The sequence below is a fragment of the Rhamphochromis longiceps genome, linkage group LG3 (genome assembly GCF_057381845.1).
Source record: "Rhamphochromis longiceps isolate RC_006_pf linkage group LG3, R_longiceps_female_GT1.1, whole genome shotgun sequence".
Taxonomy (NCBI): Eukaryota; Metazoa; Chordata; class Actinopteri; order Cichliformes; family Cichlidae; genus Rhamphochromis; species Rhamphochromis longiceps.
In genome coordinates this window covers 51,279,040-51,400,935 of record NC_140559.1, presented here as the reverse complement: position 1 = coordinate 51,400,935, position 121,896 = coordinate 51,279,040, and the positions used below count along the sequence as shown (strand labels likewise).

Sequence of the window (121,896 nt, the reverse complement as noted above, 5' to 3'; positions counted from 1 at the left end):
GGGCTGTTGACATAAGGATTAACCTTATAATGCAGCACGCACCCTGTATCAATGCCGTGCCCCTTCACACCACGCTTCTCAATAGCAGATAACAGCCAAAGAATATTTGCTGCACTGTCAGGTTGTTATTTACTCAAACCCGGCACTCATCAAACATCCATGGATAAAAAAAAAGCCATGAAATATTGAAAGGCATTTTGCACCACCAAAGGTCACAAGGACACCCCGCACGTGCTGTCCCTCCTGCTTTTAGAAATGTGACATGAGGGATGAAGAGAGCAAATCGATATGATTTTTTTTCTTGCTTGTTCTGCTTTAGCATTGCCCCGCCATTATTAAATACAGTAAGGTCACAAAAGGCAAAGATTGATTGGATTTGCTTCAGGTGACTTCATGACCCCGGCACAGAAATCCATTCATGATAGTATTTCTTACTTTAATGCACAATGTAGCTTTAAATCAAGCCCGAGTGTTAATGTGCGGGGCTTTTTGAAGTTTCCTCTGAACCTTTAGGGTAATGACATAAAAGGCACACGTAGGAAATTCAGCTTTTTGAAGCATCTCTGTCACTTTCCAGACTATCTTGACCATAACACACTCTGGAGGACACACTAGTTAAATTCAAAGTACTGAACAATTATATAAAAATATAGTTAAGATTAACCAGGTCAAAAATACAAAACCGCCGTTTCACTGTGGTTCAGGTCATGTTTTGTTTTTAATTTAAAAGAGTTTCAGTTTTATAATTAAAAGTTGCACGCAGCAGGGTGGTCTGGCTCTCTTCCCCAGTATACCTCTGTCCTGTCTTCCTCAGCCCAAACTGGTCACGGTAGATGGCTGCCACTTCCTGGTTCTGCTGAAGGTTTCTTCCTGTGAAAAAGGTGTTTTTCCTTCCCACTGTTGCCAAGTGCTTGCTCCTAAGGGTTTGTTTGATTGTTGGGGTTTTCTCTATTATTTTTACCCTACAATACAAAGTGCTTTGAGATGACTGTTATTTTGTTTGGGTACTATATAAATAAAATTGAATTGAAAGCACCATGTCCAGTGACTTTTAAGGTCAGGAAGCTGACTTCTTTAGGTTTCATTGAAATGTTTCAGCAATACTGGGAGGATTGCACGTGTTTCGATTCCCTCAGAATAAACTTTAATGAGTTTTGCTTTACGGTCTCAAAAATTTGAACAGATTTCAGTTTGCTCAGTATTGTGGTTTATTTCCAAATAGCTCATAATCGACACTCATAAAAATGCAGAAAGTGCTGACTGCAATTTGACTCAATGTAAATTTACAGGGGATTTTTCAACACAAGTACAATGTAAAACATTAAAGTTATTGGAATCTGGTCAAATGACATTTACTTGATTGGTATACATTCAATTATACCAGTCATATTTTCCTTAATGAATAATTATTTGGATAAATCAACCTTCTGATTTCATATATTTCAGTTGCACTTTACTTAAGACTATTGCTTTATACTTATGAGGGCAAAGAAAGTTTTGTTTGAGTGCAGTGACACACACAACTTCAGCGGTACTAGCAAACATCAGCACGTTAATGATGTAACACCTTCACCCCATCCTAGTACAACGAGTAGTTTAAAAAAATAAATAAACAAAAGAAAATACAGAAATCAAAAATTACAAACCAGTTTGAAAAGTTTTGGACTAACGTGCGCTAACATATACCATGAAAGCAGGGTTTCACTTTCACAGTGTGTGCTTGCATCTAATCAGCCCAGCACCCGGCGATCAAACCTGCTTGTGGATTATCGTTTCGTTAATCCCTTTTGCACTACTTCTGCTAAAATGAATCCCCCCCCTCATTTTAAGACAAATTGGTCCCGCCCACATTATCTTGGAACAATCTTGGTTTTATGCTGAGCTTTGAATATATTTATGCTGCCATTTTTGCCACTTCCTGAGCATCTCATTTCCACCTTTTCCTAAGGAGCAGGTGGTCTGTTCAAGCCTCTTTGTAGAGACTTGTGGTTGTGATGGGTGGGGTTATTAATTTGGGGCTTTCGACATCTAATCCAGAGAAAGTCTTTTAGAAAAAGCTTATCTTGAGACTCCAATTTCACTTCTTTCCTCAGCTATAAGAGCAAAAAGCTTGTTTAATAGCTCTAACTCAGTACTTTGCTTTAGTCAGTTGTACTTCCCTCTTCACCAGAAAAAACTTGCTTGGTTATCATCACCCTATCTATCCGCCCCACCGTGCCCCAATGCCCACAAATCCTTACAACAATGTGGGACACAAAGGCTTGGATTTAGCTGTCAGGCCAAAGTGAGGGTAGGTTGGGTGGGCCTGGTGTGGAGGGGAGGGGTCATTTGTTTTTGTCACAGTACCTATTTCAGACATATCAAAACAACTGCCACCATCACCCTTCCTCTGTACCGCAACCCAAATGACCCGTGACCAGTCATCACTTTTATCCTCGACACGGAGCCAGATTGTGAGCGCTCGGTGCTGGGGGTGTAGAAGAGAGGCTTGCGTGTGTGCTGTGGGACTATTGTTGAAAAAGAGCTGACAGCTTGGATGGGATCTCATCTGATAGGCATAAATATGGACGAATTGAAAAACACGCTTACAGACAATATGGTTGTGTTGGAGACAACCCTGAAGAAGTCAAAAACATTTAAAAAGCCTGTTCTGAGTTGTATGATCTAGTAACCAGGCACATACTTGTCCGTCCAGATCTGTAGTCAGTTTGCAGCCATGATCTCACACTGGCTCAATTATAGCTTAAGTAGAGCCCGACTGATACTGAATTTTGGTTGGGCGAGTTTTTAAAACTAAAGATATCCAATATGTCTGTATTTCAGACAATGTTCACATTCATACTGTATAAATGCAATATGTAATATTTATCACTGTTTAACTTTCCAATAATGGTGCTAATTTCACTTATAACTTGCACCATCGTGTGTCTACCTGTGATGCTGCTCTACTGCATGTGCAGCAGGACTGCAAGTGTGAATGAAATAGGCTCATGTTTTCCCACCAGTGTTCCCAAATTAAAGTGTGGCCAAATCGAACAGAGAAGTGTGTTTTTCAAGAGACTGCAGGACAAAGTCATTTAGACCTTTGACCACCAAATTCTGATCACTTAATTTGCAAAAACCAAGTCAGTGCTTCTTCAGCAAATGTAAGATATTTCCTGAGACATTTCATGCATGTCTATCCATGAGAGAGAAAACAACATGTTTCTGTCCAGTCCAGGATGTGCTGCTGGTGTGGAAGCATGAAAATGGCTCAGCTATTGGCCATTTGGTGTCATTAAATCAATACTTAGATCAGGTTTCTTGATTTACTTTCACACCTACCTGGACCCAGGCTATAGGGGGAACTCCACAGGTTTTTGCATTATTAATAAATTTGTAGATTTACAAAACAACCAGTACAAGAGCTGCTCACTTCGCAAATAAATCCCTTACCAAAAACCATAATGGTTACTGGTCACAAAAGATCATGCTATCAATAATGTGATGTAAGTTAAATCTCTCTGCCTCTGTGTTTCCTGTTAGGTAACAAGAAACAGCCACAGGGTACAAGAGAGGTTAGCAGAGGGGGAAATCAATGAGGTCAGTGAATCGTGATTTGTCATACAGCACCAGACCATTAGTGTCACACATACTTTGTCACACTGCATAAAGATTATTTGTCTGTGTCAGTCCAACAGGAATTGTCCCACAGGCTACTAAGTAGCTGGGGACTTATTTGACATGAGGGGGAATCATGGCTACCCCGTGTACTACTGCAGGGTTTTGTGAGATGAAGAGGTGGCATGGGCTGACATATTAAAAAATGAACAAATTGGAATATGACGCTCATCCATCCATTCATTCATTTTCAGCTATTTATCTGGGTCTGGCCTGCAGAGCAGCAGTCTGAGGAGATGTCTAGACTTCCCTCTCCCAGGCCACCTTCTCCAGCTCATCCGCTTGTCTGTGGGGACACCAAAGGAGACTGGTATAGGCAGCAGAGAAACATGTTCCACCCAGCATGTCCTGGGTCTCATCCAAGTCTCCTCCCAGCTGGGGATACCTGAAACATCTCACCTAGAAGGCATCCAGGAGCCATCCTAATCAGATGCCTGAAGCACCTCAACTGGCTCCTTTCAGTGTAGAGGGGTACATACTCTACTTGCCACTCTCCAATAAAGCTCATGTGATCTTTAAAGTTTATAAAAAATGACCATATTAGATTTAAAGTTGGCCACTGTCGTCTTTCAGGTCTTGCAATCATTCGCCTCTCGATCACTGGAAGTCGTCTGTGAAGGTTCTCAGTCATCCAGGTCATCGTACTCTAAGGAGCTTGGAAAGAAAAGCGTCTGGACTTCATTAAGTTGCTTGAAGACGTTTCACCTCTCATCCGAGAAGCTTCTTCAGTTCTAGGGTCAAATGGTGGAGAGTCCCAGATTTAAACCCTGTGGGAGTTTCCCCCCGAAGAGGGACAAAGGACCCCCTTATGATCCTCTACCTAATCACATGAGCCAAGGCGTGAAAACGGGTGTAGGTCACAATCAGCCAAGGTTTCAGGTGAGCTAAATCTGCTATACTCAGTTTCTGTTTGCATTGCCTCCAGGTGGGCTGGAAACATTACAACAGACAGAGACAAGTCCCAAAAGACACAAAAGAAACATTTCCTATTTAAAGAATGTGAAATTATTTTTCTTTTATAAAGGTAGTTAAACGTGATGATTGAAAGAGGTGTTAAGGTAACTGGCTTAAGTGTGCAGATTAATCCATAATATATTGTTCAACTCTTTGCCAAGTAAATGTGAAGGGGAAAATGAATTAGTGAAACTGCAGGAAGTAGACAATTGCTGATATGGGATTTTTAAGACTGATATCGATTTTTGGTGATTTGAAAATTTGAAACATTCGCCATTTTTTCTCCTCTTAGACACATGATACATTAACAGGTTTCCCTAAAAAAAATTGCTAAATGTAATTATTTAAGTGGATAACTCTTTTACTCTTTTACTGCTGGGATGAGCTGGTTGTTTGTGTTTTGTCCTGTGGCCAACAGAAGAAAGCGCCCTCTAGCGGACAAAATATGCAATATCAAAACTCATGAAGGGTGTTTCTTCCCTGTCATCTATCCAGTGCCACCCCCACACACACACCCCACCACCAATAAAAAATAATATAGCTAATCAAGTAGCTAATCTGGGGGCTGATGTATTGATCGCGCTCTACCAGGAAGTAAATGCACATTATTACAAATCAGTCCAGTAAATAATCATGCGGTAAAGTTTAAACATACAAGCAAAAGAAAGAAAACAGAACAGCTGCGTTTTACTCTTGTTTTCTACATCTTGAGGTAAGCCAAGCTAAGCTGCTGGGGCAGAGCCTCTTCCACGATGAACAGAAAGATGTGACAGCGGACCTGAATGATCTCATTAAACACTTGGCAAGAAACCAAACCTTCCCAAAACCGAGCAGAGGTGTAATTTGGGGGCGGGGGGGTTTAAAAAAAGAGAGGCTGAATTCTATCTGGAGCATGCTCTTTAAAATGAGCGGTGCTGCATCGCTTGGCTCCAGGGTTATCTTTAAGAAATGGATCCATCACGCGCATGTAACCTTGAGGTGACCCCAGCCATGCACACAAATTTTCTAAGCTGAGGCATATCCACCTGTTCCGCCATCGGGGGAGGGGGATCAGTGGAAATACTGCCTTTGCTGTGTAACCACGGCAACTCCTCCCTCAAAATGAAACATCACCACTGCGTGATCAGCGGAGGGACGGATGCGCTGTCTGCCGCTTACCTGGCTTTAATAATAAACCGCCAGGTTCACGTGGTCAGCCCTGCCCAGCACAATATTCTGCCACTTTAGAGAGGTCGTTTCGACTGGGAGATTTTTTTCTCTCTTTGTCATCCCAGACGGCAGAGATGCTGCTGCTGCTCTGAGGGAGAGAGGTGAGCGCATTCTTCACCTCCCCAACACTCACCCCACCCCTCAATCTAAAGCTCCTCCTCTGTCGCTGGAGAGCTCAGACCGGTCACACTTTGCTCAATGAGAGCAAGAGGGCAACGGAGACGATTTCCTAATTTCAACCTGCTGCAACTGCTGCTGTGCCGTGCGGCTGTTTTCTCGCCTCTTTCAAAGGTAAGGACGCGGTCTGCAGCCTGTCCACGCGTCATGCTCCGCGGCAGGGAACTTAACGTTCGTGAGGGTGATGCTTAGAGCTGTTTCTGATGTGGTGATACCCCTGAAAGGGCGAATGCATTAATGAAGGGCAGACGGGGGGAAAGAGTTGTCAGTGGGGCTGGTATGTCAGACCATCCGTGCAGCATCAGTGAAAAGTCAAATAGGACACGGCGTGCGTGTTTTGATGTGCTTCCGCTTGCGCAGCGTCGTCGGAGGCTACATGTTTACAATCTTGGACTGCAGCCCTGTGGTGTCCGTAAACCGTCGGCCTTTTGCGTTGATATTGTCCCAGGAAATAGATAAATACATTTAAAAACTCATTATGATTTTTGTTGAACAGCTGGATAAAATCAGAATTGAAAGGGTTCGATCAGGATCAGCTGCAATCAATCTGTCAGTGAGATAAGTTTTCTCTCTGCTCGCATATCTTGTGGTTTGAATTGGTTTACTTGGAAACGTGGAGTGCTGTTGATTCAGAAATACACTCGGTAGTAGGGGGGCTTATGGTGTTCCGCTGTGAGGCCAAAAATGACAAAGTCATGGTGGATTTGCGTGCAAATGTTCAGACTTCAGATCATGTGAATTCTGCATGTATTTTTCCTTAATATGCGTCTTTGTTTAACTGCTTGCCTCCATCCTCTCAGATGGAAACAGTTCAAAACAGTGTCCGTGTCATATGTATTAAAAATGCTTTAAGCAGAGTAAGCCGCACGTGCATGGCTCTAATTCTTGGATCTTGTTTGCTACATGTCTCCTTATAGCCTGATGTTTTTTGGGGAGTGGGTTTATAGTGGAGTCTTCCACAGTGACACTGATTTACTGGTTGTTTAATGTTAGTGTGTTTAGTTTGACTATGATAGAATGATTACAAATTATTAATTTATCTTAGATTTTTAGGACCACTAATAACCAACCAAATAAACCTTGTGTAAAATATCAAAATCACCTCTTCAATTTCCCTCACTCGGTATTCATTTTTTTTTCTTCCTTGTTCTGTCCATCAGAGGCGAATATGACGACATCATTTGGCAAACCAGACCCTGGGAAACACCTACTGTCAATTCAGTTAGTTTGAAACCAAACACGACATGATGCGTTGTCTCCGGTGAAACTTGCTCCGCCACTCTCCCCTCTTCTGCGCACCTATTGAGAGAGAGGACACCAAAAGCTGCATAGACATGGGGTCGGATCAACCCTGCATGGATTCTCCAGAGCCAAGACCCATATTGGGTCCTGCCTGTAAGCAGCTGGGCCGTCGGTGTCTGAGGAAAAAGTTCAGGCCCACACGAATCTTGGGGTTGGCCTTCAGTCTGGTGGCCTTAAGTGCTGTCTCCTACAGTGCCTTTGCCTGGAACTCAGGAGGTGTCAGCGAGCCAGTGCTCCCCCAGGAGAGTCTCCATCAGTCGGCCCCACACAGGACCCTACTTTTTACCCAACACCAGAGAGACCCCAACGTGTCAGCTGACATGCCAATAGCCATGAAATCTACAGCAGATAGCAACGACAGCCAGGGGGAGTACCCACCAGACATTTTTACCCTCTCCCAGAGGCGCCAAGGAGCAGTGGTCCTCCACATGTTTGGCATGATCTACATGTTCATCGCGTTAGCCATCGTGTGCGACGAGTTCTTTGTCCCGGCGCTGACAGTCATCACAGAAAAGCTGACCATTTCCGATGACGTTGCGGGCGCCACCTTCATGGCTGCGGGAGGATCAGCTCCAGAACTCTTCACCTCCGTCATTGGCGTTTTCATCTCGCACAGCAATGTGGGCATCGGGACCATCGTGGGCTCGGCCGTCTTCAACATCCTCTTTGTCATTGGGATGTGCGCCATCTTCTCCAAGGAGATCCTCAACTTGACGTGGTGGCCGCTCTTCCGTGACGTATCCTTCTATATCCTGGATCTGATCTTGCTCATCATCTTCTTCCTGGATAACGTCATCTCCATGTGGGAAAGTATCACGCTGCTCACGGGCTACGCCGCCTATGTGATCTTCATGAAGTTCAACAGCAATGTCGAAGGATTTGTCAAAGATTGCATGAACAAGAACCAAGTGGTAGAAGTAGAGGTACAACCCAAGGTGAGTTGAAATGATAGTTTCAAACAATAAAGAAGTTAAAGTAGGTGTGCAGACGTTAGTTTTAGTATTTTTGGCTGCTAGAAATGACCTCGGATGTCTCCTCTGGTATGGGCACATTCATCCCTTTCAGTCATTCCACGCAGCTTTAGATGCTACTCTAATAAAGTCAGACTTGCTCTGATAACCCAAACCTAAATTGTCTGTGGAGACATGCTTTAAAATGATATGTATCTAACGCCTTTCTCTCAAATAGAACCATTGTCTCCTCACTTATCTCTTAGATCTTCCAGGATGTGACTGGTGATGCCAAACATATGCTTTACTGTCTTCCATCGCACACGCTCATTATTTCAAAAATAATCAAAACTCTGTGGGCGTTGAGGATGGAGCACTTTCAACTGCTAAACTGATTGTACATCAGTATGATTCACTCGTCGCTGCTGTGCAGGGCTGGCATACTGTATTCCACTGTGGGATTAATAAAACAGAATCAAATGTGTAATTCTGGGTTAAGCTCTACAAATTGTTTCCCAGTCTGACAACCAAATGCTTTGGAAAATCTCAGGAGCGATTTTCTTTCTTTCTTTCTTTCTTTCTTTCTTTCTTTCTTTCTTTCTTTCTTTCTTTCTTTCTTTCTTTCTTTCTTTCTTTCTTTCTTTTTTTTCTCCTGCAGTTAAAGATTTCTCACATAAAAAACCAAACTGTCACGTGAAGCGCACAAACGCACGCAGCTTGATGAGGTAAACCACGCCAAGTAAATGGCTTCAGAATTGGCACGGCAACCCTGTGCGAGTGTCTTCACATTTACTCTTAAGTGGAATTCTTTTTTTTTTTTCTTTTCCTTCCTCGCTTGAAGGCTTAAACATCAAATACTTCCCGGATAAAAACAGTCAAAATCGCTGTGTTGCTTCATTTCACTTTCACCCCCCCCACCAATGACACTTGAGGGCAAAAGACACCGCACTGCAATTTGATACTTGTGTAGAGATTATCCGGATGAATTTAGATTTCTTTGTGACATGAGATGGAAATGAAATTTGGAGAAGGATGCATTGTAAAGCTTTCACTAAATCGGGATTTATTCTAAGTACATAAGTGATATTTAAACAGCAGGTTACACAATGCTGAGGGAAAAACTCGAAGTCGGTAGCACCTGTCTGCTGTTCAAAAACTTAAACACTTAAATAAACTGATCTGTTCTTTTCTTTTTTTGTTTAAATTCACCCACTTCATGTAAGCAGTTACCTTTTGCACCTGTGTGCTGTTTAAGCTGTATTGTTTTCATATAATGCACAAGAAAAAAAACTGCACTTGCCAAGTGCCAGAAAAAGAGTCAGTTGACCTTGAATTGCAATGGATTCTGGGAACTTTGGCTCAGAGAAGCTTGCGCGTGTGTTGTGTCTGTCGTTAAAGCAACTTCTAACAGAGGGGAGAAAAAAATGGGAGCAAGACAGATGATTCGATTAAAACCCTTCATCATCTCAGCATTCCTTACAACAAACTGAGCTTTTTCCTCTCTCTTATATTGAGGACAGCGATACGACGCTGCAAGTCTCAGCATCCGCCCTTATGAAGGAAGCAAAATGTGTGAAAAATGCCAATATTATTATTATTAAATAATTACTTATATAGGCTGTCTGTTGACCTCTTTTTGTTTTGCAGTCTGGGTCGACAGGGTTAATAGAACTGCAAAGGCACAAATATTATTAGAACATAATCATCTAAACACCCTTGTTTAATCAAGCTTTGACACTTTCGGGACGTGTGTATTTCAAGGCACGAGTGTTATTTTGAGAATTAATTGATACGAGCAGGCGCGCGTGTGTATGTGTGTATGCTCAAGTTCATACGTGAGCGATGGATGGTACGATGAGTCATAAAAATGTTAGGCAAGATAAAACTGAGTCTTATTTTTGCTTTTTTTTTTGTGATGAACTGAGTAGCCCTTAAATCTGTTCATTGTTGTGGATGTGTTCAAAGGTGTTCCTAATCCTCCATACAGCGGTGCGGTGCAGTCTTGCAATGGAAGGGACGCTGGGCTGTATAGTTATGTCCCATGTCCTTGAGTAAAACACATGGTTTAACAAAGGGGGGGCTTCCCTGAGATTATTTGGTTCTTTAAGAGATTGGGGTGTCACTTTTGTGTTACTGTTAAACAGGAGAGAAATGTTGTGCTGTGATATGTGAGGGTTGCTTGGTAAGATAATTGGCAGCTAGCCGTTTAATCCTGCATGTATGCCGTAAGTGCTATGAAATATTAGATCCTGAGTTTGACGTGAACCCCCAGCTTGGTGTTCTGCATTTAGAAGTCATCCGTGAGTTTTGTACCATCTGTGACTGCTACCTTTCATCACATTACATAACTGCTTGTACCACGTTCTTGCTCTTTTTTTTTTTTTTTTTCTTTTTTTTTTTCTGTCACAAAGGGTTTCTTTTGTGTGTCTTGTTTATTCTGCTCCCAGTAACATAAAAATAGATGACTTTGTTTCTCGTATTTTCACAGAAAGTAATGCTTTAGCTTCCAGGCAGAAAGTTAACCGGTGAGAGCTTTGTTGGCTTTTCGATCACTGGACAAATCAGAGGTGTCAAACTTTTTTTCTCCTTTCTTCTTTTTTATTTAATCCCGTGGGCCTAGATTTAACATTTTTAGTATGACAATAAGAGAACTGCCACAGCCACGCACAGGCTACTGAAAGTTATATGCGTACAGTTGTTTTATCATCAGTTTGTGCAATTTTCTATAATCTCTTAATCCAATTTGCACAACTATGAATGGTCAGCACTTACCCCGACCTGGACATGCAGTAAAATAGGAGAGCAGCACCTTTGAATTTTAACAAGTTCAAGGCTTCACGTTGTTTGGGGAGTGAAAACATATGAAGGGTTTCACACTCCTTCCAGCAGGCTAATCTTGGCTGCACTTGAAGTTTAGTTCAATCTTATTTACCAGGCAATGAATGAATTACTTGGAGGTGGAAAATAAACTCTGCTAGCACAAGTGAATGGATGCATTCACTCCCAAAATATGAATCTTAAAGAATGTTTTCAAGTTTATGTGACTACTAGCAGAACATTAGCATTTAGCATTAACGTTCTTTGGGTAACATCAGACTAGTTAGGTGCAACTGATATGATAAGTTATGGCAGTTTGACATAGCATGCTCATCCTTTAAGTTTATATTGCTAACATAGCTGTAATTTTAGCTCCTGCTTTCTCTCCATCATTGCACAAGAGACAGCACCAGCTAAATTTACAGCTAAGCTTACAGTACTGCATGTCGCTAACTTTGCTAAGTTTTCAAAGTAGCCTGGAAAGCTAATGGGTGCTAATGCTAAGGAAGCTCAGTTTATTTTAGTGATCCCTTTCAAATATATCTGGTGTTATAAAAGGCAATGCTTAAACAATTTATTGGAATAAGTGATGTAAAAGCTTAGTAACACACATTGTAAGACCACATGTCCACAACTTTGAAACAAGCAGATATTGGAAGGAAGCATTTACCTTTTCATTTCCTGATGGTAGCTAGTACTTCTGTTTACCTAGTGAGTAATTAGCTGTTGCTTAATCTCACAATAAGTACACTTGCCCACAGAGTTGGGTTGCTACCTTAAGGCCATATTAACTTCTGTGGTATAATCCTTACCTGCTGTTAATGAGTTTTATTCTTCTTATTTCTGTTTAATATTACAGAGTGTCTTTGGGGTTTAGATGGTAGAGATGACACTAAAGTTGAACGTTATTTACTGCTATTATTGTTGTTATTGTTGAAATTTTGCAGTAAGGATTTCAAAATAGATAATAAGAAATATTTAATTTCTTCATATGGGATGAATCTTAACCAGTATCTCTCCAGGCTTTCTGAAGTGTCTTTCAAAGTCTTTATTCAGATTTTAGCTCATTTTCAGTCCAGTCCTTCTACCTGGCAGTTTTCAGAAGAATGTTTTTTAAGACAACATTAATACTTACACTGACCTATGAATCATGGCAGCATACGTGGCAGGACTAAAAAGATATGTACAGCAGATTAACAATAGCGGAAATTCATGTGCTTAGGAAAAATATCCGGCAAGGACCTGACAAATTTGTTGGGGCTGTTATCCCAGTTGAAAAGTAGCATCAGATTTTGACCCATTAGGCAATATCACCTGGAAAGCATTTGATTAGAAATATCGTAATTTTTCAGCATAGCATCGATCCTAAACACACTGCCACTGCAGTAGAAGCATACCTCAATTGGAAAAACACAAAGTGGAAAGTGTAAGTCATGGATTGGCCTCCCCATAGCCTGGACCTCAGCCTTATTGAAGCAGTGTTGGATCATCTTGACAGAGAAAAGATTAAAAGGCAGCCAACACCCAAAAAATTGCTTTAAAATGTCCTTTAAGAAAGAGAACTATTCCTTATTCCTTATTCTTAAAGAAATAATGTGTAAGCTTTCCTTAGAGTTCAGGTTGTGTTGGAAAAATAAAGGTTGTCTCTAGAGATAATGCTCATGAGAGTTGTATAAATTTTGTTTTTGCCTTACGGAAAAATGTGTATTCTCTAACCAGTTCCAAATGGAGTTTGACTCGTGGTATCCTTTAAATTTATAGAAATGATTATTTTGAAATACTGATTTCATAGTGTCAGTTCTCTGTCTCTAAAAGTATTGCAGAATATGTGTTTGCTTTCAGTATATGTTGTGTGCCACTGTTGTTTTGACATGTGCTGTATGCCTTAAGCTAAACTTCTCAGGATGGTGATGAAAGGTGACTTCAGCGTTGTGCATATCTGCGCCCTTAGCTATGATGGTTTGTGGGTCAAAGATGGGCCACTTTACTGTAACACTGCTGTTAACTTTCATCTGTTTTCTTATAGTGAATCTACTTAATGTGGTCCTGAATTAAGTGACTTTATGTGACGGAGTCAACTCAAGCCTGTGTACAGTTTGATTGCAAAATGCTGGGTCACTTAGTATGTGCACTGGGGCCAAAGGAGGCCACCCAGTGCTTGATTAATTTTCCACCCCATCTAAATGCTTGTCACCCACACATCCAGTAAATCCTTAATGGGCAGACTGTACAGACACAGTTCGAGGTCGCAGTAGAAATAGTAGGTCTGTCTTTAGCCTCACAAGCTTGGATCGTCATGCCACTGCAAGATAGATAAGTGCTGCTCTTAACTTTGGCTATTTTTTACTGCAAAAACAGCAGATACGTGTGTAGTAGAGTTGGATTGGCATGCTGATGGTGTCCCACCACAGCAATCATTTGTCCAACAGCCCAGTAAGCCAAGCCAATCAATGCTGGCATCCTAACCACACTATAAAAAAGTAACTATTTAAAGAACCTAATCTGGCTGAACACGGACCAAAAAGGGTCTTTTGTCATCTGGAGGCCATCATCCTGACTGCCTCCTCTGGATCACCTTGCCTGGCTAACCCAGGCCTATTGCTATCACATTATCCTGTGACCTCTCACATTGTTTCAGCTGATGAACTGAAAGGCTGCTTTTGAAAATATTGGCTCAGGCAGATCCGATTACCCGACACTTTGCGCATGATGGTTTTATGAAAGACACGGCATTTCTGGATGAATGTGGTGAAGTCACGTTAAAGAAATTAAATGGTTAATGTCCTTGTACAGTGTACTGCATCATGCTATTCCACTAAACACAACAGCAGAGATCGTGAAATGAGAGATAAGTAACAGAAGGCTGTCAACAATCAAGCACAATAAAAAGTGTCACAGCAGAATTGAGATACTCGACCAGACCCTGCAGACTGGAGTCAAAGTCAGAATCTGCATTCGACCGTACTATTAGATTCCTGCTATCATCAGTGTCAGATGAGCCGGTGTGTATCGATGCAGTTGTTGCTACTGCTGAGATGGAAGGTGCGACCTCTGATGCATTACCAAGCTATAAATAGCGTCACGGAGGCAAGATCTTCCATCAGGACGTGCTTCAAAAGATCGGTTACAAAGCATGTTCTGTGCAGAGAGCAGACTGCTTTCCTCCCCGTGGATTTGGACATTCGGGCACCAGTGCTGCACATGCCGATGACGCTCTGCGCCTTCAGTATATTCACACATGAAAACCAGTTGTTGCATGGCTGCTTGCTGTGCTGCTTTTCTTCCCACACCGCACTGCGAGAACTCTTTGCCTCGTATTACGCATCCGTGGGATTATCTACCGTCATGACGGGCTGCACACTCCTTTTTAGCAAAGTCCAGATGGACACTGCTGAGCATAAATTATAAACTACATCTGTTTCATATTGCTATTTTAGGCTCGAAAGGATAATAAAAGTGAGTTGCCAGGCTAATTTCTGGGAAATCCTCTTGAAATGCGCATTTTAATTAGAGCGTGTTTTGTGCAAAAACGCAGGAAACATTAACCCCACTTTCCAGTGTACAGCGAGATTCTAGAGGATTGGGCGTCTCATCTCTGTCCTTCGGCTGCACGGTGGTGTACTTCTTTGAAAGTAGTGAGATTTATGGTTTTATCCTTTAAAAGCAAAGTTGTAGAAAGGACCTTGCTTTTGAGCAAAATGAAAAAGAGGCGCCGACGGAGTCAATAATCTTTCTGTGTGTTCATTTCAGGCCCAAGGTTAGAGATGCTCATATAATGGTTAGTAGAAAAACCCTACAACTAATACCTGAGCATTGTTTAGCATGATGACTCATCAATCTTTTCATATCCTTTTATTTATTTTTTTTAAAGAAAGGTTAGTTTTCTGTGTTTTTTCCATCCGTTCGTGCCATTTTACAGTAATATGGACACATCTTTGTGAGCACATACAGTATAGAAATAGATGCAGAGAGAGAGAGAGACAAGTGCGCAGCAAGCAACAACGGAGCCAGAGTCCAATAATTTAAAAATAGAAAGCCTGCAACTTTGATCTCACCATGACGATGAGGAGTCCAAGTTTTATCATCCGTTCCAGCTGTGGCTCATTGTCTGAGGAGGGAGGAAGGGCTGAGCGCTACTGTCGAGCCAGTAATTAGTTTTCCTGTTTTGGAGGTTTTACCTTGTTGTTGGCCTGTTAGACAAGTCAATAGAGGTGGGAAGAAAACAAAGGTTCAAAAGAGAGTAATGGAGTGATCAAAACATACAGTGTCAACTTTTACAGGCTTGAGTGGAGGGCTGTTTAGTTTCTTCAAGCTGTCTTGGCTGTGTCGTACTTCCCTGCTAGAGCTCGGCTTTTGTTCACATTCAATTCATTTGCATTCAGTGATTATAATTGTACTAGCTGAAGTTTTTATTAACACCACAGGTTTCTATGACTCCTTTTTTATGTCGCTCTGAATAATCAATTGTGGGTTCCCCCTTCTTTCTTATCAGAGTGGACAGTGGCTCTTTGCTGCCTCCCCAGTGCCGGTAATGATTTGAAGGTGACCTCGTCTCGCAGTATTTTGTCTGTGCAGTATTCAAATGCATAAACTGGTGTGCTTAGAGCAATTTAAAAAAAACCCAAAACAAAACATTGAAGCTTATCATTTTTACCATCCGTGGAGCTGTTACGATTTGGGCCGTTTCCAGGATCTTCACAAAGCAAAAAGAAATGTGCACATGGCCCTTGATACCAAACACTTCCAAGTTAATTTATGCACATAAATCTCCTTTAGGACTACCTTATCTCACCCTGTGATGCGTACATCAATTCAGCTTTAACCTAAAGAGACCACTTATGTAATTAAACTGCAATTTTCTCCCTACACTCCGACGCAGCCAGTTACATGAGACTCCGTTTGTTCCCATATAGCGCATAAAATTAGTTGATTAATCCATTAGCTGACTCACAGAAAACTAATCTGGCCATTTTGATAATGAGGAGCAGGTGGAGAGTTTGTCTGGGGCACTGAAAATTCACATTTATTAGAACGTTGGTGAGTATGCGAGAAATCTGTAAACAATGCAGTGCTTGCTGCGGCCAGTTGCCACTGCACCTGTCACTTTCATTTGTCTCGTTCATCACTCTGACTTCACTCATGCGGTAAAGCCCGAGATCTCAGGTTTTGAATCTCCGCAAGTCAATTTAAAGACTCGTTATGTGTTATGTCTCTGTGCTTTGTGCAGCACCATGGACAGCACCGTCTCTTCTGCATACTTGAATATTAGTGACTGGAGTGATGGACTTTGTCTTTTATTATTTTAGACTCCAAAATCCCTCTTGTTAAAGTCCACTGGTGTTAGCTTTACCATCAAGAGCAACCCAAGTGCGATCTGCTTAAAGGGTGAGGTTACCAGACTCACATGCTTTAAGGGTTTAAGTGAGTAAAAACATCTCCTTTTATTCATTTTTGAAAGAAATGGCATAACATTACAGTGGTTTCCCTCACTGATGGCTTTTTGAATAGGTTCCTTTAAAATTTCAATATTTTACCCCTTTTGAACAAGTTTATATGAAGCTCACATGGCCCCAAAAGGTGTCTTTCAAATTTCAAAGTGCCACCACAGACTTTTTATTCCACCAAGCTTTTATGCTCCTGGGGTTTTTTCTATTAGCTTTGATCCAGACTGGCTTTTTCAGTGTCTGTAGAGTTAAATCCTGCTGAGCAGATGAACCAGTATAGCTGCTGTTTGGATGTGAAAAAGTGCTTGAGCGAAGATAAATTGTTGCTTTTAGCCAACTCTCTGAGTAAATGTACATGAAATGACAGCACAGCTGTTGGCTTTAGCTCAGATTTATCGTGATTTTGTCAGGTGGCATTGCATTTAAAAACAAACCATAATTTTTAGAAGAGCATTGGCTATGGAAATTGCCTACAACTGCGATTTAAGTTTCATGAGGTGTTTTCACTATTTAATCCTTGGTTTGTTGTCGGATTGCAGTGGCATACAGGGGAGGAGGCTTTCCTTTAGTTGTTGGGATGTTGCCATCAAAAAAATGGGTTAAAAGGGACAACTGAATAGTGTTGTGTCTGCTCTTGCAGCTGACAACAGGACGTGTTGCATGCTTTGGTTGTAGCTGAGACCCTTTACAGATGGACTTTAAACGAGAAGCAGCTCTGGCAAACGCTTTTTGACGTAGCGGGCGGTGAGAGGTGGAAAATAATAATAAGTTTCCCCTTTCGATGTGTAATTGGTGGGGCACTAGAGCAATAGAGGTTTTAGACAACCTTATATTTTCTCTTCCTTTTAAATCTCCAAGCTTAAAATAAAAATGCTAAAATGAATTTTCAGAACATGGGACCTTTGATTCAGCGGTGGAGAATTGGCAGAGACACAAAGTGTCTGATTGTTGAATGCTGCTTTATTTAATGGCCAACACAGAGGAGTGTAACATGAGGCTGTTTGTCTTTAAAGCTTAATGAGTTTGTATTCTGATGTGACCTAGACAGTCTGAACAGCTCTGGCTCCAGCCTTAAAGCTGTCTTTATTGGAGGCCACTTCTTTGCGCATTTGTTTGTAGACCTTGGGGTAATTTTAGCTCTGTGGGCTAGCAGGTATCGGATCATCACATATGATATGAACTGTTCTGAGTTCATACTGTAGGGTTTGTGCTCTAAAACTCACTATCACACAATGATGGGGTTCTTTCTGAATCTTGCTGTGGTGACTCAAGGTCATAAAAGTCGAGGGATTTCCACATTTAGTACTGCAGGATTCTGATAGAGGTAAAACAGTTCTTGAAAATGTCGTGTGTGTGTGTGTGTGTGTGTGTGTGTGTGTGGTTTTTTTTTTTCCCCAAGGGAGAACCTGAAGGTGAACCGTTGAAGCTTGCAAGAAATTCAAAGCCTTTATTGATCAAGGGCTATTTTTAAAGTGGGGTCGATTAAATAATGTAACTGCACTGTAAAAGCATCATGTGAAGGGCATCCAGATGCCTGCCTCAGGGGTGTATGAAATGACTGACACACACGCCCCCAGCGAGAAGGAAATGGCACATATGGTGGGAGGTGGCCGAAGACTGGCGAGACTTACGCACTCGGCTCCTTCCTTATGGAGATTTTTGACCCTCAGCATCAGGACCGCTAAGCTGCAGCAGCTGAACATTACATCCGCTCTGAGTTGTGGTTCATGTAATACCCGTAATTTGTGAAATCCAGACTGATGATGTCTGCGCCACACACAGCGCTCCCGTATAGATCTCACAGCTGCGCACAGACCTGACATCGCACGGATAACCGCAGAGACAGTTTAAAACTAAATCTAAGAGAGTAAACTCTTAAAATTGAAGTGATTGCAATCAGACAGTCTCTAATGAGCTAATTAGAAAATGCTCTGGGGCTCCGTGAATCCGCTGAAAGGTTCTCCTCCGCTGTTCTTATTTAAGAGGTTTGACACTTGGTATGTCCATCACTCACAGACAGATGGTGCATGTGGCTGCCCTTCAACCCAAGTCCATTTTAACTCAAGCCTTACCAAGGTGACCTGAAAGGGGCTCTTATCAGCATATTACCCTGTCTGCACTAAATGTCAGCTGGCCAAATGGACTGACCTGGAGGAAGCTTCCTCCGCATACTTCTGCCTCCACCTCCTCTACAAAGCCCCGCTGTGTGTGTTTGTGTGTGTGTGCATGCACTTTGCGTCAGATGGGAGGTAACTGTCTGCTGACAATTCAACAAAACAGATCAATAGTCAAGATTGTTTGGATGAGGTGCGATCAAATAAAAGTTGGAGCCTTAATGGAAAAAGATGACGTGAAATCCTGACAACGGTGACTGCAATGCGAATGCAAAATTAAGCACACCTCAGCTAATGAAGAAATCTGTTATTAATTTCCAAGTGTCCCATAAGACTAAAACTAACTAACGAAATTCCATGGATAGGGTACACCAGTCTTTTGCAGGGCTAACACAGAGAGATACAGAGAACCGCTCACACCTACAGCCCGTTTAGAATTTCCACTTAACCTCTGGACTGTGGGAGGAAGCCGGAGTACTCGGAGAGAGCCCACACAGGGAGAACATGCAAATTCTACACAGAAAGACTCCCTCCGGCCGGGCTTCTAACCCGGGACCTTCTTGCTGTGAGGTGCCTGCACCACATATTTGTACTGCTAAAAAGAAATGTGTGTCTTCCTCTGTGGGTTAAAGCAACCATTAAAAAGCATCAGTAATTCCCAGCAATGCATTACTTGGCATGCTCAGCATAAACAGCGTCGCTGTAGTTTGTTTAAGTCAACCCACAAACTCTGTCAGTTTAAGTCAGAGTGCCAAATGTGCAGTAATCCACTGCTTAAAATAGTCTGCAACAAATCCATCTTTATGTCTGTTCGAATAATATTTGCTAAAAAAAAAGACACTGCCCAACTGTTTGAGGAAATGAGACATTAAAAAAAAAGACTTTTTTTTTTTTTTTTTGAAGAGTAGGAAGAGATGGACTTGGCATGAAGTGCCACAGATGGGCTGAGGAAATTGGAAAGAGCTCAGTTATGGACTCTTTGTTGGTTTTTGACCTTCTAAAGAGGAATTTAAAAAGGAATAATACAAGATTCATCAGAAAACACAGATGATTATGTGCTGGATTAAATTAAAAACATGTAAGCTTCGAGGTGTCATTCACATCAGCACAGAAACCTGCTGTTCACACAGCCTGTCCCACAGTGTAAAGGCCTCATTGCTTGAGCATTGATGCAACCTCTGGTCACAAGAAAAGACAATGTGAATTCCCTGACTGGTTGGGCGGTGGTTCCTTTAGGTTGTTTGTTGTTGAGTAAAACTACTCCACAAATAACCTCCTTATGATTATTTAGGTCACTAGCAGTCTCCAGTTTGCATGGAGGATGCCAACTTGTCTGCAAACACTTGCTAACTGCTAGTTAAGTAGTAGTGAAACTTGAAAAGGCAGTCAAAATATGCATGCAAACGACAAGCATCTGAGGTCTCTTCTCTTTTTAAAAAATGTTTCCCTTAAGAGCAATGGTTGCCAGATGGTTGTAGGCTAGACTCAAGGCCCGTGAGACTGTGGGGCTGTCACCATGATTATTACACATCCAAGATGGCAGACAAGTTGATGTCCGGTGGTTAGCGATCATCTTTCTGCAAAGCTAGCTACCATGCAGGTTAGATTTGTTAACTGTCAAAACTATCCCACAATACAGAGCAAGCATGTTTATTTACTCATTCAACTAAAATCTTTGTAATGTTTAAGGTTTTTTTTCTACTGCTACTTGCTCCTTCCCAAAGTTGGAAGCTTGTTTTTTGTGTATGACAACAGCAGAGCAAGGCATGTTATCTGTATAGCTTAGGTTGCCTGCCCTGACTAGCATTGCAGGTTGCGCTCGATGTGTTTTTAGTGATGTGCTCTCGAGCAGCTCAACACGGTTGTTTAGCTGCTCGAGATCAACAAAATTTGGACAAGTATCCAAGTTTTTTCCTGGTTGTCCCTGTTGTGAACCACAGCTCCCTGTAAAATAAAGTCATTCGACACCACAGACTGACTGAAAAAGGATTCAACTTTATTCAATTGTGGCTGCGAGTCATCCAGGAAGTGCAACTTAAAATTTTTTTTTATAAAATTAAAAAAAGAAAATCTGGAGCAGAGTGCATCAGTCTTAAAAACAAAGAACCTGCATCAGTTTTCTTCTCCATCTGCAGATCAAAACCTGCTCTGATCTGATGGGAACGACAAACCGCAGACTTGATCAGTCTTGCAGGAGGTCCACCTCTCGCATTTATTCAGTTAAAACATTACATCGGACTCTCACAGTCAGTGTTTAATCTCGTGAATAAGTCATGTTTTGGATCATTATTATTCCAATATTGTTACACAAAAAAGTGGCTTTAGAACAAGCATATATAATATTAGGAGAATGACAAAAAGTACTTGTGTCTGATCAAACCTAGCTTTGGGTGATTACATTCGCTTGCTGTAATGACACAGCGTTTTTGTTTCTTTTGTTTTTTTTGTTACTCTGTTTGTCTCCCAAAAGTCTCAGTCTGATTGGTTCATGAGAAGGGGGGATAAGAGGAGGCAATTTTGGCTTAGTCCTGGTGAGCATTGCCTTGTGGGAAATCAGTGTCGTGGCAGCTCCTGTAATTAGTTCTGCTTGTTAGAAAAATGAAGGGGTTACTAATTAGCAAGTGGATGGCTTCTTGACTTGTTGTGCATCTTTTCTCTCCATTCCTTGAAGATCATCATTATCGTCTCCCAGCAAAATGGGGGAGAGAGAGAGAAAAGGAGGGAGGGAGGGAGATGCTGCTCAGTCGTGCTGCTCAACAGTTTAGCTCTAACACGATGAGTCTAGATGGACAAATCTCAAAGGGTGTTCTGTCATGCTCTGACAGACAGGCTGCCTTCTAAGTACTTGCAGGCAATCGCCGGGAGCTGTGCAAGATTTCACTTTTTAAGTTCACTCAGCAAGCTGGGCGGTCTAGACAGACTTACATATGCTTTATTTTTAGCATGTCCATCTCTGCTTTGACTGCTAAACTAAGATTTACTGTAGTATCACTTTTAGCTCGTGACAGCAATCAAAATGTAAAAGGCCTGTTTGGGCCGAGTCCTTAAACCGCACCATGTTTGTGGTGTTAATGCCTTTTGGAAGATTTTTATGTCAGTTATCGATCATACAACAAGACTTATTCAGTCAAGTGTGCTAACAGAGCATTTAAGTCTATTCTCAGGTCATGAGTAAAATTCTAGTATTGTTCCAATTTATTTAATACAATTTTATTTATATAGCTCCAAAAACCAACAAATGTCGCTTCAACACGCTTCCTAGTGTAGACCCTACAATAATATAGAGGAAACCCCAACAATCACATGACCTGCCATGAGCAAGCACTTGGCAATAGTAGAAAGGATAAACTCCTTTTTAACAGGAAGAAACCTCTAGTAGACCTATCAGGGTGGGGCAGCCAACTGCTACGACTGATTGGAGGTGAGGGGAGGGAGACGGGACAAAAGACAGGGAGCCGGGGATTAATAATAACCAACGATTCCATGCAGAGCAGTAAACACATAGTGAGTGAAAAAAGGTAGAGAAGAAACACTGCAGGCCTATTGGAGCGCAACTAAGGGAGGATTCGGGGTGACCTGATCCAGTCCTGACTACATGCTTTGTTAAAAAGGAAGGAAAGAATAAGAGGCCTGAGAGCTGAAAGCTCTGCCTCCTATTCTACTTTTAAATATCCAAGAAACCACAAGTAAATGAGCAGTCTGAGAGTGAAGTGCTCTAGAGTGATATGGTTCTAGGAGGACTTTAAGATAAGATGGGGCTTGATTATTCAAGACTGTGTGTGTGAGGAGAAGGATTTTAAATTCAGTTCTGGATTTAACAGGATTTATACATCACACTATTTAGAAGGTATCAGTGTATGTGTGATGCTCCCATACAGTCTATAGATAATCGAGCCATCTGTTTTCTTCAGTTTTTCCAGTTCAGGGTCACGGTGGGGGTGGAGCCTATCCCAGCTGCCATAGGGTGAGAGGCGGGAACACCTGTCACTAGGCTAACACAGACAGACAGACGGCCATTCACACTCACATTCACACCTACAACCAATTTAGAATCAGCAGTTTACCTAACATGCATGCGTTTGGAGGGTGGATAATCTTCAGTACCAATTGTAATACTTTGGGTTTTTATGGCAGATTACCTCCTAAACCATTCAATAAAAATATTTAAGGAAACGTTAGACAGAGTCAGAGATTTTCCAATTTCTAACCGAACTATTTATAGATATGAGAGCTATTATTTTCCATAGATCTTGACTTTAACATTTGTATCTTAAACCATGGCTAAAGGAAGAAGTTTTTAAAACTCTCTCAGTTTCTCATGTGAAATTTTGCTAAGACTATAACTGTATTTTAGCCACTGGAATACAATAATATCTGAGGAAATTAAGTGGAGATGATACGGACAGTGGCTCTTAAGAATTGAAAAATTTTATGTCTCTACTGTTATCGCACTTTGTAATATATGTAGAGTGTAATAATGAGGATAGAGATATAAAGAATCATCTGCAGCTGTGATGGATTTAATCAAACTCGATCGCTGGAAAACTCGATACTGTATAAAAAGCTATTATTATTCTCCTGTGTAATTTGGCTTGGGTGTCAAAGCATAAAGGAAATGCAAATTAAATTCCTCCAGAAATAGACCACTTTTGTGCTCTCTGATTGCATATGAGAAAACCTATAATCCACCACTAATATTGGAAATTCAGGAGTTCCAGCTCTGCCTGCAACATCTGCTCAGGTTCCTCTGAAAGTCCGTTCTTCATGGTTAAAAGTGGAGGTATTTTTTGCAGGATGTCACACCCTTCATCGATAATTCTGCACAAAGCAGTGTTACATGCATACGGCGGCGGAGGGACATTTATCTCCCTTTGCTGATCCGCTTCCAAGAATGATCCTGATGTGACATTACGTAAGAGCTGGAAAGCAGAGCCGGGGGTATTAGGGAACACAAAAACTCCAGAGAACATACTAATCTCCCTATGTGATTATTAGTCATAATATTTAACGCTGGCTTAATGAGCGACCCATGGCATAATCTCTATCTGGCACCTTCACCTGCTCTCTCCTAACCCTCCTAACTTGAATTTGAGGGAGTTAAATAGAATAATTATGCTAGACGGTGCAGTGAATTACCCTGAAGATGGGGCGGAGGGAGTTATAGTCGAATAGCTTTGTGGAAAATCTCAGGATTAGTTCAACTTCTGCTTAATTTTTGGGGCGAAATGTTTAATTTCAGCTCTCCCGTTTCTGCAATTGTTCAGTTGCCGCACAGCAGCAAAACTAATATATGGTAAATTATGAGCTGTTAAACAGAAACAGCGGGATACAGTGGGACGTGGTGGGTAATGACGTTCACAGGGACTGCAGTGGGGATTTTTCTTATAAATAGAGCACGCTAACAAGTCCAGCATTTTTTTTTGTTTTTTTTTTAATGTTCAGTTTAATTAGTTTAAAAGTTTCTGTATTATTATCAAAATGAAAGTGACTCAATTTATTGCTCTTTTTTTCATAAAAACAAGAAATCTGTTAACATCCCACCCCTGCTTCGTGTACAGTTAGCAGATTTAAAAAAAAAAAAAAAAGTTTAATTGAATGCAGCGTCATTTAGAAAATTAATCAGCGTGTTGACAAGTTTGCAGGCCCTGTCTCGAAATTTGTGCGTTTACCCCGCTTTTTAAAAAAAAAAAAAAAAAAAAAACCTCACAAGATCAAACTGAACTGGCGTCTGATTTTCATTGTACATCTTGCACCTTATCAATGCACACCAGTGCCGCCTCTTTCTACACACTGCTGTTTGAAACCGTGTAGGCAGCGAAACAAAGCCTCGGTGTTCTAAGATCTGAACAAAAGCTTTGTGTTTGTTCTCTTGCAGTTAGAAACAGAGGCCTTAAGCGACTGTTATATCGCACACATTTTTGGAGATGAAGTGAGCACAGTTCTGTCAGGCAGTTGGTGAAAGGCTTTTGTTTCAAAAATAAACTGTGTTACAGTACTCTGCTGTACATGCCAAAAAGGCCTGCTGAGAACGATAGCAGGAAAATCGAGCGATTGTTAAAAAGGCTCGAGTCTCTTTGGCACGAAAGTTTTTCACATTAAAACTGGCAGAACACACTTATTTGATTACTTGGTGAGAGTTAGATGAGCTGATCAGTGCGACTCTCTTAAGAGTCTCAGAAGTTATTGTAACTAACAGTGAAGTGTTCCAATGTTTTTCTTGTGTTTATATTTGTAAGTTTCCTTTAATTGTGGAACTTTGATTTGTAATTGGTGGTAGCGGAAGTAACGTGCAGCACGGACTGAGTTTGTGGTGACACTAGAGCAGAGAAGCATGGCGCTCTGTGAGTTCAGCTGCATCGTCCTACTGCTTTAAACTGGACTTAAGTTTTAAAGAACACATAAGTTAAGTTAAATTAAACCCAATTGTGGACTCACCGTTGAGAGGAGTAGCGGCTCGCGCGAAGAACGGACTTTCTCCCGTTTGGCTACAGCAGGCAATGAGGTGTGTTCAGGGTGCCTCTGTTAATTTCAGTTTCAATGAAAGTGCCATAAAAGGGCATTTATGTGTCTATACCTTTATTGTTTGGATTTACTGTGATAAGAGTTATTGTAAACATGTTGCTTATTGCAATCGTTTTCTTTGGGTAGTTCTCACGATGATGATGATGATGACGACGCTGAGTGATCTTGTCGCCGAACATTGAATAAATCATCTGTAAACAAGAACTTGTCCGCGTGGTGGCTAACGGGAGCTACAGTTATAAATACGAAGCTTCGGCTGGAGGCTCGTTAGCCCAACTTCTCACATTAAAGCAGCTGCCACAGAGATTGTATAAAGAAAGATGCCACATGTTAATAAGATGCTAGTGAGTCCTTTTAAATTACAGGACAGCTTGCTATTTCTGTCTAATCCTCAGTAAAGGGCTCAAACAACTTTAAAGATAGCTTGCATAACAACTGGAAAACTTTGAAACTGGTACATTATTTGGAAACCATTATCAGCTCTGATTTCCAGTCTACAGGCAATAGATAATCACTTAACTTGATCCTTACCTTTACCTATACAAGTAAACCCATGTCTCAACATTTTAATAGTTTTTTATGGCTATAGTCTAAGTATGTGCATGCAATATATGTCTTCGTTTTAATTTTGATGTCTTATTTCTGAACAATCATGGCGACGAAATAACTGAGGCAAAGTTATTCGTTTTTTTTCTTTTGCCATGAGTGAGTGAGTGAGTGTGTGTGTGTCTAGGTCCGTCAAACCGTATATAAGAGGTCTGTCTGCACCAAAAATACCTCTCGTCTGGACCACAGAATGTATATAAAAGATGGGCATAGCTTCTGGGTAAGAAGCCAATGCAGAAATGCCATAAATTGACATTTTTTCTAATGTTTGAGTACGAAAGAGGTCTGGTTGTGTATCTATACGTTCCTCATTTCATTTGACTGTGGCGACAGTAAAAACGGTCCTGGTGAGTTTACAGCCTAGATTGTTAAATTTGTAGTATCGTAAAAAAAAAAATTAGTCATAAAGGAGGGTGATGCATGTGTTCCACAAATCGCTAACCTACGAGTTGGCTCTTTGGTCAGATCTGCTCCTTGTTTGACAAAACGCAACGACCCGTACAGCAAAAACAGTCAGCCTGTGGCTTCACAACAGGCCTGCGGATGACATCATGGTTGCTATGTCCATTTTTTATCTACTTAAGTGCTGATTGGGCAGCACTGTGTACTCCACCACCTCCATCTTTGTTGTCGTTTTATTTTACATTTATTTGTTTAAGAAATTGCTTTTAAAGTTCAATACATGCGAGTAACCGCATTTAATAATCTCAGTATTAAACAACCATTTTGCCATAGCAAGCCACCTTAACTCTTCGCCTATACTTTCACATAGCAACAAGAAGCACCTTAAATTCTGATGCGAGTTGACAGCCTTGACTTAAATGACTCAAATCGAAATGACATATTTGAGTGTATTTCAAGGAAATTTAAGTCGACACGTTCTAATCCTGCTCAGCTTGTGACTGACACAGTAGGCAGGCACAGCAGTGGGGAGGAATCTGTCCCTCAAGTCTTGTCCACTTGCATCACAGTCAGTCGTCACCGTCACTGTTACTGTGCCGTAATGTCTTTCTCTACTGTCTCGTCGTCTTGTCTCTGTGGCTGTGTGAGGCTTGCTTCACATCTGTGTCTTGTTTTCTCTTCCTCTTCCCCCCCTTTTATACTTCCTCTTCTCTTTGTGTTGGATGAGAAGGCAAGTCCTGGGGCGCCAGAGGATGACGGCAAGTTGTCGGTAGGTCCTGTCTGATTGACACTTCCCCGTCTTCTTCTGTGTTTGTCCCTGTTTCTGTGTAGATGTATTAGAGCAACTTCTGTTTCTCCCGCCATACTGTGAAGAAGACATGTACACTGTTATCTCTAACCCTCAGCCTCCCTCTGTGCCGAGAGTAGCTCCGTCTGTTTCCCAAAGCACTTCCTTTGCAACAGTTGCATTTCTGTGCAGCATGTAAAAGGCAATCGAGGAGGAAGCCTGGATTCTGAAAAAACACTTTTAATGCTTACGCAGTTCCAGCAGGTACAAGAGCTTCCATCCCGAATGCAGAGCAAGCAGATAAAACAGCAGACGGACATTCTCTGGTGTCGTACCGAGAATCTACAACTTTCTAACCCTCACACGAGTCGTGCCGTTCCGCTTGTCTCCCTTGCCTCCCGCTCACACCCATGGGAGGCTGTGAATTAGCACCTGACACCTCCTTTGCCTACGCATCACCTCTGATGAGCCAAAGGTGGACACATTCGCAGCAAGCAGCTGTCACCTGCAACGGTGCCTAATTTCCCACAATTCTCAAGTTCCACCTCGGCTGCTGGAGCGACCTTGGCGAGGGTTGTTTTTTTTGGGGGGGTTTTCTTCCGCAAAAGGAACTAAAAAAAATGCCACACTAAGTGTAAATGCCTGTGACAAGCCCACGAAGCTTATATTTTTAAGAAGCTGTAGCACTTTATGATTTTTTTTAAACTCGGTTGCAGGTTCTGCTTAGGGTTTTTTTTTATGTAAAATAGGATTAGGGAATCATATTCCAACTGGAAGCTTAATTGAAGGTGGTAGCACATCATATGCTCATGGACAAACATTGCAGTGACACGAATCCTTCTTTCTGTAATTAAAATGCTGTGGATTTCACAACAGTTAAAGCACCAAGTCCCTAGAATGATCTTCCCTCTAATGTAAAAATGAAAAAGCCTACAAAACAGCGTGGTTTTCCCACATTTAGCTCAATACTCTTGGATTAGAAATGGCTTTAGAGGAGTGCTCGCATTAAGGACATTTACTGGATACTGAAAGATTCCCATCCCCAGCAGTAGCAGAATATTTGACTGACGCTTGTCTCCCCTCACAGGCGCGTCCTCGCCTTCAAAGGGGAGGTAGTTCTGCCTCGCTGCACAACAGCTTGATGCGGAACAGCATTTTCCAGCTGATGATCCACACGTTGGACCCTTTAAGTGAAGGTAAACTGCACACAAAAAGAAGTTTTTAACACAAAAGACATACATGCACAGATATTCTTTTTTTAACTGTCCAACATTGTGTATTTCCAGATTGACCGAGCCTGGATCTTGTCTTCATTCTTGTCTTTAACTCTTAGAATTGTATTTTGAGATGTCAGAAGTGGATTAACTAAAAACATGTAATTCCTTCCACAGGAAGAGTGCTGTTGAGCTCACATTTTCTTAACCAATGAATAACATAAGTGTTATGATGAAAATGTTGGCTTTTATCTATTCACAAGCTCCCCGCGTACTTCTTTAAACACAGAAGCTCCACTGTTAACATTGAAAAGTACTTGTACAGTGTTGTTTGTATATTTAAAAAACAAACAAAAAAAAAAACGGTCCATGTAAGACAAAGTGCACTTGGGGCTGAGGTGAAACACCGTTCTCCTTTAATCCAAGTCCATTAGCTTAGCTAAGAAAAACGTTTAAAAAAGGCGTCAGCGTCAGTGCTCGGCACAGGGGATGAATATGTTAATATGCCGGGTGAGGCGCGGTGTCATTCTCAACCCATCCTGAACGTGATGAAGGGAAAATGTTTATGAAAAGCAAACAGGGAGCAGGGGTTTGAGGAGGGTGACGAATCCTAATCCTTAAAAATGAATATTAATGTTAAATGCTGAATCCATCTTACTAGCCGATGTCATTTTTCCTCATCTTTTTCTTCCACCTTTTTGGTTTTCATGAAAGTTTACATTCAGTTTGGTTTGTTTGGCTGAAAAAAAGCATCACTGTCAATACACAGTAAAATATCTCATAGGTCCTACAGCAATGTGTGTTAGCACAAAAACAGAATAAATATTTTCCTTCTGGATTGATAGGACTGCATTAGCAATTGGCTGCTCTGTAGTCCAGAGGCATTTCAGCTTTCTCTGAAATGACTTTACTTTGCTTGAAAGCCAAGCTTGGAATGAGTCAGCTCAGGAAAGATTAATAAGCCTTAAAGTGCCCATTAACATGCATCAAATTGCTGTCGTACACTGAACCCAAGGCGTCCTGTCTCTGAGTGTATTCATCATCCCATCGTAGTGATTAATGGTAAATCACAGCCTGAGTGCAAGTCTGTAAGACCACTGTTGTGTATGCATGCATGTATATATGTACATGTTACACATAATCCACCCAGTTGGGTCCTCTTAGTGTCTTTTTCAAGGCATCTAATAGTAGTATTTACTAAGTTAAGCTAAGTTATGCGTGCAAGATATGAACTGAATTCTTTGTTTTCTCTTTGTTTTAACTGATTTATTTATTTGTGTCCAAAATAAGTTCCCATTTGCCAAAAAAAAAAGTTTTTAAAATGGTCAAACCTACTTTAGTATGAAAGCAGCCGAGATGGCAGGACATACCAAATTTGATTGATGAGGTCTTCTGGCAAATTAACGGCTGGAAATTAATTCTCTGAAACAACAGCTACAGTGTGACATGACACAATCAATGAATTCATTATTGTCAAGAACAAAAGCAACACGTTGGGCTTCCGATGATTTGCATGTATTATTTTGAAATTTCCATGTAGCACATCGGAAAGTTTTCCTCGTACTCCAATGGACATGTACCCGTGATAAGTACAGACTTAAGTACATCTGAAAAAGCACTTATCAGAGGCCTCATTTCCTTGGAACGCTTAACAACTTCATTGGCTGCAGGACTGCGAAGGCCCAATCAAGACAGACCCTATTGGGAGATGAGCAAATATGTTCTATAAACATTTACTGGCATCATTAATGCAAAGGAGCGTTTACTGGGTGAGCTTACGGCATAGAGAAGACGAACAGGTGCATCCATTTTAGTTGGAGGCTTGTGCTGTGTGTCCTTGTGTGCTCTTAGGCATTAAGTGTAGCTCAGCAGGGACGTGGGGAGGTGGCAGGGCTCCTTCCATACATTTTTCATTCGCATTTCTCAAAATAAGTTGTTCAGGCTTCAGTGCTGAAAGGTTCTTGTGCCAGTACTGAGAGCTGGTTAGCTTTTGGTTATTAGAGTTTTAGTGATTTAGAGTTTGTTAGATGTGTGTGTCCGTGTGTGTGTGTGGTCCTTGTATTGCAAACATTGTGGGGACTGAAGTGTTTTTACACATTATGGGGACAAAAAGCAAATAACAGCAACGATATGATATAAATCATATTTTCAAGGGAAGACAAGTTTAATTTGAGGATATTAGGTTAGAGCTTTCTTTCTTCTGCTCTGTTTTGTCTGTAGTGACCACAAAAAGTAGTTTGAATATAATCTATCTGTGTTGTTTCTTCAGCGTATGCCTTCATTGCAAAGTGCATTTTATATCTAAACATGTAAAACCTAAGATTTTAAATCTATGTGTGGCAATGTATATGTTTCTGTCATATCATGGGGATATGATTATTTACTTTGTTGCCCAGAGTTAGATGAGAATAACTGCACTCATATTTATTTGTTATTAACAGGACATAGCTACACATAGGATAACAGTAACAGTGTTTTTTTTAGCTATGCTACATGAGCTACATGCTACATGAGCTACATGCTACATGAGCTAAGCTAGCATCTCCTTCCTTCTGTCCCTTTTAATGCTAGTAGTACCTACTTTCTCATCTAACTCTCTGCAAAGACGTCCAAAACAAGTTTTGAGTTAATTTAATGCCATGAATGAAGAGCTAATGACATTTAATTTAACACAACCCTTTCTCATCTTGGAAATACCTATCAATGATTAAATGTTCGCTATTGGACTAAATATCACCTGGATTTATCTTGTCTCTGTTTCTGTCTTCTTATTTCTCTTTCGTTTACTGTCCCTTCAGAATTTGCTGACTCTGGTGAGTTACTCCTCTAATTTCTGTATCTCCCCCTGCTCCAAAACAATATGTTTGTTCTCATTCCAACAGCCTGGAGGCAACTCTTGTGCCCAGTGTGTCCCTTATGTATACATTTCCTAAGCGCCGATGTGCTGTATGTCAATTCTGTACCGTACCATCCCTGCAGACTCTCTTCTTCAGATATCTCATTCTCTCCTGTGGGTGCTTTTTCCCTGGAAACCCTCTGTTACCATTTCTACATTGTTTTCCCCATCGTCCCTAATCCTCTCTCTCCTCTTATGAACTCCTTTGTGATTTTTAGCTTTATAAGTGCTGTTTTTTGTGAGACACGTTGAGGCCCAAAATAAGTGCTTTGGGTGTTCCTGTCAACATTGTATGTCACTCTAGGTCTGTGAGGCTAAGCAGATATTTAAGCAGACAGAATTTGCTGTGGGAAAGAGACAGAGTAAATGTGTCAGCCTTTTGCTTAGGTCATGAAACGGCCTATCTGGAAGACGGCGAAATGCTGTCAGTTGATTTCTCAGCCCTTTTTATATCCCCGTGGTCAGAATTCTGGTTAAGCTATATGGAGCAATTAACCAGTGGACTGAAAGTGTTTCTTTGTGCAGCCTTTTACAATAAGCTGTGGACAAAAAACTATCAGCATTTAAATTTAGCTTAAAAAAACAGCAGCTTTCTTGATGTTGTTGAGGTGAATCTCCTACAGTTTAATAATAGACCTTAGAAGGTGCATGTTTTTCATTGCAGGGAACATTGTATTAGTCTGGTACACTTAGTTCTGGGCACAAGGACCAGCATCTTTTTTTTTTTTCCCATCAGTGTGGAGCTACAAACAATATCACTTAGGAGTGGCATCAAATATTGAACTACTCAGAGAGAATGGGTGGGAGAAGGGAAGAGTGGCTCTAACTCTACTGTCTGAACCCTCAGCAGACTGCTGAAACAAGTTTCCCAAAACAGTACTCAGAATTCAGGCTGCGTGCTTCAGTAAAATGTATCACTCTCAGATCTGAACTGTGGTACTGAGTCTGTGCTTTTCCATAGCTGCAGTTGACCTCAGTAATCTTTGTTAGGTTTTTTTCCTGAGGTAGACGGGAAGTTTTGCATAGGCTGAGCAAATAACAGACAAACTCACTAAATTTGGGTCAACTAAAAAAACAATCATTTCAGCACACAGCCTGTTTTTTCAGTAACCTAGCGAGACCAAAGGGGTTGTTTTCTTTAAAGTTTTAGACGTTGGTATAGAAGAAAATTACCAAAGGGCAACAATTTAGGTCCACGTGTGTGTTTGTACCGAATTACAGAAAACACCCCTTAAATTACACGAGGGTCTGAATTTTCAGTGCAGTTATTATTAAAACAGCCATTTAGCATGAGGGTTAATCCATTCTTCCAGCAAGCATTTCCAGTTTTCCCCACATAGCTGCTTTGCCTGCCAGCAGTACTGTCTGTGCCGTGACCCAGACCATCGATTACATGGTTCAATAATGCACTCACTGTCACTGACCTACCACCCCTTGGGCAACGGAAATATATTTTCCACGTATGCAGATATAGTCTATTGACATTTTGGGTTAGATCTTTTTTTGTATCAACTTAACAATGTTCATAAAACATAAAAGAAAGCTGAAATATAAGATGACATGTTAACATATTTACTGTAGAATATAATCAGAAGAGATATTGTTTCATATCCTGCAGGAATGTGAACTCATTTTACATTGTGGGCCACATGCAGCCCACTTAGACCTTACGCCGGCTAGACGAGTGAAACCTCCTTTCTGTCAGTGTAAAGAAGTTTAACTACACATTGAATCCCTGAGATAGCGTCATGTAAAAAACAGAAGTGCAATTTCAACAGCACATCTCACTTTTTCGACATAATAGAGAAATGCTGCTGGAGTAAATGGATGAAATAAATTTATAAAATTACAGAAAATAATTCTCTTAGCTAAGTTTTTGTTAATTTTTCTTTCTTTTTTTTTACTGTGGACCCACTGTAAAAATAATATATTTCTATAGTTATAGTGAAAAAAGTTTCCTGTCATTTGAATTTTTAGCTATTAATCAGGTACTTTGGTATTGTATGAAAAGCTTTGGGAGGAAAATCTGCGCTCTTCTTCATATTTTCCAGTAGGCCAGTTTGGAGTCTTTGGCGGGCCGATTATGGCCGCCAAGCCTTATGTTTGACACCCCTGATAGATAGTTTGACTTGATTTCTTGCTGTTGCCGTAGGAGCCATAGACATAAAGTTAATGTAATTTAGTTTAGCATAAAAACTGTAACCAAGTAGTTACCGGCCTCTGTTCAAACGTAATCAAATACTACGCATATGTCACACCCCCTCCCATGCCCTCTGATCCACCCCGCACTGGGTGGGTGAAAGAATCAATGCTAAAAGCCTTTTTGCTTTTGCACAGGCTGTGAATTTCCCTGACACTCCAACCCCCAGCAGACGGCGCGGACTTGCACGCACACTCTCACGCATGGCTCACCAGAGGTTTAGAGGTCACACCACAAGGACAAGAGGTCCCTTGGTAAAAAACAACAACAACAACAAGCCTCGCTCTCTCTATGGAGTTACAGCGGGTGGACCGTGCAGGCAGTGATTGTGTCTGGGGATAATTGCCCTCAGGGCAGCTTTGTAGAGACTGGACGTAGAGTGGTAGTGTACTTCAAACCAAAAATAATATAACGATATGGGATTGAGACGCTTGTCAAGTAGCACCGCATATGAGCAAGGCATTTTGCAATGAAATGTGATTTCATCTCATTAGATTGTGTTTTCATGGCTGCCAAGTCTCACATTTGGCATGAGATTTTCACCATAATCCTCTCACACACTAGCAGAGTGGTCGCCCACTGTCGGATATTAGTGTGAACGATGTAGGCATGTGGGTGGGAACATATAAAGTGCTTATTGTACTGATGCCTACTACATGGCATACTTGCAAAGTTAGGGTTAACCAAAAGGTTTATATTAACTTATTTGGGAACTAGCCTCTGTTAACAGGCAGACCTGGTCAAAAATATCAACTTAGTACCGTCAGCTGAATCAGATAAAGAGGTCAGATAAAGGTCAGACAAAAACACAGCAGCACAATAAGTGAGGCATAAAAGGACAAAGTGATTTAAAACGTTTAAATTATTTGTAAATGACATGTGGTTTAATGGTAGTGTTTCAAAGGAAGTTTTTCGTCTTGTTCCAAGCCCATTGTTTGCACTGTATAAAAAATAGTGTTTGAAACAGCTTCTTGGTTCTTCGTCAACGAGATTAGCCACCGTGATGATTCAGTCTAACGGCTGTTTGAAACAGGAGAGTGGATTTTACATCAGCAAACAGAAAGATTTCCAAGAATAGCTTTAATGAAAAGGTACATGTTATTCTACTTTGTTGCCAGTGAGGTCCTTCCAATGATGACGTTTGGTTAAACTTGCTGTAGTTAGTAGAACATGCCATGTTCTCTTTAGTTGAAAATAGTTGCTCACGCTCTTTTCGAGGTAGTTTTTTGTGATGGTTCAGGATTCAAGCTGTTTCATGTGCTCCCAGTCTTTATGTAATCCCAGACTGGCTCCATGATGTGAACATCAGACCTTGTGGTGGCCATGTGCTGTAGGGCTCTTTATTTTTGTTGGTGCTGAGAATAGTTTTTTGCAACTGTATGTTTGGGGGTGATATCAGTATAGTATGTAGAATGAATTTGGAACCAGACCAATTTGTTTTGCATGGTGGATAAAAATGTAAAGATCTAGAATATTTCCTCTTATGAGCAATCAAAAGCAAATACTGTGAATGGCTTTATTTAACATTTTACCACCTGACATACAGGTTAAAACACCAGTTGAAATACATGGGTAGAGGAAACGAGGAAGGGGAATTTAAAAGTCTGGTTGTGAGATTTCGTGAAGATGTAAAAGTATATAGGAAGATCGGTGCATTGCTAAAAATAAGTAGAAGCACAGCAGCAGTAATCAAGGGATATAGAGGGAGCCTTAGTACCACTAATCAGAGTCTCAATGGCTTTCTTTCTAAAAAAAACTTGAACAGTCTAGCTCTGAAGATCAAGGCAATTGCTTCATATTTGTCAAAGGAATTCTGAGTTTGCTGGAAATCAGAGTTTCTGTCAAAGCTTACACGATCAGAAGGCAACTGCTGATTAACAATACTTACTTTTTGGCAGAAAACTATCCGGTTGTTCAGTCTGACGTCACTAGCCGTGTCTGGGTCTAAACTCCGCTGCAGGTCCATATATCAAACGATCACTATGGCATTACTGAGAGTTGAAAAACTGTCTAAAGTCTTTCATCTTTAATAAAATGATCAGCGTTCTGCTCTACCAGGTGTAAAAATTGAGTTTAACATCCAGGCATCCATGAAAATGGAATTTATGACATTTAACGGAGTTAGAAGTTAGCAGGAAGTTAGCTCGCTAGCTTCTATCTAAATACAATATAGCATGTCCTGACTGCGGGGTTTTGGAAACAAATTAAAACGTACAGCTCTGTTATCACTTCCAAGACAGAAAACTAAACAGCAGTGACGTTTGCAGGGTTACTGAAGTTTGGCTAGCTGGTATATAATGATGTGCTACGTGACCGCTAGCGACACAGCTATGTTAGCATAATATAAACAAGCTAACTTTTTTTCCACTCGATAAAAGTTACCGTGAGTGTTGTCGGTGGTCAGGAACAAATGTAATCGCATGGCAGGATGCTGTAAAAGGACCAAACTTCAGCCAGGAGAACAACTGAGATAATCCATCCACAATACGAGGTTAGTCATTCATATACTGCTGCATGGGCTGGGCTGTAGTTACATCCTAAGGTTTTAAAAACTGAGCTTAAATAAATGATTAGTGGTAATAAAAGCCGAGGGAGGTCAACAGGGATCACCGACTGTTTTAGGAGCTTTTTGAGAAGAAAATACATAACATTAAACATGTTAACAGCACAAAAGCCATATTAAACGCAGACTACTTTAGACCCGGAAGTAGGATTCGTCGCGTCATCACTGAACAACCGGATGAGATCGAACTTTGATAAATATCCTTAAAAGAAGAAGCCTGTTGAATATCGGGAAGACATGCTCCAGTAAGATGAAAGCAAGATAAATGAGTTCAGCTTAGATGGATTTCGGCACGCTTGGGGGGCTAGGACCACTAACGGTGAATGCGTGCTCCCAGTAGTGAAGCATGGAGGTGAGCCTGTGATGATACTTGGCTGTATGAGTGCAAAAGGTGATAAGGAATGACATTTATCAATGCCACCATGAATGTCTGTGGATATGCCAGATTACCTCATAGGATGACTCTCATATTCTTGAAGCCAGGCAGAAGAGGAAAGCATGCCTGGCTTCATTATCAAAAGTTTCTAAAGAAGAACGGAGACTAAGGACAAGTTGGTCTTGCTTGGTGTTAATTGGTTGGTGTTGCTTTTTCTGAATTTGCATGTGGCGCAGAAAGACAAACCCCCATGCAGAGAGAGCTTCTGGAAAATAGTGGCTCATGAATTAAAAAGATATGAATCTTAAAGTCAGTCGGGATAAGCTTCAGTGGCCCCGTGTCCCTGAATTGGACAAGCAGTTAAGAAAGTGGCTAAATGGATGGATGGATTCCATAAATCTCAGTAATGTGTGCTGACTTCTGGACCTGTATTGTTAATTCTGGTCAGAAGGGAATATAACCACTGTCTGGAGTTAAGTTAGTTTATCTAGTTAATGTAACATAAACTTACTATTCTATTTAAAGCGAATCATCGCTTTTTTTGGCCATTTATTGTTGAAACAGCGTGGGAGGCAGAAGTCTGCGGTCCGGTGTCCTCTGCTCAGCTGCTTCACGTTCAGCTGTTGCTGCAGGTTTGAATTCCCAGCTAATTCATCATGCCGATGTGCTGACTGTCTATTTACTGTAGCATGGAAGAACTGCAGCAGTAAGGGAATCAAATTAATTGTTCGGGTTTCATTGTGGGAATAAAATGCCGAATCATCAAGCCCCTGAATAAGCTTGTGCGCAGAGGAGAGGAGGACTCATCATTTTGTTGCATGTTGACCCAGTATATTCTCTTCCGACTGTCCTCTTCTGTTTGTTTTCAATATATCTTTTTATGAACCTCTGATCATTTTTTTTAATGGTGGTATACTGATTGCCCCTTCCCCCTCCCTTTACCGTTGGCAGGCTCTTTATCAGACTGAGTTGCTGAAAGACTCTTGATGTTTTGTATTTGCAGTTGAGTCCTTGCTTTGTCTTTGCACTTATGCAGTGATGACTTGGGGAGATTTTGTCTCTCTGTATGTGACTTCTTGTGCTTCTTGTGTGACTCTGTACAGAATGTGATGTGAGTAGAACCAGCAGATCTGTCTTGTTCTGTCATGTTCACTCTTTTCCTTTTCTCTGTGTGTTTGTTGCCTTACCCTTGTCTTTTGCTGTGATGTTGTAGAGCTTGGGACTTATGGGAAACTAAAATATTATCACTCAATGACTGAGGAAGGTAAGCCTGAAAGTTTTCATTACTTGATTCTTTGAGACAGCTTCTATCATCCCTCTTGTTTTTATACTCCCCCATCTTCATCACGAAGCAACACATCCAGCCCCATTATTATTTATTTATTTTTTTGCCTGTGATACACAGTTTGCATAATTTTGCTTTAAGTTGATAATCTCGCTGAGATTTCACTGGCATAAGTGCAAATCATAGTAGCCATGCCATTTTTTTTTTTTTTTTATTGTACTTTTTGTTCCCATTTTTGGTTTTTGGCATATTTTTATATTTTTTCCCCTACGAATATGTACATACATATTGTGTGTTACTGTGTGTAGTGTTATTATGACATTTTATTTATTAGGTATTTTCTGAAAATTTCTAAATTTGCTTCTTTTGTTTGACGTTGTGTAAATTAAGACATGCATAATGCAGGCTGGTTTAACTACAAACGCACACTTACACGGCCAATATTGCATTCAGAAAACACACAAGGTCTTTTTAATGTTTTCTCGTCTTTGCTTGTTTTTCCCTGTTACCCATCTGCGTCTCTGAGCAATACAGCACATCATCCATTCCCCAGCACTTACTTCGAGGTTACACTTGCACCAGAAGCAACGTTTCTGAATTTGGCAAACTGGAGTGACTAATCCACCCAGTGGTTGTGTAACAGGCAGAAATGACAACGTTTTTTAACCCACACTTCACAAACTGGTCTTTTTGTTGTTAAATATTTTTTAAGTTAAAGAATTTAACTAAACATTAACTGTGTTTTTTTTTTAAATTATTTTTTTTAATTCCTTTAAGATGGCAATACATACATTTCCCATACATAGCAATCACATATTTATAATTTGGGTGGAGTGTTATTTTTGATATTTGTGCTTTTATGCTAAAACAAAGTGACAGAAAAACACATTTTTAAAATTTGCGTAAAAAAAAAATCAAAAAATGTAACCATATTAAGTAAAAGCTCTGTTTCCAAATAACAATAAATAAGGTGGAAATGGCAAAAAATTGTTATAAACTGCATTTGGTAGATTTACTTTTAAAAGCAATTTATTAGTTTTGAATATCACTGTCATTAAAGGGTAATGTGTTGCGTTACAATGTTAGCTGCTGAGAAAATTCATGTTTTATTTTATCTTACCAGATTTAACTTTATAGTAATCTCTAGTAAGCTGGTTATGTTGTCCAGTTTAACCTCTGAGTATACTAACTTTACCTCATGGTGAGTTCATGGTGACAACAAGCTTGTTAATTTTCCTCATCACAGCTAACTAAAATCTTTCCGCTTCAGAGCTGTAGCACTTGCATATTCCTCCTCCTCAACATCGCCTCGCCACCTTTGTAACTAGTTGAGCTTAGACCTCAATCACTCAGGCCTAGAGACCTTTCAACAACCTTGTGGCATCCACTAGTTGCAAGGGGAAATTATGTATTTCCTGTGAAATTGATTCACAAAACCACATTGGAGCAGGTCTAGAGATCTTAATTGAAACTCTGTAAACCACCAGTCACTAGAAAAAAGTGTGTATTCCACAACCAGCGGGTGTGAAACTGATTGCAAAGAGATTTGCTATGCTACACCAAAAACGTCTTTGTGATTGCTTTGGTTGCTAGTAGGTTTCCAGGGTGAGAAGAAGTTTCCATGGAAGACGCCAAACTGCCTGCAGATACTTGCAAACTACTTGCTAAGCTGTAGTGAAACTGAAAAATGTGATGCAAAGAAGGTTTTTTTGTTTTCAGCTCCCTGTTTTTGAGTGGCGACAGCCACCAACCTCCAACAACCGCTTTCCTGCAACTTGGGGAATACACATTTTCTGAAGTGACCAGAGGTTGCCGTGGGGTCACTGACTGGTCTCTACGCCTGTGTGACTGAGGCCTGGAGGTGCTTTTTCAATATCTAAAAATTATAACCATGACACTAATTAAAACACATCTTCCCACAAGATAAATCCTGCCACCTTTGCCATATCACTAACTGAGCTTAACATGCACACTTACACAGCCTGAGGATTGAAAGCCTTCTACTAGTACATGCAACATACTTCAAGGAGTGGAAAGGCAAAAGAAATGGTGTGATGTCATCAGACAACAAAAGACACAACGGTATATGGTAACTGATTGCTCATTCGAATAATTAACCAATTATCTGATCCACTTAATTGCTTTAATTTGCACATTCGTTAAAACAAACAAACAATTAAATAAATAAAGAATCAGAACACTTAAACAAGTTTCTTTATACTTTGTTACAATACCAGTGATAACTGAGAGAAATAAATAGCTAGATTCCTGCTAAAGCTAACTTGCTGAGGTGATCTCAGATTCTGTGGATTATGTATCTAAAATGATGAACTTCCTTCTTCTTGCAGCTTCTGTAGTAACGGCTCTTTGCTTTCACAGGTCTTTATCAAAGTATGTTCAAAGTTAGATCTGAAACATGACGCCAGTGTTTTGTTTTTTTTAGCATTTCTTTTGCATACCTACAGCAGAAAGCACAACCCTGTCAGTTTTATGCCCAAGTAACAAGATGATGATCTCAGACTCCCCCATCCATAAATAAACACCCACTTATCCATGAATAAACGCGCACAAACACACACTCGCTAAGACAACTAACTGACAATGACCGCCTAAGGTGAGTGTCGTCAAGACAGAGGAATGTGTGATTCTGTCTTGTGAAAGTCGGGAGTGTATGTGTGTGTATTTGTGCGCATGTGTGTGGAGGAAGGGCAGGGAGGGGCTGAGCGTTGCCAAACAACAAAAAGACAAAGTGAGAGAAAGATGGTGTTTGCCAAAGACGAATGAGTGAGAAAATCCGAGGTGATAGAGAAATGTAGAGTGAGACAGAGGAGGCACGAAGGCGGCCGACGGTGACTTAGGGTGGTTAATGATTTTGCCAGAAGGTCACAGACAGCGTTCACATGGCTGGGCGGAGTATTCGTATTGACGCATCACTGTGTCAAGCACTGACGAATCAGCCATGCATTTGTAAAATGAAACAAAAAATCTTTTGCATTGATTGCAGCCGGGTGATTTGGATAAGGCAGGAGAAAAGGGAAGGATTGACACGCACAGTTAAATTAAGCACGGATGCACGACAGCACAACGATTAATGATGCGCACAGAAAGTACGTGCTGCATAGGATAAAGTCTCTTATATTACAGGCTGGTGTAAAAAAAAAAAAAAAAAAAAAAAATACTGAGAGCAACCACTACTGCTGAACTCTGACCTGGAAGCTGCACAACTTGGTGCTGGAATCGTATTTCTCCTTGTTTCTAGGCTATATTTGTGGTCTTTTGGGGGGATTTCAGGCTGTAGGGATTTTATCAAAACTCTATTGCTCCTCAGTTATTGCTAGTGATTAAAATTGCCTTGGATGAGCCATTATTTACAATATCAAGAATGCACACAAATTATATGAGCCACAAGGTCAAGGCTTCAATCCAGTCCACTGCATCACACCATTACAAAATGGTTTCACAGAATCAATTAATGTTATCTACAAACTAATACGTACCAGCAGTTTTAGAAACATCTGTTCAAATTCTCTACATTTATAGTTATGATAATTTTTTTGTCTTGGAGTAAGAGATTAGCTGTGATAATGATCAAATTAGTTGCTTCCTGGATTAAAAATTTGAACACAGCCTCTTGAATCTTTAAATTTGTGATTTGTGACATGCCGTCCCGAACTTTTGTTTGCTTTTAAGTTCCCTGCTAGCCTCTGGCATCTCTTGTGACTTTTTGATCTGAAATGAGAACCGAACAAGACCAGGACTTAATCTGAGCTCCAGAAGGCAGATCTTTTCACAAGAGATTCTCTCTGCTTCGCCTCCGCCAAGGACCAGGACATTGCAGGATCATCAGTATATGATATGCTATGTCATATTGACTGTGTTCTTGCAACTGCAGTTTTGTGTAAAGCCGCCACCCTGTTTGTTCTGTGCTTTTGAAACGCGACCCATCTGGGGTCGAAGGTGACAACGAAGGAGCGCTGACTGGGACGAGGCCGAAAGGCTTTGTGGATGGTACGGTACGCGGCGCTTTGGTCCGAATTTGACCAGTGTTGTGTTTTCTCTTTTCGTTTCCTCTTTGCAGGTAAATTTCGAGAGAAGGCGTCTATTCTGCACAAGATTGCTAAAAAGAAATGCCAAGTGGAGGATAGTGAAAAGGCCAATGGAGTAGCGAGTCGTTCAGGTAAATAAAACTTTAATATCCTTTAGATCTTATTGCAGTAGTATGAAATCATAGGAAATACCTTTGTTTATTTTCTGGCTCAAAATTGTCCGTACAATAAAAAAATGTCAGTCTTTATGTCGGTCTGATATTTCCCAAAGTGTCTCTTTTCTTTGGAAGACCTTTCCTTTCCAAGGAAGACCTTGGAAGACCATTTCCAAAGGATCCCATGAATCAGGATCTTAACTCAAGCGATGAACTAGTATTGTGTCTACACATAAGACAAAGAAACAATTTTACATTGTCTTTAGATACTTTGTTACTAACAACCTGTCACAAAAACACATGATTTATTCCCTTTTTCTCTAACAGAATCTACTAAAATGCCAAAGATAACACAGTTTTACAGCAATAAAATTGTATTTTTGCACCATCAAGGTGAATTGCAAAGAGCTGTTAGCTTAAACTTGATATATCTGAACATGGTGGAAAGCGTGTCCTTTAAAAGAATTTGCGAAACCTGGGCAGATGGAGGACAAACGAAGTGAAAGGCCTACAAATACCATCAGCCGCAGATCAACAGTATTTGAAAGTTATGTCTTAAAGAAATGGGAAAAATCAATTGACCTGTCTACTGTTCACTGAAGCCTTATCAGAAATGGCGTAAGTGGAAGGGTGGCTGTCAAAAAGCCATACTTAAGGAAGGGAAATGATGAGAAAAGGCTGAGATAAGCAAAACTACTCAAGAACTGGACTCAACATCTGTGGCAACTGGTCAGGATTTCAAGAGAAAGCTACGACAGGGAGTGTAACGGCTGTCTGTAAAACACGGTGGAGGCTCTGTCATGGTTTAGAGTTCCATTTCAGTCAGTGGTGTTGGGGATCTTGTCAAAATTTATGGAGTTTTGAACAAAAAAGAATATTAATCCACCATGAAATTCCATGTGGAACAATTATTCAGAATGACTTTGATCCCAAACATGCTGTCAGTGCAGTAAAGGCATGCCTTGATGGAAAAACATAGCGATGAATAGGTCTGCACTGTCCACTGATCGCTGATCAGCTTTGGCCTCTCACGACCTTCAAGGAGAAGCGGGTATCGCTAGAATAACCGAGCTCATGTGCGGTAGTTATTAGATTCCCTACTGAAACGATCATCTGTTGTTAAACAAACACGACATGATCAAGAGCAGCCAAATTGATTGCAAGTGTTGTCTTCAAGCAGTATTTAATCAATCACAGTCACTGCCAAGAATAATTTATGTGTTTTTCACTTCAAAGAGCGCTGGACCAAGGAACAAACAGGGGGCCAGAGGAAACACTTTCATGGCCACAATGGAGGCAAAGCAGGAGAATCAAAGCGAGACATAGCTGATGATCAACAAGGCAAAATTATGCTAACCGCACCACATTAACATATTACCCTCTTGATCAAAGTGCTCGACTGGTGGTCACCACAGCTAACTTCACTTTTTAGGTTGTTGCAAAAGAATATTTACTGTGACTCAGTCCAGGTATCACATTTTTAGTTGTAATATTGTCACATCTGAGCGAGCAAGGTAGGGAGGGAGGTCATGTGGTGGACCAAAGTGGTATCGAGGCACATTATCTGTCTGAGAATCTGCTAATTGTATCACAGCCATACTTGGATTAAAGCAATTTCCACAGCAATTATAGTTTAATCATCTGATTACATGGCTTTCGGCTCTTTGTATTTTAATAAGGGTAAGTTAAGTAAGTCGGGCCTCAATTGAAATGGATTTAAAGCAGCCACTAGCATTTGATAAGGTGAGATAGTGTTAGCTTCAGACATGCACATGTATGTTCACACACATGGGGGTGCCTTGATGTACTTTTTGCCATTATTTCTGTTGTTACAACATTTTTTTTTTTAATAAATATATGACATTTAGGTCTAACTTTCCAGCAGTTCCATAAATGTGTTTTTCTTCTGACTACAAAACAGAAATCTGAAAGAAGCAAATAAGGGTTGAAACAGATGTTGGTACTGAAATGCTAAGTCGGTTACTTGATTGAAATAAAGGTTAGTTATTTGGCAAAAAGACGACCTGGAATAAAAAGGTGTTATTAAAAGTTCAACAACTTTTTGGGCATAAAAAGCAGAAACGACTGCTGCCCCCTTCATGGACAGCTTCTTGTGCAGCTCTGCACTAGTACATGGAAACTTCCCTGGAGGATGCATTCACACCACTTGCACATGAGCATTTGCAACTTCACTGCTTGCATGAAGAGCAAATATCAACTGTAGTGTTACAGCGTTCTAAATTTCAATATGAGAAACTGTGGCTATGAAGACAGAGTCTGTAGCTAAGACTGAGAGACCCGATAACTCTTCCATTGAAAATGTTGCAATGTTCATGTCAAGCGGTGGCAGATCAGGTCATGAAGTTCAGGTGATACAGAAGCATACGTGCATGTTGGGAATGGTGCTTCTAGAGAGCAATCTAAACAGAGCAGGAACATTAGGTGTGTCTTTGAGGGAGTTTCAGTCAAATCTGGAAAAACAGGTTTTTGTTATTTTTACAGGTGCAGTCGTAGAACATTTTGATCACACCTCATAATTTACTTAACTAAACAACAGTTTTCTGTTTAATCAGGCCTTCTGCTGACATTTTCTGTTGTTCTTTATGCGTTTCATTTATTTTTGTTCTATTTTAACAGGGTTCTCTATGATATTATAAATGTGTTGTAGTTGTTTTACAGCACTTTGTGACTTTTATGTCTAAGAAAAAGGGCTATATAAACAACTTTACTTACTTTATTTACCACAATGTGAGGATTCCCTAATAATTAAAAAAGGAGCTGAATCATTTTACCTGGATAGAATTGCTATGCAGAAATGATTTGTCCACTTTTCTTCAGACCATAAAAACGAACACTTTGTCTTTCAGAGTTGTCAAAAACAAATTCATTATTATTATTATATTAATTCATTATTTTTCCTGCAGATAAGAACCTTCCTAACAGCTCCAGTGTGGAAGTGGAGGTGACCCCACCTATGAATGGAACAGCAGGGCAAGAGGGGGAGACGGTAAGAAATGAAAGGGCACTCACAAATCGCAGTATGTGGAAAATCTATTTATACCAGTTCGTCGCCTGTCCACCTAACTGGGTGAGAAGGCAACGAAACTGTGAGACAAACATCAAAGTAAGAGAGGCATTTATGAATATTTTATGCCTCTCATCTGTGTCTGTGTTCCACCTTGAGTGTGATTGATGCAAAGGTTGCACCAACTATGGCACAGGTCACTACTGCTGATAATTTCCCAGCATGCACTCGGGCGAGTTCCTCCATCTTCAGCCAGACCTGCCAAAGACCCACCTCCTCCCTCTGAGTTCTGTAATCACACTCCTCACTCACCTGCTGCTCCCCGCCACTGGATGCTCGAAACAAACACACTCGCACACGTACGTCAACACAAACACACACTCGGTCTTTGACGTGTGGCCAGGCTCAGCGAGTCTCATAACGGCACCTGAACCAGAATCGCTGGCATTAACGACGACGGCGGGATGCAGCAACCCGCCAAGCCAGCAGACGGTCCTGGGGCAACCGGGCAGCCAATCAAAATATGTACACTGAGAGGAGAACAGACAGAGGAGGCGAGGGTGTCGGTCATCCTGCTGGATTTTCAACTTTTAAATTGCTATCAACAAGAGTAATCCCAAAAGCCTGCTAATGTTCCAACTAATGTTCAGCCAGTTTCAGCTGGGTGAACAATAGTGGAAAAAAGGAAAACATAACAGGAACTGTGTGCTAATATATTTAACTCTAAGCTTGATGGAAATCACACAGCTTGTAAGTCTCTTTGGGCAGACGACTTACTACAAGGAGACATTCAACTGATGTTGCTTGTGGTCTTTAATTACTGTAATGTTTCCTCCAACTGGAGGACATGCATTAGCCAAAGTGCTTTGGTTGTAATAATCAGTGGTTTGGCTAATCATTCTTCATAAATATATATGCAATTGGGGGGGGGAAAAGGGGAAAAAATGGGAACGATTTTGTTGATATTCTCACAAACGTCACATGAACAAATTAGTTCCAGTTATCCTTTATTATCCTTTACAATTAATGCATGATATGGAGAGAGTTTTTATTCTGTTAACAATTATGCAGGCTCAGACTGCTTTCTTTCAGAAGCATTTTTTCTTGCCTCAAGCTTCCAGTCCTTTATCCAGTTTATCTCATATCATAGAGATTTGTAAAAGTCTTTCATATTGAAGAAAATTGCATGTATAAGCATGACGAAATTACAGTTTTACTAACATCGTGCTGTGTGTAAAATTTAAAGACAAGGTAGATAAATATGAAACAAAAAACACTGGCACGTGAAAAGTTTAAAATCTAAGAAGTAACATGTTTTTTTTTTTTCCTTTTTAAATTCTGGACTTACATTATTAAAAAATACAACAGAAGTGTTGGTGCATCAGCGGTAGTTTTGTATTTGAGAGAGTGTATAGTTTAATTTAGGTTATTTAGTTATTTAGTATGAAATGTACATAAAGTTCATTATATAAATATATGTATATATCTGATATATTGTATAAAGTGTAATATGTGAAGCAGCTTTGCATACAGTGGTGTCCACAATACTATGAAGTCCTACTTGATTAAAAGCACAAATAATACTGTACAAAGCTAATACTGGAAAATGTAAATAAAACATAACGTAATAATTTACCAATCTCAGAGATCAACATTTTATTCACAATAGGACATATAAAACATATCAAATGTTTAACACATTTTACAGTTTAATGAAAAATATTATCTCATTTTGAATTTGATGGAGCAAAAAACTGGAAAAGTGAGCGTTACCGCAGCGGAAGAAACATTTTTAAATTGATTAGTTTAAATACTAATACTAAATTAAAACAAAACTAATACATGAAACTATTTAGTTTAAATGGCAACGGCTCGGTAGCACGATTGGGTATAAAAAGAGCATCTTACAGAGCATCTCATGGGTTTGGATCCTCAGGAAACACTTCATTAAAAACAGGCATGATTCTGTTATAGAAATCAGTGCATGGTCTCAAGATCCTGACATTTTCCTCTCCTAAACACAGACATCATAACATCATAACCTGATATGATGCTAAAAAAATGATATTCTTGTGATTAATGTTTGGCAGGAAGCAGAACAGCAGGTAGATGGAGTTTAAAAACACCTTTTTTTCCAGGTGATGATTCACAAACTTTGAAAGACCTGGATGCTTATTGGCATTCTTGATTCCTACATGCTGTTATTTTTAGATCCTGCACAGTGCACCTGCCTGTGTCAGCCAGGAAGTAGCTGGAAACAGCTCACACCTTCATATTGCCGCCAGAGGCCCCATCACACTAATTGTTCAATTCCTCCTGGATGTCTTGGCAACCAAGACTGGGGAATAAGGAGATAGTTAAGGTCAAATTAAAATTTGCAGCAGAGTTTTGCACGACTTACTGTCTAAACCCTTGAGAAGCAAGCCAAGAAAAGTAGTCATGTGCTGTAATTTTTCTCTGAGCAGCAGATTTTTCATTTTAAAATCTGCATCTGGTTCTAATTTTGATGGTGACATTAAAGCTATGTCTCACTCAATTGTCTATCTGCAACAACATGTTCTAGATTTTTCTGCTTTCAGTAGCATACATTTTGAATATTTATAAAGCTCCTGTAATCAATTATTTAAATAACATTCGGGAAAACTAAAGAAAATCATAACCACGGGATCTCATGACTCATCCTACGTCTTCTATCACAACTAAAGCGATGTGAAAAAAAAAAACAGTGTTCAGGAGTTCCTGGGTGGAAGTACCATTCAGTTTGAAGATTTGCTTGCTTTTTCTTTTCCTAAATAGGATGAGAATTTTATATCCAGATGGAGCCTGTGTGTGTGCGTGTGGGGGACAAAAAAAATATTCATGCCATTGCAGCTGTTAGGGCATCTATGAAGATGAATGTTTCATGTGAAGAATGAGACACTGCTGTCAGACAGGCAAATAGTGAATGGAAATGTGTGAAGTTTCAAATCACAGTGTGTGTTTGAGGCTTTCTTTGTGAATTACACATAGCATCTTAGTTTTAAACAGATGGCTGCATTTTGTCAATTCCTGGATACCTGGAAGTGCAGGGCCGTTACGCCAGGCTGCTCTTTGTTGACTTTAGCTCTGCTTTCAATACAATACTCCCGGACAGACTAATAGATAAACTGCTGGAAATTGGACTTCCTTCCACCACCTGCCGCTGGATCAGAGACTTCCTCTCAGACCGTGTACAGAGAGTTAGAGTGGGGCCTCATCTTTCCTCAGCCCTCAGCCTCAACACCGGCTCTCCACAAGGCTGTGTACTGAGTCCCCTACTGTACACTCTGTACACACATGACTGTGTTAGTTCCCACCCAGACAACACAGTTATCAAGTTTGCAGATGATACCACTGTGGTGGGGCTCATCTCAGGGGGAGATGAGACTGCATACAGAGCTGAAGTTCAGAGGCTGTCAGATTGGTGTGCAGACAACAACCTGGACCTCAATACCACCAAAACAAAAGAACTGGTAGTTGACTTCAGAAGGAGGAAGTCCGAGCTGCAGCCTGTCAGCATCAACGGGGAGTGCGTGGAAAGGGTCTCCAGTTTCAAGTTTCTGGGTGTGCACATAGACACAGACCTCCAATGGAGCTCTAACACCTCTGCGGTCTTAAAGAAGGCCCAACAGCGTCTCCACTTTCTGAGAATCCTCAGAAAAATGGACCTGAAGAAGGAGCTGCTGACCGTGTTCTACCGCTGCTCCATTGAAAGTGTGCTGACATATTGCATCGGTGTGTGGTTCTCCAGCTGCACCACAGCACACAGAAAGGCACTCCAGAGGGTCATCAACATGGCCCAAAAAATCATTGGACATCCTCTTCCCTCCCTGAAGGACCTGTACAGCACTCGCTGTCTCAAGAGGGCACGCAGCATCCTACGGGACTGCACACACCCAGGACACCGGGTGTTTAAGCTGCTGCCGTCTGGCAGGAGGTTCAGGCTGCTGAGGTCCCGAACAAATAGACTCAAGGACAGCTTTTACAACAGGGCAATAGCCCTGATCAATGTAAATAGCTGACCTGACTGGATACCTCCCTGGACTTTTTAGGGGGAGGTAACAATGTTTAAAACGATAACAATAATATTTATACTTATAACAAGGTGCAATAATAATTAATGTGCAATAATAACAGCGTGCAATACACATACACTTATTCTTCTTTTTTATACTAAGTTAATATACTGTGTTGTGTTGTTTGTTACGTTGTGATGTGTCATATCGTGTCGTGTTGTGTACCTCGTGTTGTGTTATATGTAGTGCCGACGTAGGACAGTTTTTCCAATTTCATTGTACTACTGTACTATGTATGACTGTGCAATGACAATAAAGAGTTATCTTATCTTATCTTATCTTATCTTACTCAAAGTTGAATCAAGAAAATAATGCAACACTCACAATGGAACACTCTGAACCCAAAAACCTAAACCCAAAACAACAAATTTAGACGTTTCACCTCAGATCAGCTGATTTCAACATCGACCCACACCCACGGCGAAGCTGATATCCACGTAAACACCCCAATAACCTATATGGCGTGCAGTTTAGGCTGCTTTAGCCTGCCTGCAGTTGCAGTTGCAAGCTGCTTTGCAACCCGTCTTCACCCCAGCTACTCTTTTTTTAATACTGTGTGTGATTTGACGGATGTCGTATCTGTTGGCAACAATCCCTGCTCTGGCTTTCTGTGCATGCACATAAAAAGCCTAGAGAGGTGTGATCCCAGAATTCACTGCTGATGAAAATAACAATAATCTGTCGACTCTGTGGCTGAGATATTATTTTACTTGAAGACCAAATTCCTCTGTGTTTTTTTCCATTATTGTACTTGCATTATTTATTAACTGGAGATGCCCATGGAGGCGAACCTGTCAGATCAGCAGTGTTTTCCTTCTTCTGGTTAAACTAATGCAAACGCACCATTTGCATTTCCAGCCTTGCTGCAGCTGTTCTGCACTTTTTTGACCATTTCAACTATTGTAGCTTTGTTGCCTCACACCGGGTACCAGAGCAAATGCTTCCCTCCAGGAAGAAAGGAAAAAAAAAAAAGCAAATGTCACGCCTCCCCTCGCAGCTCTGTGGTGTCTGATAAAAGTCAGTGCCTTTAAGCACAGAGTTGGCAGTGTTACCAACTGAGCCACCACAGGGCAGGAAAGGCCCCCAAGGGGCTGGCATTTAGGAACCAAGTTAGACCAGGGAGCACCAGCTCAATGGGGTACTTTAGCATAGAAAGCAACTAAAGCAAATCATAAATAGTCAAATGCTGGATTCATGGTGAGCAGTGTCATCCAGAAACAGTAGTCTGCATGCAGTCAACATGCCCATGAAAGAGCTGCAGAGCAAAACCGTGTGGAGTGGACTGTCAATATTGTGATTGAACATAAGAAGAAGCTTTTGCTGCGTTTTTGGATTCTGCAGTGAGCCAAAATAACAATCTTTGCATCTTTTAAAAGCAGTGGATTTGGTCCAGAATTGATCTTTGCAAAGCTTCGGGTGTTTTTGTTTTGCTTTTTAGAGCTTTTAAAAGACAACAATGCAGCCATCTGGATATGGAGAGGAGGAGAAATCAGAATGCTGAACATAAGTGATGCAAGCCCTTTTGTTTGGCAGCTCTGATTACCAAGGTTACCAGGCAATACTCAACAGCAGTCGCTGTCACAGCAGGATAAGCGCCATATGATTCATGATTCGTGCAGCAACCATCTTTAAAGATTTCTGCTTCACTGTGGCCTTGTTTAGCTGATCTGATTAAATTTGTTAAGGCCTGAAATGATTTCCTTGAGAAAATTACTACCCAGCGTATCACATCTGTTATCAGCATCTGTTTTACTTTGTTTTTCTGCCCAGTGTATCTTCTGCACCCCTTCACTTCATGTTTTTATACCTATTTATTCTCAAAAGGGCAGGGGATGAATTTTAGATCACTCACATGTTCTAGTCTGGCCTGCGTGCATGTACTTGTTCTCTGCAAGTCCCCTTGGCTCCTTATCATCTTCTATAATTAGTTGCTAAGGGACCTTGGGATCTTTCTGAATAGAAAAAGCTTAGTTGTTGTACTATTTAACTATTACCTGGATGTTTAAGTGACAGCCTGTAAGAAGGTAGATAAAATGATGATTTAGTCATCTTTCCTGGAATCTGATTTCATGCGAATCGCAGGGTGCCGTCAACTTTTGTCTCACTTGGCATTCCAGCAGCACGTCCAGTCACACCCTAAGGATCTGCTGATGCAGCCAACATCACCAGTCAGCAGTGATGAGCCCCCGATGACTGCTGACACTCAGCCCTTCAGGTTCAGTGGAGTCTCAGAAATCACAGCCACCTCTCTCTTAAAGTAGACCTGTTATGTGTTTGTTTTTTTAAATTTATGTCATACTCTTGCAATGGCCAAAGTTTCAAATAATGAGGCCAAGTGCCCACTCTTCAGACTGTTTTCTACTTTATATTTTGAATCAAATCTCTGAGTGTTGCTCTGTATCAAACGAAGCCGGTTTATGAGGGGCAGCCAATCAGAAGAAAAAGAAAGTGGGCTTTCCGGGAGATCACACTGCTCGTTTCAGACAGAGGATGATCCGATGTGGTTGCAACATGGTCCAGTATAAGACATATTATTTTCAGCTACGAGTCATGCAAAACTACCCTGGTAAATTCCCAAAATGAAAAGAGAGACATGGAAATGAGCAGAATGGCTCCCCTTTAAAGTCATGGTAGCACACATCCAGTTCCTGCGATTAATCTCTGCTGACTTCTGAATTCCTTCATAACAGCGGTGTTGTCAAACTGATCCCTGCCTCTGTGGGTAGTGAGTATATGAAGCTAAAAGGGACACTTCCAATGTTTTTATTTTTCAGTTATTCCCTCTTGTTCACCTGATATTGTTTTCAAAATGATACATTTTGACCAGTATCTCCTTCCCTTTTTTCTGCTCTCAGGCTGAGGATGAAGAAGAAGAGGACCAGCCTCTGAGCCTGTCCTGGCCTGAATCTTGCCGCAAGCGCTTCACCTACCTCCTGATCATGCCTATTGTCCTTCCCCTGTGGCTAACGCTGCCTGACGTCAGGAAAACGGTATGCGACTAAATTCTCCTGAACAAGAATGCCGTGTGCGTGTGTCTGTGTGTACGTGTGCTGCTCAATCCTTCTTTTTTTATTTTCCAGTCATCAAAGAAGTTCTTCCCCATTACATTCCTGGGTGCCATCTGCTGGATTGCAGGATTCTCCTACCTAATGGTGTGGTGGGCCCATCAGGTACACAAGACTCTGTAAAAAGAACTGATGTTATGTGATCATAACAGCAGCCCAAAAGCCTAATGATATAAGAATAATCCTTACAAAATATATTTTCCTTCATTTCTCGTTCTTGACATTTATAATAACCCTCCATTCCCATCCACTCACGCATAATTACAGCTGTCTTGTTTAAAACAAAGATTGTCAGAGATACTTTTATCACCTCCTTCAGCTTCTAAGCACAAGGAAATTAAAAATAGCCAGAACAAAGATTAGTTTTTATTTACCCTAAAGCTTAGCTTTCTTTTTTTTTTTTTTCTTCTTTTTTGCAGGTTGGAGAGACCATTGGGATTACAGAGGAGATTATGGGACTGACTATATTAGCAGCTGGAACCTCTATCCCTGACCTCATCACCAGTGTTATTGTGGCACGCAAGGGGCTGGGTGATATGGCTGTATCCAGCTCTGTAGGCTCCAACATCTTTGACATTACTGTTGGGTATGTTATCCAAGCATGATCTGGGTAGGGATCCGTATGTGATGTTTAGGAGAAGCACAGAGAAAGCAGTACTTTTTGCTCTGACGATGACTCCTCTCAAAGCCTTGAATTACTGTAGCATCATAAGTAAACTATTACTGGCTCTATGGGCCGGAGTAAGATGGCTTTCAGGCTGTAATGACATTTTTGCAGCGCAATTTTGATTTCCAAAGTCTTTACACAAGATTAGGTTCGGTTTCGTGGCTAAACCTGTATCATTTCTTCTAATAGCAACAAGATAGTAAAGCAAATGTACCGCGTTAGATGTGGCGACCACGTGCATATTTGTTAAGCAGCTTTGACGGAAAAAAGACTAAATTATAAACAGGCATATATCATTTAAAGGGTCAGTTTATCCAGGACATAGACGCGTATCTTCATGCTGTTATCGGCTCTCAGTAGCTCACGTGGTCAGCCTGTAACATATCGTGTGCTTGTGTACTTGCAGACTGCCGCTCCCCTGGCTCCTCTGGTCCCTATTCAAAGGCTTGAGACCGGTGCAAGTCAGCTCCAACGGCCTCTTCTGTGCAATCGTGCTCCTCTTCCTCATGCTCCTCTTCGTCATCATCTCCATCGCCGCCTGCAAGTGGCGCATGAGCAAGCTGCTCGGCTTCATCATGTTCATGTTGTACTTCGTCTTCCTGGTGGTCAGTGTCATGCTAGAGAACAAGGTCATTAGCTGCCCGGTGACTATTTAAGGACCTTTCAGGGACCTACATCCCCTCCGTCACCCTCACCACCATAACCATCCTATTTGTCTGCTGTCCGTCTCACCCGACCCTTTGCGATCCTTTACACCGGGAACAAAAGACAAATAAGAAGAACTGTACAAGAGATGAATGAAAACTGTGGGATCTCCCTTTATTTTCAGTGAGCAGGTGGTGGTGGGGAGCGCTTAAACCATTAAGGGACAAGACTACGGCTTGGCTGGTTTAACATAGGCTTAACAAGAGTGGATTTTAAATATGTTGTTATTTTCACTGGCAGGTGAGTAGGGTAGAGGGTTTGGGTGGGTGGGTTATGGGTTTATGCCAAATATAGAAGTATTATGCATGCCATTAGTTTAACTAGACGAGAAATGAAGGTAGGTTGAGAAGAATGACCTCCTGTGAAGTTCGGGGGGAGAAACAAACAAACATGAGATGCACTGTTTAAAACTCTTAACAACAAATACGGCTGAGCTCAAATTTGTGATCACATTTGAAAGCACATACTGGTTGAACTGACTGAGACGTCGTGAGTGAATCGTGATGTGGACGAACTAATGAATGAGAGAAACGGCGCAGCGTGCGGATGAATGTGTTCTTCGAAACATGTTGTTTAATGGTCGATGGGGACGACTCTCTTTTGAGCTTCGCGCCTGAGCAGCAAGGAGCGCGGCGAAGGACAGATGAACTTCTATTTTCTTATTTCTTTCTTGCAAACTTGTCTGTGCTCAGAGTTGAAGCTTCTCCTCGCCCCCTGTCAGGGTGTCATTTTTCACCACTGAATGAGTCCTTTTTTCTTTTAAATTATTATTTTTTAATTCATTAGTAGCATTAGATAAACTGTAGCATGACAATCTGCTCCTTTTTTTCTTCACCCATTGAGCAAACATTAGGATTGTAAAGAGATTTCCATTTCACGTGCACCGATGGACAAAGGCAAGAACAAACAAAAGAAAAGCCTAAATGAAAGTTAGCTACATATGCTAGCCTTCAATATCTTGTACTGGTTAAGGGGGCAAAAACAAAAGCATGAATACTTAGGCTCATTAAAGATCCATAAACAAAGTCAATGTCAAGATAATACATTTGAAAATAACTTTACTGTGTTAAAGCGTCATGATTGATTTAGATTAGTCAGTGTGTAGTGCTTTGTTCACAGTAGAACTGGGCTCAAATCACCGGCTAGTTAAGCTCCTGGGGTAGAAGTTTCAAGGAGTCAACTGCATGTAGGGAAAAAAAGGAAACAAAAAAAAAAAGCCACCTGGAGGTGAATTATACCAATCAACATTTAAGAAGTTGTATACCGAAATGTATACTTTCCAGACATGCTTCATAACTTCTTAATGCAAACGAGTGCTCAGTCTCTATGTAGAAAATGTCAACATTGTACGGTCGACGATATCTATCAAACTTGTGCAATTTCTTTTCTAATCAAAGGTGCTTTTGTGTGCATGTGTGCAATCTGCATTTAAAGTCACGACACGATGACGATTCATAGAGGTCATACTACCCGTGTTTTGCAACTAACTGCAAAAAAATATATATATATAAATATATACCCCGATCTGTGTTTTATACTGGGAAAATAAATCATAATCACGAACTCTCTTTAAGCATAGAATGTGGAAATCATCGACTCAACAGCAATATAGTGTGTGTCGTGTTGAAAGACACCCCTCCATCATGCGTCAGTGCCCTGCCCTCCCTCGCTGTCCTGTCCAGACATAAAAAACATACAAAAAAAAAGAAAAAGCCCCACTTCATAAAGTGGGCGACCATTTCTCCTAAAACGAACCCCTTCCTGTTAGAGCTGGCCAGGAACACCTGCTTTACCTCAACACAGCCTCTGTACAGCAGCTTAGTAGGAGTTAACTGTAAAATAGTAGTAAATAGATTCTCTGAATGTGTGCGGGGAAATGCATGCGAGGCGTTCGGGCTGGTTACCCACTGACTGTACAGCGGAGCTTAGAATAGACGTTCACTTTTATGCACCCATTCAGAGACAAACACTAGGAACTCATTGGTTTTACTTTGTAAATAACAAACGTGTTTGATTTTTTTAATAGGTATTTATTTCTTTGCAATAGTGGATGGAAAAAGCTGGCGGCCCTTTATTATCATAATATTACAGAAACAACATAAGAATTCATTTTAAGGCTAAACATCAGATTAAAAATGTGTCTCTTCAGTTCAGAAAACGAGGGCTTTAAATACCACATTGCCTCCTCTGATTAAACAAATGTAGACGTGAGCGATGTTGCCATTTAAAGTTACAGATGCACAGGGCAAACAAAACTCTAGTGCCTGTCCAGACCGTGCTCACGATAAACCGCTGTGCTTGGCGCGTTCTCACATGTTATATTTCTTTGAGCATTTCTAGCAGCCGCATTCAAACAGTCGGTTTATGGCCTCTGCGATGACTCATGTACTTTCTGAAATTATCCTGCGCACACTCACCATTAAAACCCATTCCTCAGAGCTCCCACGCACTCGGGTTAATGTGATCACACCTCAAGTTTCTTCAACCACCTTTTCTTTAAAAGAATAGTTTGACATTGTGGGAGATTTAGCTTCTTGCGGAGAGTTGGATGAGAAGACGGCCGGAGCAGGTAAAAAAAATTTAAAAATCCAACACTTTGCTAATAAGTGTGATTGCTGAAAGATTTATCTATAGGCCTCACCCATTTGTGTTATTGAAATGTGACTCTATTCTACAAATTCCACTGCGTATTTGAGTGTTTGGACAACCTTGGATAGAGATATCATGTCATCATATCATTTTTTTCTGCTAATTAGGTATCAAAGGTTTGTGGGTGTGAGCAAGTTATCTCAAACTGCTACAACTTTTTGTCTAGCTTGACCTAATTCAGCTCAGGCTGAATAAGAAAAACAGAAGGCAAGACAAGAAAATTACTTCATCCTAATTACTTTTATTGCTTAAGAATAGAAACAGAGTTTAGACTTTTTAAAAAGGTCAAACTAGCCTGAACCATTAAATAAATTCCAGAAAATTCTGTCTTTTTGAAGCTGGAGTGCTTATTGAACCTTCTGAAAATGAAGAAAAATAATAAATTAAAATATCAGTTTGCATATATGAGTTTTAATTTGCATGTTTGTTTTGCTACATCTGGCATAGTTGTGCAATTTGTAAGTTTTTCAGAGGAATAAAATTCACACTGATGATGTAGAGGTCTCAAAAACTCATAAAAACTCACGTATCAAATATTATACACCTGGCATTACAGGGCTGGTTTATAAGCAATTAGCTTCTGCGTTTCAAGAGCTGCAGCAGCTTTCAGCGAATCACGCTGCAGTTTCTCCAAGTGTTTCGTAACATGTTTTCTCATCTGTTTAATCTCCACAAAAATATGTAAAAAAAAGCCTAAAATTAAGGAAACTTAGTTACATGTGGCTGTTTCTTCTTGTCTAACTATAAGCAACAAAGCAAACAAGCAAATTTCCTAAAATGTCTCAACTACCCTCAACGTGTTTACAGGTAATCTGAGTTTGGTCGGTCATGTGGTACATGTGCATACTCTGGTCATTTCATTTGTTCCATTCCTCCAAAGCCCCTCCCATCAAGTCAGCAAATTTCCAAATTTTATGTCTTTTTCTTTTTTGACTGAGAGCATGAATGGGGAGAAGAACAAGAAAAAATAAACCAAAAAAGAAAGAAGAGAAAAAAAACATAGAAGCGACTTAGCACATGAGCTTGGAAGTGATTGTGGTTTACCAGGGTAAGCGACCATGAAAGTTGACCACTAATGAACATTCTTGCACTGTAAATGTTTTATTTTCTTGGTGTTAATGTAAGATTTATTTAAGGTGTACATATATACAGATACAAATTAACCATATAAACTATATGTGTAAAAGAAATATGTCTCTTTATGTAAAAACACAAAGTATATAATAAAAACGAATAAAGATGCTTCAAATATGCAATAGTGTGTTTGATGTCTTCTTTTGTTGTTGTAAAAATAATACTCTTTATTTCTCGCCATTACATCAACTTATCTGATGAAGTAAACTATATGGAGTCATGGCAACTTTAAGTTCCACATTAGAGAATTAAAGTCATGTAATGTTTCAAACTCTGGACTTCTACGGTGCTAATTTTAAAATTGTGAAACTCTTTCTTGATAACCAGTTCTGCTGCCTCTGGAAAAGCAGTCCTGGCATGCAGGGCTGCTTATGCAAATGCTCCGCTTTGCATAAAAAGTGGTAAGTCGAGATGCATGCCACTACAAAAAAGACTTTCTTGGCAGTGATGCCAGACTGTCTCTATCCATATTTTAAAGACGTAATAGGACTGCTATTAAGCACTAAGACAATGACACTGTAATGTAAGTACATTGGCATGCAGTCTGAGCTGATTAAAGATGATTAAAGTTTCTAAATTTTTCCATTGCTACCCATGCCTGGTAATTTGTGGAGTTACAATGTTGTGTTGATTAAAGCACCATATACTTAAATAGCAAAGATAGTGGCAGACCCAAGATGTCGGATGATAAATGATAAATGGACAGGGCCTTATATAGCGCTTTTTTTTTTATTCTACTCAAGCACTCAAAGCACTTTATACAACGTGCCTCGCTGACTCATTGACACACATTCAGAAAAGTACTTTTTTCTGGGCTTTTCTGCTTTTCTATCTGACAATCATACACACTGACACTCCAGTGAACGCTTTAGAGAGCGTCTCGGGGTTTAATATCTTCCCCAAAGATACTTTGGCAGGTGGAGCGGGTAACCTCAGGGACATTTAAATAAAAGAGGTTCTCTCTTATCTGAAACACTGATTCTGCTTTTACGGATTTGAGAGTTTGATAAAGAGGTGTAGCCTACTTTTCAAGCATTTTTAAGCAGAAATGTATTGTTCGGTACATTCGCGTACCAGCATAAAAAAGTGTCATTAAGTCACGTATAACTGTGCGTCAGAGTGCACTCCAGGTCTTTAACAAAGTGTTCTGATCCCAGAGACAGACAAGGTGGGAAAAAACTCAACCAGGAGTCCTCTTTGGGAGTTTTGTGATTTCATCTCCTGATTTCACTTTTATCTATCTCTATTTACAACTGTGCATGTAGAAAAATCATAATGCTACCCTGTGGCTAGGTTGCCAAGCTCCCTGAACAACAGGGATGTGTCTATTTATTATTTTTTTAAATGGTGCACTTCAGCAGAGATGTGCAAAATCAAGATTTGCATTTGATCATGAAAAAATATTGGCATTTTTAAACGTTTTACCTGTGTAAAAGTCATAACCCTACTTTATTAATAGCATTGTGCTCAGCTACACTTACAATTCACATATATATGTATATATATAAAATGTTAGTGTAGCTGGAGATTATTTTAATTAGGTACATGCTGATGGTTAGCGTTATCTGAAATAATACAACAAAATATATTGTCAATAAACTAACACATAACTAACTTTGACCTCAGTAAAGACAATGAGTGCATGATGCTATCCGTGCTCTCATGCAGTGGTGCTAACAGCAGTCTACTCTGGGGGCCGCCCCACCCCACAACCCTTTCTTTGGACACAACCCTGCAGAAGGAGTATGCTACAAACTGGGAATGACATCCTCTCACTTTTGCTACAAAGACTGAGTCACATCACCTACGTCAAAGTGCACCCGTCTTTAATGCCCTGGGAGTGGCAATGGCCTGTCTATGCAGTTTTCTGTACTGCCTTAATGCTTTTTGATGTTCTACTGAACACTTTCTCTAGCTGGTAAAAGGATACACCCCACTGTCTGTCATCCTCCAGATTTATTTGATTTCTCCATTGCATGCTGCAACTTCCACTTCCTCAGAAGGAGCTGAGTAATTAGTTTTAATTTGGAATTAATTTGGCTCTGTATGAATACAATAGACTCTATACTGCTATTATGCTTAGATAAGCTGCCCCCCTTTCATCCTCAATGAAACGTTTTATATTGTTGTTTGAGATCATCAATGATGATAGAAGTTTTTATTAGTGGCCTTAAGCATAGTCTAATATAAGTAAGGGCACTGATTCTCTTTGCTTCACATTGTGCCTTCTGTGTTTGTCTGGGTAAACTGTGGATACAGGGCGCCCTCTTCTGTTCAAACACTGACACGTCACTGTGACTAAGAGCGAAAGTTACGCAATCATCACTTCGACGTGTTCCACCCACTTAAAATTGTCCTCCAGCTATTAAGATTTCTACCGAATTGCAAAGTGCTTGGCTTTCTATAGAAACCTGCCTCACAGTTTTCCACGAACTTCTATATTTACTTGGTGTGATTTTCCCCAGTTCATTATAACTGGAGAGAGATACAATAAAACTCAAACCTTTTTTACCCCCCATTCTCTCTGGTGGATTAAACGAGTGTTGTTGTTATTACAATCCGTCTTGTAGGAAACATAAAGAATTTCTCTGGTAAAACGGACACAAACGCCCCCTGCACGAAATCTACAAATTTCCCCTTTTAAACATACGCTCAAGTAGTTATTGTGAAAAAAATATGTTACTCCTAACATCCATCCATTTATGAACGTGAACATGAAGGCTGGTCTATGTAACTGATTACTTCTGCTACTGAAAAAGAAAAGAAATAAATAAGTTTATTCATAAAGAAATCGACTTTAATGTCAATGTTTCATTGTTATTTTTAAGGGCAGTTTGGTCCTGAATTACAGTGTGAACCCAAATTGAAAAGGAAGCACAAACCCTGCATAGCCTGGAGACTCACCTGGTTGCATGTTGTAAGGCATAAAATCTAGTTCAAGGCACACACACTGGCGAGACACTGGTTGTGGGGGGGTGAGGGGAGAAGGGTAAGAATGTGGGTGAGATGACAGATAGTAAGAGATTTGGATTACTGAACTTGATAGGACATGCATTGGATTCTATAAGGTGAAGCCAAACTTTGATGGGGGCAAGGCACGATGAACTGGCTATTGTCTGATGTGCTTCCAGGGAGGCAAAGAATTTCCCGGGTGTTTCCTGCTAAATCCACTGGGATAGTCAAACACAGCCCGATTCTCGATAACTTTTCCTGCACTTGCACATCAAAGAGTTTTCATCAGAAATCAATTAGATGTGCAGATAAAAGGTCGCTGCTAGTCTACAACACCAAAAACAACCACAGTCTGTGTGAACTTTTTAAACCTACACCTAACAACATCTCTTATCTTTCCTCAGAAGCATGTTTCACTCCCCCAAGTGTTCCCAGTTTTTTCATGTTTATCACTTTGAGTGGTGTCACCAGCACGTTTCACTGGAAACCGTGAGTAAGGCCGAATCATCGCTGAAGTAATTTACTCAGAAAATTTGGGATTTTTGAACATGTTAAAAAATGAACCTCCTGGTATTCCCCTGGATAAGAGTCGTTTGACTTTTTGTAGTGCTAGCTCTCTTTATCTCCTGTCATGACCATGTTAGTAGTGCTAAGTTTCAAAGCTCTCCAGGTATTCTCCTCTACTTTTTCTGGACATACCCAAAACTCTAGCTTGAAATACACGATGTCACGGTAAGGCTGATGGAATTCATTTTTAAGTGTTGCTTATTCAGGGGTGGCTGTTTGATACGTGTGTTGAGTGAACAGTGCTGTTCATGGAAACACTGAGTGGGAAAGCAGATCATCTGGTAGTCGTCACAGTTAAGGCAGCAGAGTTGTGAAACACTAAATTAACGCTGAAGTGGTTTACTACATGGTCAAATATCAAGTTTGACAGATCTAACAAAAACTAAGCACTGAGATTTAATGCCTTGTTGAGTGTATTTTATATGAAATTTCTAAGGAATTTGAAGAGGGTAAGGAAACCAAGTAAGCGCAAAAACTATATTAAAAAAGGGAGCCAAAGTTTCTTAACTTAAGAGTAAAATTTAAGCACCCAAACCTGTCTTTTGGCAGGCATTAATAATTCAGTTCACAGCTTACTGTAAACTGAGATAAGATTTACTAAATGTCAAAAATGCTTTTTTTTTGTGACGCTGTAATCTCAATTTCACTACCATAAATCACCTCCACTTCAAATGTCATGACTTTCTTAAAAATCACCTGCGGCTTAAAGAGAAAAACCCCACAGGTTTTTGTCACTGGAGCCATGATAAATTATAGAGGAACACATCCTTCACCTAAGCTAGAGGGATATTTAGTTCATGTTGTCCATAAATCACAACGGAGTACTGTGAGCCTCATATGTCACAAGCTGTAAAGATCTCCTACAGTCTCTTTTACACTTGCATTTTTGCTTTTTTTTTTAACAAAAAAGATCCACTTTTGTAAATTAAAATTTTTTCTCTTAATTCTTCATGGGAATTAATGATTATTTTTTCAGTTGGACTTACTGTAAATAAGCAGTTAGTTGTATTTACTTAGTACAACCGTGTCTGGATTACTGTTTTATATGTTATGAAGTTAATACAGCACGTAAGGCAAACATTAGCAGCACCCCAAACACTTTAATGTGAAACCATTGGTAACAATAAAGTCATAATACCATTAATATAACACAAAGCTCTGCTCCCTCTCTCTTTATATACGGATATGTATAATATGAAAATAGACAAAACAATATAAAAACCAGTGCAGAAGAATCAAATCTAGTTTCCTCTTAAAAGTGTTAGTCAGTGACAGTGTTGTAGTCAGTGGGGAGTTCCCATCTTACCCTTCACATTTTTGTGAAGCTAATGTAGCTAATTTGTCAGCTTTTAATGAACTCCTCGTGGAGTACAGAGGGTGGCTGGTTCAGCAAGACAACTTTTTATCGATCAGACTTTTGCCCAGTGACTTCATCTGCTCACTGCTACAGGGCGTGCTTACGATTGACTCAGCAAAATACACCTAAGCCAAATCCTCTACACTCATTTGATCCTGTTACAAGTGTGGCAGCAGACTCTTGTCTGAGGCAGACAGAGTGAGAGCATAATTTTACAAATATGTCACACTCATGCGTGTCACCGCTTAAAGATGCCCCAATTAGCTGTTTTTGGGAACTTGTGTGGGGAGTCGAGATCACCAATTTCAAAAGGGGGTCTCGGTGGACCTGAGATCATATGATGACTCACAGCAGGGCCTCTGTTGATCTGATTTGTAACTGCTGCACATGTGGCCGTGTGATTCAGCATGAGCCGGGTTTGAAAGAGGGTTTTGGTTAGCTGCACAGAGAAAATGATGTATAATAATAACCATGCAAGCTGACATGCACTGATATGTCAGCATGAGATTTCAAACTGACTCAGAAAGAGCGGAAAAACAGCAAATATAGACAAAACACAGCAGCTGGTTTAAACTAAACTGATTTTAAGGGTTACAACTTCAACATGTTGCGGCTATAGGAGCAGGAAAAAAAATGTCATGTGACAAAATCTAATGAGCTTGGAAAGAAAAGCGTCAGGACTTCTTTAGGTTTCCTTGAAGATGTTTTTTTTAAGTCTGGCTTAAAATTTGGGACTCCACCAATTGTTCTTAGAACTGAAGAAGCTTCTCGGATGAGGTGAAACATCTTCAAGGAAACGTAAAGAAATCCAGATGCTTCTCTTTCCAAGCTCCTTAGACTACGATGACCTGGATGACTGAGAACCTTCACAGACATGTGACAAAATCATTTTATAGTCCTTGAGGAACTTTATGTTTCAGAAATGAGCAGAATAGTCATTACAGTAATTCTTTTTATATTGACAATTATGTAAGTTTAACAAACGGTGGGAAATAAAACCCTCTTACTACAAATTTACTTATAGCTGCTAATGGCTGGTTTGCATGCTACTATCAGAATACGTTTTAGTATATGTCATTAGTGTGTAACTGTTGCAGCACATCACATATTTGATGCATTTCATGCAACAGACCAGTTACATGAAGCGTCTAGAAAGAAAAAAAAGTGATTGCAGTTATTATTTTTAAAATCAAAAACCTATAATTAAAAAAATAAGTAAATTCTTCTTGGGACAGATTGTTTTTAAAGCATTAGTAATTTAGTAATTTCATCATATCATTCTGAACAGTGCTTGTTATATTCCATACTTCATATTGTTTCCTTTTGTTGACGTCCACTCAGCAAAACCATGCAAACTAGTTTATAAGCTCTCTGTAAATGAGGCTGTTGCTTGTCCTTGTCCCCGCTGCAATCAACAGTTAGAATATCCATAGAGGCAAATTCTTCCATTCACTAAAAGTTCCTACGTACTGATTCATGTATAACCACAATCAAGCACACCTTACATTTTCCCTGGGAAAAAATGTGAAGCACTATTCCTCACAACTGTGTGTTTACACCTCGTTTCGCAGGTGTTATAACAGTGACTTGTATCTTGATCCTCACACCGGTGATTTCCATTTGATTCCCATGTTTTCTCTTCAGATTCAGATGTGATTCTATGTTTTTATGACAGGAATGAGCCCCTTTGTGTTGCTGTTATTTTGAACTTGATTAGAGCTTCTCTCCTGGAGTATTCCTGACAAGTTTCAGATGTATATCTAGTATATTGGATGTGTGGTGACATGCTTTCTGTGCTGTTTAATGTTCACTTGCGATATTACAAGTATCTGTTGGGTCACTCCTGTAGTTCTTGCTCTCTCAGAATGGATTTACTGCTTCAGTGTGATTTAAACACTGGAAAATATGCAACCTTCCCCTTAACGGACCTACCTTTTAAAATAAATTTACATTCCCTGCAGCACACATTTGTACTGCTAAGTATTGTTTACAGTGTGGTTGCCATGTTAAACAACTGCTTACTGTACGAAATGGAAACACTGAGCCTGACAGATCGTTTTTGTCTTTTTATCCTTTGAAGTATTTGTTCTCTGGGAGTTGACAGGTGTGTCCAGAGTTGACACCTACCTTGGGAAGTGAATCATCAGCCCCGACCAAACTGAAATGAACTGAAAGATTGTCGTTTTTCTTTTAAAAAGACAGAATCTTGACCTTCTCACTAGCTTAGGCTTGATCACGGGTCAGCTAAATATGTTGTTTTAACTTCATTTAAAAAAATGAAGCTAAATGCTGGGAGGATGGTCTATTTAGCACCTGTGAGGGGCAGCGGCAAAATAGGTTTAGAGTAAATACAGCAAAGGAATTTAAAAACCCTGTGCTGTTAAATTATTACATACTGACTGTAAATAACACTTTAATGTTTTTTGTGCTGCCCTAAAAAATCTAAATGGAAAATGTATTTTATTTTGTTGTGTGTATATATATATATATATATATATATATATATATATATATATATATATATATATATATACTTGGGTCAGCTGACATCAGTGATTGAGGTACTATATACATAAAGCATAAATGCTCCAACTGGCTTTTAGTAGTGATTAGGTTTAATAAAAGGTTCCAAGATGTTCTTTTTAATGAATTGTATGAATGTAGTGAAGTAGTATCAACTTTAAATAGAAATACTCACAAACCATAGAACCCTCCACTTTTACGCTTGTGTGGAGGAACACAAATGTCCCTTTTTTTGCTAGTTGGTGGTGACTGTTCCCACATCATGATTCACTCATTTACAACGGCTGTAAATGAGTGACTATCTAAAAGAAAGAAGGTTTTTTTTTTAAACGTTATATAAATAAAGCAGTGTGGAAGTTATAAGTCTATCCGCTGAGCAACATCTAAATGAAACAGATGATGATGAATGGTCAGAAAGTGCGCTTTCATACACTGACAGCGTTTCCTGTCGTGGATGGCGACCACTTTCTGGTCTAGACGATGTTTGAATCATTCTGTGTGATTCATTAACAAACCGTGTCCTGTAGACATCAGCAAAATTTCCTGCTAAAGTGGGACTGTTTAAATTGCATGCCCTTACAGCAACATCCAGAAGTCGAGTAAGGTTTGCAGGCTTTTCTTTGTCATTTTTTTTGTTCTGTCTTTTTTAAACATAACATTATTTTACTGTGGAAGTACTTGGGGATTTTTGGGAGATTCTTCAGACCGGACAGGTTTGGACGGATTTCTCCTCGGAAGATTGTCCTGCTTAATCATTGGACCAATCGGATTCCTTGCCAGCGCCCAAAGGTGCCGGAAGCCGCACTCCAGAGTTCTTTGGGGCAAAGAACACACCTCCTGCAACAGTCAGCCGCCGACAGTGCTGCTACAAAAGTGGGTGGCGGAAGGCAAACCTGTCTTTTCAACCCTGAGCCTACTTTTACTTTGACTCGCGGATGTCCGACACTGGCGGTGGATCTTGGACGACGGACACCGGAGAGAGAGAGAGCTCTACTAGTTGCAGTTTCCCACAGAGCAACAGGTAGATGTGATGATACACCTACAGGGCAGTGCCATGTGCAGGGACGAGGAATGAAGGCCCAGTTAAGTTGTCTCATACACTACAGGAGACTCTTTCTTCTCGACTTTTCTGTTTCCTTTTTCAAGAACCACGAAAATCCTATTTTGGAAATGCCAAACTGGGTGTTTTTGGAGTTCATTTGAGATGGAGTAATCCTACCTCTTAGATCGGCGTGGCACTTGCGCTCGTTGTTTTCAGACATCCACCTTTTTAATTTTTATTTTATTTCCTCCCAATCTTTAAAACATCTCCAGCAACATTTTTCATCTTCCACACGGGAGTGGGGAACAGCATGGTGCGGACCTTGAAGCGCGGACCGTGCGGAACGTGTTACTAGACCACGGGTTCAGGAAGGAAGGCAAGATGTTGGCATAGCTGTTGAGTTGAAAACCCTGCTATGCCGACAAATTGCCATCTTTCTCTCCCCTATGCTGCCAAACAAACAGTGAATTTGTTGTTGTTGTTGTTGTTTTTAGATTTATTTATTTATTTATTTAGCTATACCTGCGCTCAAAACCCTCCAGGAATATATATGCATATTTTTTAAATGTCGCTTTCATTTTTGTTTTGAACATGTGCGAACTCTTTCTATGCAGATAGAATGTGATGTATGCTGTTAAATGTGGGCTAACTGTGTATAATCTACCTGTTACTGGGGCAACCTGCAGGTTCACACAGCACAGGCACTGATTATGTATACATCATTTACAGTAAGCAGACAAAACAAAATGCATGGTTTACACTCTCTCTCTCTCTCTCTCTCTCTCACTCTGTGTGTGTGTGTGTGTGTGTCATAAAGTTCATTACATATAATTTCACAAAAGTGTTTTTTCTTTCTGATGATTGCAAAGAAACTTTTTGGTGCAACGTTCTTATTTTTTGTCAGTGTAACATTAATCTCTTTATGACACATTCTGTTAAATATTGTTACAATTTTTTTTTAAGTTTTTACTCATATCCTTCCATCATCCTTTTTTTTCTCTCATGACCCAACTGCTTTTGTCATAATAGCGCATTTTATTCCCCCTCTGATGATTCAATAATCATCGATTATTAAATTAAAGCTTTACCTCATCCTTACAGGCAAAAATGTAACAAAGCAAGCAAAACAAGCAGCTATGTTATTTGAGTGTTTCCGTTCTATGCTTAACCTACTTCTAGCTGACAGCTGTTTTTCCTTGTTATTTTGGTAGATGAAAAGCATGGTGTATTTGCAAGGTAAGATAGCCTGTTAGATATTTAAGTGCTCAGGATTAGAGAAATAATGAAAATGTGTTGCATCTTAACTGACTTCAACCGTGAAGCGATTATCGTGGTAAGAAGAATTCGCAACATTCATATCACAACACTGAGAGAGAAAATCTGGGAAAAAAGGAGTTAGCTACTATGATATATGACAAATTCACCTGTAACTTTGCTTATTCAAAGTTTTCTTTTGGCAAATGAATCAAACTCAAAATAAAAGTGCATGGACAAGACGACAGAGTCTGTAAGCACCTGTATAATAGTATATAAGAAGAATGATTAGACAATAATATGTGATATTATCATAAGTCCATTACTGACCTGATTTTTTGATCTTGATATTTAATTTTTAAATATTCATTATTGTGTCAGCAAAACTTTAGTGAGTTGGTAAACCTATTTTAATCACATGTTATACTGAGTGTGTCAACATTAAATAGAAATAGATGTTCTTTCTTAACAGTTAAGTTACTGCCTCTCAGATCATGTTTGCTTTCCTGCACTGAAAAAAGACTTTTTGTACACATTCTGGAAGTGGCGGTGAAGTTTCTTTGATGTTACTTATAATAGCACAGTAAGAAACACAAGGAAGTATGAGTCTATACATCATAGATTTTAACTTCAGTGCTCCCTACAGCTTTGTTTGGATTGAAACCTACACAAGTGTGATGTGTGTGTGTGTGTGTGTGTGTGTGTGTGTGTGTGTGTGTGTGTGTGTGTGTGTGTGTGTGTGTGTTTTAGTGTGTGCATAAAAAGGTAACGCTCCATATTGTTACCTTTTCTTTACAATATCTGCTTATTTGATTTTTAATGAAATTTTTACAGATGACAATTTTACCTTTATTTGTTTGTTTTCTTGGAGGCATACTTTTTTCAGTAGTATATTGGCCTATATTTCCACTACAGGACATCTTTGCTCCTGCCACACTTTGAAAGTGCCTCATTATTGGTCCTGATCTTATAATTATTTGTGGCAGCTTATTTTGATGCAACGCTGTCACAGTTTACTCATTCAGCTAATATTAGAAATAATTCTAATATCTTGACATTGTTTGAGAGCTGAAATTAAAGGACCGGCATATGATATTATTTCAAAATGCATCAGTAGTGTGAAGTAATGCAAAGGTTAAATGTAACATAACACAGGTCCTAACAGCAATCAGACTGTCAGACAGTAAAAGTTCCCACTGCCCTTTATGTGCATAAAAAATACATAAGAAATATATGTGATAGAGTGTATTTTAATGAATATGTATACAGTAACATTTGCATGTAGAACAAATTTATTGTATTTTGTTGACATTCTACATTTTTAGCAGTTAGGCTTTTTAAAAAAAAATTTTTATTGTTTATTTTTCTGATATGTCTGTTATTCTGCGTCTGTTGTTATATGTCTGTTTAAAAACCACAGTTATATTTTAAAGAATGACGGTGTGTAACTGTGACTTTATTTAAGCTACTGGCTTCTGCTAAAAGTTTACTTTGACCAAAATCTTAACTTTCAAATAAAGTTAAGTGTTTTTATTTATTTACTGTAGCAATAGATAATAATAATGAATATATATATATATATATATATATATTCCTCATCAAAAACAGAATTTGCCATAAAAGTTAAAGCTGACCGGCTTGCACATTCTATTTCTGCAGGCGGCCACCGACCGGCTTCTCTTCTCTCTTCACGCTGGAGCATGACTTTGCACGGCGTTGACCACGTGAGCAACGCTTGGTGGTCACGTGAAGGCGTCCTTCAGTCTGTCTGTATGCTACTTTCTCATTCAGATGTGTGCGTACATGTCTGCGGTTTGTTTGGCGTCCACGTGAAGACATTTTTTTGAAAACCGCGAGGTAAGAGCACGCACCGTGAGTTACCAGAGCGTCTCTGACGAAGATGCGCCGTGTTTTATTTTCCGGCCCGGAACACATTAGCTTAGCCTAACTTAGCTTGGCGGAGCTAGCCTGTACTCTGTTCCTAAGCAAACTCTGGATTGAAACCAGACTTCTAGCACTGAGTAAGTTAGCACTCGTATAACACAGGGACAATTTTAGGCTCAAACGTTTAGGTAGGGCTCAGCTTCTAATGGGGAAAACATTCATTTAGTGTTACATATTGCAATTTTTACATGAATCAAATAAGAATAGTTAATGCATATATGATATATATAGTTAATACAGCGCTGTAACTATCACGAGTCGTATACCACGAGATATTTTATAAAGAAAATAAATAATGACATAAACTGCAATCGTCAATTCGTTAGAAGGATGACGATTGCAGGTGATTTAAACACTTGCACCTGCTTTAGGGTGGGTCCGTAAACCTGAGGGAAAGGCTCAGTCATGGTGACCAGAGTTTTCCTGAGTAAGGCGGAAACAGATTTGCTGCAAAGGACATGTGACGATAAACATGCACAACATTGTTTCAGCCTCTTAACAGAAAGACTGCCACTCCATGTACCTGTACAAGAAGCAATCTGATAATAAAGTTGCTTTTACATACAGGTTTTTGAATACAAAGCCTCATTTTGTTGTAACGACTCAACAGAGGGCATTAGGCACTCCATTTCAAGTGTGCTACTGAAAAGCACACTTTTTTTGGCTTATTTCTTTTTGGAAATACAGTTAAGGTTTCCATTTAATTTTACTACCTGTAAATAAGGTAAATGAACATAGTATTTGTGACATAAGTTACTGAAAGGTTAGGAAGAATCCACATTTAGCACACTGCTTAGTTATGTGAAACATTAATCAGTGAATGCAGGCAAAACAGAAGGTACCTTGGCTTGATAACAGCGTGGTAGACTTTGGTCACTCATCCGCTCTTATTGGTTTCTCTTCACTGACATCATCCTGCTTTTGCCCTCACTCCCTGTCTCTATTTTCCTCTTAGTCTTTGTGTTGTCATTAAAAAGTACATGTAACACTGAAACAGTATTTAAAACCCAGTGAAAGGCATAAACTGATCCATATTAATTATCCATCTATGTCAATTGCAATGTTCAGATTCAGTATTGCACTGATACTGATATATGAGGTAAAGCAGCGGCCCCCAACCTTTCTTGTGCCACGAACCGGTTTAATGTCAGACAGTATTTTCACGGACCTTTTTTAATGTGTCACAGATAAATACAACAAAATAAAATGATACGACCAAGACAGCAACTGTGGTATTTTGTAAATATATTAATAAACGCGAATTCACTGTGTAATTGTGTAACTTTTTTAGCAGCATCCTCCTGAAATGCACCAACAACATTGAGAGTAACATCCCCCTCTCTGCCCCTTAATGCTCTCTGGTCACTATGGTAATGCGTAAATATTTATTTCAAAATAAGACACACAATTACAACACGGGAAAAGACCCAGAAAACGATAAAGTTCACACCCGAGCCTCAACTCTCACGGCCCGGTAACACACGACTCCGGTCCGTGGCCCGGGGGTTTGGGGACCGCTGAGGTAAAGCCCTCTTGACTTTCTCTCATTAGAATCCAGTTATATGTTAGTTTGTTTTAATCATTTATTTTAGAAAACACATTTGTCAATTCATGAAAAAAAATACATTTGTAATAAACTGTAGTTTCTTTAAATTAGTTCTTTAAACAAATAAGCTTAGCTCCACCAGAATAGGAAACTTTGACAAAGTGAAACTGGCTCATCATCTCTATTCTAGACTATATTAGCTAACATTTTTGACACTATTTTGAGAATAAATATACTTAATAGTAATGACCCTGCAGCATCAGAAAAATTTGCACTTTTTCTTGCTAACGTTTCAGTTGGTGTTTTAAATCCGTGCCGGCTTGTGTCATGAAATTACTTCTTCATCTCCTTTCTGTCATGAACAACGCAGGTCTTATCATAATATTGGGAATGCTGGACTTTTAAACCTAGGGCTGCTCAATTAATCGAATTTTAATCACGATTACGATCTGGGCTTTCAACGATCATTAAAAATGACTGAGCCGATTATTAGCCCCTCCCTCATTTATCCGCGACACCTTAAAGGCCGGTCCGTGAAAATATTGTCGGGCATAAACCGGTCCTTGGCGCAAAAAAGGTTGGAGACCGCTGATTAAGAGGACCCGAGGGAAGCTCGGAAAGCTAAGCAGAAGTTATTTGGAGAGGAGAGTGACTGCTGTTGGTTGAAAAGAGAGGTAAAAAAAAAAAAAAAAACTTCAGTGGTGTTGCACACTATTTTATATTATTTTTTAAAGTCATTGTTAACCCTTTAAATCCGGTCAGAGCAGCACGCTCCGTTTTGTGTAACTATTTTTAAATCCCTGTAGAACCTGAACCGTGTAAGCTAGCGCAATAATTTGTTTTGCATAATGAAACCGGAGGAGTTGTACTTACATCTTATGCCATCAGCTTGTCCTCGGTCACGGTTTCCTTCCACATATAGCTTTGCAAAAATTGCATAAAAAGCGCTTGCAGGAACGAAAACATAATATTCCAGAAACACGCTTTGCCGATCCGATCAGCTGTTCGTAACACTTCCCACAGTGAAACAGACGTCAGCACGAACTGTCGCATGTCCACCATTTCCTGGCCGAAACCGGAAGTGACGTCATTTTCGCGGAAATGTAGTTTTTTACTTGTAGGCCTTAAAAACCTCTACTGGTCATGTTTGACTTTTCTGAATAGTTTCTGGGATGCTTAGAACTCAAATTGCACTGCTGGAAATAATTTATTTTGATGCACCTGCTGTTTTCTTTGCAAATTTGCATCATAGGATTGTTTTTTCGTTTTTCCTGCAGTATATAAAAATTGGTGTATCTCCAAAATAAAACTATGAAGACACTCAAAATAAATTTCCTGTTGTTGTAAACTATTTTTTGCAACTTTTTTGTATTTAAAGTTTTGAGGAATAAACCTCTTAAATTTCTCCAAGTAGAAATATATGTAAAAAAACAAAACAAAAACGATATAAATTTTTTTGTAGTTTATTGCACTTTTTTGCAATTAATGTAGTTACTATGGACTTAATGCATACATATTATTAAAATATGGGCTATAACAGTTATTTAGCAACTTGAAATGCTCCCACAAATGGCACTACAACATGTAAAAAAATAATATAAGCTCTGGTGGACTTGGTTCTATAGTAGGTCTTAAAGGGTTAAATAAATATCGTCAAATAATCGCGATCTCAATTTCAGTGAAAATAATCGTGATTATCATTTTTGCCATAATCGAGCAGCCCTATTTAAACCTGTTCTCCTTCTAATCTGATGTCTCTGATAGACGTTTTTCGGAATATAACCTTAGAAAAAGATGTCTAATAATATTAAAATATGTTATTAATGCGGTTATTTTTAGGGGCGCTAAGATAAAATTTAGGGATGCGTTGGTAAAAAGGTCTGGTGTAACTTTGGCATTTTTAACAAACCTGTCCCTGTATGAAACATTCAATGAGCAGTTTGTCATGAGCTTTGTGCGATAATAATTAGTAAACTTACCTAATGATCGCGGAAGTTAAGAGTTACAGTAAAAACACATCCTTGGTGCCAGTGTGAAGGAACGGAAACTGAGGAGTGTTTTGCTCCTACAACAGAAGAAGCCACATTACCGCAGTTTGGCCTTTATGAACATAAACAGAGGATTTTGTCAAAGCTTGAAGGAAAAGTGAAAGATTTCAAACCTTTTCACTTTTCATAAATGTTATTATTTTCCCCTATTGGTTAATTTTGAGAAATAAGCATTTGTAGAACGGTTTGGACACCCACTGCACTGACTTACCACAAAGTTGTGTGTTTAACACAGATGAACAGCGACAACTTTAACCTGAGCGAGAAGATTGTGTCACCTTCCTACATCCGTCAGGGATCGCAGGCTCGCCGTGGCCATGAGCAACTCATCAGACAGTTACTGGAACAAGTACGCTCAAAGCTTTCTTTTGTTTCCTCATACCACTGCAGTGAAGACACTTCCTCTTTCATGTTGTGTGTGTTGCAGGGAAAGTGTCCCGAGGAGGGATGGAGCGAGAGCACTGTTGAGCTCTTCCTCAGCGAGCTAGCTGTGATGGACAGCAACAACTTCTTGGGTAACTGTGGAGTAGGAGAGAGAGAAGGCCGGGTGGCATCCAGCCTTGTGGCAAGACGACATTACAGGTTCAAGTTTGCCCGCCAGGCCTTATGCGTTATTAGCGATTCACTTTTAAACCCCGAGTGATGGATTGTGAGGCAGATAAAAAGCAAGCGGATCTTTTGTTGTTGTTGTTTTGTCTCTACGACAAATATTTCGTAATGCAGGATTGTGCTTAAAGCGATTCTGATTTAGAATAGTTGGAAGAAAAACACACTCTGCGCCCATCTCTGTCACACTTGGAGACACACTTTTTTATGTTGCCTACGTACATCACCACAGTGGATTTTAAATAAGACAATCAAGATGTGATTGAAGTTAAAACTTTCATTTTTAATTTAAAAAAAGTATTTTAAATACTTTGCTTTAACTGTTTAGGAAATAGTTGGATTAAAATCTTTTGCCGTCAGTGACTGGATGAAGTGTAAAAGCCATGGACATGGTCTTCTCTTCTCGGTCAGGCCTTTACCTCAGCCACCTTCAGTTTGTGCTTAAGTAACTGAAAAGCTGCTCTGTTGGGCTACGATCAGATGACCACCTTGGCGATTTAGGAATATCCAGTTTCTTTGCCATGAGAAACTCTTGGTTGCTCTTGCAGTGTGCATTGATTCAACATCTATTTGCAATGTTACGTACTCGATTCCTTTGGCAGCTATGCAGTACAGTACTGCTACTCTGCCGTACATGCTGGTTTCATCTGTCCCAGGATTTTCTCCATGTCCGTGCAGGCTCTGTTAGATGCTTTCTTGTAAAGTCTGTTCTTCCCGTTCTTGAGTGTAACCAGCAGCACATCACTGTAAACCCTCCATATTTCTGTTCATAAATGCATCTCTTGATTTTGGACTTTATCAATGATATGCCTACCTCCTTGAGTGTTTTTCATTTGACTTGAAGTTGTGAAGTTTTTTTCTTAGCTATGAAAAGAATTTGAAATCTTTCCTAATTATAGTCGGTGCTCTTTAAGGCCTTTTTGTGTTGCTGGGGTGATCAGTGCATGGCTTCTTTCTAAGAGTGTGCCAGATTGTTGAATGACAGCTAAAAATAAAGAAAAAGATTTTCCACATCTTTGACATTAAGAGTTCCAGTGAACAGATACCACATTTTTTGTTAAACCCCTTGAATTAAAGTTAAACGTCTAAAGTTAACTGACACTCTGATTGTCACTGTGGTGGTATATAGAGGCAAAACTACAAAATCTGTGTCATCATCCACATGATTATGGGTCTGACCGTTAGCCATAAATTGGTTTGAGGTCAGGATGCTGACTCGGCCGTTCCAAAACCATGATTTTCTTTGTTTCAGCCTCTGTGTGTTTTGTTTAATTGTTTTATTGCGTGCACCAAGCTTTTCTTGTTCTAAAGTTATCTTTTAAAATTTATTTTATGAGGCTTACACGTTGCTCTGCAGTTTTGTTGTGATTCTTTGTCACCTCCAAACTTGGTGTGATCCTAGGGAGAATTGGGGGAGCTGTGCTATACACACTTCAGACCTCATTTCCTTAACAGGAACACTTGATTCCAGGTTGCTTTTGGGGAATGGCTAACTGAAATTTACTGTGTTTGATAAAGACATGAAAACTTTTTGTGTGTTATTAGTTTAAAAAGACTTATGTTTGCTTTTTGAACACATTTCATGAATAATAAGTGCAAAACCTTTTGTAATTCTAATAGATTTTGTTGCAGTTTGTCTGTAACGAGGTAAAAGCACCTATACTGATATACAGATAAGGACAAAATTATTAGCCCCCTTATGAAATGTAATTGGCCTTTTTAACAGAACAAGTGATTTTCAATGTAGCATTTATCTGAAGTTTTCTTCAGTAAACAAACTTTACCGGGGTGAATATTATTAGCCCCCTGAAAATCAAGAATGTGCTTTAACTTTGTAACGCTCACTGCTTGTAAAATCAAGGTAAAACTGAAAGTTTTCTTCCAATTTACATACAGTATAAAAACGTCAGAGTTTGAGCTGTCACTTGAAAAAGCATCATTCCAAAAACAATAAGTTTAGAGAAAAGGATTTGTTGCAGGAGATGGATAATGATTTTATTTATTTGTGCAAAGTAACATGAGCGTCCAAAGTAAAACAGGATGTTTGAAAATGCTGCGTTTAACAAAAGAAGGAAAAAAATAAATTGCTTGCTCTGTTTACCTGGGCTTTCAAAATACTTAATAAAACAAGGATGTTTCATAGGGGAGCTAATAATTCTGTCCTCACCTGTATCTGTGGGTTTTTTTTAAATTGGCCTTGCACGCAGATTTATTACACTGGGCTGTGAAATGTCAGCTTTGTGCTCATCACGGAGTTTAGGAGGTCGTTTAACTGCTCGTGTTGTGACATCCAGCTGTTTTGTCTAGGCTGATCCACGGCATCGGCCGGTCAGGTGACATCGCTGCTATTCAGCCTAAAGCTGCAGGATCCAGTCTGCTTAACAAACTGACCAACTCAGTTGTCCTGGATGTTTTAAAGCTTGCAGGTGTGTAGCTCTTATCAGTTACACTAGTATTTGTGATAAGCTAGATGTTAAATTTTGCCTTTTCCTCCCAAATGTCCACTTGGTAAAGTGTATGGAAGTCTTTATGTAGAATTAACGAAAGGTTTCGAAGTCTTATTTTCAGTTGTCTGCTGCTTGTGCGTTACAGGCGTCCGGAGTGTGGCTAGCTGCTTCGTGGTACCCATGGCTACAGGGATGAGTTTGACTCTCTGCTTTCTGACCCTTCGTCACAGGAGACCCAAAGCTCGCTACATCATTTGGCCTCGCATCGACCAGAAGTCCTGTTTCAAGTCTATGATCACAGCAGGTGACCATATGACTCGTATCCAGTGTCCTGTCAACCTTACATCCTGATCAGCGAGCACGTCTGTGTTTGAAATGTCATGGATCTTGAAGGGTTCAGATTAATTGTGAAAGTGTTTCACTTTATTGCCATCTTTAAATCGTTTGCTTACATTAAGACATTACTGTTTTCTCAGGCTTTGAACCTGTGGTCGTGGAGAATGTGCTCGAGGGTGATGAGCTGCGGACAGATTTGGAAGCAGTTGAACGCAAGATTGAAGAGCTCGGAGCTGAAAATATCCTGTGTGTTCATTCAACGACTTCTTGCTTCGCCCCACGGGTCCCTGACAGGTCTTGTAAGCTTTCATTCATGCCCTCAGGTTTTATTATGTCATGTTATGTATGTGTTGATGTAGGCTGCCTGCAGGATTTCTTACTTTCAAAGGAAACATAATGTATGTTGCTTGTTTTGGCTCATGGTGTGGGAATAAGGTATGCACAATTTCTAATACTGTTTGTTTTGGGGTCTTGCAGGCTTGAGGAGCTGTCATCTCTCTGCAGCAAGCATGACATCCCCCACATAGTTAACAATGCATATGGCGTACAGTCGTCCAAATGCATGCACCTCATTCAACAGGTATCAACACTCTTCACTGCACAGTGCATGTAGCAAGTTGATCTGGAGCTCACCTTTGAATGCTACGATGTGATTTTCTCGGATTGTCTGTCATCAGGGCGCTCGTGTGGGAAGAATCGATGCCTTTGTACAGAGCCTGGACAAGAACTTTATGGTTCCAGTAGGTGGTGCTATAATTGCAGGCTTTGATGAGCCGTTCATACAGGAGATAAGCAAGATGTACCCAGGTGAGTGTTAACGCTCACTGGTATGAAACAATAACCAGGTGGGCATGTGTACCCATGCAGATTTGTGTATTTACATAAAAGCAAATGTTTTGAAAGTTTCAAAGTGTAGAGCACAGTTTTTAGTTTTTATGCACTGCCATATTTTAGTAAATTGGTAATAAAGCATGAAAATGTTTGAATGATTCGTTTTCATGCTTAAACATAAGATGACTGTTCACAAACATAAAAATCCTGCAGCCCACTTTGTGTTTATTGTGCCCTACTCTGATTAACACGCAGGGCTGCAATCAAGCATTTTATTCTTGATCTTTTGTTGATTTCCTTGTTCAGGGTGCTACAATCATAAAGCAGTAAAGTCCCCGTCGTTTCTCTATTAGCTTTGAGGACTTGTTAACATGTAAATGTTTAATAATAAATATATTACAGGAATTGGAAATGAAAAGAAAAAAGTCCACAGTCCATCGAGAGGCACTGGGCTATAAAATGGGATAACTGATGTAGTATGAAGAAACAGGGTCTTGTTGTTGTTTTTGTTCTTTTTTGTTGTTGTTTGTTTAACTTCAAACCTTTTCAGCACAAATTTCCCTCTTTCCTACTTTTTCTTCTTGACCCGAGACTGCAAAGGCAACCGCATTGTTCCCGTTCTAAATGTTAGATCCATGATTTCTAACAAAATCTCACCTCTAGTGCATTTTAACCATCATCGCTGAAACTGGGGTGCATTTCATTGGGACTGTTGATGTCCCCATGGTAACTGAATTCGCTACAATCCTACCTGCACTGTTCTCACACTGTCACAAATCCATCCAATCAGAGATGGTATGAACTTTGCACGAGGGAACTGGGAGGTTAAAGGCCAATGTTTAAACCAGCTGCACTGGACAACTGTGTTGTCACTGCCATCAGATAATATCTAGAGAAGTTCATTGACGTGCTTTTTAAACATTTTGGGTAACTCTCAGAAAGCAGCAGTAAGACTGTGCACTGCTCTGTGTGACTAATCGGAATCTGCCTAAGCCAGCTTTTCACTTTGGTTTATTTGTTTAATTTTCTCATGCTGCAGTTGAGCTTCTGTCAGTGCTTGGAAAGTGTCCAGCTCTGATACCTTCCACTAACTGTCATCTGTGGGTATACTGTTACACATTTTCTTTTCTGTCAGGCCAAATCTGAACTGAAGTTATACCAGCTCATAGAAAAATGACACCAGGCCCGCTGTAGAAATGCACAGGACTTTGCATTCAAAACACTTTAGGTTCATCCCGCCAGCAATCAGACCGATGAACCCTCAGTAACCCCGGCAAGCGTCTTATTTTATTTTCGGTTTTTAGTTTCTTTACTTGTCAAAAAGACACTAAATTATTTCACCAAAACCTCAAACTATCAGGGTCAAACTTATTACCCGATACTCCAGTGGGATTCAACTCAGGGCTTTATGCAGGCCAGTCAGGAGTGACGTATGTTTTGATTTGTTGTTGTGCTGGAAGTCAAAGCGATGCTGACTGCTTGAGGTTTTTTTCCTGCCACCCTGATGAGATCACAGTTCCAGACACATTGCAGCGTCCCCGCAGCAAAATACTCCCACCACCGTGTTTCACTTTGGGGACTGTTCTTTGGGTCGTATGCCTCTCCCTCCAAACACGAGCAGCGTCTCTGCAGCCAAAACAGCTTCCAGTATGCATAGAGTCTTCCTCCAGGCTATTGTTGGGATAGTCCAGTCTGGCTTGAATGTGACTCTTCTGACAACGTGGAGATTTTCTGTGTCTGAAATCTCGAAGTCAACAAAGACTCTGCGTTTAGTTGTCGTGCAGCTTCCCTGCCTGGACGTCTGTGTCCTGAGCTCCATCGCCCTTCTACAGTCCTCGACACACTGCTCTGAGGCTCTTGATGCTTAACAGCGTATTTGAAGCATATGAATGTCAAAAACCGTGTTTAAAAGCCTGCACTCATCTTCTTTTACTCTCCTGCCCTTTCTAATTGATCCCAGAGGTGGATGCGTGAAGCACAAGCCGGCTAACTCATTCACCAATGTGTCAGCAGCTGTTCTGGGGCATTTTAGATACATCTCACTCTAATTTTCTTTCAAGAGTCTTTGAAATGTTTTCCTTCCTACCTCTGCCGGGCTTGTTGTGTACTGTGTGAAGAAACTAGTGTGTTTAGAAATGTTATGTTATGTTTAAATCCTGTCAGGGGGCTAATAATTTTATCCTCATCTGTATAAGTCAAATTGGATTGTTGTTAAACATTAATAACAAGCTTCTAGTTCAGTTTGACAGCAGCTTCTGGCTTCTCTTCCAGGGAGAGCATCAGCCTCACCTTCCCTCGACGTCCTCATTACCCTTCTCACGCTGGGAGTCTGTGGCTATAAGAAATACTTGTCAGAAAGAAAGGTGAGAGTGGTGCACACGTCACCTTTTTATACGGCTAAAAATAGTTCCTCACTTAGTTAAACGTGGCTGTTATGTCTGCTGGATGTTTCCAACATGTATGATGAGAACATTATGGGACTGCAGGAGTATCAGGTGTATATTGTAGTCTGTCTGAATATGTCTCTGTGCCGTGTCAGCGTCTTTCCTACTAAAAATGGCAATAACTTATATAAGTTGTATTGAGTTGCAGTTGGCTATATGTTACAGTTTTCTGTGTGTGTGTCCTTTTTTGCTTCACCTGCGTTCTCACTGATGATAGAGACTGTGGACTTGTGTGTAGTGAGCTCTGTGAAGGAAGGAGTCCACTATAGAAAGATAAAATTGATTCTTTGAGAGTTTGAGAAAACCTCCCCTGGTGGCTTCCTGCTTTAAAGCAGAGTTACTCACAATGCAGCATCCTCCTCTTTAGATGATCGGCACTGCAGCATTCTCTCTCCTCTAAACTGCTGCTGCGCCGTAAATGTGCTGCAACTGAGAGAATCTGTTTGTCCTCACACTCAGAGCACAGAAACTCGAAAAGGAATAACACTTTAAAGTAGAAGTTTTTTTAGAAATTACCCCGGATTCATATACAGAAATTACACGTATTTAAAAATGATGCCATACAATACTCAAAGTGGGATATCGGTGTACAACCTAATCCGTAGCTGAAATGTATACCTAGGAGATTCCTGTGGCCTCTTGCCTGACCCGACACACCATCAGAGCTTATTGATTCCTCTCGGTCCACTTTATGCATAATTAATGTACAGAACCATTTTTTTCCCCATAGAGTCTGCAGAACGTCTCTCCCAGAATCACGAGCTTTTAATAATTCAAGCGTTTCATCTGTTTAGGTTCATTTACTGCCTCGTGTGTACCACCGGTTTAGATAATGTCTGCATAATGAAAAGAAGAAACGGGTGATGCGCGTGCTTTTGTTTTAGTCGGGGCGGCCTTTGACTCGTCACAAACACAAACTTATTGTCCTGCACTCTCACCACCACTTACGCTGTTCTCCTCCTGCAGCATAATAAAGTCATCCTTTGTTATTAGAGGACAATGGACACTTAGAGACACTTGACATCATTGAAATGCTGTTTGTGTTTGACTCTTGACAGGGAAAATATTTTCCCTCTTGATGCTTTCAAACAAGGACAGTATGAGTCAGCAGAGTGTGCCCTCGCTCACACACACAGACGCAGTGAAAAGAGCTTCTTTGGGGAATCTGGAGCTGGTAGCTAGCAACAAACGCACTGTGTTTAGTTGTCGTGTAGCTTCCCTGTTTGAACGTTTGTGTCCTGAACATCATCGTTCTATTTCAGTCTTCCACACGCTGCTCTGAGACTCTTGGTCCTTAATCAGCGTATTTGAAGCATGTGAATATCAAAAACTGTGTTTAAGAGCCTGCAGTCCTCTTCTTTTACTCTCCTGGCCTCTCTAATTGATCCCAGAGGTGGATGCGTTAAGAACAAGCTGGACAGGAAATGAACATAGTGCTTGTACTGAAGCTTAGACTGAAACAGACACACATACAGGGTCAGGCAAATAGGGAAGAGTTTGGTCATGCATCCACCTGCTTTGTTGGAAGATTTGCTTGATTAGCAATAAAACCAAGGCTGCTGCTGCTGTTAAAGTAAGCCTGTGTCTGTATGCAAAAAGGAGTATTGTAGTGCTATTTATAGATCTTGTGTGTTGTTCTGTGTCTTCATCCTTCTTGTGTGTATTGGCATGGTGTGCAGGAGATTTATTCGTTCCTGGCTGAGCAGCTGAAGAGTCTGGCTTCTGCACACGGGGAGAGGTTGCTTCACACCCCTCACAACCCCATTTCTCTGGGTAAGCTGCTGGTTAGGTATCAATTGATCCTCACTCTGCTTTTCTGAAATGGCGTAAGTCTTTCTGGCTTTGCGTTTGGTCTCAGATGTTTACTGACTTCACTATGCGCCTCTCTCTTCCAGCCATGTCTCTAGATGGTCTCCAGGCCAACAGCGACAAGGCGGTGACTCAGCTAGGATCCATGTTGTTCACCCGACAAGTGTCAGGAGCCAGGTAAGGCCATGTTGATGATGTGGCCTGGAAATGGACATGGAGGGGGGAGAGAGAGAATAACAGGATAGGGGAGTGTGTGTGTGTGTTTGAGTGGGTTTAGAAAGATGTTGCATTTTGCTCGGCAAAATCAGCAATCAGGCAGATGGATCTGCTGAATACTGAGCAGCGGAAACTACTTTAGAAAATTAAGACAGCCCTTCCTATCACAGCCGCATCCTAAATAAAACCGGATGTTTCCATTAGATGTTGAAGGATGTGGTCTCCTCTGGGGCAGCGGGCACCAGCTCTGAAAGCAGCAGCATTAGTGAGGAGGATTTGTCAATTTTTAACTGTTTCGTTCTCACTCTGTCACATGAATCGATGGATCTGCATAAATACACAATTTCAAATTAGGAGCATGGCCCCCACCACCCCCGCACATTTCATTTTGTGTTTTTTCTCTTTATAGTTTTCAATCGTGCATGAGAGCTAATCTAAATATTTTATATATCCAGAATAAAAGATTTATTTGGGTCATTCTGTCACGATTGTTTATAGTGTTGTTTGGAATTTAATGCTCCCAGTTGGATTTTTCCAAGGTCCTAGTGTGAAGTGTAGTCAAATGTTTTAGCCTTGTACGTCCTGAGCATGTTGTGTTTTCATAAAAGAAAAGAAATGTTTAAGATTTGAGTTTCGTGAACAGTTTGCAGCTGTGGACGTGGCATTAAATGAAATGCTCTCAGAGCCAAACATGAATGGGAGGCACCCGGCTTTGGATTTTCACATCAGTAGTGAGCTTTTCTCTTCTCCAGCTGAAGAGATTAATAGAGATCTTCATCTGATTCTAGTGCATTCTGCTGCCATTGTGCTGCGTGCACAGTCCTTATAGCTGGGCAGTAATTGATTTCACATTAAAGTGAGTCTAAACTCTGCTGACAGTGGTGAAACCTTGCCAGAATTTATGGCCACGATTATTATTTACAGTATTGCAGTTGAAACCAGGTGAAGTCCCCGCATATCCTGGTCCAGCACATTTCAAAGGTGCTCTGTTGGATTGAGATCTGGGGACTCTGAGCTCAGCTCATTTTCATGTTCAAGAACTCCGTTTGAGATTATTTGAGCTTCATGACGTGTTGTAAGCAGCCCTCAGAAGATGGGTCCTGCACACTGTGATCCTAAAGGGATTCACGTGGTCAGCAACAATACTTATTGTAAGCTAAAGTTTTTAAACAATGCTTATTTGGTACTAAGCGGCCCAAAGTATGCCAAGAAACCACCACCAGCTGCCTGAACAAAGCAGGATGGATCATGTTGTTTATGACAAATTCTGACCCTACCATCTGAATGTTGGGCGTATGGTTGTGTGGGAAGATTCCAGCAGATCAGCAGTTTCTGAAATACTCAGACCAGCCCATCTGGCACCGGCAAACACGTCACATTCAAAGCATCTTAAATCACCATTCTTCCCAGTTCTGATGCAGAGTTTGAACTTCACCAGGCCTTCTTCCTAAATTCTCTGAGTTTCTGCCATGTGACTGGCTGATTAGATATTTGCTTTAACAAGCACTTGAACAGGTGTACCTAATTAAGTGGCCCATGAGTGTACATTGCAGTGTTGGTTTTATTTGTGAGACATGTTGATCTGCGGTAAATATTGCATAAAATAAAGAGGTTATTTTTGTTGTTTTTTACATTATTGTTAAAATTCCATTGCTCTGTGTTACTATGTTCACTCGTGTTTCCAGGGTGATACCACTGGGCAAGGAGCAGACCGTAAGCGGACACACGTTTCGCGGGTTTATGTCCCACTCGGAGTCGTACCCCTGTCCTTACCTCAACGCTGCCTCCGCTGTGGGTATCACTCGAGAAGATGTGACGGTCTGCATCAAAAGGCTCGACAAATGCCTGAAAACTCTGAAGAAAGAGGGCGGTGCGGTGTCTTCGTCGGACCAAGAGGTCTCTATAGGAGAGTGACTGAACTGAGGCTGAACATTTCAACAGGAAGACTTTGACCTTGCGCTGCCTTCATGCAGTTCTTTCTGATTTGGACTGTGTGTTTGTGTTATGAGTCATTACTTCTGGCAGTGAAACACTGTCCAGGTGGTCATAAACCAAAATAATGCAAGCACGTGTCAGTGATTAATTCCCTCATCAAGTGATAATAGGACAAAACGTGCATACACATGCTGCTTAGGAGCATCTGGTCATAGACCAAATGTATGCAAAGACTGTTGTTGACTGTGTATGTTTAACTTTAATTTAAAGCTAATTACACATCCAGCCTTTATAAAAGGACCTCTCATGTGTCTCTTCTTTCTTTCACTTTGAAAACCATCTCTTTTTCTCGTACACTTCCCCCCCTCATCATTACATAAAATAGTGCATCTTTGTAATGTCATATGTTTTACCATGCCTTCTCCAGTGTACGGTAACGTGATGCCAGCGGTACTGAGCCATTAACTCTGTCTGAACCCTTTTTATTCAATAAGCTCATTTATTTTTAGGCTCTGCAACAGATCACACAGAGCAGATAATCAATGATGTACATCAAGCACAGATCACTCACGTGTCCAGCAAAACAAATACTCACTGTTAGTCTCGGTAAGAGCCCGTAATGTTCGCAGCATTAAAAGGACAGTTCATTGTGAAATCGAATTAACACGTTTGTCCCTCTGGCCTGCTGTGTTTTATCTGTGTGGAGTTTTCCTCCTACTAAACTGTAGCCATCAAACAAACCTCTCTGCAGAAGAAAGCAGAGATATGAGGCTTTAACTCACCCAAAATCAGGCAGCTCACACCAAAAGAAATTAAGCTGGAAGAATGACGAATGATGAATTGTCCATTTAACAATTTAAGAGATCTGTAATTAGATTTTAATTGCGTGTTTTGCTGTTATGGAGCAATGGGCAAATTGTAATTACACTGAGAGCTTCACCAGGGACTTGATCTTTAATCACATCAGGCTTCACTGTATTTGCGGAGTTCAGCAGTTTTCTTGAGTCTTGTGTGTTAATCCCTTTGCTTTGTAATCACAATCATTGGGAAGCACAGCAGGTAGTGGCCTCAGGCACAAACATTCACTCCTGCTAACTCCCGTCTAATCCATATTTCAACACTGCATTGTCCAAGTCCCTCCATTCTCCATACATTATCAAGAAATACTGCGCTGTGAAGAGTCCGGGGCAAGCCTCCGCAGCAGTGCTGGGCCCAGGTGTGCTTGTGTCCACAAATGTAAAAAGCTAAAAGCAGCAGCAGAGCGAATCCAGCCAGCAGCCTTTGAAAGCGGGCTGAGCTCTGATAGATATGACTGCTGTATCAGCACACTTTCACTGTTCCAAGCTGTACTGAGTCGTTAACAAAACAGTGGAAAAACACCGCATGCTGGTACAATGCAGCACTCTGAAGAGCAGACGTGGCTTTCACAGATGATTTTTTTTAATGAACGCAGAAAAAATGTATCTCTTCATCAGCTTTAGTCTGAATTAATAAGTGATCAGGTGTGGGTGGATTTTGAAGTGCATTTGCTGTGCACTGATATAATATTGTCGTTTTTGTTTTATATTTTTGGACTCTGGATCTCGGGTGACTTATAGGGGAATTAATAGTTTCTTTAGTGTGTAAATCAGGTAAGGATTTCAGTGAGAGAGAACCTTGCATAAATCATTGCTCCCCCCCTCCGTGCTACCAAAGAAGTAATCGAAGTGAAAGTGGTTTCAAATTTCCAAAGCCACTTACTGCTTTTAAACCCAAAATACTATATACCGTCATCGCTCCTCACCAAAAAAGACAACCTTTAAATATACTACTCCTGAGTCTGCGCTGCGCACACTCAATCATAAGTCTTAAGTACCCCAGGGATGTTGCTGCATGACAAATGGCTCTTCTCTTTCGGTTGTCTGCTGCTGCCAGGAAGAGTGCAGTGATGATGGAGCGCCAGAGTGGCACAAAAAAAGGGCCGCAGATATGCAGACTGGTCCCAGAAGGGCAGCGATAGTAGATAAACAGGCGGAATATAGTTCAGGGAAAAGTTTGCTTAATTGGCTGAATCTGGCTGTTTACTGAAAGTTTTGATCACTCGAGGTGCATGATGTTTGAGTGTTTTCTTACATATCTTACTGCATTTCAGTGCAAACCTGGTCTTTCAGTGGGCTTTTTTGAACCCTCCACTTCCATTTGAATCATTCCATACTGGGTTTCCTAATGTGGGAATTAAGGGTCCACTTCTGGTTCAGGTCTAACCTTCAGAAAGATGATAGGCACTCTTTGATATGATGCAGAACTGAATCTGAGTCACGCAGCCTTAAAGGTGCTTCACAGTTGGTATGAGGTGCTTTTCCTCAGCATCTTTCTTTGGTCGGCACCAAATGCCAGTTAAAAGACTTGTAAACGAAAGAAACAAGGAATCTACTTTAACTAACTATGGTGAGTGACATCAGTACTGCATGGGTGAAGAAATGGTGCACAGAGTGTTGTAAATGCAAAAAAACCCAAACCACTGAGGGACCAAAACCCAAAAAAGTGTGTCAGGGAGGAGAGCCACCCAGCGACTGAGCACTGAGCTCTGGCTAGTGTCACTGATTGGAAACGAGCAACAGCACCTCCTCAGTGCCCACAGGTCAGACACAACAGGCCGAAAAGGAAAGAGGGTGGAGTGAGTGGCCACAAAAAGCCCTCACCTGTGTCTGCATGTTCAGTGGAACACAGTGGATTTGCTCTAGTGTTTACGCTGGACTGCTGCTCTTCTTGCTTCACACTGGTGTTTGTGGGGTTCACAGGGACTTCTGTTGTACTGAATCAGTCACTAAGACAGGTTCTTACGTGAAAACTGGCAACAAATTTCTAGCTGATCTGTGTTATTTAACATGTATGTGTCATAAATGCACATTTGAGAACATTTGTATATATACCATCCTTTCTGAAATATTTGATTTTGTGAAGCAGTGAGTGCAGATAAGTATGGTGCATGTACTCCTTCAAACATGCAGATCAGCAGCCATCCTTATCTGCATTTACTGCTTAACAAGATCAAATGTTGGCCTGTCCAGATATTTTAAAAAGCCGCTGTTTACTCGTGATTTGCTCAGCGTTTCCTTTACAGCCTGTGCAGGATGGCTGCAGGGCGCTGGGGGAGGCGCTGTCCTTGGTGCTGCAATTATGCGCCTCTGACCTTCTATATGAAGGAAGCATCTACAGCTTACGGTATGCCGACATTATATAACATCCTACGTGTGAGTCAAATGGTTTGACTTCGTGTTATTCAGACTGAGCAGCCAGCTGTGTTTAAATACTGCCAGAAATAACACAAAGAACATTCAAATTACGTGTAAACTGGCAACAAAATGCACTTGGGGATAAACATGACGCTCGAAATTAATTTCTGAAATCTATAATTAGCGTGCTTGTTTGGAGATAATAATACACCACAGCTCCATAAACTACACCTATCTTCAAAAAAATAAAAAGGCAAGCGACGCTGACCACATATGAAACGTTGGGGCAAAAACAGATCAGCTCAGAAGAGACGTGGTGGTCACAAGCTGACTAATAACGTCTAATCAATTCCCGCGTGTGGCTGTTTAACCAACAGTTACCAGACTGGAGCGCTGACTTAATAAATATTTAAAGTGGACGGAGGGGAGCCGCAGCTGATTTGCTGATGTCAGGGAGCCAGTGCAGCATTTCATGGTGCAGGGTGGAAACGCGCGCTGCCATCTGCCTCGATCCGTGCTCTCTGCAACCCTCACACATGAAAGCCCGACAGGAAAGATGCCGCCAGCTCTCAACATTTGGGCATTGTTCCTCGTGTCGCTGTGCTGCCTGTGTCAGCCGGGTCATTTAAAAAAGCCTTTCCGATGCCCTTCAACATGCAGCTGCTCCAAGGAGTCCATCATCTGCGTCGGGTCCTCCTATATCCCAAGAATGACCCCCAACGAAATCACTTCTTTGTGAGTAGATGGCCTGCACTGTAAAGATATATGTTTTAAATGGAACAGTACGTTTTCCGCAGTGCATACATGCAATATATGCTCGAGCCACAGCCTCAAGTATGATTCTATAGCTGTGCGCATTTTATAACACCCTATAAAATAAGAGCTGATCGCAAAAAGCAATGCAGTGTTTTTCTCCCTGTTTCCTCGCCGATCACTTTTCAGCATTTTACTTTCTCCTGCTTGCTCCTTGTTTTTAGGAGTATCGTGAATGGGACTTTCAGCGAGGTCAAAGAGGCGATGTTTTCCCACATACCATCTCTCCAGCTATTGTAAGGATACTTTGCCAGCCTTTGATACTTCTAAAATGATTTGATTGGTTGACATTTTTAAGTAAAGGTTCTTATCGGGCAGATTTCAAATTAGTTACTTTTAGTACATAAAGCATCAGTTTCAAATGTTGGGCATTAAAATGGCAGATGCATCATTATGTGAGGCCAATAATGGAGTCACGACGGTCATTATACATAAAGCATTGGTTATAGCAGCACGAATCAAATGAGGCATTTATGCTTCTGTAGCACATGGGGTATTACTTTAGTGGAGATAAAGTAACGATTTATAAAGTCTGTTTGGTGCATGGTTAAGCTTTTTAGTAGCCGGGGCTTTTCAAATGGTGCACACCTGGAAATAAATAATGGAAACCCAAATCTGAGCTTTTAGTGCTGCCCAGTACCTACAGTGTGCTCAACCATCAGTCTGCTTTGTTACAACACAAGTGACAGCTGTGATGTCAGCCTAAACAAAGGCGTGGCACTAGCCAAAGTCATCATACACAATAATTCTCAGCTGAATACTTTATTTGGTAAGATGTAGGGTGGTTTTTTTTTCAGTAAAACATTGAATTCAAATGACAAGAGGCCATAAAATATGATAATATAATAACTAATTTAACTCAATTTTGTTTGGACATTGCTTTAATAATTGTGCTTACAGCATTTGGCTCTGCTTTTGGAACCAAACTGATTGTGTTACTGTGAAGCTGAAACATTTTAATCTGTTCTATGTTTTAGAGAAAAGCCTGAAGCGTTGCATTTCTGCAGTTGGCTGCACTGTAATTGATTGTATGCTTATTTTTTGCAGGCTTCTGAATTCCAATTCCCTGACAACTGTAAGAGATGATGCATTCTCAGGGCTACCACATCTGGAGTACCTGTGAGTTTCTTTCTTTGTTTGTTTTTTAATGAAAGTAGTTTAAAGAAAATAACTGAATATTCAGTTCTCTACATCAGTTTGGTGAAAATAGACTTGCGAGGTTGTTTTAATGGGAATGAAGCTTTTCTGTTGGATGCTGGCATTTTTCCAGCGGGGTAGGCAGCTGTTGGTTACACGCCCTCTAGTGGTTCCAGTACAACTAGAAAACAATCTTTGTTTCTCTTTTCATTCATCACACCAAAGTACACCAGCTTCTCTACTGGGTACACCCCCCTCCCCCCCTCCCAAAAGATGCTCTATTGGACTGAGACCTCGTGATTGTGGAGGCCATTTGAGAACTGTGAACTTATTGTCACGTTCAAGAAACCAGTTTGCGATCATTTGAGTTTTGTGACATGGCGAATTAGCCTACTGGAAGCAGCCTTCAGAAGATGGTACACTGTAGTCAAAAAGGGATGCACATGGTCAGCAACAATACTCAGGTAGGCTGTGATGTTTAGATGATGTGGCCCAAAGTGTGCCGAGAAAATATCCTGAACCATTAACATAAGGCAGGATGGAACCATGTTTTCATCTGCTTACACATTCTGATCCTAGTATCCAAATGTTAAAGCAGAAGGTGAGACTTATCAGACCAGGCATCGTTTTTCCAGTCTTCTGCTGTCCATTTTTGGTGAGCCCCTGTCATTGTAGCCTCAGTTTCCCGTTCCTCTCAGCTGACAGAGCGGCACTAGGTGTGGTCTTCTGCAGTTGTCCGCTTCAAGGTTCAGCAACTTGTGTGTTCAGAGATGGTCTTCCGCACACATCGGTTTAACCTGTTGTTATTAGAGTTTCTATTGCCTTCCTATCAACATTAAGCAGTCTAGCCATTCTCCTCTGACCTTTGGCAGCAAAAAGGCATTTCTACCCAGAGAACCCCTGCTCATCCCAGCAGATCAGCAGTTTCTGAAATACTCCACAACCATGCTACATTCAAATCCCCTTTCTTCCCATTTTGATGCTCAGTTTGATTTTCGGAAAGTCGCCTTGACCATGTCTATGTGCATAAATGCATTGAGTAGCTGCCATATGATAGTGGAACAAGTGTACCTAAACGTGAACGGTGAGTCTATATGCACATATTCTAAAGTCTTGCAAATAACAAAATAAACAAAGCCTTTCACTGAACCATTGCCCCAGAATAAATACATGTGACTGTAGCATCAAGTCATTGCTATTTAACAGAAACATCAAATACAAGGGTAGCTATGATCACAATCAGCTCTTACACAACTTTTACAAACATTATGGTATAAATTGACTCTGGAAAGCTCACCAGATTCAGTACAATGTCAGAAATATTCTTTCTGAAACTGAGATAGCAAGAATATAGAAAGTGCGCTCAACATCCCCCCAACAGGCCTCCAGTTATATATGACTATGTAAATAACATGGATATTGTCTTGTTTGTTTTCAAATTGTTTGACTATTGTAAAAAAAAAGAAAATATGTACATTATATAAAGTGTGTGTAGCTGCTTTTTTGAACCTTCTTTTAATTGGTAGCTGTAGCTAGGGAGGCAGAGCAGCTCCAGTCTGCATGCCAAATATTCTTGGGCAAGTTCCTCTCGGTTGTATCCATCAGTGTCAGTGTTTGATAGAAAACACATCAGTAGAAAAAGCACAGAAAAAAGTCCTGGTCTGAATTAGACAGGTTTCAAGGATTTCGAGTGCTCAGGTAGAATAGAAAAGTGCTGTACAAGAACCAGTCCACTTACCATTTGGTTTACTAGCTGGCAAAATGTTGAAATTGATCAAAAATATACTTTTCTTTTTCTTCTTGTTGATCCACAGATTCATTGAGAGTAACAAACTAGAGACTACATCAAAATATGCCTTCAGAGGACTCAGGGACCTGACTCACTTGTATGTTCCAGTGACTGAAAATACAACTGATGCATGATTTAATGATGTCTCTTTTCATAATCAACTGCATTTGTTTCCAGGTCTTTGGCAAACAATAACATTAAAGCCTTGCCCAGGGACCTCTTCATTGACCTTGACTCCCTTATAGAGCTGTGAGTTTGTACATAGTAATAGGTAAATAGCGTACTGTGTAATTCTTGCAGTCTGTCTTTCTCCCTGTTCAGCTGTGAAATACAATATTCTCTTTCTGCAGGGACCTGCGAGGCAATGCCTTTGAATGTGACTGCAGAGCCAAGTGGCTTATGACGTGGTTAAAGAACACCAATGCCACAGTGTCAGATGTTGTGTGTGCTGGACCAGAGGACATGAAGGGCAAGCGCCTCAATGATATGACCAGCCTGCAGAATGAGTGTGTCTCCACAGGTGAGAAACGCCTGAGCCAGCTGCCCTTCTCTCATGTCCAGCTGAGATCAGGATGAGAGGACTCAGCAGAGTCATTCTAAGAAGTGTAGAGGGCATTCATTTAACGTGGCTTTGTTGGTTTGTGTAAAATACATTTCCCAATGTTCCTTTCCACAGATTTCATCCTTCATCAGTCTGTTGCCTCAGAATCGTTGTCTGTTGACACATTCAGCTATAAGAATGATGTCTACGTGGCCATTTCTGCTCCCAGCACAGAGAGCTGTATGATTTTCCAGTGGGACCACATAGAAATGAACTTCAGGACTTATGATAACATCACAGGTAAAGTTTGATTTCGCCTTCTGCAGGAAATGTGTCCTAACTTACGACATAACTGGAAACCCCTCTTGATCCTCCAGCGCAACCTTCTAACCGTTTAAGTCCTTGCAGGCTGTGTCGACTCAACGTGTAGTTACATCTCTCAGGAGGTGCATGTCAGGTTACGTGGAAGGTTAGGTGAAGGGTTAAAGGGCGTTTCCAGTGACACTGTAAGTTAGGAAGTCTAAATCACACATTAGGCTAACAAACACTCCCAGAATGCTTCCAGTTTCATTCTCACGCGATTCATGTGTTTCTCTGCCCTTTAGGTCAGTCCATTGTGGGGTGCAAATCTGTCATCATTGAAAATGAGGTGTTTGTCATTGTGGCTCAGCTGTTTGGTGGTTCCCACATTTACAAGTTTGATGACGACCAAAGCAGGTTCAATAAGTTCCAGGATATCGAGGTGTCCAAGATCTCTAAGCCCAATGATATTGAGGCCTTCCAGATTGGCTCTGATTGGTTCTTTGTGATTGCTGACAGCTCAAAAGCCGGCCTCTCCACCCTCTACAAGTGGAATGATAATGGCTTTTATTCGTACCAGTCACTGCACGAGTGGTACCGCGACACGGATGTAGAGTTTCTCGACTTGGATGGGAAAGCTCACCTTATTCTAGCGAGCCGCTCACAGGTTCCAGTGATCTACCAGTGGAGCCGGAGCAACCAGAAGTTCATCCTGCAGGGTGAGATCCCCAACATGGAGGATGTAGTGGTTGTGAAACACTTCCGGATCAAGGAGGAGCTCTACCTGGCTATGACGCGGTATATCGGTGATTCCAAAGTTCTGCGTTGGGGCACCAAACAGTTTGCTGAGATCCAAGCTTTGCCCTCTCGAGGCTCCATGATTCTCCAGCCGTTCTCTTTCAAGGAACGTTACTATCTGGCTCTGGGAAGCGACTACACCTTCTCACAGATCTACCTGTGGGACGAGGACAACAAAATCTTTGACCGCTTTAAGGAGGTGTACATCCAAGCTCCACGCTCTTTCACCGTGGTATCTACCGACCGCAGGGACTTTATTTTTTCCTCGAGTTTCAAGGGAAACACGCAGATCTTTGAGCACATCATCATCGACCTGAGCTTGTGAGGGGCTGTGCCTTATTGTCCCTTCTGAAATCAAATGTCTTCCACTTGAAAGACAAATTCAAGAAGGAAACAAAAGAGAAAGGACCTTATAAACTGTTAAATATCCACACCTTCATAGTTTTCACTCACAAAGTAGAGCAGGGTCAAGATGTACCGTGACTATTTCTGAATGGCCTTGCACTCATGGATCCTCAGACTTTCTGAAGTACTACCCTTTCATAACTATTACTATTCTCTTAAAAATACCACTGAAGTTTATGACGGGTTAAAAAAGAGACATTTAATTGAATCTATTTGGATTTCTCTTTTTTTTGTTTAATATCTTTCTCTCAGTAGTTTTATGCAGCTAAAAATACATCAGGACCTGAATGAACGTAACAAATTTAATCTGATTTGTGGTGACTGATGATGGATTGATTGATTTTTGCCACCTACCTGTATCCTCATACCCTGTGGTAACGTACAGTACCTTGCCTTATCAACACTGGGGTCTTTTGTTTGATGGTTACACAGCGCCTCCTTCTGGCCGTGATGAAGTACCACACCCCTCTGCTCTTTCCATTACAGGGAATGTCTAGAAAGCACAAACCTTTAATTAACTTAGCTGAGATCATAGAGTGTAGCTGTTTGTTGGAAGGTGTCTTTGTAGATGCTGTAGATTATAATGCATACAGTAGGAAGCAGTGGTTTGTTGTTACAGTTAGTAAAATATCCAGGACTTGACCTTATACAAATTCATTAACGGAGAATCAGAATCAGAATCGTGTTTATTGGCCAAGTATATGTGCAGACACATACAGGGAAACACAACAGAGAATCGCCATTTAGATACAGCTTCTAGATCTGCTGTAATATAAGTACAGAGAAACTTTATCAGTATTGCAAAGGAGCTGTGTTTAGATGATGTCAGGGAAAATAAATCTCCTGATATGTTTAAAAAAACAGTTTTGCCCAATTAACAATTTTTTTTTTACTAACATCTGAAGTCAGAAGAATCAGAGGCCAAATTTGTATGACCACAAGGAAGGAAAATAAATGTACATGTAAATATATCTTCAAGCTTTCAAATTTTTATTCTGCTTTTGGAAATGCTGAATGTTGACAAGCTCCAAAATGTACATAAACCAAGGATTGTAATGTCACCACCTGTTTGAATGGACCTTTGCACTTACAAAACTCAAATGTTACTGCAGCCTGCAAGTGCATGACATTCAAAAAAGGGTGTTTGCCAAATTCTTTTTAGATAAACCTAACAAAGACTAAAAGTGCTTCTAGGTTAACAATATGCAAGCGTTAAAAATTCTTTTGTATGATTTTGTTTAAGCCTAATGAATGTTCCTCTTAACAATATGATGTAATGTCAAAATAAATCTGTGAAAACATGACTTCTGAATGTGTTTTGTGTTGACTGATAATCAGGATTATGGTTATAATTCGAGTTTTTTTTGTGTCACTGTAGTGATTAATCCCTGACACTGATCATTAAAAATAAAACTTCCCTTCTTTCCCTAAAAAAACCCCCCCAAAACAGACATTATGATTGTAAAGTTGCACAAAGAAAGAAGAAACAGTACTGTCTGGTGTTTGAATGGTCACAGATCCAAAAGTGTAAAACCTGATAATGTGCAGTCCGTATGCAATCTGACCAGCACTAAAATCTCACCATTATATTCTGCCGTTCACATGTCAGTATTTCAGACACTCAAACACTTAAACACCTCAAACCCACTGTCAAATATGCTGGTTCAAGTGTGGCGATTTGAGCTTCTTCTGCAGACACAAGCAATAAAGCACCTTGCAGTCAACGAACTCCTCTGTATGCCAAAGTTTTTTAGAGTCAAATGTGAGGCTGTCTGTCTGACAGATAAAGCTTCTTCTAAATTAGGCCATGCAGCAGGATAATGACCCCAAGCTCAGCAGCAAATCTACAGCATGGAAGTCCAGACCTCAACCTGACTGAAATGATGTGTATAAAGGAATGCTTGCAAATGTCATTGATTTGAATTTATTGCTGCTAACTGCTGGTTCTGTAAACTACTCAATCATAGAATGATTACGATATCAAACTAAAACAAATGCCTGAATCCTAAATTGTGGATATCCTGTTGTGATGATCTAAAATGTAACACTAAATGTGATTAAAACACGAATGATCTGGACTCCTGGGCTGAACGACCGCGAGGATCACCAGCCCGAGGAAAACACAAAATACACATGACTCTGTGACAAAGACAATTCATTCTTGAATGAAGACGTTGATCAGACACATTTAAAATGCAGCCAATTGTGTTTATTATTAAGCTTTTGGGGAAATAGAAGGGTGGGGGGGGGGGGGGGGGGGGTTAAAGTAGAGGGTAAAAGAAAGGGATAGAAAGGAGGAAAGAGATAGAGGAGAGAAAACCCCAACAATCCCCTCTGAGCAAGCACTAGGTGCGACAGTGGATAGGAAAAACTCCCTGTAAAGGAAGAAACCTATGACAGAACCAGGCTCTAGAGGGGGCAGTCAACTGTCGGGACTGGTTGGGGGGTGAGGGTGAAAAGAGAGGGAGAGGGGGGAGGGAGATGGGACAGGTGTTCGGAGTTCAAGGGAGCTAGGGGAGGGAGAGGTGTCAAGGTGTCAGGAGAGAGGGAGAGGGGAGGTCAAAATTACGATGGAACAGAGGTGGAGGAAGACGAGGTGACATCAGCAGTGGAAAAAGTAGAAAGAGAAGAAAAAGCAGGAGTGTCCTTCCTCCAGAAAAAGCGGAACCGTTTCTTCTTCTTTTACAGGAGCTTTTCCACGAGAACCTTTTTCTCTAGGATCAGGGTTCTCAGCTGATCGATTGTTTCGGTATTCTCCTTCTCAAGTCTCCTGCATGTTTTCTCCACTTCTTCTAATTCGGCTTGTTTGTCTTTGAGCCTTCCTTTCAACTCTTTAGATGTTTCCTCCTGCATTACCTTTGCCTCCTGCATCTCTGTATAACGCTCTTGTAATTTGTTGTGAGTGTCTTCTAACTGCTGACTTTTCCTCTCGGTTTCTTGAAGTTTGCACTGCAGGTCTTCATTTGTTTTCTCGAGCTGCTGCTTTAGCAGCTGCACCTCAGTGTTTTTGCGCTTCAAGGTGTTTGAAAGTTCCTTGAGTTCGGTGTTTTTTGTCAGCATGTCATTGAGCTGACTCTGCATTGCTGAGCACTGTTTTTGCAGTTTCTCCTTCTCTCCTTCCATCTCAGTTGCTTTGTAGTTCATTTTCTCGTAAAGTTCTTGCAGCTTTTGGTTTTCTCTCTCAAAGTCCAGGAGTAAACGTTTGTCTTCTTTCTGCTTTATGTCCTGTTGTTCTTTCTCTTGAAGCAGCTCTTGATATTTCTGCTTGTGCACTGCAGTTTTATCAAGTTTTACTTCAAGGACTCTGCATTTTTCCTCCATGCTTTGGAGTTGGCACCGCATTTCTCTCTGGTTTATTTCCAGTTGTTCTTTTTCTTGAAGAATCAGGTCATTTCTTTGCAGTGCTTTATCAAGCTTTGTTTTCAGCTCGCTTTCAAGCTTGCTTTCTTTCTGTTGTTGCTTTTTCTCTTGAAGCAGTGCTTTGTATTTTATCCCCAAGTTTTGGAGTTCTATGTCCTGCCGTTTCTTCTCTTGGAGGATTTCTGTATTTTTTTAGCAGAGCTTCATCAAGCTTTAATTGCAGCTCCTGATCCTTTTTGTCCTTGTCTTTCTCATTTTTCTTCTGATGGAGGATTTCTTTGAGTTTTTCTATTGCTTTATCTTTGCTTTGAGCTCAAAGTTCCTTCCACGCACGTCTTGGAGTTCCATTTCTTTCTCCTTCTGAATATCTTCCTTTTCAAGAAGCTGGCTGAACAATTTATCTACTTCAGCAGTCTTTCTCTCATTTTCTTCTCTGAGGAAGATAATCTCCTTTCGTTGTTTAAAAAAACTCTCTGCCTGGGCCGGGTGTTGTTTGTTGTGCTTATTCATGAGATTTTCCTCATGCATTTCTTCCAAGCACATCTTCTGAACTTGAATGTTGTCTTCTTGAGCCAGAAGAGAAGAGTTGGGCTGTAATTTTTCTTTTCTTGTGTGTTTTTTCAGAGACATGTTGGAAAGTGTAAAAAGTGTCACGATTCTGGAAGCCAAAGAGTTTGTCACATGACACCCCCCCACATGACTTATGGTGTGTTGCTAACATTTTGGTTGTTGTGATGATTCAAATTTTCTCACTAAACTTCATCAAAATGAACATGTGTTGACATAAGCATATATTTGGATCTCATATCTTCTTGTTAAATGTAGCTAATGTCAAATAAACTGAACTCTGGGACTTACCTAACACTAATATTTCACATATTACTTCAACTCACAAATTTAATTAAAGGGTTTTGTATTAAATTATAACGGAATAAAAAACCACAATGCACATGTGCAAACAGTAGCCAGCTGCTGCCACAAGAGGGTGATGAATTAAAGGTTCACAGAGAGATCTCTTTACTTTGGGACATTTAAACAATGTGTATTATTACATTTGATTAAACAAGCACTGCTTTTCCTCCAGGCTTCTAAAACTCTTTCAAAGTTTCTCTTTTCAGTCATTTTCAGTCCAGTCCTTGTACCAAAAAGTTATCTCATGAAACTGGATGAATGGAGGACAAAAGAAGATGTTTCAGACCTAAACCCCCACTATCTACACCAGCTGAATAGCATCTGAAAATCACATCTTTAACAGACAAAGTCCAGCAAAGTCTCCACACAGGACCTGAGAGATGCATCTGAACCTTCAGTTCACTCCAAGATCACACATGTGCAGGAGAACTGAGTGCTGCTGTCAGATTTAAAAGTGCTTTAAACATGATGATACTGTCTTTGTTAAACAGCAGAATAGGTTTATAAAGTATCATTAACTAAAAGTGGTGAAATAAATATCTCTAAATCTACTAAATGTAGACTTTTAAATTTCGGACAGTTTAGTATTACAGCTGCTGATTAAACAATAGAGACAGATGTGTAGTAAAACTTTTATTTAGTGTTTCAAGTCAAAAACAAACAGAGCAGAGATACAGAGAAAGTCTTTTGATGAAAAAAGAAGATACTGAACGTTGAGTTTCCCCTAATCATGTGTGTGCAGCTGTGTGAATGAGGCTGTGTCGAGTGTTCAGACTGAGTAGAAATGCACTGTGCTTCTCCATTTACATCCTTTAGGTCCAATCTTGACTCTTTTGCCCACTAAAATAATAAATCAGTACTTTTTTCTGTATGTAATATAATCTAAAGCATCCACAGTAACATTTTCCACCATACGACTGCACTCTAAGGTCAGCACGGTGGTGCAGTGGTTGGTACTGTTGCCTCACAGCAAGAAGGTCGTGCATGTGAATCTGCATGTTGTGTTCTCTGAGGGTGCTCCGGCTCCCTCTCACAGTCCAACAACTCGCTTTTTTAGGTTAATTGTTGATTCTTTTGGGAAATACAATCATCTATTGGGAATGTGATCATGAGTGGTGAACTGTATAGTGTGTACCCTGAGTTTTACCTTGTAAAAGCTGGGATAGTCTTCAAGCCATCTCAAGCAACCCTTAAGTGCTTAAGAGGAAGGAAGAAGGAAAGGAAGGAAGGATAACTACAGTTTATGATCTCAGCTGTGATTATTAAAGGTTTGTGCTTTCTAGACATTCCCTGTATTAGAAAGCGCAGAGGGGTGTGATACTTCATCACGGCCAGAGGGAGGCACTGTGGAACCATCAAACAAAAGACCCCAGTGCTGATAAGGCAACATGCTGTCCATTACCACCAGGTATGAGGACACAAGGTAGGTGGCAAACTCATCTGATCCATCCTCAGTCGCCCCAAATGAGAGTAAATGTGTTACTTTCCTTCAAGTCCTGTCATATTATTTTGTATCCACAAAACTATTAGAACAAAAATATTAGAAATAAATTAAAAAGATAAATCCAAATAGATGAATAGATCTTTTTCTTTTTTTTTTTTACCTTCATGAATATTTTCAGGAGAACAGAAGTGGTACTTATATAATGGTAGTGCCCATTGCCTGAGATCCTATGATTGTAAGGTTACTGAGAAATATTTTTATTTACACGGTTGTGGCACTGATTCAGTCTTTAGCACTACGGTCACCCCGGTGTGTCGGCCACAACACCATTTAAGGCCAAACTGTCTCAGAGTATAGAAGAAGAAACTCGAGGTTTGTTCTGAGGCCGTTTATTCTTTCACAGTTTAAATCCTGTGGCTGTAATCACATGTGTGTGTGTTTTTCTTTATCCTTCACGCACACATCACACATCACCACTGGACCAACACGCTCATCCGACACTAAAACTGCCCACCTTACTAGTTGGATGACATCGTTGTGCTGGCTCAAACTAACAGAAGGTTAAATGCTAAATGAACAGCATATAAACTGGTATATAAACTTATAAACATCTGTATAAGAACAGAATAGACTTGTCCTATGATGTTTGGGGGCTTTTATACACTCATTATCCTTTCTATTTAGCCCTCAGTTTGTCTCTGCTCCTGGTCACGTTACTCCTCGTGTGTGCGACTGTTTAATTTAGCCATTTGTGTTCAGGTCTCTTAGCTCCTATAATACAACTGTTCATATTCCAAGCCAGCCTGCAAGTCCTTGCATTTGGTCAGTCCCAGCACCCGTACCTGCTCCCAGGGAGAGAATGGCCAGCCGTCAACATGAGCACTAGTACCAGCATCCAGAGCAGACTGCTAGTCCTGCTCTGGATGAGCCAGAAGTCTGCCTGAGCCAGAAGTCTGCACTAAGCAGGCACCTGCCAAGCCGCCCAAGGTGTCCCATCACCTCCGCCGTTCCCCAGTGGAGCATTGCTGGCCATGTGGTCGGCCTCCTGAACTGCTGGATTTTTTTTTTTTTTTAATAAAAGGGCCAGGTTATTTTTTCTGGTTTTACCTCAATGCCAGGTGATGAGGATAATGAGCTATATAGTTAAGCTCCCTTCAGTGCTGCTGGACTAAAAGCAGAGGCTTATTCTTGTCTGAATCTGTGATTTGTATGTAAACTTAAACCACATGTCTGTGTAGCTTGTTAAGTAGCATTAGTAAAAGACATTCAAATTATTATAATTGCCTAGTTTTACAAATTTTGAAACTCACAAAGAAAGACGACAGCTGTGGCTCATTACTGAATTGGCCATGTGCAAACCTGAATGATGATAAGTATTAATAAACAAATGAGACACTGTTGGAACACAATGTTCTACTCAGAGTAAATTGTAAACTTTTACAAACAGTTAGGTTTGTTGGAAGGTGTCTTTGTAGATGCTGTAGATTATAATGCATATCTGTGCAGACCAATGACTGGTGCTGATGCTTGCAAAGAGCTGAAGTTGTGTTACCACCATACTGCCGTGTTTCTGCCCTGGATACAGTTTCCACACAAAAAAGTAATATCCACGCTCTAGACTGCACCGCTGTTTTCCTTCTTTGGCATGAACTGAAATTAGCAGATTGTAGTACAAGTACAAGTAGAACCGATGAGAATCAATAGGCAAGCAGACTAACAATTCCAAGGAATTGAACTACTGGGAACTGGATCTCTACAAGAAGCGGTGGAAGAAATGCAGAGTGATCTCTACAGCACACAAACAGTTTGTGTGTTTGCTTATGTTTGTTGAGCAGTTTGAAACGCATGTCGTGTCTCATTTCTGGGAGAAGATAAGCAAACCCGAAATGTAAGTTTCAAACATTATTAAACAGCTGAAGGTTCAAATCACACAGCACTATGGATCTCCCTCTGTCAGACCAAAGAATTTTGTTTCTGCGAAACTCCAGGTAAACTGTCATGTGCCTTTTACTGAAGAGTGGCTTCCATCTGGCCACTCAACCATACACGCCTGATTGGTGGAGAGCTGCAGAAGTCATTGTCCTTCTTAAAGGTTCTCCATTCTCCACACAGCAATGCTGGAGCTTTGTCAGAGTGGCATCGGGTTATTGGTCACGTCCATGACTATGGCTCTTCTACCCCTGATCACTCAGATTGGCTGGGCAGTCAACTCTAGGAAGAGTCCTGGTGGTTCCAAACGTCTTCCATCTATAGATGATGGAGGCCACTTAGGGCTGGGTATCGTCACTGATTTCTAGAATCGATTAAATTCCGATTTACAAGGTCCCGAATCGATTTGATCCACGATTCGAATCGATTCAATTTGATTCAATTAGATTTGAATCTGGGAAATTTTGACAGTCAGAAATATAATTCAGATCAGTACATTTACATATTTTTGTATCTATAAAAAGGAAGCTGACAAATGCAAGACTTTATCAAATGTGTTAGCGTCACAGCAGATGCCTTTGTGTCAAAGCACCTCAAGATAAAACACAGAAAAACATGAAGGTGGTTTTCCTGGCCTGGGATTTTATAAAAATATTCTGCAGTACATCAAAAATGAAAGAAAACTATTAATCAACTTATAAACATTACCTCTGAAGTTACAGCGGTTTTATTAGAGACACAGCTAAGCGTTTTGCATTTTGCATAATTTGTTGAGTATTGAACGGCAGAAATTAGGTTTTCTTTTCAGAAGTATGTAAAAGGAAAATAAAACAGCGGCCGACAGCGCTGTAAACAACGGTAGACTTGTGCGTAACAAGCAAGCGAATAATGCAGAAAATAGATTTTTAGACAGGAAACTGTTCTTGAAGTAGAGAGAGAGAGAGAGAGAGAGAGAGAGAGAGAGAGATTTTATCATGCACTCAGAAAAATAAAGTTGCCAACTGGAACCAAAAGGGGTTCTTTAGACTGATGCCATAGAAGAACATTTTGTGGTGCCACAAAGAACCTTTCAAACAATGGTTCTTTGAAGAACCATTTCTTTCAGTGGTTCATTGAAGAACCTTTAATGGTGCCCCAAAGAACAATCAAGAAATGGTTCTTTGGGGCACCATTAAAGGTTCTTCAAAGAACCTTTTTTAAAATGGTTCTTTGAAGAACTAGTTTTAAAAAGGTCTTTCAAATGGTTCTTTAAAGACCCATCTTAAAGAACCCTTTTCTGAGTGGTTCTTTAAAGAACCATTTTAAATCTTTGATGGTTGGAGCAAGAATAATCTCTCCTATTTCTCGAACCAAAAGATAAAGCTGACAAAACTTGTTACCCTTTTCAATCCTGGAGCCTATGAGGAAAGGCAGAGTCCTAAATAATGTCCATTTCTCAACAGCAGTTCCAGAGATATTTCCATCCAGTGCTACCTTCTCAGGTATTAGAGCAGGTTTGGAGGTGCAGTCATTCTGTCCAAAACTAAAATTCCTTATGTTGTCATTAACCTCTTGGATAGTAACGGTTTTGTCATTGAGCAAAGCTTTTAAAACAGACTTCAAAACAAGAGGAATGACCCCCTCAAGAAAATCATGCATTACATCAGGTGGGAATGCATTTGTGGTATCAAAATATGACAGCTTGTTGAAGGCACATGGGCCAGTTACACCATACACTGACCTACAGTGGGGGTCATCCTCAACACATCCGCCATTTCCTGCCCGAAACCGGAAGTGACATCATTTTCACGGAAAATGTAGTTTTTTACTTGTAGGCCTTAAAAGCCTATACTGGTTGTGTGGTTTTTCCCATATTACCAACATGCCAATTTGTTTGTTGTGATTTATTATCAGCCAGACTCATATTTGCTTTAAATGACAAATTTATTTAAGACGGAGTGATTTATGTAAGTCTGGGATGGTACGTATTAACGGCCGCTCATAGATCCTACCTGCCGGATCTTCTGTTCATTGATATTGCTGTTATGACTGATGAAGCCGAGCTGGTGAGTTTCTGTGTTAACTAAGTAACGTGTTAAAGCTATAAATATGACTATTACTAAACTGTACTGTCATTAATAGTGTTGCTTTGTTAATGTTGTATGGTTGTTTTATTTTGTGTCTTTCAGTTGATTACCTGGCTTCTGTAAAGGCACGGTTATTGTACTGGTGTTAGTTTATGCTTGTGCAATAAAATTTATAAAAGGCAGCAATCAGATGTCCGAGCCTGAGTACGACACAGTTTCATCAGTTAAAACACACCCTTACGGTGGGAGTTTGCTAAATTAAAGGTAGTTAACTTAGTAAAAAACCGTACACTGGTATTTTTATAAGTCATGTTTGACTTTTCTGAATAGTTTCTGGGATGCTTAGAACTCGAATTGCACTGCTGGAAATAGTTTATTTTGATGCACCTGCTGTTTTCTTTGCAAATTTGCATCATAGGATTGTTTTTTCGTTTTTCCTGCAGTATATAAAAATTGCTGTATCTCCAAAATAAAACTATGAAGACACTCAAAATAAATTTCCTGTTGTTGTAAACTATTTTTTGCAACTTTTTTGTATTTAAAGTTTTGAGGGATAAACCTCTTAAATTTCTCGAAGTAGAAATATATGTAAAAAACAAAACTAAAACGATTTTCAATTTTTTTGTAGTTTATTGCACTTTTTTGCAATTAATGTAATTACTATGGACTTAATGCATACATGTTATTAAAATATGGGATATAACAGTTGTATAGCAACTTGAAATGCTCCCACAAATGGCACTACAACATGTAAAAAAATAATATAAGCTCTGGCGGACTTGGTTCTATAGTAGGTCTTAAAGGGTTAAATAAATATCGTCAAATAATCGAGATCTCAATTTCAGTGAAAATAATCGTGATTATCATTTTTGCCATAATCGAGCAGCCCTAGAATATACTGAAAAGTGTCCTGTTTCCCAGTAAAAGGATCTATCCCCAGGATACATTCAACAGCTTCAATCAGGTTTAATTTCTCAACACAGTATCTGTCTAGTTGATATGTGTTGCTGACTGCACTGAAGCAATGTTCTACCAAACTACTGTCATCAATATAATGAAAACTTGATATATCAAAATTAAGAGTCTGCAAACATTTAGTAAATATCTCCCTATAGTTTTCAATAAAAGACTTGGAAAGTGACTCTACTTCACTAAGAACAAATGTTTGAACTTTTCTATTTACAATACTTTTCTCTTGAAGATTCAAGGAAAACAATGCCAGTTGTTTTCTCACAGTCTCTGCAAAGTTCTCTATAAGTTCACACAGAGCTCGTTCAGATGATTCAACAGTTTCCTGGATGACAGGGTCACAGTCTGGGGCAGACTCTAATCCATGTTTCTGATATTTATGTTTCTTCCTTATGTGATTTTTCAAAGATTTCACAGACAAAAACTTTCTGGGACAGTCTTCTAGTCCGCAGACAATGAAGAATCCACATTCACTTAAATGGTATATCTGTTGACGTTGCAGCAGTTTTTCATATGTTGGTTTTCTTGTGGAGCATCGTGGACACTGATATGGCATATCCATAGAAATGCTCACCTACAAAGACCTGTTGATAATCTGCCAATTCATTTTCTCCAAGCCAAAGAGATACTTCTCCCACAGTCCACTGCTGAGCCACGATCTGCTAAAACAAAACAAAATGCACATTACATTGTTTTACTCTGTGACATCAAAAACGTATTTATTTATTTTTTGTTCATTCATTTTCCAAGCCGCTTTATCGTCATAAGGATTGGAGGGGTGCTGGAGCCTATGCCAGCTGTTTTTTTTAGGTGGGGTAGACCCTGGACAGGTTGCCAGTCCATGGCAGGGCTGTCATTCAGATATGTATGTCTTTGGATTGTGGGTGGAAACCCACACAGAAACAGGGAGAACATGCAAACTCCACACAAAAAGGCACCTGGTTGACCCCGGGAATTGAACAGAGTCTTTCTAGCTGTGAGGAAACAGCACTAACCACTATACCACCGTTTATTCTAACTTTTAAGCCTTCTTCGGATAAATGTTGATTATTTTATGCTTTGGATTATCTGGTCTTGTTAGTATAATGACCTCTTCTTTGCCTAATGTATGATGTTTGATAAATGAAATGTACAATTTCTTTTTAACTATATTACAAAAGGACATCTATCTTGGTAACATCAAATGACCGGAGCATAATTTGTCAACTACTCTGAAAATAAGTTATACATATATATATGTGTATAATATTCTCAAAAGTAATGCCTTAAAGCAGAAAATAGTAATACTTTATTAAAATTTAGAGCTAAAGTACAGTATCTGAATCAGTCTAATATCCCCCAAATGGATTGTTAATTTATAAATTCACCATATTCATAAACGTCTTAATAATAAATTCTATATTCTGTTACCACATTATTTGTGATCAGTGGGTTTGCAGGGTGGATGGTGGGGGTCCTTAGGCTTTGGCCCCCAGCCCTGCCACCAGAATATTTTTAAGCAAGTGTTTCTAACTTTTATTTGAATATTCAGTATCCCACCATCTGCTCTTAAGGGTAATCACCAGGTAACCCCCCCCCCCCCCCCCCCCCAAACACACACGCACACAAACAAAACACCCAGTATAATTCACACCCTCATTAAAGTGAATAAATATTTATGCAATTTTACACCATCAAACTCAGATAGCTAAGGATGAAGAACCATTTGTAATAGCTAAAGAACCATCTACAAAGTAAAAAGGTTCTTTGACGTATGATGGTTCTTTAAAGAACCATGAAGACATCTGAAGAACCATAATTTTTCTGAGAGTGGTGGAAGCAAAACAGTAAAAGTCAGAGGAAATTCATGACAATGTTTATTTGAAGCGCAGTTTGGATCTTCTTTTGCTGCTGGTTTGGTCAATATTGTTTGGAGAGAGACAAAACTAACATCTTTAGAATCAGAGCAAAAAGGGCGTGAACACAAAACGTGGACCCGCCGACAGATCAGAATCAGCCAGCTGTCAGCTTTCACCCCCGACCATGTCCGTGCCGTCAGGTGAGAAAGGCGACATCTCACTGATTCTGATCCGTCGGTGGGTGCGCGCTGTGTGTTTACGTCTTTGTGCAGAAACCGTGTACCTGCTCTCATTTACTGTCTTAGCTGTTTGGTGGTTGTTGAAATTTTGTGAGGTTTCACCTGAGATTCTGGCATTTCGGGCAAAATAAATTTATATTAAAAAATCGATTCAGGATTTTAATGAATCGATTTGACGTTATCCAAGCCAGAATCGAACCCACCCCTGAGGCCACTGTGCTCCCTGGGACCTTTCCAACTTCATAGGCAAAATGCGTAATTGACATACTGATCTACTGTGTCCATTTCACTCTTTGTCTCTCCATAGCGTGGAAAGGACACTCATGCAGAAGTTGCAGTAGTCTACACTAACAGCAGAGGGAGATATTTTTTTAAGCCAAAGTGAAAATAATAATAGTTAATGGATAATAATAATAAGTGTTTAAACAGACATTTCTAATACATTTGCATATATATAAATATTGGCTGTCTAGCTTAATCGTTTCTGATGATTAAGGACCTTGAAATGTAGGTTTTTTGTTTACTACTGACTTCTTGGCTTTAAAAAGAGAGGCACATTATATACATCGTACAGCAATAAATTCTCCAGCTTTTGGGCAAATAAAGCGACCCTGAAAAAGATTAGAGAATGAATGGATGGTATGTTATTATTTCAGTGACAACATTCAGGTTTTGTTATGATGATTATTGGCCTTTGACACCATGTGAGATTTTATTTTATAATATTATTTATTTATTTTCATAAAGTTTTTTTAATCCTTCTTCTTTTATGTGGTTTTCGTTTGTATCTGTTTTTATGTATTTAATCTTCTTTTCAGCACTTTGGTTCATTGTGGTTGTTTTGTGATTCTGAGGCTGATCAAACTAACTCAGTAAATGGAAACCTCTTGTTCATTTTGTGCCATGTACTGTCACATATGCTAAGCCTAATTACACAATGTACAGTCCCAGGCACTGTGGACCATGTGGTCATTCCTCCCCAGAATCCCACACAGTGCAGAATGTCCAAAAGGTGAAAAAGCAACTCTATAACTCTTCTTCCCACACCGTGACTCCACTCCCGTGAGAAAACGCACTCCGCTCCTGGCAATACACAAACACATACACACATTGGTGGGCAATCCACTATATCGAGGGTTAAAATCCCGCATAAGTCAACAGCTGTACTGTCAAGTTTCACACCGTATAATCCCACACAGACTGGAGCTCAGCAACACTCTTAATGTGTATGTATAATATAATACAGATACATAAAAAATACACTCCAAAAATACACAGTCCTTGAAATGTACAAAATATTATTAAAAAATTTGAAAATGGAGACACCTTGGCCTATGGTACAATGTATGAAAAGATCTTTACTGCAGATACTACTATGGCTCTGCAGATTTTTTCTTTTCTTTTAACCTATGTCGCCTCAGCTTGAGGTTGGTAAATCTGTCTATCACATTTTGGTGGTCAAGTCTCTCAAGCATCTCTTTCTCAACTGACATCACAGCCAGGTGCTGGAGACTGCTTTGACCCATGGTCCTTCTCAGCCAGGTATGGAGCTGACTCAAGACACTAAAATGGCCTGTACTTCATGCTCCTTTCAAGCTCCCCTATGTACATTTAATATAAAGCTTTTTTTTGGTTTTCAGTATATGTAAAAGTACGGCTTTGTTATTCTATGTAATAATTTCTGAAAAACCTTTAGGTATTTATTTTATAAAGTGCATTTGTTATGATTTCAAGTAACACGCTAACAGCTTCACTGCTCACCTTTCGCTCTTATAATCTAGTCAACCTTTATGTGCTTGAGTAAGAAAAACAATATCTCACTGTACAGTAACTGATCAGCCAGTATGGTTTTAGGAAATTTTGAATGAGGCAGAATGACATTTTCATTATTGTTATTATTTTTATTTATGTATTTATTTTTGCTTTACCAGCCTTTTGAAATCTCTGCTGGAAACCATATTCTCCATGGTAATCTGTTGTTACCGGGACGGTGGAGGCTTGGGATGTAATGCCATCTTTGTGCAAACTGTCATTTGGTAGCTCTCCCTTAATTGCTGGTCATTGATGAGCAACATATCGATGCGGCTATCTGTCCTCCATATATACAATTACATAAACATACAGACACACAGACACCTTTTAAGCCCTTGTCCTCTGATCAGGTGTCCATGTAGCATTTACCTGGATCACTGTCGCCAAACCATCTGTTTCATAATACATGTAAGCGAATGGTCCCAACGTGCTTAAGATACATTTTTAAATTATCTGTGTAATTTCTGTTCATATTTAAATTAAGAGGGGGTGGCAGTAAAAACTCTGTAACAGAAATATCATCAAGTACACTGTCAAACGATTGCGCTGTACAGACTCGCATACTTGACTACTGATAAACGGCTTTCACGTCAGACTTCTCTGTGCATTTTATTTACTGCTAAGCTGCTTAGCAGCTCTTATTTATCCAAAGTGCGACACCTGAGCGCAGACCCGGGCTGTTAAATATGAGTCAATGCAGATGTCAGACAGACTGTCCAAATTCTCCCAAAGAATCTGCAGGCACCTGTTTAAAACTGGCTTAGAATAGAAAGTTCTAAGTCTATTTGAGATATTCTTATTTTCTGTTAATAGTTAATCTTTCAAATGACAAGAGATAATGCCTAGATATCTCACCTCATCTTTCATCTGTGTATTACATATTAACTGCAGGAGACACTCATGTAGAGCTAGTATCTCACATTTATTATTATTCATCTGTAAACCTGACGTGTTTCATAATCGCCTTGGCTATGTTAATCATCATGCTCTTCAGGAGTCGTCAAGACGCGGGGAACACAGATGAGAAATTAAAATGGAGCCACAGGGGAAGCAAAACAAGAAACCTGAACATGGAAACAAGACTTTCACAATAAAACACGAAACTGTGAACGTATATAATACAATATGAAGCAGAGTAAAATTTGGAAACATGACACTTTTTATTTCAATATGTAAATTAAAACAAAACAAAACACCCTCAAATCACATTTAAATTACAGGCAAGACAATGTAAAAACAGCTGCTTTTTTAAGAATAAAATCACTGCATAAAAAAGCCCATGCAAAGAGAAGAGGAAAAGAACAGATAAAATCAAAGTCAGCTGTCCAGCCACTCCAAGTCTTCCCCTTCACCACCATAAGATTTCCGAGTTACTCCGTAGTCCCATAACAGCTCCTCACCAACTGTGATGTCCTTCAGGGCAATGAAAAGTATTGTCTCCTGAGGTCCTGCAGGGAAGTTCATTGTAAACTTCTGGGGCTTGATGTTGGGATTTTTCCGGGAATGGTTCATTCGCCTTCCATAGGTGTCAATTTCGGGATGACAGGCACAGGGGAATGCGGTGGCATCGATGCACATACCTCGGTCACACTCGTCCCTGAAGAAGAACAGATACCCGACTGGGGCCTCCGTTTCCCTTCTGCTTCACTGATGTATGTCCCGTGGTAATCGCACACGATATCCCTTTGCGGAAAGGCATAAGTGCGATCACACCTGTAAGTTGAAAGAGACCGTCGGTCATGACAGGGCTCTTAGAAACGTTCACTTGCAATTTAAAGACCGTTTAGTCTAAATGATGTGTGCATTTTACCTTTGCCCTTCCGTTCCCCGAAGTCTTGCAAAGCCAGGCTCTTCCACTTCTGCTCTGCAATCGAAGACATGAGGGACTCGTTGTCTTGTATACTGGGCTGCGGAGCAACCCAGGCCTGCAAGATGGCATTGACAGTGGGCTTGTTGGTGTGCCATTTCTCCTTGTCCAAAGCCATCTGCACACGTGCAGGCTGAGGTGGGTTACCTCCTCTGCCAACTGACTGACCTAAACAAAGTGGTCACAAAGCAAGGTACAAGAAATAGTGCAAGTGATTATTGCGGCTTAAAAAAGAAAAATCAACCATATGCATTTTACGTATGCAAATACGTTTCACATATTTGTACCTTAAAATATTCCTTATATTTATAATTGAGCTATCTGTGTATATTTTGGTGTATAACATTGAGTGGGTTGTACTTAAATGTATTGTATTATTTAATTAGTTCAGTCTGTTACTGCTATTGTCTCTACACAAGTGTAACCCACATAATTTTCTTAGAGATTATTAAAGTATTTTCATTCTGAAATGCATACAAAACAAACAAAGCAATGCAACAGAAGAGGCTCCATTAACATGACATGCCCAGGCCTTACCGAGAATGTACCCAACTCTTTTCTTCAGCTGAATATCCCTCCATTTCTTGTAGTGGTGTCTGTGCTGTGGGAAGCCAGCCTGTACACACTGCCGTTTGGATGGTGGCTCTCCATTCAGGGTGACCGGGAAGGCCTGGAGGAAGGCATCCCATTCTTGGTGTGGCAGGTGCATAGATGATGTGCTACATGAAAGGTGTAGAGGAGGGGATGCATCAAATCCATCAAAAGTTTTTAAATGTGAAAACTTGTAACACAGGTTGACTTGTGGTAGTGTGTGATATTTATATATAAAAAAATAAAAAAAAAGTGCACCTGGTCTGTCCTGGTGTCTGTAGTCCTCCTACTGAGCTTTATGCTGACTCAGCCATAGCATCCTCAGGTTCAGTGCTCAGGACTCTGTGGTTTTTAATGCATGCAAATGAATTAGAGAGCCAAGAGAGATGAAAAAGCTAAAATACAAGGGGCAAACATCTCTGACATACAGCAACATATGTGGCTGACTGTTATGAGTACAGGGTTAGGGTTTCTCTGTCAGATCAAAGAAACAAATCTTTCTTAATATGCTGTTGATCCAGTTATGTCAAGCACTCACCTCGCTCTCAGGCATTTTACATCTAATGATGGGTTGGACAGTGGGACTAGGGCTGGGTATCGTCACTGATTTCTAGAATCGATTCAATTCCGATTCACAAGGTCCCGAATCGATTCGATCCACGATTCGATTTAATTCGATTCGATTTAAATCTGGGATATTTTGACAGTCAGAAATATTATAATTCAGATCAGTACATTTACATATTTTTGTATCAATAAAAAGGAAGCTGACACACGCAAGACTTTATCAAAGGTGTGAGCGTCACAGCAGATACCTTTGTGTCAAAGTACCTCAAGATAAAACACAGAAAAACATGAAGGTGATTTTCCTGGCCTGGGATTTTATAAAAATATTCTGCAGTACATCAAAAACGAAAGAAAACCATTAATCAACATATGAACATTACCTCTGAAGTTACAGCAGTTTTATTAGAGACATGGTTAAGCGTTTTGCATTTTGAATAATTTTAAAAAGTTTAAATTTGTTCAGTATTGAACAGTAGAAATGAGGTTTTCTTTTCGGAAGAATGTAAAAGGGAAAAAAACAGCGGCTGACAGCGCTGTAAGCAACAGTAGACTTGTGCGTAACAAGCAAGCGAATAATGAAGAAAGGGAAACTGTTCTTGAAGTACACAGAGAGAGAGAGAGAGAGAGAGAGAGAGAGAGAGAGAGAGAGAGAGAGAGAGAGAGAGAGAGAGAGAGAGAGAGAGAGAGAGAGAGAGAGAGAGAGAGAGAGAGAGAGAGAGAGAGAGAGAGAGAGAGAGAGAGAGAGAGAGAGAGAGAATCTTCTTTTGCTGCTGGTTCGGTCAATATTGTTTGGAGAGAGATCAAACTAACAGCTTTAGAATCGGCGCATAAAGGGCGTGAACACAAAGCTTGGACCCGCCGACACATCAGAATCAGCAAGCTGTCGGCTTTCAGCCCCGACTGTGTCCTTGCCGTCGGGTGAGAAAGGCGACATCTCACTGATTCTGATCCGCGGGTCGCGCTGTGTTTAAGTCTATGTGCAGAATCCGTGTTCCTGCTCTCATTTACTGTCTTAACTGTTTGGTGGTTCTTGAAATTTTGTGAGATGTCACCAGAGATTCTGGCATTTCGGGCAAAATAAATTTATATTAAAAAAATCGATTCAGGATTTTAATGAATCGATTCAGGATTTTAATGAATCAATTTTACGTTATCCAAGCCGGAATCGATTTTAATCGATGAATCGATTATAAAAACCCACCCCTAAGTGGGACCCCACATTCTCCTAGGAAGAAATTGCCCCTGTCATCGCTGCCAGCTATTTGATTTTGCAAGGACACTGCACGGATGAAATAGCAGTCCAACAACTCCAGAGAAAAAAAGGAATCAATGTTAAATATCTCATAAAATCAATTCACAAGGTACCTATAGAGTAAGAAGAGAGTCGCTGCTGAGAATGAATGACTTACTTGTTCTTCCTGGCTGGTTATCCTCAAGTTACCACTGAATGCTGTGGAACTCAGCTCAACACCATCAGCTACTGCTTTCCGCGCCATCCAGTCCTCTACCTGTGTATGTGTGTGTGGGGGGGAAAAAAAAAAAAAGTTGGAGCTTAAAGAAATACAGACTTACATCAGCTGTCATTTCACTTATCGTGCACTTTTATTGTTGGCGGCGCACTTACACAAAGTTCTTGAACAGCATTTGCTGTCATTCCATGTTGTAAAATCAGGATGGCCTCGCAGTACTGTCTGAAGGTAGTCATTGCAAATGTGGGGATGCAATCGCCACCTGAAAGTCTTGCGTGGAAATATTCAATGTCCTTCTTGGCCACGGCAAGAATTTCCTTCTTATCAGACCTATTGCAAATGTGACAGAGGTAAGACATCATTGAAAGTGTGTATGTGTCATCCAATATGTGGAAGTGGCAATAAGGTCATCATACCTCGCTGTTGGCACGACTGTCGGGCACGACTGTCGGGCACGCTTGGGGACTGTCAGTGATGATAAATCCACGTGTTTGAAGGCGAGTGCAGAGTTTAATGCAAGATTCTTCATCCTTGCAGTACTCCTGGAGCTCTGAGAAGTTCCAGACTCTACCTTCATTAGAAAACAGCTTCTGTGAAGCAATGGCTCTGGAAGCTTCTTCCTCACATTCCTGTGGTGTGCAGTTTCTCGCACACACTCTGCTCAGGTGTGTGTGAATGGACTGTTGGGGCTTTTTACAAAGCAGTCAATAGACAACATTTCTCTCCATCTTGTTTGCACTGTAAATATAAAGAGTGAGAGGCAGAGAGTGAGAGAGAAAAACTCTGCATATCAATCTAGTTTATTTTGACAGTATGAAAAAACAAACAAAGAACAACAACAATACATCCACACACAAACTTTGCTTCCACCCCCCCCCCAAAAAAAAAAAAACTTAAAGAAAAAAAAGTTTTAAAGTTTAAAAACGAGGAGAATGGCACATGCAAGTTTTACACGTTCAACCACTTAAAAGCCCAACAAACAGTACTTACATTAAAATTGAACCGTTATCTTCTGTTGTCGTCTCTCTCTCTCTCAGTCAGTGTCCTGCGGAAACAGAGTGGCAATTAACCATAGCATATCACAAGTTGGCTACTTTTATGTCCTTGTAGCTGTATGCTACTCCACCCCCTTTTGCCTACTGAATGACAAAATGAAAGGCCCACTTTTACCACCTACTGAACGACCCATTGACCCACCCACTGAACTGAATTTGTTGGTGAAAAATGTTTCTCATGTTAATTTAAGAGCTGTTAAAACTAACTGGTCCGTTCTCCCGAAGTTTATTTTGTTCTTCCAGACCAGGGGTAGGCAACCGTTCTTGCTTTCCTTCTTTCTTTCTTACAGTTATATTGGCGGTTGGCAAACAATTGAAAGGTGCATTACCGCCACCAACTGGTATGGAGTATGGTCTGGAACGACGCTCAAAAAAAAAAAATTTCTCAAATCCTGCCAAACAGGTTCCCCTCTTTTAAAAACTGAAATAAGGCCTGATAACTTTTACTTCCCGATTCCTTTCGCTACAAATCAACCAGATCCAGTTTGATTTTTAGGTTACTAAGATTTTGAATCAAATGTCTCCTCTCAACCTGATACCTCTGACACTGCAACATGACATGTTCTACAGTTTCCTCTACCCCATAGTACTGGCATTTGCCAGTACTATGTTTCCCTATCATGAATAACGTATTATTCAAGGTAGGCAACCTTTCTGATGGCGAGTGCCATTTAAGTAGGGCGCTACTAACGAGGCCCATCAGCTGGAGGAGCTAACGGCTGACAAGCGGTTGTGACTTCCCAGGTAGGGATCCCTTGTCTTTTCAGAAGCCCGGGGTCTTTTGGAGTGTAATTTTTTCATAGTTAGATGCCTGGCAACTGTATAAAACAAAAACTAAACACAATATTCGAAGCACATAGTGCACACTGTGGGAATTTACGACTGTGCATAAATCCCCCCTAATATTGGTATGATCCAAGCTGAGCGAGGGGGCGGGGGGAGCTGCTGCCTGCCAGTAGTGATGGGATTTCCGGCTCTTTTTAGAGATCCGGCTCTTTCGGTTCGGCTCACTAAAAAGAGCCGGCTCTTTCGGCTCCGAGCCGGCTCTTCAGGTTGTTTTGTTGCTTTAATTAATTTATTATTAACAATAATATAAAATTATGCACAAAAGGAATTACTAACGTAAAAAAAAGTGGTTTTATTTGTATATGTTTATATATAAATATATGCGGTGGCCCCTAGAGACAAAACACGTACAAACTCCAAAACACATTTCTAGCATGAACTGAACTTCCAAAGCAGAGCTACTAGATCACTTAAATTACACAATTGAAAGCATGTGTGTATTGTTTGTGTATTTATACACAGGCACTCATATATATTCAAATAATTTTAAAAAAGTTCATTTACCTGTTACTACCACACACCAAATCCGGTCGTTGGTACTTGCTGGCTTGTGTAGCCACTAGGTAACAAAAGCTCAACACTGCGCCCAGCATCCTGGAGCACTTCTGTTGTCTTTTGTAAGTGTTTTGAGTTTTTAAGTGCTTCTGAGTTTTTTGTACGTGTTTTGGAGTTTTTACGTGTTTTGGAGTTTGTACGTGCTTCAGAGTTCATACGTGATTTGAAGTTTGTATGTGCTTTGTCTGTAGGGGCCACTGTAAATATACTTTTATTTTTTCACTCCACATAAAATGTAATAAATAAATCATATAATACAAAAATCAACTATTCACATTTCAACTTTTAACTATTTAAATTTTCAGCTTTTTCCTTTTACAAATTTAAAGTGAAAACAACACAAAACACTGCAAACCACAACACAATTAAATATAAATTATAATATGAAAACAAAAAGAAGATGCATATTCTCTGTCATATGGGCCTGCATGAATAAACTTTCTGAATCCTTTATCATCTGCAACCGAAAATAGTTGTGGATGATTACTATACCTTTCTAATGTGACGTTGTTGTCCCTGGCTCTCTTTCTCTCTCTCTCCCTCTGGCTCTGTTCCTGTGCTACTGAGTGTAACTACCGCCCCTCCCCCCTCTGCCCAGCATAAAGCACAAGGCTCAGGTGCGAAGTGAAGCGGAAAAAAAGTGCGAGAGAGAGAGAGAGGGTGAGAGAAAGAAAAAAAAAAACCCACGTGACGGCTCGCGATAAGGAGCCGGCTCGCGTCGTTCACGTCAAAGAGCCGGCTCTAAGAGCCATTTCGTTCGCGAACGACCCATCACTACCTGCCAGTGCACTGTTGGAGAAACGCAGCCAGGCAGACAGAGGAGAGCTTAAGTTTGACCAGGTACCAAAGCAAATCATCAACAGAGCTGTCTATTTTTTATTACTTTCATCAAATTTAGGAGTTGTTAAGGTTCAAAATTGAGGAGGGAGAGTACAAACCACCCATGGTCCAGAAGGTCTTGGTCAAACAATGATTTTAATGACTACACACGTGTGGGAAGAACACTCTGTACGCCGACAGCAAGTGATCTCCGACTTAATCAAAGCATAAACAGATATTTTATAGCATCAGGGTTTGATTTACTGACGCCCCTTCATGCGTCACAGATACATTTTATACATAGATCAGATCAACACCACAATGACTTTTAACCCAGGAGATCATCTTCTATTTTCATGGCTGGTACTTTCCGTTCTTGTCTTAAAGTGAATTGTTCCTCTTTTACCGAGACATGACTAATCTCTCCTCTAAATAAATCTAACTCATGTGTGTGTGTGTGTTGACCTCACATGCTCTTTCTCAATTCACCTGTTGCACTTCTGACCTTTCACCAGACCAGAGGCTCACTGAGACTATATGTATGTCTTCTACTAAATAAATGTTTTAACCAAGAACTTCTACTAAAACCTTAATATGAAATGACCTGATATATAAGTGTTTTGTAAGCATGTACTGCAATCCCTTCTATGGCTCCAAGTCACTTGCACAATAGATTGTCCGGACATCGCGCCGAACAAAGCTTCCAACCCCCAATTAATTGACCGAGCTCCAACTCTTTAATAAGCACAGATATGCATTGTGTATAAAATAGTTATAACTGCATCTGAAATACAAGGTCAACATAATAACTGTATGCATAACATCTTAAGGCCTTCTTAAAGCTATCTGTTACATTGTTAAAGCCTCGTCTTAGCCTGCTGCTCAAAATAACTTCCACTTCTGCAAAACTCTCCAAGCCTGTTTCCTGTCCTGTTACTTTTAGCCTTTCTGAAAGACACACTGTTCAACCCCTGAATGCAATATAAACTCCAGATTATATTATTAATGCAATGGTAATAATGATGATTATTTAACAATAGCAGTAAAATAATTTCCCTGCTCCACAGAGTACATATACACTAAGTTTATTGTTAATTAATAAGAAAACTCCAGACGATTCCATTTTGAGCTGAAGAAGCTTCTGATAGGTTAGTAGAGTCCATGTGGATAAATTGGTGGCACACGTGTGGATGCATATAAGGCAAAACACAGAGCCTGTTTCTTTGAAATGGGAAAACCAAGAGATGTCAACCAAAACACCAGGAAAAGAATTGTGGAGCTCCGTAAATGTGGCTTAATTTTGAATACAATTTGGTGCCATTTACAATTAAGAAATACAGATAGTTTCTCTCTTTACTCTTAAAGTTAACAAATATGTTTTTTATATTTATCAATCTAAAAAAAATAAACATTTAGTCTGATTTGATGTTACAATTAAAAAATTGTTTGTTTTCTGAAGAGTATGTAAATATCTGGTTTCAACTGTATATTTGATGATTGTCAGCACAAAGAGGGAGATGGAGAGCAGAATGAGGACAGAACTGAGATGGAACAAGAGCAGGTGAGACACATGTTAGTCAAATGGTTGTTTACCAAAAGTATCACCGTATCATAGGTACACATGTATCTCATACCTAGTGTTTCTTTTTAGGTTTGCTATTTTTCAAATTCTATATTTATTAAGTTATGCAGGCTTGTTTGCACAACAAGGCTAAATAATTTTATAAACTTTTCTCAATCTAAATAGTGGACTTTGGTAGAATTAAAAAATAAGTGTAGTGCAGGTCTATGATGATTTTAGTGCTACTATCATCTAGTTCTGATTCTGGTTCTGTTTTGGTTAAGTCCTAAGTAGTCCTGATTTTGAACTGTTGTAGTCCTGTTTTAATTCTGGATCAGTTCTGGGTCTGGTTGAATTGGGATTTAGTCCTCGTGTCTTGATACAGCCCCGACTTTGTTCTGCCTTGCTGCTTAATTAAAAAACTAATTTAAGGTGTCCTACAGATGTGATATTTATTTTTCCCTATATGAAGTCATTCTTTTTTTTAACATAACTCAAAACAGCCTATTAATCTTTCAGTCATTTCTAACCCCCCCCCCCCCCCAATCCTACATGCATACTACCCTTTAGGGCTAAGCCCCGGGTGTATCAAATGTCTGCCTCCGCCTCTGATTCGGAAGCTGTTCAAACTAACTCAGTAAATAGAAACCTCTTGTTCATTTTGTGCCATGTATTGTCACATATGCTAAGCAATGTTCCCTCTAAGCTGCGCGCTTGCGCACTGCCTACACGGTCTCTGCGCACCGAAAATCTGCGTTGTGCACAAAAAAAGTCTAACCTGAATTGAAATTAAAATTAAAACTTTAACAATTCTGCTTTGCAGTGTTAGTCGGTAAGTGACTGTCTGGTCCCGTATGTGATTTAGCGATGGGATTTCCGGCTCTTTTTAGAGAACCGGCTCTTTCGGCTCGGCTCACTAAAAAGAGCCGGCTCTTTCGGCTCCGAACCGGCTCTTCTGGTTGTTTTGTTGCTTGAATTAATTTATTATTAATAATAATATAAAATTATGCACAAAAGGAATTACTGATGTAAAAAAAAAAGTGGTTTTATTTATATATTTTTATATATAAATATATGCGGTGGCCCCTAGAGACAAAGCACGTACAAACTCCAAAAAGCACGTCCAAATTCCAAAGCACATACAAACTCCAAAACACATTACTAGCGTTAACTGAACTTCCAAAACAGAGCTACCTAGATCACTTAAATTACACAATTGAAAGCATATGTGTATGGTTTGTGTATTTAAACACAAGCACTCATATATATTCAAATATATATATATTCATTTACCTGTTACTACCACACACCAAATCCAGTCGTTGGTACTTGTTGGCTTGTGTAGCCACTAGGTAACAAAAGCTCAATACTGCGCCTAGCATTCTGGAGCACTTCTGTTGTGTTTTGTATGTGTTTTGGAGTTTTTACGTGCTTCTGAGCTTTTACGTGTTTTAGAGTTTGTATGTGTTTTGGAGTTTGTATGTGCTTCGGGGTTTGTATGTGCATCTGAGTTTGTATGTGCTATGGAGTTTTTACGTGTTTTGGAGTTTGCACGTGCTTCGGAGTTTGCACGTGTGTTACACCGCTGAAATGATGGGCCAACTCATCTCCTGTGCAACATATTTATTTTTTTACAGTAAATTGTAAAAACAGAAAAATATGACAATCAGTTCTCATGCCGTACGCTGCCTCTTCACCACTGACGCTACTTCTTCTAGTGTAGCTGGCATTACTTTATACAAGTAACTTATACAGTTTCATATTCACATGCACCACTCTTATAAACTGCTTAAATCACAAAAATACATTTTACTGTATGCACAAGCACCATAGTGAATGCTCCTTACAGTTTTATCTTGTTTTTACTTCTGTTTTAATCTATTTATGAACCTGTCTTCTTAACTGCATTTATCAAACTAATCTCTTTCAAATAAACATTTTCTTAACACATTTTTACAGCATTCACTCTTCATGAACTAAACATAAAGCAATTCACATTTTCTCTTATTGTGCAAAACATATATATTGTGACTTTAACCCAAAAATACCTGCACTGAGCTCACAGAGTTTCGGTACAGTCTAACACTTGGATCGGCACAGGCTAACAACTGGACCAACTTGTAAATTAGCTCTTTAGCTTAACATTCGCCACACACAAGACATTTATCATTAATCGCCACTGCTGTCTGTCACGTTTAGAACCTCTGTTTTACATTATCAACCACCCAGTTTACCTGTAAAAACAGAAAAATATGACAATCAGTTCTCTTTGGCGCGCAGGCTGTATGCTGCCTCTTCACCACTGACACTACTTCTAGTTTCGCTTCAGCTACCGATGCGTACAGGACCGAGCTCCTCTGCTGGCGGAACTTATATAACATTAAAACTGACATTGCAGTGGCCTTACTAAAAGAAAGTGTCTCTGAGCATAAAATAAAATGGGGGGCTACTATTTTCATGTCTGTGTCTTTAACATAGTGCCACACTTGCTTCAGAGTTTATACGTGTTATGGAGTTTTTACGTGTTTTGAAGTTTGTACATGCTTTGTCTCTATATTTTTATTTATTCTCTCCACAGAAAATGTAATAAATAAATCATATAATAAAAAAACCACAACAGTTCAACTTTTAACTATTTAAATGTTCAGCTTTTTCCTTTTAAACATATTTAAAGTGTAACAACACAAAACACTGCAAACCATAACACAATTAAATATAAATTAAAATATGAAAACAAAAAGAAGATGCATGTTCTCTGTCATATAGGCCTGCATGAATAAACTTTCTGAATCCTTTATCATCCGCAACTGAAAATAGTTGATTACTATACCTTTCTAATGTGACATTGTTGTCCCTGGCTCCCTTTCTCTTGACTGCTATATGTGCAATTCTTCTTCTGACGAAGTTGTATTTTTGTATTTTCCTACTCAGTTGTATATAGTATTGTATTTCTATTTTATTCTATTGTGTATATTATTCTATTCTATTTTATTCTATTGTATATAGTATTTTATTTTATTCCATTGTATTTTATTGCATTCCAGTGTTTTCTAATTTCTGCTACATAGCTTTGCACTCTTGCTGTAACAAAACAAATTTACCACCTGTGGGACTAACAGAGGTCATCTTATCTTATCTCTCTCTCCTTCCCGCTTTGTTCCTGTGCTACTGCATGTGTAACTACCGCCCCTCCCCCCTCTGCCCAGCATAAAGCACAAGGCTCGCATGCGGAGTGAAGCGGGGAAAACAGTGCGAGAGACAGAGTGAGAGAAAGAAAAGAAAAAAACCCCCACACTCGCGTCGTTCACATCGAAGATCCAGCTCTAAGAGCCATTTCGTTCGCAACCGACACATCACTAATGTGATTAGAACAATGCCACCTCATCGATAGTCCAGCCAATGATGCGATTCACATTTGTATATACGCAGCTAATCAACGACAGGCTATGACAGCGTCCTTATGTGCCGACACCGGTGTTTTAGCTAGCAAAGCGGCGTGGCTGATGTGGAGTGAAGCCACGTTAATGACAACGTGTACAACCATTGGAGATGTGAGCAGGACAGACGGAACAATTGGCGGAAAAAGTGTGGACTTTATACCAGTTTTTAAATTGTCTTGATAGGCCACGTAAAACCAGAGTTATGATAAAAATATTTGCAATGTTTGGTTTTCTTTCTGAATACTATCGTTGTTTATATTTACTGCGGGAAGAAACGGTAAAAACTGCCCTTTTATAAGGAAAACGCTCCAAAGCACTCTCCAGAGAATATGCATCTTCTTTTTGTTTTCATATTTTAATTTATATTTAATTGTGTTGTGGTCTGAAGCGTTTTGTGTTGTTTCGTTTTAAATTTGTTGAAAAGGAAGAAGCTGAAAATTTAAATAGTTAAAAGTTGAACTGTGAATAGTTGGTTTTTGTATTATATGATTTATTTATTACATGATTTATTTATTACATTTTATGTGGAGTGAATAAATAAAAGTATATTTACGGTGGCCCCTAGAGACAAAGCGCGTACAAACTTCAAAACACGTACAAACTCCAAAACACGTAAAAACTAGTGATGGGATTTCCTGCTCTTTTTAGAGAACTGGCTCTTTCAGCTCGGCTCACTAAAAAGAGCCGGCACTTTCGGCTCTGAACCGGCTCTTCAGGTCGTTTTGTTGCTTGAATTAATTTATTATTAATAATAATATAAAATTATGCACAAAAGGAATTACTAATGTTAAAAAAAGTGGTTTTATTTATATATTTTTATATATAAATAACTGTGGTGGCCCCTAGAGACAAAACACATACAAACTCCAAAAAGCACGTACAAACTCCAAAACAAATTTCTAACATTAACTGAACTTCAAAACAGAGCTACCTTGATCACTTAAATTACACAATTGAAAGCATATGTGTATGGTTTGTGTATTTATACACAAGCACTCATATATATTCAAATAATTAAAAAAAAAAAAAAAGTTCATTTACCTGTTACTACCACACACCAAATCCAGTCATGGTACTTGCTGGCTTGTGTTGCCACTAGGTAACAAAAGCTCAACACTGCGCCTAGCATCCTGGAGCACTTCTGTTGTCTTTTATACGTGTTTTGGAGTTTGTACGTGTTTTGGAGTTTGTACGTGCTTTGTCTCTAGGGGCCACCGTAAATATACTTTTATTTATTCACTCCACATGAAATGCAATAAATAAATCATATAATACAAAAGCCAACTATTCACAGTTCAACTTTTAACTATTTAAATTTTCAGCTTCTTCCTTTTCAACTAATTTAAAGTGAAATAACACAAAACACTGCAAACCACAACACAATTAAATATAAATTAAAATATGAAAACAAAAAGAACATTCATATTCTCTGGCTATGTCCACACGTACACGGGTATTTTTGAAAACGGAGATTTTCTGTTTTCGTTCTAAAAAATAATCCCATCCACATGTAAACGCAGAAATGAAGGAAAACACTAGGAACATGCCAAAGCAACAGGTGGCGATATAGTACTAACCGTGTAGAAATGTTGGCCAATCAGAAGTCTAGAAGCCTTGGTGGGAAATAGTAAACAAAGATGAGGCATAGAAGCAGAACCAAGTTGTACGTGTGGAGGGACGGTAACTGTGTGTGTATATGTAATCATTTAAACACTGCAGAGAGTACAATTAACAGTAACAGTATTGTAGAAATTCATTTTACCGAAACAATAACGTGGCGCACAGTGTGACGTCAAAAAGGCGCACACCTTTGACGCTGCGTTTTCTCAGTTTTCCTCATCCACACAGAAATGCAAAAACAGAGTTTTTGAAAATATCCACCCTGGCAGGCGTCTTTAGAAATCTCTATTTTCAGTGACCGAAAACGCAGTTTACGTGTGGACGAAAAGTGCAAACACATAGAAAAATCTCCGTTTTTTTAAAAAAACCGGGTACGTGTGGACGTAGCCTCTGTCATATGGGCCTGCATGAATAAACTTTCTGTATTCTTTTTCATCCGCAACTGAAAATAGTTGTGGATGATTACTATACCTTTCTAATGTGACGTTGTTGTCACTGGCTCTCTCTCCTTCCTCCTGCGACTGTAACTACCCCCCGACCTAGGACCAGAGACAATTCCTTCTTGAATGAAGACATTGATCTGACAGGTGTAAAATGGAGCCAATTGTGTTTATTATTAAATTATTGGGGAGGGAGCGGAGAAGGGAAAACTAAGCTGGAACAGAGGTGGAGGATGATGAGGCAGGAGTGGCCCTCCGGAGGAAGAGGCGGAAGCATTTTTTCTTCTTTTTGAGTTGCTTTTCCACAAGAACTTTTTCTCTAGTATGAGGGATCTCAACTCGTCCACTGTTTCTGTATTTTGCTTCTCAAGTTTGTTGCATGTTCTTTCCACTTCTTCTAATTTGGCTTGTTCTTCTTCGAGCCTTTCTTTTAGTTCTTTAGCTGCTGCCTCCTGTTTTTGCACTTTCTCCTTTTCTCTTTCCACTTCAGCTGTTGTGTACTTAATTTTGTTGTGAAGTTCTTGCAGTTTTTGGTTTGTCTTCTCAAAGTCCTGGACAAGAAGAAGTTTTTCTTCGTTCTGCTTTATGTACTGTTGTTCTTTCTCTTGATGCAGCTCTTGATAT

At 40.1% G+C, this 121,896-nt stretch overlaps 4 protein-coding genes across 11 annotated transcripts; 3 read left to right on the top strand and 1 right to left on the bottom strand.

Annotated features, from left to right (window-relative positions):
* The first annotated feature begins 5,978 nt into the window (after positions 1-5,978).
* LOC146675158 (sodium/potassium/calcium exchanger 2-like) lies at positions 5,979-57,134 on the top strand. Of its 3 annotated transcripts, XM_085400256.1 has the most exons (11): positions 5,979-6,114; positions 7,161-8,237; positions 26,888-26,926; positions 28,032-28,140; positions 41,557-41,655; positions 42,916-43,020; positions 44,604-44,686; positions 51,654-51,788; positions 51,879-51,968; positions 52,283-52,449; positions 52,937-57,134. In XM_085400256.1, the coding sequence occupies exons 2-11, from the start codon at positions 7,335-7,337 to the stop codon at positions 53,184-53,186; spliced, it is 1,980 nt and encodes a 659-aa protein (XP_085256382.1). In that variant the 5' UTR covers positions 5,979-6,114; positions 7,161-7,334; the 3' UTR covers positions 53,187-57,134. The 3 variants fall into 3 exon arrangements, with proteins under 3 accessions (XP_085256382.1, XP_085256383.1, XP_085256384.1); XM_085400257.1 differs by lacking the exon at positions 26,888-26,926; XM_085400258.1 differs by lacking the exon at positions 42,916-43,020 and having other exon boundaries at positions 5,980-6,114.
* An 8,159-nt stretch (positions 57,135-65,293) lies between these two features.
* On the top strand, positions 65,294-83,175 carry sepsecs (Sep (O-phosphoserine) tRNA:Sec (selenocysteine) tRNA synthase). 4 transcript variants are annotated; one of them, XM_085400261.1, is made up of 13 exons: positions 65,298-65,438; positions 68,373-68,570; positions 72,487-72,600; positions 72,679-72,833; positions 75,165-75,283; positions 75,450-75,608; positions 75,781-75,934; positions 76,118-76,220; positions 76,318-76,447; positions 78,743-78,834; positions 80,595-80,688; positions 80,811-80,901; positions 82,626-83,175. In XM_085400261.1, the coding sequence occupies exons 3-13, from the start codon at positions 72,487-72,489 to the stop codon at positions 82,852-82,854; spliced, it is 1,440 nt and encodes a 479-aa protein (XP_085256387.1). In that variant the 5' UTR covers positions 65,298-65,438; positions 68,373-68,570; the 3' UTR covers positions 82,855-83,175. The 4 variants fall into 4 exon arrangements, with proteins under 4 accessions (XP_085256385.1, XP_085256387.1, XP_085256388.1 ...); XM_085400259.1 differs by having other exon boundaries at positions 65,294-65,438; positions 72,487-72,833; XM_085400262.1 differs by lacking the exons at positions 65,298-65,438; positions 68,373-68,570 and adding an exon at positions 68,595-68,734.
* A 3,349-nt stretch (positions 83,176-86,524) lies between these two features.
* lgi2a (leucine-rich repeat LGI family, member 2a) lies at positions 86,525-93,160 on the top strand. The gene is made up of 8 exons (XM_085402467.1): positions 86,525-86,825; positions 87,068-87,139; positions 87,951-88,022; positions 89,855-89,926; positions 90,007-90,078; positions 90,180-90,349; positions 90,506-90,670; positions 90,976-93,160. The coding sequence occupies exons 1-8, from the start codon at positions 86,563-86,565 to the stop codon at positions 91,791-91,793; spliced, it is 1,704 nt and encodes a 567-aa protein (XP_085258593.1). The 5' UTR covers positions 86,525-86,562; the 3' UTR covers positions 91,794-93,160.
* A 14,323-nt stretch (positions 93,161-107,483) lies between these two features.
* Positions 107,484-112,456, bottom strand: LOC146675155 (uncharacterized). Of its 3 annotated transcripts, none has more exons than XR_014910651.1 (11): positions 112,134-112,456; positions 111,927-111,981; positions 111,353-111,674; positions 111,092-111,266; positions 110,877-110,975; positions 110,682-110,774; positions 109,439-109,485; positions 109,159-109,242; positions 108,847-109,028; positions 108,253-108,477; positions 107,484-108,155 (listed from the first exon to the last, which is right to left on the bottom strand). XR_014910651.1 is itself a non-coding variant. In XM_085402465.1 (5 exons), exons 3-5 carry the CDS (start codon positions 109,016-109,018, stop codon positions 108,028-108,030), a joined length of 525 nt encoding a protein of 174 aa, XP_085258591.1. In that variant the 5' UTR covers positions 109,019-109,028; positions 109,159-109,242; positions 109,439-109,485; the 3' UTR covers positions 107,488-108,027. The 3 variants fall into 3 exon arrangements, 1 of the variants encoding a protein (XP_085258591.1); XR_014910650.1 differs by having other exon boundaries at positions 112,199-112,456; XM_085402465.1 differs by lacking the exons at positions 110,682-110,774; positions 110,877-110,975; positions 111,092-111,266; ... (1 more) ...; positions 111,927-111,981; positions 112,134-112,456 and having other exon boundaries at positions 107,488-108,155.
* Between the last annotated feature and the right edge of the window lie 9,440 nt (positions 112,457-121,896).

Bases quoted from the DNA above. Each gene is read 5' to 3' on its own strand.
- sepsecs (XM_085400259.1), top strand. From the start codon at position 72,487: ATGAACAGCGACAACTTTAACCTGAGCGAGAAGATTGTGTCACCTTCC. The intron at 75,284-75,449 runs GTGTGTAGCTCT...TGTGCGTTACAG, and splicing joins GGATGTTTTAAAGCTTGCAG to GCGTCCGGAGTGTGGCTAGC. The intron at 75,935-76,117 runs GTCTTGTAAGCT...GGGGTCTTGCAG, and splicing joins GCCCCACGGGTCCCTGACAG to GCTTGAGGAGCTGTCATCTC.
- lgi2a (XM_085402467.1), top strand. From the start codon at position 86,563: ATGGTGCAGGGTGGAAACGCGCGCTGCCATCTGCCTCGATCCGTGCTC. The intron at 88,023-89,854 runs GTGAGTTTCTTT...GTTGATCCACAG, and splicing joins CTACCACATCTGGAGTACCT to ATTCATTGAGAGTAACAAAC. The intron at 90,079-90,179 runs GTGAGTTTGTAC...CTCTTTCTGCAG, and splicing joins CTTGACTCCCTTATAGAGCT to GGACCTGCGAGGCAATGCCT.
- LOC146675155 (XM_085402465.1), bottom strand. From the start codon at position 109,018: ATGCACCTGCCACACCAAGAATGGGATGCCTTCCTCCAGGCCTTCCCG. The intron at 108,478-108,846 runs GTAAGGCCTGGG...CACTTTGTTTAG, and splicing joins AAGAGTTGGGTACATTCTCG to GTCAGTCAGTTGGCAGAGGA. The intron at 108,156-108,252 runs GTAAAATGCACA...TTCAACTTACAG, and splicing joins CGGGGAACGGAAGGGCAAAG to GTGTGATCGCACTTATGCCT.
- LOC146675158 (XM_085400256.1), top strand. From the start codon at position 7,335: ATGGGGTCGGATCAACCCTGCATGGATTCTCCAGAGCCAAGACCCATA. The intron at 26,927-28,031 runs GTAGGTCCTGTC...CTCCCCTCACAG, and splicing joins AGGATGACGGCAAGTTGTCG to GCGCGTCCTCGCCTTCAAAG. The intron at 51,969-52,282 runs GTACACAAGACT...TCTTTTTTGCAG, and splicing joins TGGTGTGGTGGGCCCATCAG to GTTGGAGAGACCATTGGGAT.